We start from the raw sequence: 109,173 nt of genomic DNA on the forward strand, positions 1-109,173 counted from the left end.
TATCAAAATATCTCCACAAAGAGCTGGAGAGTTGGATGGAGGTCAAGAACACTGCTTTTCCAAAGGATCCAGGTTCAATTCCCAGCACCCACAGTACCCAGGCTCACAACCATCTGTTATTTCAGTCCCAGGGGATATGATACCTTCTTCTGGCCTCCAGTTGCCATGTACACAAGTGATGCATAGACATACAGGAAAGCAAAATATTACAATACATTAATGGCTAGGCTTAAAGGCAAGCCCCACCACATCTAGCCTCAATAATTTCTTTTAAACCTCTCCAGAAGAGATTTGAGGGTTTTTTTTTTTTTTTTTTTTTTTTTTGAGACAAGATTTCTCTGTATTGATTTGGAGCTTGTCCTGAAACTCGCTTTGCAGACCAGGCTGGCATGGAACTCACAGAGATTTACCTGCTTCTGCTTCCAGAATGCTGAGATTGGTATGGTGCTCCTTTGGAACAACTTTCAGAAGTTGTTTCTACCCTTTCACTATGTGGGTCCTAGAAATAGAACTCAGGTCATCAGGTCAGGCTTGTTAGCTGGTACCTTTGCCCACTAAGCCATCTTGCCAGCTTCAGCAGTACATCTCAATGTGATACAATAAGGGCACAAATTCACTTCTATATGTCCTTGACAAAAATACATGACTTCCATTACTTTTTTAAAGATTTACTTATTTTGGGCCGAGCTGTGGTGGTGCACACCTTTCATCCCAGCATTTAGGAGGCAGAGGCAGGAGGATCTCTGTGAGTTCCAGACCAGCTTGGGCTACAGAGTGAGTGCCAGGACAGGCTCCAAAGCTACACAGAGAAACCCTGTCTGGAAAAACAAACAAACAAATTTATTTATTTATTTTATTGTGTGTGCGTGCTTGGGTATATGTATGTGCACACCATGTGTGTGCAGACATGCTTGGAGACCAGAAGAGGGCCCAGGACTGTAGTTGATGATCATTTTGAGCCATCATGTGGGTGCTGGGGATCAAACCCTGGTCCTATGGAAAAGTAGCCAGTGCTCTTAACTACTGTAACATCTCTCCAGTCCCTACTATTCTTTTCCTTTTATCAAAAAAATTTGGAGGCAGGTATAATGGTGCATGACTTTAATCCCAGTGTGAGAGCCAAAGTTACATTTAAGTTTTGATTACTATGCCTTAGAGATCCATGAAACAAAAATGCCTCTGATCAGAAAGCCCCTTGCCCAAGGACAGATAGTTTCTGAAATGCTGGAGGCTGTTGCTCATGGGAGATAACAAGCCACAAGTTTTTCACTTTCCTAAATAAGTTTGACCCATCTGCATTGGATATGCTTCATCACATGTGGGTAGGAGGTTCATAGGCAAAAAGTCAGAGGCAGAGGCAGGTGGATCTCTGTGAGTTTGAGATCAGCCTGGTCTACAGATCAAGTTCCAGGACAGGCTCAAAAGCTACACAGAGAGGCCCTGTCTTGGAAAAAAAAAAAATCAATCAATCAAATAAATAAATAAATGGCTTTGGGTTCCTAAGCCAGTGCGAAGGTTCAGAGGGTAAATGTGCTTTCTGGGCTAGCCTGGTGACCTGGGTTTAATCCCCAGAATATCCATATAAAGGTGGAAGGAGAAAACCAACTATACAAAGTTATCCCCAAATACCCACGTGGCTGCAGCATTTCTACTGACCCACACCCATACACACACACTAATAATAATAATAATATAATAAATGAAAGTTTAAAATAAAATGCCACTTTACTGTCTTTCCCTTGTATTTATTCGTTCAATAACCAATCAAGGTAAATATTCCTATATTTATATTGGGTGGGAGGTTCCAGACAAGGTTTCTGTGTGTAGCCCTGGCTATCCTGGAAGTCAGTAGAGCAGGCTGTCCTCGAACTCACAGAGATTTTCCTGCCTCTGTCTCCCGAGTGCAGGGATTAAAGGTGTGCGCCGCCGCCGCCACCGCTGCCGCTGCCGCCACCACCCAGCATTCCTTTATGTTGTATTTGCAGCTTCCGATGATATTCTTTTATTTCTGATGCCTTCTGTATATGTGGATCTCAAATTTGGATCATACTAAGATTGTTTGGAGAATTCGAATTAACCCAAGAGGCCTGCCTTCCACCCTCCAGAAAATTATGTTTAATTAGTCTAGGTGACAGCCTGGGCTTTCAGAGTTTTTAAAACATTTGGTGTAATTGTAGCATGTAGCCGTTTGAGAAGTATTGCAATGAGAGCTGGAATCTTCTATTATGGAAACAATAGAAATGAGATTGATCCAAATGCGCAAGAAATTTCACGGGACTTCGACTCACGAGCAGGCAGGACACAACACTGACCAAAGAGATCAAACATCTCCCTGAACAAAGACAGGCATAAGCTTCTGTTGATTTGCTGGGGTGGGCTAACCGGCCAGCCTCATCTTGCCTGGAGGACTTCAGGTGCTTAAGCTGGTACAGCTGCAGAAAAAAAACTCGAGGCTGATATCAAAGACAGCATATGCCAGCCTTTTAACAGCAAGCAAGCTCAGCAAGGGGCCTTAGTCTATTTGCCCTTGTGGCAGAACCAAACTTTCTCAAAAATAACGTGTAATCTAAAGAGGTTCAGAAGATCTGAATATCAGTGAGACTATTGAAAAGTGTGGGAACCATCTGATGGGACCAGACCCTCACCCAGCCCCCTGCATTAGCAGCCATGATAGGCTGCAGAAAAGACCTAGCAAAACAAAGGCCCTGACTCAGCACATGTGCTTATTTTATGGACTTCTGACATTACATGAGCAGCCCTAGGTCAGATAGCCTCCATGTGGCAAGGAAGTGATGTACACAGCATGGCAACCACCCTGGGAGGGCCTATAGACCATAACAACCAGTTGACCAATCAACACAGGACAAGTCACTCAAGCAGGGAGGTGCACCAATCCTGAGACTGTTGGCGTACCCCTAGGTACTCCCCTTATGCTGCCCAGTAAGTTCCTAGCCTCCAGATTTCTCCGGGTCCTTCTCAGGCCAGCTCCCTTGTTGAACTGCCTATGAAGGGCCTGAGTAAATGCAGTTAACTCGTTAACAATAAAATACTCTGCATTTGCATTGGAAGGAGGGATTTTGGGGTTAAGAATTTGGGCACAACATATCAACATATTGGTGGTAACTAAAGCCAAGGGAGGGGACCTGGCTTAGGAGGTGTGCCAAGAAATAGCCGAGATGAGAGAAAGAAAAATTATGAGATAAGAAGGAAATTGATTATAGGGATGTTTCTGAAGTGGCCAGGAAGTTGCGGAGATTTGTGTGGAAGCTGAGGATGAGAGTTGGGTAGCCCAGAGTCCTACCTCCTCATTCAGTCTAGCTACATTACTGAGCTTCCCTTTTCAACTTTTTTTTTTTTTTTTTTTTTTTTTTTTTTTTCCCGCGACAGGGTTTCTCTGTGTAGCCCTGGCTGGCTGTCCTGGAACTCACTTTGTAGACCAGGCTGGCCTTGAACTCACAGAGATCCGCCTGTCTCTGCCTCCCAAGTGCTGGGATTAAATTTGGGTACCACCACTGCCCAGCTGTCAACTCTAATTTTCCCCCTTACAATAATTGGCACGTGACTAAGCACGGGTTTAGCAATCCTTGTCAATGAAGGACTATAAAAACAACTCTCCGCATTATCAGTGAGCATGAGGTTCCTAGGGGAAAACTTGTTTGCCAGTGGCCCTCCTTGATGTGCTGGGCCAGGTATTTTTCCTGAGACCAGTCAACTTTGTCAGCTGGCCCTGTTCCACCAGATACCGTCAGCCAGCTTTGTTTAGCCAGCTCTGAACCTCTTTTTTTCTTTTCCAACCTGTAGGTCTTTGTCCTTGGGGGTGGGGGGGGACAACAACTGTTGGCCAGTGGTCAGCAGCTGGACTTTGAAAGACAAAAAAACCAGGATCCCAGCCCTACTCTCCTCCCAGGCCCCACCCCCGGGAAGCTACGGAGAGAAAGGAATAACTGTGTCACTTTTGGCTTCTCACTGCTCATCTTGCTCTTAAATTGGAGGCCTCTGGGGCTGAGAGAAACTGGACACAGTGTGCCGACTGACTAGTCTAATAGGACGGGTTCTTTTTCTGAAAGTCCCCTATTGCGGAAAAATAAAATTATGTGTTTAATTTCTGAAACCTAATGCCTCATTTGCCTTGGCAGCCCTTCTGCCGGGCTTGGCCGAGAGTCTGGCAACACAAGTAGACTGATTAATACCAGCTCAACTTGCTCCCTGGAGAAGAGCGCTATTTACTTGACTATTTTCTTAAATCCTCTTTAATTTGCTTGTATTTCGGTATAATCGTATTGGTTTTAACATGTTCTGTTTCTGACCACCGGCCCAACAAGGCCCGGGAGAACTCCCTGCTCTGTCCCCTTCACAAAGCAAGATTTTGTTCAACCCAGTGATTAGAAATGGCAGGCACATCACGTGTTCTGTTCCTTCTGGGATGGGCAAGTTCTAAGTGTACTTTCATCCCCTGGTAGAAAAGGAAAGATGAGGCTTCTCAATAGGGCTTCTGTACTCTGCCATCCTCCCTTCCAACCTGCGTTCCCTTCAGATGGTGACACCACCCCCACCGTCCATCCTGACCCTCCCTTGTGAAGCCCCCAGGGATATCAAATAACAAGTGTTGGAGGGGGACACAGAGGACCATGGAAAGATTGGGCCCCAGATTTCCCCAACCGGGAAGTGTAAACACAGCTGTGGTGATGGGAGCGAAGTACCCTCCCTTCCCCCAGTTCCCACCCAGAAGCAGGGAAAGGCCGCCCTGCAGTGAGGAACCAAACAGGAAAACAAAGCAAAGCACAACCTAAACGCCTGCAGGAAGGTCACCAGAAACTGGGGCTGCTGCCCAGGACGTGATGTGACCAGGGGAACAGCCAGACCCCTCCCTGAATGCTTAGGGACCAATACAGTTCCAAAGCGAGTAGAGGTCTGGACATCCTGGAGCCAGGAACCATGGCTTGATTTTCGAAGCCTTTCCACTGCCGGACACTTTGTCCTCTGATCTCAGAAAACTCACTTTCTGCCTTAGGTACTTTAGCCTTTGGTCCCTAGTGGCTTAGGGATCATAAGAATGCAGTTGATTCAGCAAGCAAGAGCAAGCCCACAATAAACCCTTGTCCAGGGCAGTTAGAAACTTCAACTCTAAGCCTCCAAGCCAAAACATAAACAGGGCTCCTCAGCTTTTGTTAATTACAAAATAAATAACAGCAGGAAGAGATTGCCTCTTCAGGAGATTACTTGGTGGGGCCTGGGGGGCTGGGGGGTCATGCCCTGATCTGTAGTACCCCACAAGGTCCAACCCCACAGCTAGGGCGCTGCTACCCACCTCATGCTCAGAGTTCAGCTCAAGTTAATGCAGGGCCTTGATCTCTCAGGCATGAGCCCCGCCTGGGACGTAGCTCTGGTCAGCTGGACAGCTAATGAGCTGTGCTTCCTTTCTGGTCATCAGGAGCCCCAACTGTGAAAGTGAAATTGCAGAACTAGATAAAAACAAAAATGACAGCAGCCTATGTGCCTGGCCTTATGCTAAGTGCTTCCCTGACAAGGGAGGTCTCATTTCATATACAGTCAGGGATATTCTTTGTTTGTTTGTTTGTTTCTAGAGGCAGGGTTTCTCTGTGTTGCCCTGGCAGTCCTGGAACTCACTCTATAGACCAGGCTGGCCTCGAACTCACAGAGATCCACCTGCCTCTGCCTGCTGAGAACTGGGATTAAAGGCATGGGCCACTACCACCACTGAGCAGTTTAGTCAGGGATATTCTTATCCTTGTATAGCTGAGGAAACTAGGTCTTTACATGATTCTAGAACTTTCTCTCAGGTTATTCAGCTATAAAGTACTATGGCCAGGATTTGTGCCTTCATTCTGCCTCCTCAGCCCATGCTCTAAACTTCCTCCCTCCTCTGAGGTCTTCTAACTCTGACATCATGATTCTGGATTCAGTCCCTGGCTTTCTGCTCTTACCAGTGGCGCCAGAAACTGAATCTATTAGGGGCTCCAGTCTGCTTGTCCAAAGGGAAATAGCTGAAAGTTAAGGGACTCTCACTTCCTCTGTACTAAAGACGCCAATCAAAGCTAGACACTCCGCAGACCCCCCATATCAGCAGGGAACAGTTTCTGTGGAAGACAAACAAATCCTAGGCAGGCAGGAAAGGGGTGTTCCCCTTTGCTGGGTGACTTCCCCTTTCTCTTTCCTGGCTTATCAGTTTACCAGATCACCCCACTGATAGTGTAATCGTATTGGTCCTTTGTAAAACACTGAGGTTAGGATGGGTCACCAAGCTATATATCTCTTTCAGAACAAGTATGTGCATCTATACATGATATTGCACACGAGTAAAAATAAAATACATAAACCAGACACAGCAGCCTAGTGTCTGAAATGCCAGTATAGGGAACTAAGGTATAAGACTTGCAGTCTGGTAGTGGTGGCTCATGTCTTTAATCCCAGTACTCAGGATGCAGAGGCAGGCAGATCTCTGAGTTCCAGGCCAGCCTGATCTACACAGTGAGTTCAAGGACAGCCAGAGCTACATAGTGAGACCCTGTTTCAAAACAAAGAAAGAACACATACTAATCCTCCAGATGACCAGAGTTCAGTTCCCAGAGCCCACATTAGGTGGTTCACAACAGCCTGTAACTCTATCTCCAGGGATCTGACTTTCTCTCTGGCAACCCTAGACACTTGTACTCACATGCACACACACACACACACACACACACACACACACACACACACACGGCAGGGGATAAAACACATTTATTTAAACACTTAACAATTTGTTACAGTGACTGTGAATCTATGTAATCCATACAAAATACCTGAAAATGGTTATAATTATCCCCATTTTACAGAGAAAGAACTTGGAGAAATTGCCACACGGTCCATGGTAAGAAGGAGAGCTGAAATTCCATCCCAGATTAAACCTAACTGACTTCAAATCTGCATTCTTTACAATAAAAGGGGTATTATAGAATGGAAACTGTGGGAAGCTGTCTTATGAGACTGGAGAGACCCAAACTATCTTAGAAATATAGTTGTCATATTGTTATCATACATGATACACATTTATGGGTAACTGCTTTTTAATTTAAAAAGAAACTTGTCATTTAAGGATTTATTTAATGAGAGAGGGTCTTGCATATCACCCTCTGGCCTTGGAGTTCCTATGTCCAGAAAATGACCTTGAATTTCTGATCTTCCTGCCTCCACCTCCCCAGTGCTGGGAGTACAGACAGGTATGTACCACCACACCTGCTTTATCTAGTGCTGAAGATCTCACCTAAGGCTTGCAGAACATTAGGTAAGCACTCAGCAGACTGAGCTGCATCTTTAGTAACTGCTATTCACCTACATGCATGTTCACACAGTCCAAGGCATTTGGCCCAATGCTTTATATGTATTATCTGTACTGAGCAATAAGGGCCATCAAGTCATCCCGTCGGGCAGCTATGAAACACACTTAGAGGTGTTAGATGTCTTTTAAAACAGGCCCTACACAGCTAAATAAGCAACGGAGCTGATATACAGACCCAAGAGTATGCTCATAACAACAAAGGCAACCGCAGCAACAACAATAATTATACACATTGACTATGGCCAAGCTCTGCTCTAAGTGTTTTAGGTCTTATAACTTATTCATATTTTCCCCTGTGTTAGTCGCTTGTACTTCAATGTGACTGTAATACTTGGTAGAACCATTTTAAGGAAATACGTGTATTACTTGGTTCATAATTTCGCAATTTTGGCCCATCGCAGAAGAAAAGGATGGGCACAGAGGCAGAGCAGCCTAGTTCATGGTGGCTGGAGCACGTGGCAGTGGCAGAGGCTGTTGAACTTTTGGTAGACCAGGAAGCAGAAAAAAAAAAGACAGAAACCATGGGCAGGGTCACATATAACATGCAAAAGTCCTTCACTAGTGACTTGTTTCTTTGATGACGTTTCTAGAGAGGGTTAACCGAGGAATTCTGAATGCGTGTGGCACTGTAGGCAGACTTTTCTTTCCCACCAGCCTGTCCCAAATAACCACACAGGAACTTTTATCATTGATTATAAATGCTTGGCCATTAGGTCAGTCTTGTTACTAGCTAACTCCTACATTTTAAATTAACCCATATTTTCTTATCTAAGCTCTATCACATAGCTCCTACCTTTTTTCTTTTCTTTCATTTTCCTTTCATTTATTTATTTAATGAATCCTGTAAGAACTATTTTTGTTTCTTTTTATTTTATTTTATGTACATTGGTGTTTTGCCTGCTTGTATGTCTGTGTAAGGGTACTGGATTTCCTGGAACCGGAATTGCAGACAGTTGTAAGCTACCATGAGGATGCTGGGAATTGAACCTAGGTCCTCAGGAAGAGTAGTCAGTGCTCTTAATCACTGAGCCACTTCTTCAGACCCTAAACTCTTTTTTGAGGGGTTTTGTTTGTTTGTTTTGTTTTGTTTTGTTTGAGACAGGGTTTCTCTGTGTAGCTCTGGAGCCTGTCTTGGAACTAGCTCTGTAGACCAGATTGGCCTGGAACTCACAGAGATCCACCTGCCTCAGCCTCCCAGGTGCTGGGATTAAAAACATGTGCCACCACTGGATTTATTTATTTACTTATTTATTTGCTTGTTATCTCACATCTTTCTTCCCTGGTGGCTCTCGATACCTTTTTTTTTTTAACATGGAAAGTTCATCTCTTGCTTCCTCTGCATCTCTTCCGAACTCCTGAGAGACTCCTCCCCTCCTTCTCACTCTAGCCTGTCTAGCCTCTACCTGTCCAGCTATTGGCCAGGCCGCTTCTTTATTAAACCAATCACAGTGGCATGTATTCAGACAGTGTAAAGGAATGCTCCATCTGGGTTCCAAGATTGAAGAAAACACGAGGAAGGGAAAAGGAGAAAGCATTCATTTCTCCCCGTTTTCAGAATCCCCCGAAGGTGTGCCACCAGCTAGGAATCAAGTGTTCAAAAATGTAGCCTTGTGAGGGACATTGCCAAGTCAAACTGCAACACCTCCGATATTACTTATTCTTCTCGTTGCTATAATCCAATATTTGACAAAACTTAGCATAAGGAGGGCGAGGTTTATTTCTGGTCTACAGTTGGAGGGTACAGCCCATCACGATAAGAAAGGCGTGTCCGTGAGAGCTGTTGTAGATCATATGCGGTGGCTGGTCACATTGTCTATAAGGCCCAGAAGCAGAGCGAGATGAATGCCGCTGCACTATTGGCTGCCTTCAGCTTGCCTTTTGGTCTAGTCCAGGACCCAGCCCATGGGCTGGTACCACCCACATTCACACTGGGTCTTCCCTACTCATTTAAACCTCTCTGGAAACACACGTGCCTCTGGGCATGTCTCGTAGATGTTGCTAAGCCTAATCAAGTTGACAATGGTGATCAACCATCAGAAGTCACCTCCCTATCAACTTGTCATCCAAACACATTTTAATTCATAATACCCATTTAACAGATGAGGAAAAAAAAAACAAATTGTCTTTTGTAATATTAGATGGGCTTGTATTACAGATACTGTATATTAAGCATGTATGGACCATTAGTATCATAATTGCTTAACATGTTGGATTTGTTTGTTATTTTCATTATCCATTAAATGTGGTATTTTTGTTGTTTCTATTTGGTTGGTTGGCTGTTCTAAAACTCACTCTGTAGATCAGTCTGGCCTCTAATTCCCAAAGAGCTGCCTGCCTCTGCCTCCCTAGTGCAGGGATTAAAGGCATGTTCCTCCACTGCCCAGCAAGACAGGGTTTTTCTTCATAGCACTGGCTGTCCTTGAACACACTCTGTAGACCAACCTGGCCTTGAACTCACAGAAATTCATCTGCCTCTGCCTCCCAAGTCCTGGGTTTAAATATTTATTTTTACCTTTTATTTAAGACAGAGTTTCTCTGTATTGCTTTGGAGCCTGTCCTGGAACTAGCTCTGTAGACCAGGCTGGCCTTGAACTCACAGAGATGCACCTGCCTCTGCCTCCCAAGTGCTGGGACTAAAGGTGTGTGCCAGCAATGCCTGGCTTATTTTTACTATTTTAAATTGTGTGTATGAGAGAGAGAGAAGACATACATACACACACACACACACACACACGCACGCGCGCTCCCCGTGTTCACAAGATCCAAAAGAGGACATCAAATTCCCTGAGGCTAGAGTTACAGGTGGGTGTGAGCTGCCTGAAGTGGGTGCTGGGAACCAAGCTCCAAGAGCAACATATGCTCTTAACCACTGAGCCATCTCTCCAGCCTCAAATTATTCAACTTCTCTGAGCTCCAGCTTCTTTGTCTAGAACTTGGACTACCATCATACCTCATTTAATAGTCACATTTCAAATGAGGCAAGTTGTGTGACACTTTGGTGTCCTGCTTGGTGTCCCCAGACTTGATGATTTAGGATAGTATACTCTGTTATGTGATATCCAGGTTCCTGAGCTGCTAGACAGTATTCCTGAGGGAGGCTTCACAGGACAGCAATGAGGGGCAGAGAGGGTCCCAGCAATCTTTGCATGTGGCATTGGATCCTGAGAGTGACAATGAGTCAACTCCAGGTGCTCAGGGACTAGCTGTGTTCTCAGCATCGTTGGGCGTATGCTGTGGTCATTTTGGCCGCAGTCCTTCTCAATCATGCTGTCTGAGTGTCATTCCTATAAATCTGGCCTAGCTTCTTTTCAGAAAAACAGATTCTATTATGTGATGTCACGGTCCAGCCTGGGTCAGAGAGGGAGGGGGAAGCAGTTTGCACAAGTCTTGTTTCCAGATGAGTCCATCTGGTCCTAAAAAGAACTCTGTCTTCCTCTCAGAACCTGGCAAAGAGAGCTAGCTTGTGGTATAGTTCAACAGCAGAGTCTGTTTAGCATGAAGGAGACTAATCTCCACTACTCTATCCTCCCCCATAAAAAAGACCCACTAGGGAATAAGCTTTTGGTCTGGAATAAGAAGTGTGTGATAAATCATATAGTTTATACATGGCCCTTAGAGCCACACTATCCTGGGTTCAAATTATGGCTCTGCAGTGTCCTCAACTATCTCATTTCTCCACTGAGAATAAAAATCTGATATTACTAAGTTTTTAAATTTCGAGACAGGGTCTCATTATATAGCCCTGGCTAGCCTAGAACTCCGTATATAGACCAACTGGCCTCAAACTAACTCAAAGAGCCCCACTTACTTCTTGCTTGGATTAAGGTGTATACCAGCATGCCCAGCCCCAGTGAATCAAGTTTTTAAGACTATGTGCAACATGTGTACATATACATTCTTTTGGGGCCAGGGAGATGGCTCGGCAGTTAAGAGCACTTGTTGTTCTTCCAAAGGACCCAGGTTCAATCCCCAGCACCCACATGACAGCTCACAACAGTCTGTAACTCCAATTACAGGGGATCTGATACCCTCATAGAGACATATATGCAGGCAAAATCACCAATGCATGTGAAATAAAATTTTAAAAAAATACATGCAGAGCCGGGTGTTGGTGGTGCACGTCCCAGCACTTGGGAGGCAGAGGCAGGCAATCTGTGAGTTCAAGGCCAGTCTGGCAGACTGATCTACAGAGCGAGTGCCAGGACAGGCTCCAAAGCAATACACAGAAACTCTGTCTTGAAAAACAAAAAAACAAAAAAAAAAATTGCAGATATTTAAAATTTTGTTTTGTTTTATTTTTCAAGACAGGACTACTCTATGTAACAGGGTCCTGCCTGACCTTGAACTTGCTTTATAGACCAAGCTAGGCTCAAACTCACAAAAATCCATTTGCCTCTGCCTCCTGAGTGCTGGGAATAAAGGTATGCACCACCATGCCCAGCTATAAACAATTTTAATTAAAAAAAAAAAAGGATGTGTGCAAAGAGTTTGGAAATATAGCTCATTGGTAGAACACTCACTTAACATGCACAAGGTCCTAGATTTAACTCTAAGCACTACAAAAATTCTAAGCACATCAAAAAAATGTCAGAGACATGTAATGTAACACACAGTAAGTGTTCGATGGATGTTAGCTACTATCTAATCCCCAGCACTGGATGAAAACATCCAGTAGCACTGAGAACTGCTAGTCTCTCAATACCCGGGACTCTCAGGGATGCTGCCAGGACCCCATGCCAGATGTCAGGGTTGCTGTCTCCTTCACTGCTCCTCAGAACTGTCCCATGAAGCCATCCCCACACCCTAACACTCCAGGAGCCTGGGTGTTATATAACGCCAAGCACAACCCGTTCAAGCCCTGAGAACGCTGTGTAGGAAGTTCAATATTTCAAGTAAATCACTTCATTTTAGACTCACAACTCTGTTAAGTTGAAGGCTTAACCATTTGCCTTTAACCAACTCATAAGCCAAAGCTCCCTCTGATAGGCACCCTTTTCTCTGAGCAAGAGTTGCGTGACACACTAGGTATGCCAGGCTTCTGGAGATGAAGAAACGGGATGGAGAAGTCCTTGGGTCTCTACCCACTTTATGTCCCCTGTCTTAGCCAGCTGGCTCCAGGCTGGTAGCTCCTCGCCTTCCTGCTCCCCCCTCCCCAAAGAAGTCTGTCTCCTCTTTCTGGTTTGGAAGGATCTACCCCTCCTAGCCAGGACTTCTGGTTTTCCTTACCCTGCCACTCCCCCTCATCATCGCTGTGCTCCACTTTTTATTTTGCAGACAGCTGGGGAAGAGGCCAGCATGTGTGAACTGACTGCAGGATGCCCTGCGTAGAATTTCGCGGTATAGGAGGCCTCTGGTGCTTTTTAACTCCCGTCTGTGTTGTTCTGGGTTTGTGGGTGTGTAGGGGGAAGTTAAAGAGTATAAATGGCACCCCTTCAAAGAGTTGAGTCACCTCTTTCCCTGCTCTGGGCAAGATGGCCCTTGGCCTGGTACAAGAGGGGAACTCATATGGCAGTAAGATCCCTGCTCAGAAGGAACCAATCTGCACTGGGGTAAGAAATCTAGGATAGTATCCAGCTGGACCAGAACCAGATTCTTCTGTTTGCAAGCACTGGGACATAGGGAGTGGGGTGGCCAGAGGAATAAAGGGACTGTGAAAGAGTCCTAACACTAGACTCACTGACTATAAAAGGAAAAAGGAAATAAAACATAGTGCCATGGTTAAAAGGAAAGACATGTCTATGTGCAGTATCATAGATGCTATCCAACACATACTATTAGGTGTTAAAAAAAAAAAAAAAAGGCACTGAATGGGTCAACAAGATAACTCAGCAGGTAATGGTACCTGCCACTAAGCCGACAACCTGAGTTCAATCCCTGGGCTCCATATGGTGGAAAGAGAGAGCAAGGGACTCTGACAACTTGTCCTTTTACCTCCACACATCCTCTGTGGTATGAGCACACACATGCACACACACACACACACACACACACACACACACACACACACTGATAAATAAAATGTAATGAAAAATTTAAAGTAACTGAGTAAAAGATATATCAAATCTCATTTATGCTTTGTTTTAATCTAAAACATGCATAGGACTGCAGAGATGGCTTAGAGCAGTGGTTCTCAACCTTCCTAATGCTGAAACCCTTTAATACAGTTCCTCATGTTTCGATGACCCCCAATCATAAAATTATTTCATTGCTATTTCATAGTTGTAATTTTATAGACAAGCAGTGTCTCAGTTCCTAAGACCATCAGGGGTATTTGTTTTCCAATGGATAGTTACAATCCACTATTTGAAATCTGCTGATTTACAGTTTAAGAGCACTTGTTGCTCTTTTAGAGGACCCAGATCAGTTCCAGGACCTAAATGGTGGCTCACAACCATCTGTAACTCCAACTACAGGAGATCCAACACCCTCTTCTGACCTACACAAGCACCAGGCATACATATGGTCCATCTATGTGTGACATGTGTGTCAAAGCATTAATAAACATCAAATTATTGTTAATATTATTATTATTATTATTGATTTTTTTGAGACAGGGTCTCTATGTAGTCCCGACTGTCCTCCAACTCTCACTGTAGACTAAGCTAGTCTCAAACTCACAGAGATCCCCCTGCCTCTGCCTCCTGAGTGCTAGTGTTAAAGGTGTGCACCACTATGCCTGGCAAATTATTATTATTAATGGATTTTGGAGACAGGGTTTCTCTTTGTAATAGCCTTAGCTCAGGATCATAAGATTATCTCCTACACCTCCTTGAAGAGGAAGCCAAGGACTATAGTTCCCTGTCAACCTCAAAGCATCCTCCCCTCCTAAGAGACCCTACCTTAGTTACCAGAACTCACTCAAGGGGTCAGTGAAACATCCAAATATCCAACTGGTGTGGGAAAATGGGGAGAGCAAAATCAATAAGCAGGACCATTCCCAGATTCTGCAAGAGAGGGTTTGGGCTCCCAAGTTCAGGAATAACTATTATTTTTTGGCTTTTTTGAGACAAGGTTTCACTGGGAACCCTGGCTGTCCTGGAACTCTCTTTGTAGACCAGGCTGAACTTGAACTTACAGAGATCCACCTGGCCTCTGCCTCCCAAATGCTGGGAATAATGTGTGTGCTACTACCGCCCAGCCAGGAATGATTTTAACAGGCCGTCCTTTATGGGCATGTAAGTGAGTATGGGCATTCCTCAAAAACAAAACAAAAATATAACTACCATGTAATGCAGCTATATCACCCCACAAGAGTTTGTCATAGTAGCGTAGTGACATTTACACATACATGTTTATTGCTGTGCTGTTCACATTAGCCAAGAGCTGGAAATGGCCTAGAAAATGTGATATAAGAGTTGGCAAGATGGCTCAGCTGGAAAAGCACTTGGCATGCAATTCTGACTACCTGAGATCAATCCACTGAACCGGCGTAAAAGTGTAAGGAGAGAATCAACTCCCAAAAATTGTCTTCTGTCCTCTACATGTGAGCTGTTACAGGCATATGCCTATAACCCCCAACTAATAATGTAATAAATAAAAGAAGAAAGAAAATGTCGTGACATGGTAGATCCTAAGTGATACCACATCTCTAAAACCGTAACAGAACAAACAGTAAAAGAAAAGAAAAGGGTAATGTGGCTCCTATACAGAGGAGTTTTATTTGACCATAAATAAACTCTGAAGCATATGTCATTTGCAGGAAGGGGAAGGGATTGGAGATAATCATGCTAAGCAAAATAAACCGGACTCAAAAAGATAAATATTGCACGTTTTCTCTCATATGTAGTATCTAGATTTAAATACACACATGCATAGATACAGAGACAGAGAGAGAGAGAGAGAGAGAGAGAGAGAGAGAGAGGAAATAGAACAGAGCAGGGGGAAGTGAAATTAGAAGAGAGACTGTCTTGGTTCTATTGCTGTGATAAAACACCATGGCCAAAGCAACTTCTAAAAGGAGGCATTTAATTTGGCTTATGATTTCAGAGGGTTGGAGTCCACATCTTAGTGAATGAACAGCAGAGTACTCACATCTTGACCCATAACCCAGAAAGAGAATACTAGGAGTGGCATGAGTCTTTTGAAACCTCAAAGTCACCCTGCTGCCCCAGTGAGGCACTTCCTCCAAACCTTTCCCAAGTGGTTCCCCCAACTAGGGACCAAGCGTTCAAACACATGAGTCTATGAGGGGCATTCCCCTTTAAACCACCGTGGGGACTATGAGGGGAAGAGGGTTAAAGGGAATGGAAGAAGGAAAGGAGATTAGATAATGGGGAGAGGGGATCAAATATGCATTTCCCCCCCAGGGGCTGGAGAGATGACTCACTTGTTTAGAGCACATGTTGCTCTTGCAGAGAACCTGGGTTCAATTCCCAGTACCAACATGTCAGCTCTTAACCATTTGTAACTCCAGTTCCTTCTTCTGCTCTCTGTGGGGACCAGACACACACAAGCTCATACACATAAAGTATATAAGTCCTTTTTTTTTTTTTTTTTTTTTTTTTTGTCAGAGTTTTTCTGTGTAACAGCCTGGCTGTCCTGAAACTTGCTTTGTATACCAGGCTGGCACCACCACTGCCCAACCTACATTCTTAAAGGAAATAATAGATGATATTTTAGGCTGGGCATGGTGGTATATGTTAGTACTCAGGCATCTGTACTGGCCTGCCCTTGGGGTTCTGACAGGATATGCCCTCAGCTGCAGCCACTAAGAGCACCACCTATGCATATTCACTATATTCTCTTTTAAAAGGCCCTATCCACCTCCCATCCCTCTTTATTTCTCATCCTCTCTCTCTTTTTATGATCCCTTTCCCTAATTAAAAAAAAACAAAAACAAGCAAGCAAACAAACAAACAAAAAAACCCTGTGCTTGAACCCTGTTTCATGGTCTCTTTCTCTCTTAAGCTGCTTTTCTTAAATTACAACAGTACATGCCTGTTATTCTAGTACTCAAGAATCAGAGGAAGGAGGATGGTTGCAAGTTCAAGGCCAGCCTGATCTAATGGTGAGTTCCTGGCCAACAGAGCCACTTAGCCAAATCCTCTTTCAAAAATGACGACAAGGAGACAAAGCACACAAAAATAAGTATTTAAAAAATTTAGACTTGCCAGGCAAGATGGCACACATGCCTTTGATCCCAGCACTCAGGAGGCAGAGGCAGGCGAATTTTTCAAGGCCACCCTGGTCTACAACGCTACACAGAGAAACCTTGTCTCAAAAAATAAAATAGGGAACTTTGGTTGATAAGAATCAGTAAACGGTCACAACAGCAAGAGCTGAGTTCAAGGGTCAATATCTGGGAGTAATTGGGAAAGTTTTGTGCTGACAGCTGTGTGCCTGGAGTTGAACACCATAGCCAAATCAGCTCCTGGGCTGCTTCAGGCTAATGAATCGCTGGCCAAATATACAGCAACAGATGAGCTTTGATAGCAGCAGGATCAGTGGGGGCTGAAGCTGAGCCTTGGGGCTTCTCAATAGTCAAGTCACTCAGGAAGAGAAAAAAAGAAAACCGGCTTCTGCGGAGGAAGTGCAATCTCTTTCCACAGATGAGGTTAAGTCCTCAACAGCAGATCAGGACAGCAAGGACCTAATATTGCATGAGGAGTCCTGATGACAAATGTGGACTTCAAGGCTGAATAGCTGGGGAGTAGGAAAGTAGAATTAGGACCAGAACTTCTCAGTTAAAGTCCTGGGGTCTTTCCTTGGGCTTTAGCTGCCTCCTCCCCTGTAAAACTGGTGGCGATGATAATATGCATACCTTGGGACTGAGGTTCCACTCACAGCAGCAGCAAAAACAGTAAGAGGCACATTGGAAGTTCTAATCCCTCCCTTTATTGTAGCATCATGGGTGGCCATTTTCCTGGAAATGTAGTCATGTTACTTTTGCTTTGCCATACCAGGTTTGTGAGTGAAGGACCCAGAATTTGCCTTGAAGGGAAGTTATTTAGATTTTACTTCTTCCCTACCCTGCTTCCCTGGCCTTCTCCATTTCTCAGTAGAGCCAGGCCCCTCTTCTCTTCCCTGGGACTTGGCAGAAAGGGTGACATCAGTGGGTGTTCCCTGGGAAAAGAAACTCGTAGCCGGCTGGCGCAGATCCTGGCGCCGCTTTCCTCAAATCCCCTGCCTCAGACACCAATGTGTCAGGAAACCTTTGGAGCTCCCAGCCGCTTCCCTCATCCCCAGATCTGGACCAGCAGCTGGTCCCCACCCCTCAGCTGATGCAGGGAGACTAGAGTTAGTATGGGGCGGGAAGTGGATCCCGGTTCTGGGGTTACAGGGGGAGCTGTCCAGCCCCGCAGACCCAGCTGGAAGGGAGAGTGGGCCAAGGCGCGCCAGGCGGAGCGAGGCGCGGGCGCCAGGCGCGGGTGCGGTAGTGACTCCCCCTGCAGCCCGCCCCCCACGTGGCCGCCGCGGTCCCAGCCCCTCCGAGGAAGCGGCGCGGCTTCCTGCGGTTCGGGCCGGGGATATAGGCGCCCCCGCCCGGGCCAGCTCAACTCCGCCGCTCCTCCTCGCCTTCTCGCCCAAGGCGTGATGGCCCGGTTCCTGGTGGAGCGCGCCCCGGGTGGATCGCTGCTTGTTATGATCCGCGCCGGGCGGCCAGCCCCGCTCCGCCTCCCTCTGCTGCTGTTGGTGCTGCTGCTGTTGGTGCTGCTGGGAGGTGAGCGCAGCGTCGGGGGCCCCGGTGGGAGACAAGGAAGGTCCGGGAGGGGAACCGGCCTGGGCTGCCGAGGCCAGCACAGGACCACCGTGCGAGTACCAACCGACGTGCGGAGCACCTCTGATCTGCAGATGGGCCCTGAGCACATCTCCGGGTTGGTACAGCAGGGCGCTTCCCACTTAAGAAAAGCTGGAATGCCTGCCAGGACCTGGAGGAGAGGTCTTGGGAGGTCCGGGACTGACAAGAAGGGAGGGGGCTTTGGGCCCGGGTGTAAGTGGGGCACAGCTGGTACCAGCCGCTCCCTTTCCGCACTAGGACAATCCAGTAGGGAGGGAGAGATTATTTTTCTTTATGTTCCAAAGTAGTGCTGACTTTCCAGGGTCTTGGCATCACTTTTCAGAGCTCTCCCCATATCATTTCGCCCTTCTCTCTCATGTCTTTATACAGCTGTCTCAACCTCCCCGGAGTCCCTGAATCAATCTCTTCCCGCTGAGGACAGCTTGCTGTCAAAAGGTGGGTGTCCGAATCTGTGGGAGAACGACCTAGCGGAAGGATAAAGCCAGCACAGGGGAGGGGTCATTTCATAGGGCAAGCCTAGGGCCTGTGTGTCCCCCACTAACCTCTCTGGTGTCTCTTGGGGTTCCTATGGTCTTTGCGCCTGTTATCCCACAAAGCCCAAATCCAGCTTTAAGGTGTCTTGCCCCAAATGGGTAAAAAGACCCAGACAAAGTGTATGTGGATGTGTTTGAGGGCCGGGAGAGGAAATACTGTGCACATGGAAGCCATTACAGGTTTCTAGAGCCCGGACCTCTGCTCAGACACAAGTGTTCTGCTAGGGAAATTTTCGGAGGGTTTCCCTTGTGTAAAGGCAAAGGGCTCTCTCTACTTTGGAAATACCTGGGTCAGAAGGCTTGAAGGGAGGGCCAGGGGTGTGATCACTGTGAAGCAAGCGTCTGTTCCCACAGGGAATATGGAGGAGAGCTATGAAATCAATGTCCTACCTTGCTGGTATCATTACAAGAGTCATATGGACTCTGTCAAGGACTGGTGCAACTGGACTTTGATTAGCAGGTAGGAGCTGTGTTGAAGGGCCAGCTGCTCAGGCCAGGGGTTGGGCCACTTCCTTGTGGGTGGACCTTGAGGGAATGCGGGACACCCTCTCTCTGTGCCCAACCCTTTCCTCACTCAAGTCCCCTACTGCCCCCCAGGCATTACAGCGACCTGCAGTATTGCTTGGAGTACCATGCCGACAGGTTTGGCCTGGGTTTCCCAAATCCTTTGGCAGAAAGGATCATCTTTGAGACTCACTTGATACACTTTACCAACTGCTCCCTGGTGCAGCCCACCTTCTCCGATCCCCCAGAGGACGTGCTGTTAGCCATGATCATCGCCCCGATCTGCCTCATCCCTTTCCTGGTCACTCTTGTGGTGTGGAGGAGTAAAGACAGTGATGCCCAGGCCTAAGGGGTCCCTTGCTCAGCAGTCAATCCTCTGCCGGAACCGGGAATCTCCCTCCCTACCCTCTTTTCCTCACCCTCATCTTTTCCACAGACCTTTGGATTGGTGGAAAGGGAAGCCAAGTGACATCGTCTTTAAAATAAAATTTTAAAAAATGGGGTTTTGTACACTATTCCCTTCTTAGTGCGATCTGTGTTGATGATAGTTCTATGGGGCCTCATTACCGGGAACAGCTTGAAGAATGTAGATGCCCCTGCTGTTCTGGTCATTTCACCTGCCCTCTGCCTCCACAAGAAGGCCATGTTCCTATAGTCTTTCCTCCCAGGGAGGGGCCTTTCCTGCCCCTATCCAAACCCAGCTCCAGGAAACAAGCAGGAAGAGACTCCCTTCCGGTCTGGACAGCAGCTGGGGAGTGGGGGAGGAGGGGCAAGAAATCTCTACATTGACTCCTGGAAGAAAGGCTACCCAGGAGCCCAGCTTTGCCCTTTTTTGTGCCTCAGTTTACTCTAGAGACAGGACGAAAAAATGTGGCTAGCAACAGGAAGTTATCCTTAAGGACCTTAGGATTGAGGCCCAAGGCTGTTGGGGGCTTCCTCTATAAGATTCTAAGGACCCCCCTCCCCAAGTTCCTGGCCTTCATCCCTGATCTTGGATTCAGCATGGCCACACACTGCCCCCTGGTGTCCACTAAAGCCAACAACCAGACAGCCTATGGGAAGCTCCAGGCTGAGGAACACTGGACAGTGGGGTTCTGAAACATGCTATCTCATTAACAAGCAAGTTCTTAGCTGGGCTCTTCTATAAGCTTCCTGAGAAATATGGACACATCTGCTTCTCTGCAACTCACCATTTCTGTACATGAGCATTGTTTCCCAGACAGTGAGGACCAGTTCTCACTGGGGGAACTCCCATCTCTGATCCTTCCTGAGCTACACTTGCCAGGTGCCCCCACACACATGCAAAGCAACTTCACTTTCCATGGAAACCTCTGATTATCTTTTGCAGCACTGTCAGCGACTTTAGAGGCTTCTGTTTTCCCTGTTGAAATATCTGCTTCCCTACATACTGCATGCCTATTTCCAGGCACATGCTTATCTGTTTTATAGATATCTGCCTTTGTTTCTTGGAACATACCTATATGTTGTTAAAGATATACTTCTCTCAGACCACATCTGTCACCTAAGGATTTTTGTTTTGTTTTTCAAGACAAGGTTTCTCTGTGTACCCTGGCTGTCTTGCAACTTGTTCTGTAGACCAGCCTGGCCTTGAACTCAGAGAGCCACCGGAGTCTGCCTCTCAAGTGCTGGGATTAAAGGCATGCGCCACCACAGAGCAGTAACCTAAGGATATTTTTTAGTTTTCAGCTGGGATAAATATTTGCTCTATTCCCATGAATACATATCTGTCTTTACTCGTTTTACTAATACACATCAGGGGCCTGGTAGTGTAAAACCCTGTGTGCAGCATAGTGTTGGAAAGGCAAGTTAGAGCAATTGTGGCTTCTGCTCTCAGAGGCTTTCATCCCCTGGGAAAGTTTGACATGTAAAAATAAATAAAAAACGTAGGCTGAGCAGTGGTGGCATACACCTTTAATCCCAGCACTCAGGAGGCAGAGGCAGGGGGATCTCTGAGTTTGAGGCCAGCCTGGTCTACAGAGCTAGTTCAGGACAGGCTCCAAAGGTACAGAGAAACCCTGTCTGGAAATGCCCCCCAAAAAGAAAAAAAACAAACAAACAAAAGCCCATGAATTCATTTGTGAATTACCTCTTGATGAAGTTAGACTCCTCATGATCTGAGCATCTCTCAATAATGAACACAGCAGGGGGCCAAGTCTTCAATACATAAACCTTCAGTGAAACATTTTTTAAAGGCGTTATTTATTTATTTATTATGTATATGGTCTTCTGACTGCATGCTACCAGAGGCACCAGATTCAAGGTGCTGAGCTACCATATGGTTGCCCGGAATTGAACTCAGGACCTCTGGAAGAACAGTCAGTGCTCCTAACTGCTAAGATATCTCTCTAGTTCCAGGGAAACATTTCTCATCCCAACTGGAACATGAACTCACAAAGAGGGTGACTGATGAGTTGGTTCATGGTAAGGCCTTAGGTAGAATGTATTCCCTAGAGAAGAGAGTGAAAATGAGCATGAATTGGGAAGTTACTGTAAGAATCCAGGAGTGAAGCCTGGCATGGTGGCTCACACCTTTGATCCCAGCACTCTGATCTATGTAGCAAGTCCCAGGACAGCCAAAATTACATAGTGAGAGCTTGCCTCAAGAACAAACAAACAACAAAGGCATTCACAAGTGAGAAAATAAAGATTTTGGGCTGGAGAGACGGCTCAGTGATTAAGAGCACCAACTGCTCTTCCAGAGTTTAATTTCCAGCACCCACATGGCTATTAACAACTGTCTGTAACTCCAAAATCTGACACCCTCAGACAGATAGACATACAGGTAAAACACCAATGCATATAAAATAAAAATAAATACATTTTAAAAAAGAAAAGAAAGACTTAGCCAAACTGATAAGTGGGGAAGTAGAAACTAATTATAGAGCAGGAGTTATGATTAAAATCAATGAAGAGAATCTATAGGATCAGGCATGGAGAGGGTGTGAAGGGGCGGTATTACAGGTGAGCCAGACTTTGACCTTCAGGACTGACTTAAAGAAAAGGATGCAGGGGCCCGAAGAGATATATCAGAGGTTAAGAGTGCTCACTGCTCTTGCAGATGACCAGAGTTCGATTCCCAGCACCTATGTCAAGCAACTCACAAACATTTATAACTCTAACTCCAGGGGACCCTCTTTTTGTCTCCTGCATAAATTCACACATAAGGTGTAAATAAAATAATGTCTTCTTAAAAAAGAAAGAAAGGATGTTGCCAGGTATGGCAGTTAACTTCTCTAATCTCAGCAACCGGGAGGTTGAGGCAAGAGGATCAGAAGTAAAATATCTTTGGCGACATAAAGAGCTGGGAATGCATGCAACTCTGTCTCAAATTAGAAAGGAAGAAAGGAAGGAAGGAAGGAAGAAAGAAAGAGGTAACAATGGGATGAGTTGCTATATCCTACAGAGAATCAACACTGGGGAAGGGGAAGGGGAGAAATACTATTTGGGGATTACGTTCACCTTCAACCACAATATGTGTCTGTCTATAGGAAGTATAAAAGCTTTAAAAGTTAATTGAAAATAAATGTAAAAAACTGTATTGAAAAGAAGATAGTTGAGGTCTGACTTTAGGGAAATGCCCACATTTAAAGAATGAGAGAGAGCCAGGTGGTGGTAGCATACCCCTCTAATCCCAGCAGTTGAGATGCAGAGTCAGGTGGATCTCTGAGTTCATTGCCAGCATGGTCTATAGAGTGAATTCCAGGATAGTCATCCCTACAAAAAGAAACCCTGTCTCAAGAAACCGAGAGAGAGAGAGAGAGAGAGAGAGAGAGAGAGAGAGAGAGAGAGAGCCAAGAGCAAAATGTAGTGGAACATACCTGTTAACACAGTTCTGGGAAAGCTGAGGCGGGGGAATGGAGAGTTCAAGGTCAGTCTGGCCACCTAGTAGGATCTCATGTAAAAACAAATAAGACAAATAAGGTATGGCACACATATATAATTTCACTCAGAAGGTTGAGACAGTAGGATTAAAAATTGAATGCTGGGATTAAAGGGTTGCTTGGCTAACATTATCCCCCATACACACAGGGTTTCTCTGTGTTGTAAGACAGGGACAGTTGTGGCTGTTCTAGAACTTGCTCTGTAGACCAGGCTGTCACAGAGATCTGTCTGCCTCTGCCTTCCTAGTGCTGGGATTAAAGACGTGCACCACCACTGCCACTGGCTAACATTACTTTTAAGCAGGAGTAAACTAAGCTATGGAGAAAGGGAGAGAGGTAAGATGGTAGGGATGTGCTGTAGGAAATGGGAAGAGAGGCAAGAGCGATGGCAAAGTGTTGGTCTTAAAAAAGGAAGATTGATACTTTTGAGTCCAAAAAGAAGAGGAAGGAAAAATGGAGAGAGGACCGTTTGAAGTATGGATTAAACATTATGACAGAGAAAGACCAAGGGATTCTCTGTAGGGAGCAGGAGGATAGACACGGGTGGACTATCTTGAAGAATGAGGATGACAAGGACTCAACGAAAACAGCCCGGCTTCCCCTCATTCTTTAAAGGTGCATTTCTGAGCAGTCAAATATCATCAGCCTTCTTTTCAATACATTTTTTTTTTCACTCTCATCCCTCAGAGGGGCTCATATTGCATTTCAGTTCAGAAGACTCCCAACCTTATATTTCTAGATTCAACAAGGTTCCCCCGAGAGCCCAGTAGTAAGATTACTTAGGGAGCCTGGGATTCAGTAAACACGTTCTGGTCATTTTCTCCTTCAGCAATTTTCCATAGCTCAGTAGTGGGAGTAGTGTTGGGAGAGTGAAACGATAATTCTGGTTTGGGAACTGATCAGTAGTTTGGAGTCTGAAAAGGCGAGGTTGTTGAGAGGTGAGAATGTTGGTTTTGAATCCTTGAAGAGAGCAAAGTTGCTTAGAGTGATGCAAAACACACAATATGTCCCCAAGGTTCTACAGTAAACTAAGGAGTAAAGTCAGCCTCAGTGGGAATGCAAGAGACATGGGACTGCGAGCTGAGCTTAAACGGGATGGTAATTGACACTAATGAAAAGAAGCCTCGAGATGTAGGCTCTACTTGGCGTTCTACTAACTGCGCAGTTTGCGAAGTCACTTCTTTTTTTTCTGAATTCAAACCAAAATACTTCCAAGGACCCTTCTGCATGGTGAAATTTCTTAGGGCAGTGTCAGACTGCCTGGTGACAAGGACCGCTCCCAACCCGCCGCGGGCCTCGGGAGAGGAGTCCGGAACCTTTCTGCTGCGCTATCTGCCCGGACATGCTGAGTCGGAGACCGGAAGCCCCGTGTCGGTTCCGGGTTTTCTGGGCTACTACGATGGCGATGAGTTTCGAGTGGCCGTGGCAGTACCGCTTTCCGCCCTTCTTTACGTGAGGCCCAGACCCCGAGAAGCCCCGTGTACCTTCCTCCCCTCCCCGGGGCCCAGGGCTCAGCCCTGATGATTCACCTGGGGTTCCGGGGGAGACAGTCGCCGGCCGCCTTCCGTCCATCCAACCCCTCACTTGCTCTTAATGGAGCTGCTTTTGCCCTCTCACGCTAATACTGCATCGCACTCCCTTCACCCGGCAGGTTACAGCCGAACGTGGACACTCGGCAGAAGCAGCTGGCCGCCTGGTGCTCTCTGGTTCTGTCCTTCTGCCGCCTGCACAAACAGTCCAGCATGACGGTGATGGAAGCCCAGGAGAGCCCGCTCTTCAACAACGTCAAGCTGCAGCGTATCCTCCCTCAGGCTCTTCCATAGCCCACACACACGCACTCTCACACTTCTCTGCATGTCCAGACTGCGTCTTCCCGCCCCCCTTTGCCCACAGTAGGCAGGTTTCTACTCAAACCGGACTAGGGAAAAGGCTGAGATACATGGCAGACAATCCCTTTACACGCTCCCTCCCAGGCAGTGCCAGCCTCCCCTTAGCCTAGGATTAATAAGTGCCAGGGTTGGGGGGGGGCGTTGTGTGTGTGTCTTACAATCTGGGCCTTTAAGTCAAGTCCAGAGATTTACAACCTGGACCCTTTTAAACTATTTGAATCTCCTCTCTGAGGCTCAGACCCCTAAACCACCTTTAATAATTTTCTATACTTAAACCACCTCTCCCAGGAAGTGAGGGTCATTTATTTTTGCTGTCTGACTCATAGGTAAAATATGTGGAGAAAAGGACAGAGAATGAGGGCAGTGGCAACACCCTTTATTTTCTAAAACTCTTGCTTTTTTTTTTTTTTTTTTTTTTTTTTGAGACCCAGGTTCTGTAACCCAGCCCATCCTTGTGTTGGTGACTCTCTTGTGACCATCTTAAAAGAGCTGGTGTTACAGGCCTGTGCCACCACTCTCTGCTAGCTCTTGGAAGTTTCTTTTTACCTTCCTTTCCAAAATATTCAGAAAATGCTAACTGACATCTTCTTGTATGTGTGGCAGGGAAAGGAAGGTCCTAGATGACACTCATCATGGGCCCCTGCTCTGAAAAAATTTGTATTTTACGAAATTCATACATAGGCCATTCCCTTAACCTTAAACCAGGGAAACTTCCTGTGGAGTCAATCCAGATTGTGTTAGAAGAGCTAAGGAAGAAAGGTGGGCTCAGTTCCTTGCATATCTATTTTTTCTTTTTACTCAGGTTTTCCTGAGGGCAGAGCAGAATGTCTTCTCCTTTGAATGGCTTTTTCTTTTTTCTGTCCTTCATCTTGAAACCCCAAGTATTCTGAAATGGCCCAGTTCTTTCCCCCCCATTAGCACACAAAATTAAACCCCTCTGCGACCTAAACCCTAAGAGATGGACTAAGGAGGATAGGATGCTTTCATACATAAGAATAGTAAAACAAATATTGACTTTCTTATTCTGAAAGTGGAGGCTTTTCCATCCTGTCCCGTATTGGTGCTTGCCTCTCTGTCCCTTTTTTTAGAGCATGATGCTTTCATTAAGTATCTGTTTTACAGGGAACCTCGAGTGGTTGGATAAGAATAAGTCTAGCTTCCTGATCATGTGGCGGAGGCCAGAAGAATGGGGGAAACTCATTTATCAATGGGTGAGGCCACCCTGCTAAGCACTAAGCAATGACCCATGGCAAAGAAGAATTGTTGCCTGTGCCCAGCCGATAGCTGGCAATTTTAGATCCACACTTGGCAGAGTGGGGAGTGGGCAAAAAACGGAAGCATGGACCTTTCTGGCAACCACCCTTCAGTGACTCAATGTCTCTGCTGCACAGAATCTCCCTTTCTTTGCCTGTAGGAGGCCAGAGGCTACGTGAGGCCATGTTTGGAGAATGTAGTACTGGGAACCATGATTGCTATTGTTGGCTGGAGCCTCTGGCCACAGGAGATAAATGGGGAAAGGAAGGGAGGAAAAAACCCTGGGTTCCCTCTCCCACTGGGCCTGCATGGTGTTGTTCACATGAATGAGACCTTCTGAACCAGTGTGGGTGTGAGGACAGAGGACTCTGTCCCTCAAATTCCTGGTTACCACCAGCCCCAAACATTCCCAAGAGAGAAGGGAGGTGGGGTGGGCATCAGCGACCTAAAATAACAAACACACACCACCCATTCCTGAACAGAAAACAACCAGGGTGAGAGGTCACTTTTGAGACACGTGAATGGCTGTGGCTTAGTGGTTCCAAGTGTGTGTACACACACACAAATATAGCACCTGTAGACTTTATGGGTTTAGGACACTGCAGAGGTAACAGCTCTGGCTTGGGAACATGCACCATTCTTGGAGAAAAAGGTAGAGCTGAAGTTTACCTTCTCCCAAGAGACTGGTCTGGTACTTACTCAGCCCTCCTTGTTTGTGCCCACAGGTTTCCAGGAGCGGCCAGAACAACTCTGTGTTCACCCTATATGAACTGACGAGTGGGGAAGACACGGAGGATGAAGGTAACTCCTTCTTCTTCTCCCAGTCAGAGGCCTCTTCTCTACATCTGTGTCTCTGAATTCCATAATGCAAAGTTCTGAGGGATTTTTGTTTTGTTTTTGGTTTTTTGTTTTTTCTAGACAGGGTTTCTCTGTATTGTTTTGGGGCCTGTCCTGGAACTTGCTCTGTATACCAGGTTGGCCTCGAACTCACAGAGATTCACCTGCTTCTGCCTCCCGAGTGCTGGGACTAAAGGCGTGCACCACTATCGCCCAGTTTGTTTTGTTTAAAAGATTTATTTTTGGGGGTGGTGATGACACATGCCTTTAATCCCAGCACGTGGGAGGCAGAGACAGGCAGATCTCTCTGAGTTCCAGGGCATGCTCCTATGCTACAAAGACACCCTGTCTTGAAAAACAACAAAACCAAACCCAAAACAAAGAAAAAAAAGATTTATTTTTATGTTAATCACAGGAGTGCTTGCCTGAGTGTGTATGTGTGCCCATGGGTCGAGAAGAGGACATTGGATGACCCCGAGAACTGTTGTGAGCTGGCATGTAGGGGCTGGGAACCAAACCTCCACAAGAGCCCCAAGTATTCATAAGCACTGAGCCATTTCTCCAGCACAATTGAAAACGTCTTCACACTCGTCTAAACATTCCATACCACTCGAATTCACCAACAAAACGACTCTTTGTTGGTGTGGATGTTTGTGTACTTTGAGAAGATTTTTCAGGGGGGTATGTTAAAAGTGGTTGCTGTAGAAGCCAGTTAAGGAACCAGCGTGGGGGATTAAACTTGGAATCTCATTCCTTGCTGACTCAAGCTCTCTTTCACCCTTTCTTCTTGTAGAAGGCTCTAGATTTGTGGGTGTCAGCTGAAGGGATTGGGCCAACATCCCCAGCCCCCCCCCCATTTAAAACCGTTGGGGTTTGTGCCAGACAAGGATTTGTATGGCCTTTGATTTTTACATAGGGTAAACACCTTCTTAGCTCTTTTTTTTTTTATTTCTTTCTTTCTTTTTTTTTTTCTGTGACTTTATTCTGATCTCAGGATCACCAGAAGTTTGGTCTTTGCCAGGGTAAGGGGGGTGTGGGGTTCTGCCAGGCTATGACTGCTCCTGCAGAGTTGACACCGCTTGGCCAGCTCCCCCTTCCCTGCAGGCCTCTGCTTGCTGTTCCCACCATCACCCTGTGTGTTCAGCACTGCAGCCTGGCCCAGCCCACCACTCAGCCTGTACAAAGCTAGAGGCTTCCCCACAATGCTCACTCCTTGACTTGAGCTGGGCTCCCTCAGGGGTTGAGGTGAGCAAGCCTGTCAGGGCTTGTCTGCTGCCTCTCGAATCTCTACATTATCTTCCCATATCTCTGGAAACTTCACTGGCCCTTGGCTCGCTTCCAACCAGGAAAGGGCAGATATTGGCTATGAACCTTAGCAGTCTATGGCTAGAGGGTGACGACTGTACTTTCATGTATTAAGGCAGATCCTCCTGGTTTGTACAGATGTTTGGATGGGGTCACTGTCCAGTGCATGGGCCCTGGCCTAAGTCAGGTTATCAGGGTTACTTTGTGGTCCTTAAGGCAAAAGGTGTTCAGCTGGGTGTTGGTGGTGCACACCTTTAGTCCCAGGCAGATCTCTGTGAGTTTGAGGCCAGCCTGGTCTACAGAGCTAGTTCCAGGATAGCCTCCAAAGACAGAGAAACCCTGTCTCAAAAAACAAAACAAAAAGGCAAAAGGTGTCCATGTTAAGTTAGTTATTTGATAATAGTTATTTGATAACGGCAACAGGAAAGAGGGCTCTGGGGGCTAGAATTGAGCAGGGTGAAATAAGCCTCTTCATTTCATGCTGACCCAGGCTGCCTTCCACCCTTGATGAGTGACAGCTGCAGCAGTACTGATTGCATACAAATAGAATATTCTGGCTTTGGAAGTTGTCAGCGTCTAGCTCAATGGCCAGAAGAGCTGAGTGTCCTGACTGACTGTCTCTTCCTGTCTAGAGTTCCATGGGCTGGATGAGGCGACCCTACTTCGTGCTCTGCAGGCCCTACAGCAGGAGCACAAGGCTGAGATTATCACTGTCAGTGATGGCCGAGGAGTCAAGTTCTTCTAGTGGGGACCTGTCTCCCTCTACTTGTTACCTCCCACCTTTCCAGGGCTTTCCAGGAGACAGACCAAGTGTCCCACAGACTGGATCAGTCACTCCACCAGACTCAAAGGGCTTGAGTCCTGAAAGCTTGGACTTAGGGATGTTTCCCACTTAATTCATTCTACCTGTCCCTGGGATAGGGGTGAGCCCACGGTGCCAGGGAGAAAGGATGTGTTTCTTGCCCTACCTCCTTTCCATCCTAGACTGTCCCTGGGCCAGGGTCTATAAACCTGACACTTTACATGTGTTCTCACACTTAAGTACACACCCACATGAGCCTGCACAAGCTTCTTTCTCCTCCCCCTCCCACTCCTTTAGCTGCTTTTGCCTCCCCTCTCAGGCTGGTGCTGGATCCTTCCTAGGGGATGGGGGAAAACCCTGGCTGCAGGCAGCCTTCCAGGCAATCTGAAGATAGGAAGCCTCAGAAGGGGCCTGGCAGTGAAAGCGGGCCCACTCTGACTTATGATATTAAAATCTCTACTCCCACTGTTTGTCTGTTATTACTGTTAGAATACGGCTATGGAAGGCGGGGCCTTGTTCCACCTGATTGAGTCCCAGCCAAGGGAAGAGAAGAACCCTTTGGCCTTTGTACAAGAGAAGGGCCTCTGTGCACGGGGTCTCCAGTGAGCCTGTATTTTCCCACGTGCTGGGTGGGTTGTGTGGAGGAGTGCTGTTGGAACACATCTTGGGGAGGGCTGCTTGCTCTCTAAATTGGAGGCACTTAATTGCTCCCCCATGGAAGTCCCTGAACTATTCTGAAGCCCCTCCCTCCACCCATCTGGTCTGGGTGGGGTAGTTGTGGCCAAGGGGAGCTGGGGGGGGGGGTAAACCGGATGTGGACTTTGGTTTATTGAAGACTCTGGCAAACAGAAGGGGAGGAAAGAGAGCCCACAGCGAAAACAGCCTTTCTGGCCAGGGCCAGACTCAGGCCAAGATGGGGTGGAGCTGATGGGTGACCAGCTCTTGGTGGTAGTGGTTGGGGGTTGTCCTGGAGAACACACACCCATCCTTGTGCAGACTAGGGGTCTAGCTGAGTCAGGAAAACCTTACCTTTCAAACACTGATGTAGGTCTGGGGCTACTCCTGATTAGAACTGGGTTGTGCTGCCTTATCTGGGGTGTGCAGGCTGGTGGTGCCCCTCCCCAGCCACCCTCCTTCCCACTGAGGCATGGGAGCCATGGTCACGTCTCATCCCGTTCCAGTGTCCTCCAACTCCCCCATCCCAAACATGCTTGCGTTCTCCTTGTGCAGAAGCACACCCTCCGCTGCCTCCCACTCACGCAGCTCTTGCCGGGAAGAAGGTTTGAAGGCGGGGACTCTGGAGAGCAGGGCACCGGGCCGGGGGGGCTAAGCAGCAGACCGCCGGCCGAGGTGAGGGCAGCACCCCAGCTCCACGCCGCGCAACCGGCCAGGCTAACAAGGGGGTGGCTCTGGGGGGTGGTGAGGACAGGTCTCGGCTGGGGGCGGGTCATGGGGCGGAGCTGGGGGCGGGTCGCCAGAACGGCCAGCCGGGGGCTGGGGCCCCAGCAGCTCAGCCGGAGCGCTGCGCACCCAGCCGGTCTGCCTGTCAGGCTGCCGCCTCCAGTCGCCTGGCTTTACGCCCTGCTGCTCCCGGCCCTTCCCCATGCTAGCACCTCGGACTACGGAGACCGGGGTCCCCATGTCTCAAACTGAGGCTGACTTGGCTCTATGGCCACCGCCGTCTCTCACCTCCTCGGGACCGATACGCTTGGGGCCACCTCCTCGCCGAGTGCGCCGCTTCTCTGGGAAGGCTGAGCCCCGGCCACGCTCTTCGCGACCGAGCCGCCGCAGCTCAGTCGATTTGGGATTGCTGAGCTCCTGGTCTCAACCAGCCTCGCTCCTTCCGGAACCCCCCGATCCTCCGGACACCGCTGGCCCCACGAAGAGCCCACCTCCTAGCTCCAAAGAAACTCCCGAGGGCACATGGACCGGGACAGCCCCGGTGAAGGCTGCAGACTCGACAAGTCCTGAGCTTACGGGACCTTCAGGAGGTCCCGGGTCCCGGGAGCCACCCAGACTTCTTGATGCTGCAGCCCGGGAGCGACGACGGGAGCAGGAAGAGAAAGAGGACACAGAGACCCAGGCTGTGGCAACGTCTCCGGACGGCCGATACCTCAAGTTTGACATTGAGATTGGAAGAGGCTCCTTCAAGACCGTGTATCGAGGGCTAGACACCGACACCACGGTAGAGGTGGCCTGGTGTGAGCTGCAGGTGTGGCTGGGTGCTCCCTTGTAGTACCTCGGGATGGGGCCCCTTGGAGGTCGTAGGTTGGGAAAACTGGACAACAACTTCAAGGGAAGGATCATTTTTTTTTTTTTCTTGTCAGATATCCAGGCACCCTTGCTCTCCTTGGCAGCATGATCTCACTGACTCTGGGGTGGGTTCAGGGTAAACTGAGGCAGTCGGTACATGGTAGCTCCCAATGAGCCAATGCGCATAGATAGCTTCACTTTCAAGCCTCCATATAAATTTGAGGGTTGGGAAACTGAGTGGTAGTGGGGCAGCCCCTCCAGTCTCCTGCCCTGGACACCATGGCTCCTTCCTCTCTTTTTCCTCTAAGGCCCAAGACTTTCTGCTGTGACCCTGGTCCTCTTGCTCCTCCTCCTCCTTTACAAACGTAGAGACTGGGATGTGGGAGGCCCAGAGCTGAGGCCAAGACCTTCTCCACCTCCAAAAAGATTTAGGGTAGTTGTGGCAGAAGGGGGTTCCCCGGGTCCCTTCTGAAGCAGTTAGCCTTCCAGACTTCTCAACCGCTTCAAAGAGCAGGGACAGGAAGCTCTAGTTCAAGCTGGAGCTCAGTCCGGCTCTCACCTCTCTACATACCTGGGTTCTCCTCTTCCATTGCCAAAGGAGCTGAGTGCTTGCTAGTTTTGGACTTCAGAAGGATTCAGATTGGCATTTTCTTCATCCCGTTGCTTGCACTTTTAAGTAGGAGTGGTCCCGGAAACTAAGGTTCAGATTAGGGGACAAAACCAGGAGGAAGGGTCCTTCCACTTCGGCCCTGGCACAGGACTCTCCCCTAGTGCCTACTAGTGCCGCGCCCCAGGCTCCAAGCCAGGCCAGGAGAATCAGCCAGACTCAGGGGAGGGGGAGGGAGAGGGAGAGGGGAAAAGGAGGGGCGGGGCAGCCCCCAGACATGGGGGGGGGGCGGTCTCCTGGCCCTGGTACTGGATCTTTTTTTTCTTGGTACCTTCCTTTACCTCGGTCTAGATCCTGCAATTCGTAGTTTTTAGGGCCAACCTCTTGCCGGCCCCAATTCCCGGCCCGTGGTCTGTCTGCTGCCTGCCGGCTGCCAGCCCCAGGGCACAACTCCCTCCCCCCCAACCCCACCCCAACACACACACTTCCACGGTCGGCTCTAGAGGCCACAAAGGCGCTATTGAGTGCACGGCTCCCAGACCTGGCTGCATAAAGACGCTTGTGTCCAGTGGGGGTCCGGAGTGCTGCCCCAGGCCCAGGATGGGCGTATTTTTGGAGCAATAAGAAGGGACCAACCAATAGTTGGGGGTCTGCTGTCCTTCTGGCTAGCGATCTCATCAACCATAAACCCGGCCATATGCTCCAGTACTCCTTTTCTTCCCAGCTCTACCCCAGATATCCCGTGCTCTTCTTCCTGGGGGGGGGGGGTTGGGTCTGACGTGACCCCGACGTCCCATCCCACAGACTCGGAAATTATCTCGAGCAGAACGGCAGCGATTCTCCGAGGAGGTTGAAATGCTCAAGGGGCTGCAGCACCCCAACATCGTCCGCTTCTATGACTCGTGGAAGTCGGTGCTGAGGGGCCAGGTTTGCATCGTGCTGGTCACTGAACTCATGACCTCGGGCACGCTCAAGACGTGAGCTCTGGTCTGGGTGGGAGGGGGAGGATGGGACGTCACTCTGAGGCCCCTGGAACTTCTCCCAATCACCTCAGACTTCCACAGCTAAAACCAGGCTATCTCGTCCCTGACCTGTATGAATGACAATGTCCACCCAGCATACCAGTAAAAAAATTTCTTTATTTTTGTTGCGCCCTCACTCTCAACAGCGGGGTGTCTTAAGTCTTTGTTTAACATCTTCCCGCTGTGTTTTCCCTGCTCATCTTGTTCCCTACCTGGCTGCCACACCACTGATGCCCCGCCCCCTCAAATTATCCCATCTTCTTGCAACCTAAAGGAAATCTGACCCTTTAACTCTCTCCTTAAACCTCTTCAAGATTCCCACTGCCCTGGGGGGTAAAATCCCTAAGACACACTCTCATCTCTAGCTTAAGTTACAGACCAACCCAATTGTCAATGACTCCTCCCACCCTGCTCTGTCACTACTGTGGTCCTTCAGTCTGGAAAATCTCCATCCCTTCTTGTCTTCACCCTTGAACTTATAGTCATTCAAGACAAGAAGTTATTTCCTTAGTGAAGTCCTCCCCCACGCTTGGGACAGTTAGTCATTCCTTCCGGCTCCCACAGCACCTTTGGCAGCCGCCCTATCTACGAATTTACCATTAGAATTATTTTGTAACCTATTTACTGTACCTCATTGACTCGGTTTCTTTTTGGCCCAGACGGACCTACGTTAAAAAAATGCTAGCAGGGGACACAGAGGTGATGGCAAGGGTGGGCTGAGAGGGAATTTCCCAATCTAGGAATAGATATCCCCACCGCGACCATGGTTATGCGCTCTCTCCCAGGTACCTGAGGCGGTTCCGGGAAATGAAGCCCCGAGTCCTTCAGCGCTGGAGTCGTCAAATCTTGCGGGGACTTCATTTCCTACATTCCCGAGTGCCCCCCATTCTGCACCGAGATCTCAAGTGTGACAACGTTTTCATTACCGGCCCTTCGGGCTCTGTCAAAATCGGCGATCTCGGACTGGCCACACTCAAGCGCGCCTCCTTTGCCAAGAGCGTCATTGGTGCGTCTCTCCAGCCATTGCTCGATCCCTTATGTCTGTAAGAGCGTGGGACACCCCCCCCCCGGCTCCAACAGGGCTCTGGAGGGCTACTGAACTAGGGTGACCCATTCTTCCTGCCCCCAGCACACACTTTGGGCAAGAGTTGGTCACCGGAACTCCTGGGGCTGCCCTCGGGCTACTTAGCCCATGCTATACCCAAGTGGAGGGAGGAGACCAAGAGGAAGAAGCCTGATTCTTTCTGTGGGTCCAATAGGGACCCCGGAATTCATGGCCCCCGAGATGTATGAGGAAAAGTACGATGAGGCGGTGGACGTGTATGCCTTTGGCATGTGCATGCTGGAGATGGCTACATCTGAGTATCCCTACTCTGAGTGTCAGAATGCAGCACAAATCTACCGCAAGGTCACTTCGGTGAGAAGGGTGGGGTTCGGGGAAGAAGGGATCCCCAGAGCCCTCCCACTCTCCTGCCAGTTCCCTTCATCTGAATAAAAGTCGGGCCAGACAGAAAGAGGCTCCAGTGAAGCGGAAATAATATTGTACGTGCATAAGTCCCTCACAGAAGCTAGTAAGAATATGTGTAATCCTAAGAGTTTACCGACAACTTCTCTAGTCTCAGTAGATCTTTGTAGTTGCCCCACCAGGTGAGCCAGGCAAATGTTCTGCTCTGCGCTTTACAAATGAGAAAACAATCAGCTGGAAAGTCTTGGGCAAGGTCACACCAACAGTGTATGGCGGGAATGGGGTTTGAAATCGAGTACCAGCATCCCCACCCCCACCCGAGCCTTGGAGACTGCCTGCATTGCAGACTTCCCGAGAGCTGGCTCCAGGCCTCATGCAATTCTTCTTGCAGGGCACAAAGCCCAACAGCTTCTACAAGGTGAAGATGCCGGAGGTGAAGGAGATCATTGAAGGCTGCATCCGCACGGATAAGAATGAGAGGTGGGGTCTCGGGGCTTAGGGAGCCTGGACACGAAGCTCAGTTGGTGGCAGGCTCCGCTCACTTCCCCGCTGTCCCCAGGTTCACCATTCAGGATCTCCTGGCCCATGCGTTCTTCCGCGAAGAACGAGGTGTGCACGTGGAGCTGGCAGAAGAGGACGACGGCGAGAAGCCGGGTCTTAAGCTCTGGCTGCGCATGGAGGACGCGCGGCGCGGGGGGCGCCCACGGGACAACCAGGCCATTGAGTTCCTGTTCCAGCTAGGCAGGGACGCTGCTGAAGAGGTCGCTCAGGAGATGGTGAGAAGATAGATCCTGCTTTTGTTGAGCGCTTTCGGGGCTCAGCCAAGCAGCCATCAGTCAATAGGAGAGCCAGGGTGGGACACTAGCGTGGCGAGAGGAGGTCCCCCACCCAGACTCTCTCCCTAATTCACCTGCACATACTAGAGTTCTTTTCCAGAACAAACCCTGGATCCCTAACCTTCCTTCTTTGCTTCTTGCACTCATTTATCGTGGAATGCCCTTCTTGGTAGTTTATCTATTTATATTCTCTTCTCCACCTTCTTTGTCTCTTTCTCCCCTCTCTGCTTAACACCATCACTTTCAGGAAGGCCACTCCTCTGGAGTTAAAAATTGAATGCTTCTTTCCAAATCAGTGGGGCTCTACACAGCCTCAAACCGTAGGCTCTGTTTTATGCCGAAATGCATTTCCCATCTCACTCCTCTGCTAGACTAGAAACTATCCATGGCCAGACAATGCTTTAGTGGCTTTTTCTCCCCAATCCCTAATTGTTCTCCAGGTGCTCGGTACTCCTTAACATCACTTGCGGCTTAAAGAAAGCATTCTCACGTGAGCCTGTTTGGAAGGCAATTTTATCCAACTTATCAATGGAGGAATGCAAGCTCAGAGAGATTATCTTGTCTAGAGTCCCAAGTAAACAAATGACAAAGCCAGACTTAATCTCAAACCTTTCAGATTTGGTCAGGTGGCCCTGCCACGCTTCCTTTACTCACCCGCAAAGCTCACTTCTAAATTTAAGGAAAAGGAGAAAGGAGGTGATGAGCAGATACTGGTGGAAAAGAAAGCAGGTGTGGGGATAGACAATACCAGGGTAGAAACTTAAAAGAGCCTGAGGAGAGCCTGAATGGGAGGAGGGGTGAGGATATGGATTCTCCATAGAGAAATGGCAGTTGTGTAAGGTCTGGGATGGGTCGAGAACCTGAGACTGTCCTGGCTTAATGGGGCACGTTATTAACCCCAGCACTCAGGTCACAGAGGTAGGTGGATCTCTGTGAGTGCAGCCTGGTTCATATTGTGAGCTCCAGGCCAGCCAGGGGTACACAGTGAGACCCTATCCCAAATAACAACAACTTGAGACTGAACTGTGAGAGAAGGGCAAAGCCAAAGCCCTGCCCAGCTTGACTCCGGATGAGGATGAAATCTTTTTAAAAAGTTACATCTTGTTTATTTTGTGTGTGACTGTGCATATGTATGTGGCTGTACAGGTGCCATAGCAGGCAAGTAGAAGTCAAAGGACAACTTGTGGGGGTCATTTCTCTCCTCCCATCACGAAGACCTGAACTCCAACCCCAGGGCCCGTGTCAAAGCGGGCACATGCATTCATACATGCACATAGAACACACACCCTCTCTCTCTCTCTCTCTCTCTCTCTCTCTCTCTCTCTCACACACACACACACACACACACACATCCCTTGCAGGTATAAATCAAGATTTGATCTTGAGGGCAGGCAAGATGGCTCTGTATAAAGGTGCCCACTACCAAGCCTGATATCTAACTCACTCAGGCTGTCAGGTCTTCATGATTGTATTATTATGTCCAAAACAACAACAGCAAAATTCACTCCACAATGTTATTGAGAAGGCTTAATGATGATGAGTTTTCAGTTAACAGACATGGTGGTTAGTCAGTAAATAACTTCTTCCTCATTCCTCAAAAAGGTGTCCTAATAGATTCACTCCCCCTCCTTCTATCTCCCTGAATGTACAGATGTGTATGTGCATATACGTGAAGGCCAGAAGTCAGTTTAAAGGTGTCCTGATGGATCCATCCTCTGTCTGTCTGTCTGTCTGTTTCTGCATATACGGATGTGTATGTGCATACCTGTGGAAGCCAGAAGTTAACTTTGGGTGTCATGCCTCAGGAACCAGCAACTTTGTTTTTTTAAGACAGGGTCTCTTACTGGTACCTGGGGCCTGCCAATTAGGCTAAACTGGGTGGCCAGCAAGCCTGTCTCTGCCTCCCCAGCACTGGATTACAGCATGCGTGCCTGACTCTGTGTGTGAGTGCAGGCATTTTGCTAACTTAGGTAGCTTCCTGGTCCCTGGTGGGTCTTTGGGGGAATCTGAAACTGTCTCCTTTCCCATCCTGAGTCCAGGTAGCCTTGGGCTTAGTCTGTGAAGCTGACTACCAGCCAGTGGCCCGTGCGGTTCGGGAACGGGTTGCTGCCATCCAGCGGAAGCGGGAGAAACTTCGAAAAGCTAGGGAGTTGAAGGTGCCCCCACCAGAGTCAGGACCTCCTCCAGCAACTGTGTCCATGGCTCCTGGTACCCCCAGTGCCTTCCCCCCAGAGCCTGAGGAACCAGAGGCTGATCAGCACCAATCCTTCCTCTTCCGCCATGCAAGCTACTCATCTACCACCTGTAAGTTACCCTGACTTTGAATTCTAGGTCCCAGAAGTCCAGCCCAGAAGTGCTATCACTTACCCAACCTTCCAACTCTAGCTGTGAACCTTCCTTTAGGGACAAACATGCCCACAATTCCTTCCTGGCTCCAGGCCGCTCTTTACACAGGCAGGTCCCCTCCTCTACCACCACAGCCCTTTATTTTTATTGTTGTTGTTGTTATTATTATTATTTGACCCACTCCCTCCCCTACCAGCGGATTGCGAGACTGATGGCTACCTCAGCTCCTCTGGCTTCCTGGATGCCTCAGACCCTGCCCTTCAGCCCCCTGGGGGGGTGCCATCCAGCCCCGCTGAGTCCCATCTCTGCTTGCCCTCGGTGAGAGGGGGTCTCTCGGGAACCTTCCGGTCATTCAAAGCCCATGACCTATCCCTTTCTCTTGAATCCCAACCCCCTAACCTGCCCCCTTGTTCTCAAAACACACCATTCTTGTCCCCATCTTCTCCGGTTCTGTTTCCCTAGTATTGTCCCCATACCCCTGACACCATGTCCCTGGGTCACTGCAATTATCAACCGTTATCGACTCCTGACCTCATGAATTGAATCTCTTTCAGGGTTTTGCTTTGTCCATTCCACGGGCTGGCCCTGGAAGTGACTTTTCTCCAGGGGACAGGTATGTTCTGGTTTAAGTTGGGGTACCAGGGTGAGGCACAGAAAGTTCTGGGCTCCCATTGTCCGCTTAAACACTTCTGTCTTCTTTCCCCTGTCCAGCTATGCCTCAGATGCAGCATCGGGCCTCAGTGACATGGGAGAAGGGGGACAAATGAGAAAAACACCAGGGAAGAACCTTCGACGGAGACCCCGATCCCGACTTCGGGTCACTAGTGTAAGGAGAGCATAAAGACGGGAGAATAACCTACAGGACCATGGGGAACTCCCAGGGAGGTGGGGCCAGGAGAGTGGAGTTGTAGTGTCTGACTGGTGCCCATGAGGATCTCGTCTAGTTTCAATACCAGACTTGGGGGTAGAAACTGTTCTCTGTCCATTCTGGCCATGTGCTTTGGCTAGAGTAGTGTGGGAAACGTGATTAAAGCAGAACATTGATTTCTTCCCTTCTGCTGACTTTGAATCTGAAGGTCTCGGACCAGAACGACAGAGTTGTGGAGTGCCAGCTACAGACCCACAACAGCAAGATGGTGACCTTCCGATTTGATCTGGATGGGGACAGCCCAGAAGAGATTGCAGCTGCCATGGTGAGAGGGAGAGAGATAGGCCAAATTTGGGTATAAGCATTTCCCTTCTGGTATTCACTGGTGCTGACACACCCTGGCCCCACAGCAAGGGTTTATAAACACTGGTTGGCAGAGGGACACTGAAGATGCTTCAGACTTTGTATTTATTCAGTCAGGTTGGACACTTGGAGGTCAATAAGGACTGGGTAGACAGAGTGATGTGTAACATAGTTCCTGTTAGAGGTGTCCTACTGTGACTGAAGTAAAGGATGGATGGAGCAGCACAGGAAGGAGTGGCATTTACCCATGCCCTAGCAAATAAGAAGGAAAATGGCAGGGAAGGGTGGAAAGGGCATGCCCAGCCTGAGGCATAGCATGATCAACAGCATTAATGTGAGTGCTGTGAGGACTCAGTGAGGAAACCTCTGTCACAGGAGAAAAGGGATCTACAGGAAGGTTCTGGGAAGTGGAATTCCGCACAGATCATAAGTGCTAACGAGGGCCAGCTGCGGCAGTGCATGCCTGAAATCCTGAGCACTTAGGAAGTGGAGGCAAGAAGATCAGGGGTTCAGGGTCAACCTTGGCTGCACAGCAGTTCAAGGCCAACCCAGGCTACATGAGACCTTATAAAGCAAACAAAGCAAGTTAGGCAGAGAGAAACATGATGAGGATATTTTTTGTTCGATTAATATTTATTTATTTATGTATATGAGTGCTCTATTTGCACGTATGTCTGCATGAAGAAGAGGGCATCAGATCCCATTAGAGATGGTTGTGAGCCACCGTGTGGTTGCTGGGAATTGAACTCAGGACCTCTGGAAGAGAAGGCAGTGAGTGCTCTTAACCAATGAGACATCTCTCTAGCCCTGAGAATGGGTTTTATGTAGACCATTCTGCTGTGGGATGTGGGAGGGTTTTAGGAATAAGGAATCTGGTTGGGAGGTGGACACAAGAAGCCAGATGGGAGTGAAGGAGGAAGGGAATATGGAGGAGAAGAAAGGGTGGGTCTAAGAGTTGCTTCAGGAAAATTGCTGTGTAATCCAGTAAGTTCTTGACGTAGTACAGTGTGGGTAGTGGATGCCCAATAAATATTTGCAGAGTTGATATCCTAGGAAGTTAGGGAGAAGGAATATCAAGGGCAACCTGTATCAGGGGAACAAAGAGGAGCAGACTACTCAATGAGAAAAGTTGGAAGTGAAAGCAGGGTTTCTTAAGGGTCATGGAGAGCTTGAGCAACAGCTGAGTCAAGGTCTTCCATGGCGACAGGATATGGCCAGGCAGAGATGGAGAGAGATGGGTTTAGGAGTCCTTAGTCTAGAGCTGAGGGTGAAACATAGACCTGCAAGGTGAGAGGCACGGAGGCTTTGAGAATGCCTCTTAAAAACATCCTGTTCTAGAACAAGAAGTGGGGAGATAAGTTACTGAAGGATGGCAAGTTGGAGCCAAAGAAGCAGAAGGGTGTTAGCGAAAACAGTGAGTTTCGAGCCGATGGCACAGGGGGAATCCTGAGCAAGGACTCGCTTTTGTTAAGTCTCAATGGAAGACAGTTTCAGCAGAGTGGAGTGGCAGATTTCAGCCTCTGTGACAGTGGAGAAAACACCTGGCCTTAGGAATTCTTCCCAAAGCACCTCCTACTTGACGCCATTGACCTAGTCTCCAGAACAAAGAAAGGTGTCACATAACACCTAAGGCTTGTCATCTGCTGTCAAGCCATGTGACCCTTCCAGAGTCTTTTATCAAAGCCACACAGGTTTCTGAAAAAAAAAGTTCCTGGAAGAGGCTGGGTACCTTCCTGTCTCTGCTTCTATCTACTCAGGGGTCTGTAGGTCTGAAAACTTTCCCTCATGGTTTCTATCCATGCTCACTCAGAACCCACACAATCCAAGCGATCCATTTTCTTTTCTCACGAGTTCACATCTCTGCAGCAGAGTTTGAGATGTGGACCTAATCTTGCTGCTTTTCATCATCAGCTTTGTGATTCTAAAATTAGGAATCATGGCCTTTAGAACCATAGTCCATCCAACCGCAACAGAACCCTGTCTTCAGAATGTGCTGTGCCTTTCATGGCTCATGTTTTCTTGGCCTCTGCTCTTCTCCCTTCTCTTATGGGCAGGGTGCAACAGAAAACGGGTTAACCTAGCAGTCGTTCTCAACCTTCCTAATGCTGTGACCTTTAATACAATTCCTCATGTTGTGGTGACCCCAACCATAAAATCAGTCCATTGCTACTTCCTAACAGTAACTTTGCTACTGTTATGAATCATAATGTAAAAAAAAAAAAAAATCTGATATGAGACCCCCAAAGGGTTGAGATCCACAGGTTAAGAACTGCCTAGTCACTAGGCTTTTATGTAACACCTGAGTTCAAGTTTCATGTGTTGAAATTTGGTGAACTTGGCCAGGTTTCTCTTCCATTACCGCCTCTTCCCCTCTTTCTTGTGGTGCTGGAGATCAAATCTAGGATCTTGTGGCAAGTGCTGTATCACTGAGCTGTATACACCCCTAGCTTCTTGGGCAGGTTCCTTCAACCCTGAACCTCAACTATTCATCAATTACTACCTATCTTTCAAAGATGTGATCTAATATAGTGATGCGTGGAAGTGGCCATAGTTCCTTGGTCCAGGGTTGCTTTTCTTACTCCACATTTATAAGGTTCAGCATCAAAACTTCCTGTGTGACCCTTCCCTGGTTCTCCCATCCCCAGAGGTGAATGACCTGTTCCTTCATTGGAATAGCATTGAGGGGATGATCAATTGCAGATTTTTTTATTGCACTTATTTATTTGTATGTGGAGGCCAGAAGACAAGCTGTGAGAGTCATTTTTCTCCGTTCACTGTATGGTCATGTGACTCGGCTCATAAAGTCAAGCTTGATGACAAGCAGCTTTACCCATCTTGATGGCCCAATTATAGATTATTAGCACTTTTTAAATTGTGGGGTTTTTGTTGTTGTTGGTGGTGGGTTTTGGTGATTTTGAGACAGGGTCACATTGTGTAGTTCTGGCTGTCCTGGAACTTACTTTGTAACCCTGGCTAGCCACAAACTCAAAGAGATCAGCTTGACTCTGCCTCCTGAGTGCTGGAGTTAAAGGTGTGTTACACCATGCCTGATTAAATTGTGGTTTAAGAAAGAAAAAAAAAAAATCCACACACAGTGTGAGTAGGGCACAGTGGCATGTTCTTGTAGCCCCAGCCCTCAGGAAGCTGAGATGGGAGGGTTGTCACAAGTTTGAAGCCACTCTGGACAAAGTAGTAACACACCCTATCACCCTCCATCTTCAAACAACAAGAAGAAAATGTCAAACCAACTAAGCAAATACAATGTAAGACAAAAGCACAACATAAATGTCACTACCATGTGTTTAATAGTACAGTACCCACATTGTTGTGAACCAGATCTCTAGACCTTCCAAGTCTGAAATGCTTGCTAAAGAAGATCCTCTCACCTCCAAGGGGGAAAAGGAGGCAGGGGAGTTTACCCATACGCACTACCAGCAAGGCACTGAAGTGCTCTACCTATCCCAGGATGGCTTGCAGCCTGGTATGTACTGATGTGGGGTGGAACACTAAGATGTTTCACGTTTCCCTGTACTCAACAGTATTTCCCACAACGCATGGTAGACAGCAGGTACTCAATGTTTGTGGAGTGGAAAGTGACTTTACCACTGATACCTGTTTTGCTTAACCTTGCCATCACAATTGGGCCCCCATCTGATGTACTTTATAATCTATCTATATGAGTGCAGAAAAGTATGCAACTGTGTAAAGAACTCAGGCTCCAGCTTTCGGTGGACCTGGATTCAAACAGTGTGGATTTGGCCAACTGAACATTTTTTTTTGGGGGGGGGACAGGGTTTCTCTGTATTGCTTTGGAACCTGTCCCGGAACTAGCTCTGTAGACCAGGCTGGCCTTGAACTCACAGAGATCCACCTGCCTCTGCCTCCCAAGTGCTGAGACAAAAGCGTGCGCAACCAAAGCCCGGCTTGCCAACTGAACTTTTAAAAAACTGTCTGTTTTTATTTAATGTGCATTGGTATTTTGCATGCATGTATATCTGTGTGAGCGTGTCAGAACTTCTGGAACTGGGGTTACAGGTGCTAGGAATTGAACCCAGGTCTTCTGGAAGAACAACTAGTGTTCTTAACCACTGAGCCATCTCTCCGGGCTCAGGCCAGCTGAACTTAACCTGAGCATTAGTTATCTACACTGCAAAGGGAGGAAATTAGCAGACCATAGCAGGTTGTTGGTGCTGAATGTGACAGCACACAACCTAGGCATGTTAACTCCTGGACTACAACTCTTCTCAACTGGTGCCCGGCACACAATACACACTTAGCAAATGATGCAAGTGTCAACAGATGAGCTTAAACACTGGGGACAGGGCAGCAAGGGTGTGGTAACAGCCTCCTCCTATCCCATAACCCCTGCCAGGTGTATAACGAATTCATTCTGCCCTCGGAGCGAGATGGATTCCTGAGCAGGATCCGGGAGATTATCCAGCGAGTGGAGACCCTGCTGAAGAGAGACCCTGGTCCCCCAGAGGCTGCCGAAGATGCCCTGAGCCCTCAGGTCAGGTCCCTAGACATCCCCAGCAGGAAAAGACTCTGCCCTTAGCAGTCTGCTTGGATTAATTTCTCTTAATCTTGAGGACCTTACAACTGGCTCTTAACTCTATTTGAGAGTATGATGAAAGCCACAGACTCTTGTTCTAGAAAACAGTGAATGAATCCTTTTAGCTTGCTATTTTGAAATAAGTGCAGATTCGCACAGAGAAATTGCAAGTACTGTAGAGCACATCCCTAGACGCCCTTTGCCCAGTTTTGCTGGCTGTTAGTACTTTTTGACTAGCTTTCCCATTCTTGCTCCATAGTATACATTATGTCCCTTTGCCCTGCTTGAGAATAGGTTGGCGGATCTTATGCCTCTTTACCGTCAAATACTTCAGCACATACACTTTTGAATCCCCAGTAGCTCAAGTCTGGACTCCTCGAGGAGTGCGCGGGTCCTGGCTTAAGAATCCCAGCCTGTAACTTTCCACCTAGGACTGGGCTTTCCCCAGTGTGACTAAAGCCCCCTTTCTCCCTCAGGAAGAGCCAGCAGTACTGCCTGCCCTCCCAGGCCCATCCGATGGTAGGTTCCACATTCTGTTCCTGTCCATCCCAACCCTGGGTTGACCTTGTAGAGGGCATAGGGCATGGGAATCTGGAATCTCACCCCTCCCTCATCAACAGAGCCCCAGAGAAGCATCTCCCTGGAACAGAGGAGCTGGGCAGCCTTCTCCACCTCTCCATCTTCTGGAACCCCCCTGTCTCCTGGAGCCCCATTTTCCCCCGGGACCCCTCCTGTCTTCCCATGCCCCATCTTTCCCATCACTTCACCTTCATGTTATCCCTGCCCATTCTCCGGGGCCTCTTCAATGCCCTGTCCACAGGCCCCCAGCTCCCCACTCCCATCCTCCTCCAGCGAGTCTCAGTCTCCACCCCCATCCTCGCATCTCCCTATGAGTTCTCTCCCCAGCGGCTCTCCTCACCCTTTCTCTCCTAGTTCTTCCCAAATCACTCCTAACCCTCCTTCTTTTCCCATCTGCCCCTCTCCTCCCCCCCTCCCCTCTACCACAGCAGCCCCTCTCCTCTCTCTGGCCAGTGCCTTCTCTCTGGCTGTGATGACTGTGGCCCAGTCCCTGTTGTCCCCGTCCCCTGGGCTTCCTTCTCAGTCTCCTCCAGGTCCTCGGCCCAGCATGCCCCTTCCCCTGGCTTCTTGTAGCCCGGAGAGCCTTTCACCCCTAACGGCTAAGGCTGAGACACAGCGTGAGGTGAGTAGGGCGTGAGGAGGGATGAGGGTGGCCTCCGTTCTGGATCCCTTCCTTCCTCATGGTACCGCACTTTGCAGGTTTCCCAAAATTCTGTTCAGCCACTACTGGGTGAAGCTAGACTGACACCCATCTCTGAAGGTGAGGTCTCTGACCCCTGCCTGTTACCTCCAACACATTTCTTTATAGTCTGCTAGATTTCTTCCTTCCTCCTTATCCTCCTGCAGAGGGAAAGCCCCAGCTTGTTGGGCGTTTCCAAGTGACTTCATCCAAGGAACCAGCAGAGCCACCCCTGCAACCAGCACCCCCAACTCTCTCCAGTTCCCTAAAACTTCCAACCCCTTCCCTGACCTCAGAGAGCTCAGACACAGAGGACAGTGCTGCAGAAGGACCAGAGACCAGGGAGGCTCTGGCAGAGAGTGACCGTGCAGCCGAGGGCCTAGGGGTCACGATGGAAGAGGAAGGGAACGATGGAGTCCAAACTGGGGGAAGCCCCCCACTCTTGAGTCATCCCAGCCCTGTGTGGATGAACTACTCCTACAGCAGCCTGTGTCTGAGCAGTGAGGAGTCTGAGAGCAGCGGGGAGGATGAGGAGTTCTGGGCTGAGCTGCAAAATCTTCGGCAGAAGTGAGTCTGGGGAAGACGGCGGCAGAGCTAGAGCTAGACCTGGGAGATCACAGTGTATGACAGGCCTTTTGCTGCCCCTCCCCCCACGTGCACCCTCAGGCACTTATCGGAAGTGGAGGCACTGCAGACCCTTCAGAAGAAAGAAATCGAGGCCCTGTACAGCCGGCTTGGGAAGCAGCCCCCACCTGGCATTGTAGCCCCGGCTGCTATGCTGTCCTGCCGCCAGCGCCGCCTCTCCAAGGGCAGCTTCCCCACTTCCCGCCGCAACAGCCTGCAGCGCTCTGATCTCCCTGGCCCCGGTGAGATGGCAGCCACCCAGCTTTCATCTTTCCCTTGAGACTCCTTCCCTGTTGACAAGATCTGTCAGGCCCTGGTGGTCTAGCCCTGGTTCTGGGGGACTAGACCCCCTCCTCGCTGCCCCCTTCCTCACTTAGTGCCCTCCCTCCCTCACCCTGCTCCCAGGCATCATGCGAAGGAACTCTCTGAGTGGCAGCAGCACTGGCTCCCAGGAGCAGCGGGCAAGCAAGGGGGTGACATTCGCCGGGGATGTTGGCAGGATGGTGAGGGCGGGCCCAAGGGAGGGAGAGCCCAGGGAATGGTGACTGGCGGCAGCTTTGCCTCCCTCCCCTTTGGACATTTCTTCAGCATTTTTCTTCTCCCCTCCAGTGAATTCAGAACAGAAGTCCCATGTCTCCCCAACACCAGGGCCCACCAAGGCACTTGGGCTCTCAGAACCTGATGCTTTTGTGACCAACCGAACTCAGCACAGAACACCCCAGCGCTGAGCGGGTAGAAGGAAGGCCTGTGGGCATGGAGAATGCGGTTGTGTTACCCTGAAGAGTCAGACATGTGGGAACTCTTTGCTTTGTGGAAATGTCATTTGTTCCCTGCTCCAGCCCAGGCCAGGCCCAACCACTAAGCAATCCCACCCAAGTCCAGATGCTTTAGAAGGCCAGCTTCCAGCTGGGAGTGTAGGAGGTGTGCTCACGCCACAAAATTAACAGCTACCAATAAAAACACTGGGAACGAATGTGGATCTGTATCTGCCATGCCTTAGGAACTGGGGACAAAGACTTGTGGGGTGAGGCGGGCGGGGATCCAGAAGCCATTGTCATCTCATGATGGGAGGCAGGGTGGAAGCTGTCCAGTTTTCTGGCTTTTTGCCACCAGGTCATGAGGAAACTACATGACCAGTGATCCTCCTGGCCAGACCCCACTCTAAGGCTTGTATAGGCAGTGAATGTTAAAATGTTAAAATAATGGAGGTCACCTGCCCATCCAGGGATGGGAAAAGTCTGTGACATCAGTCTGTTCTTGAAGGCAGAGAGCAAGAGTGACCTTCCCTCCCCTAAAACCTGGTTCAGTCTCAACAGTGCAGTAATCTCCCCCTTAAATCAGGTGGAAAGATCTCACGGAAAAGGTAATTCTAGTTAAACATTTACAGCTCCCTGGGGCAATGCCACCACTGTAGCTACTGCCAGGGAGCGTTCCGGCGTGAAGTGCCATGTGTCCCCGGGGCCCCCACACACTAGCCTGGCTTCAGGAGAGGTGACTCATTTTATTACTCTTAACTTGACCCTATCTTTCCCACTTTAGGTTCTAACTCTGCAGATATGCCACACCCTCCTCCTTAACAGCTGGGCCCCTGGGAGGTGAAGGGGGTAAACCACAAAGTTTGGGGAAAGGCAAGGTTGCATACCTCTCGAACAAGGAAATAAGAAGGTTGAGTAACTGTACAAACTGCATGTGAAATGAGCAACCCCCCTTTGCCAGTGGCCAAACGCACAGTTTCTGGCTTCTTGGGCTCAATCATAGTCCGAAGTTAGGAGGCCAGGGATGCTGTGAGACCACCAGGCATCATTCAACACGTACAGGGGCTCCAGCAGTTTGAAGGTGGTCCGTACAGTTAGGGTCCTGAGGCTCTCTCCCTCTCAAGAGCTCGGGCTCGGGCAGCTTTGGCCTCATCTTCCAGCTCATCAAGGAAACGCTCCTGAGCCACTGAATAGAAGGTATAACCATCTGGTGGGGTGGGTTCAGGAAACCACAAAGCATAGAGGCATTCCTTTCTCCTACCACCCTTGTCATTACCCCAAATTAATGATTCTGGAGTGTCACCCTTTTGAACCCTTAACTCAACTGTTATTACTAAACCACTAAGAGCAGCGGAGATATAGTAAGACTGGGTATTAACCCCATTTTGCTCACACATTAAAAGCTACACGTCTCGTTCCTTTTCCCCTAACCCCATAAGTGGTACAGCCAGGACGGATACAAATAGCTAATACCAGGGCCCCAATGCCCAGGCCGGTCACGATGTTCCGGGTCCGCCGCTGTGGTAGTGTTTTCTGCCACTGGGAAAGTTGCACCTGCCGCATAAACTGCAGTTGCGCAGGGGTCAATTTATCCCGCGACGGGTCGATACGCTGAGCGAACGGGGCATTTCCATCCTTAGCATCCACAGGGTCACCAGCTCCAGGGGCCGCCATGTTGCTGCTCCGCCTTAAACCACCCAGCCCGGAGCTCGTCGGGAATAGTATTCTTTGACCGCCGCAAGGGACTCTGGGATTTGTAGTCCACGTGGAGTTTTCTGGGTAGAGACAGGGTCTCTCCGCCTTAGAGGAGGGGCAGGAAAGGCGAGAAGAGGTTGCGTTTTCTGATTGGCTGAGCGCTTCGTGACAGTTGGGGCGCCAAAAGCTGTTGACAATTCGAGGCTGTGGTGGGAATTACGTTTTCCTCAGATTCGAGGCAAGGACAAACATATTGGGAGAATCCAAGGCGTGGCAGAAGATTCTGGAAATAAGCTAAGGAAGCCAGTTTATGGATCCCGTAAACTGTCCCAGTGCTCCGAAAGACTTCTGAGTATGGAAGGACCCTTGAGGCCGAGACTAGCTAACTCCAGTGACTTCCAGTTTGGAGCGGTTGCCACAGAGACCATCGAAAATGCTCTGCTTCACCTGGCCCAGCAGAATGAGCGAGCGGTGAAGGAGGCTGCCGGACGGATGGGCAGCTTCAGGGAGACCCGGATCGTGGGTGTGGATACAGAGTGGGGAGTCGGGTGTATGGGAGACTTGGGAGCACTGACCTTTGTTTTTCACGCAGATATATTTTGCTAGTACTCTTTTTTATGCTAGGCCGTGGGGCTTGTAAGTGATGAACGAGCCTTACTGGAATTCTCGATTCCTGTCCCCCTTCTCCCCACACCTCACCCCACCCCACCAGCACACACCTTTTCTTCCTTTTTTGAGACAAGGTCTTACTGTAGAGTCCTGGCCTGGAGCTCTCTCTGTAGCCCAGACTGGCCTCGAACTCACAGAGATAACGCTTGCCTCTGGCTCTCAAGTGGTGGGATTTAAAGGCATATGGCATCATGTGGAGTTTTACTCTCTTCATTGTAAACATGCTTAGAGTGCTTTTTATTGACATTGCCTGGGATAGAAAGATGAAACAGCAATATAGTCATTGCTCTCAAACTCTGTAGTCTTTGGGTGGGGATATTAAATATACAAACCAGTAGGTGCAAGTATGCTTAGGTAAATTGACATAGAGAATACAAGCTCTTATGAGAATTTAAAGGAGTGATAAGCTGTGGTCAAGGGATTGTGACATTTGAAGGACACCTTGAATGAATGGTGATATTTTAGTTGAAGATAAAGGGAATCGCGTCTCTACCAGAACGGATACCATGAATAAAGCTTTGGAAAGCAGGAGGGAGGAGAGGGAGGAGAGGGTACATATTGTGGTTTAATAAGGGTAAGGACAAAGTGAATATCTCACTATAGGTACAGTTGTAGTCCAGGTTGGCCAGAGCATATAGAAAAGCAATAGAAGTTAAAACCTGGAAAGGAGTTGGAGGCATTCCAAGTAGACATCTGAAAATCATGGGGGAGGACTTTATACTTGGTTTAGCAGAAACATGAAAATTTACTAATTTTTTTAATTTCTTATTTAATTTAATGTATGTATATGTGTGTTTTGCTGGCATGTAAGTATATGTACCATGTGTATGCTTGGTGCCAGAAGACAGAAGAGGGTGTAGATCCTGTAGATCCTTTGAAACTGGAGTTATAAGCAGTTGTAAGTTACCTATTGTGGGTGCTGGGAATCGAACTCAGGTCCTCTGGAAGAACAGCCAGTGCTCTTAACTGCTAAACCGTCTTTCCAGCTTGAAGACACTGAAAGTTAAATGAGGAAGCAGTGTGGCTGTAATGTTTGCCTTGGTAAAAATGATTTTGTATGTATAAAGGATGGGCTTGACTGAAGGAGGTGAGGTAGAGGAGTTCATTTAAAGTCAGAGGGATAATAGAGGGGGTGACAAGAATGGATTTAAAACACACACACAACACACACAACACACAAATTCACATACACACTCACATACACTCACACAAAACACACACAAACTCACATATACACACACACATACCCCCCCACAATACACTCACACACATATACACACACTCACATACACACACACACATACACTCACTTACACACACACAAACTCACGTATACACAAACACACATACACCCACACACATGCACACACTCACATACACTCACACACATATACACTCACACACAAACTCACATACACACACTCATATATCCTCACACACAAGACACACACACAAACTCACATTCACTCACACACACAAACACACACATACACTCACACACACTCACATACACTGACACACACACACACACACTACAGAAATAAGGAAATGTGACCTTTGTCTTAGGGAGAGATTGTTTTGATTTGAATCTACTGAGTTTAAGATATTTGAAGAACATCCATAGGAAGGTTAATAGCAGACTGTTTTAAAAGGTCAGAACTAGAAATAGAGGTTTTTAAATTATTTTCATGATACTCCTAGTAGGAGAGAAGAGAAGCAAGTCAAGGACAATTCCTTGGGAAACATTTTGTGCTCAGGGAATTGGAACAGGGAAGAGTCAATAATACAGTGAGCTGCATATAGTGGCTCATGCAGAAATCCCAGAACTCAGGAAGCTGAGGCAGGAGAATTGCAAATTCCAGGCCAAAGTATACTACATAGTGAGTCCCAGGTTAGCCTAGCCTAAGATACACCAGTACCCTATCCTAGAAGCCAAACCTAGAGTCTGGAAAGATGGCTCAGCAGTTAAGAGCATTTGGCACTTTTCCAGAGGACCCGGGTTTCATTTGCAGCATCCACATGGGCAGTCCCATAACCCCCTGTAACTCCAGTTCCAGGGGACCCACATGTGTTTGTGGTATAGTAGTGAGCATAGCTGCCTTCCAGGGGACCCAACCTGTTTTGTTTTTACTTTTGCTTTTTATCTCTGCAGACACTTGCATGATCGTAGTGTATATACACACTCACTCCCACATATGTCCACATAAAAGAAGGGACTGGAGAGAAGGCTCAGTAGTTGAGAGTTTACACTGCTCTTCCAGGCACCCAAATTCAGTCCCCTGCAACCCACATAAGGCAACACACAACTGCCTCTAACTCCAGCCCCAGAGGATCCAACAACTTCTGGCCACCAAAAGCACTGGGCACACACACACACACACACACACACACACACACACACACACACTTTTAAAAATCTTTTTAAAAAAGTAAAATAATAAAAAACAAAACAACAGCAAGAACCCACCAACCAATGGGAGACAGGCACGGGGGAGTGTTCAGCAGTCCGAGGTGCTTCCAGTGTTATCAACAGAAATGAAGGTCATATGAGTACTGTGTTATTTTACAGTTTGGAAATTTTGCTGACTTTTGAAGTAATTGTTTTAGCAAACTGAGAAAGATGGGAGGCAAATTGCAGACACTTGAGGAAGCAAATGAAGCAGAAGTAACAGAGCTGTAAGTCAAGCCTTAAAGAAATTCAGGGCCGGGTCTTCAGTTTACCATGTAAATGAAGATGCCCTTGAACTCGAAATCCTCCTGCCTCCCTCCACCTGCTGATATTACCAACATCTGCCATCATGCCTGATAAATTGTTTTTCTTCCAAGAAAGTCAGATTTTTCTTGGAAGACATGTGACAATTGCATGTATGTATACAGGCTGAAATATAGGATCCCAACTCTTAATTCTTTGCTGATCAATGATAAAAGGTCTTGGGTCTGTAGTTTTCTTTACAGAGAACTGACATTTACTCTCGTTTCCACCCTCTAATGATATTGCAAGTGAAATAGAATTTTATCTGACAGCGTTCTTTCAAAGGGAAAGAGAAGCAGCATAAAATCTTGCCAAAGTATCTAACCCTCCCACCCTCTCAATGATTCTTTCCCTCTAAATTGGGCTGTGTTCTCTGAGTTAGGGGTGTTTCTTCAAAGCCAGTCACTCCACAGTAACAATAGAGATTTATATCACAAACTGACGGTGGAGAGGCAGCGGCCAGCTGCAAGGTGAATTGTGTTTGTAAAGCAATGGGAGTTCTGCAGAGGGTGGTTACTAAACAAACAGTGTCATAAAGACTATAAAGGCTCCAGGAGGGAGCTTTCTGTCCCTGCCAACATTCCACCGAAAACAGAATATAAGGGGCTGGGATTTTTAACCCATCCAAGAGTCTTCCATGAAGCAAGGGGTCCCAGCATGAAGTAGAGACCACCTAGGCCAGCTGGTATATGTTTGCGTGTAATTGACCAAACCTTTCATCAGCTTGAGCCCCACAGGGAGGCTGTAGGGTCCTGGAGGGAGCTTGGTAAGCCCTTGACTTGGCACTGAGGCAGACTCTTTTTTCCATGCCTCTGATCTGCCCACTGGCAGCAAAGGAAACCGAGCTCGGCTTTGGTTGTCCTGTCTCATCTTTCTCACCTCCTGACCCTCTCCTCTCGGTTCCATCATAGCTTCCACACCACGCCAAGAGTGGCTTCACAGAGTGGCTTGGGTTGCATCTTGTGAATTAAGCTCTTCTTTCCTGTTTTGGCAGAGTTTGTGTTTCTCCTGTCTGAACAATGGTGTCTGGAGAAATCTGTGAGCTACCAGGCCGTAGAAATCCTAGAAAGGTAAAGCCTGTGCATAAGGCCTTTGTCCTAGTGCCCCTCAGAATGGCCGGCAGTGTGCCTAGATCTTTACACAGGACTAGTCCGTCACCCCTTACCTAGATGCTGGCTTTGTGCCTTTCTTTTGCTTGCAAATGTAGATCTCCTAGCCAGCATCTGTTACCCAGCAGGATATGGAGCATGTCTACAGCACAAAGTCTTAGTTGGTGTGATAGTAGCTCTCATCCTTTTCTTTCCATACAGGTTTATGGTGAAGCAGGCAGAGAACATCTGTGAGCAAGCCACACTCCAGCAGGGAAATAATAAGACAGAATTGCAGAACTGGAGGGCTCTGAAAGAGCAGCTTCTCAACAAGTTTATCCTCCGTTTGGTGTCATGTGTTCAGCTGGCCAGCAAACTGTCTTTCCACTACAAAGTAAGGAGCTGGGTTGCTCAGGGCACCTGAGTGTTAGAAAGAAAGCAGCTCCTTGAAGGTGGCTGTGAGAAACCTACTCCTAAGCGAGGTGATACTACTCATGTGGAAATTCCAGAGTGTAATTATGCTTCCTAAGCATACCTCCTGAATACACACACAGTCACACAAGGCAGCTATTAAATAGCCTGAAGTTCTGTTCCCAAAGTATAATTGCTGGACAGATGCCATCATTCATACAGGTCACCTTTCCTCCTCTTGGACTAAGGGACAGTTTACATAAGGTACCTGATTACCCACATGCCTATCAGCACTAAAGGCTAATGGTTATACCCAAAAAGGATAAATTATTCCATATTACTATCCAGTGCCTGTATAGAAAAATACCACCCATTCAGCAAATATTTATTGAGTTTCTTCTATGGCTAGATGTTTCAGTAGATACCAAGCCTATCATAGTAAAAAATATTATCTGTACTCTCAAGGAATCCTTTACCCAATGGGAAAAGTCATGGGTAAAAAGGTGATCTGTTAGTGTAAACCGAGGGCTGAGAAGGAACCTCATCAGTTTGGGGAGTCAGGAAGTTTATTTAGACAAAGTGTAGTGGCTACAAAGAAAGTCGAAACAAAATTAGGGAGAGGAGGGAGAAAGGAACAGGCATAAGGGAGGGGAAATCCGGCATGTGTAATGACTTGGACAAGGGAGAACCTGGGTTTACCTGCAAGTAATCGTGCTTGCATAACCTAGTGGGATTACCAAGAGAGACCGGTGTGGACTTGAAGTGCTTTGTGGATGCTGCTGCTGGCCGTATGACCTACATCCTGACATCTTTTCTCTGCTTTCTTTTTTTCCCCTCAGATAGTCAGCAACATTACAGTCCTGAACTTCCTCCAGGCTCTTGGTTATATATGCACCAAAGAAGAGCTGCTAGAATCCGAGCTGGATGTTTTGAAGTCCCTGAACTTCCAAATAAATCTGCCCACTCCTCTGGCATATGTGGAGATGCTCCTTGAAGTTCTAGGTACTTTATTAAATGTGTCAGGAGATGTGGGCTGCAGACTTCCACAGAAAACAAAACAAAAACAAATGCACTCAGGGATGTGGGGCAGGAGACACAACCTACCATGAGGAGCAGTAGGAAGGCTGCGTGTTTCTGCATGACTGAAGATGCTTCCCTCAGCACCATCAGGGAAGGTAGCTCAGAGGTCTCAGCACCTGGTTTCTATTTGGATTCATTAGGCACTCTCTTTTCTTTTCTTTCTTTCTTTCTTTCTTTCTTTCTTTCTTTCTTTCTTTCTTTCTCTCTTTCTTTCTTTCTTTCTTTATTTATTTTTTGACACTAGGTTTCTTTGTGTAACAGCCCTGTCTTGTACCTTTGTAGATCAGGCTGGCTTCCCAAGTGCTGGGATTAAAGGTATGCACTACCATGCCAGGCTCATTAGGCACTTTCTTATTGCAGGATCCAAGAGCTGGGTTTACCGAGAAGTATAAGACAGAACAACTATATTATAATTGCATATATGTATTACAGATGGAGGTCTGTCCTTTAAAATTAACCTGGCCGGACACATAACTTTAATATCAACAGTTGGGAGGGAAAGGCAGGTGGATCCAAGTTTGAGGCCAGCCTGGTCAACACAAAGTTCCAAGCTTGCCAGAGCTACACAGGAAGACTGTCTCAAAAGAAAACTGACCTTCCGCTAACATATCTTTCATAGTAGTGTGTACCAACCAGGGAGCACATTAGCAACCTAACAGCTTTATGTCTTAAGATTAAGACTAGAAAACACAACTTCATGCTGTCTTTCATGCCCATATTCTGTGTAGGGTACAATGGCTGTGTGGTCCCAGCCACACAACTACATGCGACTTGTCTGACCCTCCTCGACTTGGTCTATCTTCTGCATGAACCCATCTATGACAGCCTGTTGAGGGCTTCAATTGAGAACTCTACACCCAGTCAGCTGCAAGGGTAAGAAATTTCTAGGGTAGGCTCCTTCTGGGGTTACATGGTAGGGAACAGATATGAATATGAGGCATTTGGAGCTTGATGTAGAGTACTTGTCTAGAAAATTCAGTACCCGGTACCGAGAAACAGCACAGGTTAATTGCTTCTTATTGACTTCCATTATGTGGCTCACATGGTGATGACTGAACCCAATCAGGAAAATCTAAAGGTTTTTACTATTAAGAGTAAATTATTGCAAACAATTAACATTCTTTTCTACTTCTTCCTTTGCAATTAGTTAAAATTTGAGTGCTGGATTGCTTTTATAGTCACTTGACTGGGGGGGGGGGGGAGAAGCCTGTCACATGGCTGTAACTTGGACAAAAGTATTTGATTACTGTAAAGTCAGACTGGCCAAAGCCTCACAGTTAGGAAGGTGCATGTTTTAACCTCAGCTGAGCTGGGGGACAATGGAACACATCAGCTATTACCTGACCACCTTTTTCTATGTCTAAAAGTCTAAGACGAGCAACATGAATAACTCAGTTGAAGTTCTATGACCCTAGAATTTAGAGTCACATTTTATACTAGTTCCAAAATTAATATGGTTTTAATTACTCAGGGAAAAGTTTATCTCTGTGAAGGAAGACTTCATGCTGTTGGCAGTTGGAGTCATTGCAGCAAGTGCATTCATCCAAAACCATGAATGCTGGAGCCAGGTACGCACCACTGAGCAGGGCCAGCATGATCATTTGTTTAATAGAAAGCATCCACTGTCAGTGAAAGGAACACAGAGGGCAGTCTGCAGAAGAGAAGTGCCAGCACCCAGGAACTGTATGAACAGTCAAGAAGGGAAGGTTGGAAAATTAGAGTAGGATGGAAATGTTTTTTTATTTTCTTTTATAAAATTGAAAGAGGCCCAAGTTCGGTGTGTTCATCTCCCTTTATAACTGTTCTTCTCCACCCCCCCCCCCCCACTGTTCTATCTTTAACAGAGTTTAACAAATAACTAGGAAAAGAGTCCATGTTAACACTATCAGGGCAGTGATACTTGGCCATAAACAGACATAACAATCTGGGTTTAATTTTCCCTTTGTGTTCAGAAAAATGAAAAGTTTGTTAGGCTTGGGAGAATATTTCAAGCAAGCATTTATGTGTGTGTGTGTGTGTGTGTGTGTATGAGTGTTTGTGCACTAAAGTGTGTGAGATTGTCTAGCAATAGGAATCTGTATTCTTTCTGAAGGTTGTGGGGCATCTGCAGAGCATCACCGGCATTGCCTGGGAGAGCATTGCTGAGTTCTCTTATGAAATCCTGACTCACAGCGTGGGAACGAGCACTCCTGGGCAACAGCAGCCTGCTCCCCACAAGGCAGCCAGAGCTCTGAGGACTGCTGCTTCCTCAAACACATGAGGCTGGCTAAACCCCAGACACAGCCTTCTGTCACTGTGTTCTCTTTGTTTACTTCCACACAGAGGGTAAAAAGTTCTAAATTCCCTTTGAACAGTATTTTGCATTCCAATTTTAGGCACTTTTTTTCTACATCAGAGATAGTTACAGTAGACAAACATGTCCTCTTGTGTCATGGCAGGCTAAAAACATCAAAGAATTGGAGAGAGTTACATTTTGTTTCATTTGCTCATTTTTGCTTGACATTTAATTTTTCCTAATTTAATCTGATTAAAAGAGAATATCAGATATAGAGATAAGTATTACCCCGGGTTTTAAAACAGGCTTTTGAATGACCTTGACTGAGTATCTTGGAAGTAGTCTTTTTTCTCTTGCTTCCCACTACAGCTATTTTTTTTTTTTGAGGCAGGATCTTATTATTTGTCCCAGTCTGGCTTGCAACTCAGGCTGAGCTGGAATTCAGAGATCCACTTGCCTCGGCCTCCTGAGTTCTGAGATTAAGTATCATCATGCCTGGCTTACTGTTCTACTTTATTTTTTAAACTAAAACATGTTTCAACAGAACTTCTACAAAACTGACTGGAACTCAATTCTTCTTCCAGAATACAAAATACTCAATTCTAAGGAAAAACTTACCATCACACCTCTTGGTAATTAACAGACCATAGCAAATTCTTTATTACAAATAATTAAATCTCGACATGTCTCAAACAGTATCAAACACCATTTTATAATTCTAACAGATAACAGAGTAGGCATTCAATACTAGAACTGCATGAGGGAAGAGTTAGACTTGTAGCTTTTGACTCGGTGTCCCTCCCCACATCACCCCACTGTGTGCTAACATCATCTCAGAACTCTTCTGGTTTGTATTATAAGTGCAGGAAGTTGAGAGAGATAAAATCCAGTGAAAACACATCAATGTCAATTCAACTAACTTAAAAAAACAAAGCAAATTTAAATTAGTTGTTTTCAGGGGAAAGAAAAAGGGAAAGGAAAGCATGGGGTTGAGTCAAAACTATGGCAAGGGCTGTTTGCTGTACATGGTGTTTTGTAGCTCTGGAAACTATCTGTCATACGATATTTTAAAATAAAGTGGCTTTTGTCTTTGTGGTATTGTAAACATGTGGTTTAATATTACCCAGATTTAATTTAAAGCATCTTTCCAAACAAAACCAATCCCTTAAGGAGTAAGTCACTTGTTATAGAACTGTGAGGACACCCAAGCAAGACCCCACTTAAGATTCGTCAGCATGAACTTAAGTGCTTTCGTCCATTGCTCCTCAGAGTTAAACTGGGTTTTGATGGAATAGGAGCCGCCACTGCCTCCAGTGTCTTCAATCTTGCCTTTCTCCACATCCATCCTGCAGAGGGACAAAGCAGGGCTCATTAGTAACAGATCCAAGTTAAGTCGGTTCAGGCAAATGGGCAGGGACTTGGTCATGACCCATCCACGTCATTTTATCTAACAGAGTGCTGGGCGAAGAGCCACTGCTGGTGTGCATTCTGGATTTGCCTGAAACCCTAAAATCAAAGGCTGTCTGTCACAAGAACCTCATTGTCACTGCAGAGTACAAGGGCAGGACACACACCCAAACAGATGAGAAGGCTGCAGCAGGGGCAGAGTGAAGGCTACAGTACTCTTTTTTTTTCACTGTCTGCCCAGGCCCGCATCCCTCAACTCAGGGAGCAAAAAGGGAGGCAAAGAAATAAAAACTGCACTAGGGTTCGAGAAAACGCAACTTCACTCCTTTTCTCACTATGAAGCATAGACTGACCTTTAAGATCATAAGTCTTCCTGCCTCAGCCTCCTGAGTGCTACAATTATAGGTGTGGCCCCTTCTCTCTGCCTCTCAAGTCAGTGTCTTGGACTAGTCTCCTGGGCTGCAACACTAAGAGACGCATTCTTGTATTTTTCCAAAGGCTGCAGGAAAAGCCTTTCTGAAACAAGGCTGCAAACTTGAGCTCTGTGCCAAGAAAACCCCCACCAGTACCCAGGACAATGTCCTTTAACTCCAGGGGCCAGGTGGCCATGTGACTCTGCACTCTTTCCTTTCTTGCCATTTCTACGGTCTGCTCCCATTCACTGGCCCTTTAATTCACAGCCCTCGGGATACAGGGCCAACTCTCACCTGTATGGAAGGCAAAATCGAGTTTCGCCTTTCTCCACCTCTTCTTTGAACTGCTGCACACAGTCCAGAAAAGCTACCATTGCATGGTCGAACTTGTTGTCCCAGAAAAACCGCAATCCCCCAGAACAGTATAACGGCAACTCCTGCTCAAGAAGAGAGAAATGGCTATGGGCATGTCCCCAGTCATTCCCTGCCCTCCAATCACCCAAGCTTTGTCTGCGCTCACCAGAACATGCATTCTAGCTGACCAGTGTCTTCTATAACCCTCAACGATTCCAACAGCCCTGGGCAAGTACCAACTCATAGCAGCTTCCCTACCAATGGAAATTTACTGGACTTCAGTACATTCCCACCCTCAAGAGCATGCTCTCCTCTAATCTGCCCAGATCTTTTCTCAACAGGCTATAAAAACCTGAATTTTCTCTACAAACCCCAGAGCTAAGCCTGAACAAGATGTTGGCACCCTATGAGATGGTTTGAGAAACTGAAAAATGTCAGCTGGCATAGAAACTAAGCCTTGTTTGTTTGTTTGTTTGTTTGTTTGTTTATTTATGTGCAAGGAGTAGTGTACTTTAGATAAAGCTCTGCCTCTAAGCTACATCCCTAGCCCCCAAATGAACCCATTTTGTTAGGATAAAGAAGAAATCTGTAACTCCCAGAGTACCTTAGATCTGTCCGTCAGGGACTCCAGATACGAATGATTTCCATAGGGGACAAGTCGATACCTACAGTGGAGATGCAGAGAGATGGCTACAGGACTTCTACAGTGATGACTGCACAGTTGCAGCCCAGTAATCTTCAATCTGCATCTTACCCAAGGATTTATTTATTATTGCCACCTACCTCCAACTCCCTATAGTTGTGAGTCCATGTCTAGAGACTTTACAAAAAGATTTCATCTATTATATAATGAGATGTTTGTCAATGAATGTATGTTTTGGCTTTGTTTTGCTTTTAAAGTGGCAGGGTCTCCCTATGTAGACCAGGTTGACCTTGAACTTTTGGTCCTCCTGCTTCAACTCCCCCAGTTACTAGGATTATCTGTGTTCAACACTGTGCCTGGTATTCTGGTTTAGAAGGTGTGGATGACTTGCCCTTGTTCCAGGATAGCTATGAATGAAGCTCAACACATTTGTAGACCACAATATTGTCTCGTAGTATCAAAAGGTTGAACACCCTGGTGGGTCTTTAAAAGCAAACACTGAAACTCTGTTAGGGAAAACTTAGGTTCTGGAGACTTTTGGGACTGCTGCTAGAGTCACACAGTTTGAAGATGACTGTTCATGACATCACAGGGAAGAGCCCTGTGACAAAGGGGAAACAGTGCACAGGCCCTTCACCCATGGGAAATTGTGCCAGCTGGCAGCAAGCGTTCTTGCTATGGCGGAGCAGTGCCATGCGGTATAGCAGGAGTACATCAACAGCACCCCTCACACAAGGTGCTACCAGAGGGCTGCATTTTCTTACCGCTGAAATTTCAGACCCATCTTATTGGCTAGGGCATGGAGCAGCAACACAGTCTGGCCCCAAGCAGCATTGATTTCGTTCCATTCTACAGGAACACTGGGCAAGCGACCTAATCTGAAGTTATTGATTGTGCCAAATTGTCCACTGTGCCTACAGAGAAGGGGAGAAAGGGAGTCAGGGGAGAAATAGAGATCATAAAACTTTTGAGATGTCCCACTGTCACCAAAAACCTAGCATAAATCCCTTTCCTTATCTTCACACATATATATATATATAATATATATATATATATATTATATATATATATAAAAAAACTCCCCTTGGCTGCTCCAAACCTAAGGCATCACCTCTCCCCATGTTCTTTCGATGTCCAAGCAGAACTGAGAATCACTGAATAATCCCATGCCCCTCCCCCAACAAAACAAACAAACAAACAAACACCAAGTATCAGAGCCAAACAAACCCATCAGGCTCCACTGAGTCTGCCTCCTACCTCTCTCTCTTGTAGATTTATTTACTTTTACTGTATGTGTATGAATTTGCACCAATGCATGCCTATTGGCTTCCCTGGAGCTGGGTTACAGATGGTGGTCAACTCCCATGTGGGTCTAGAAACTGAACAAGTTCTCTGCAAGAGCAACAGTGCTCTTAACCGGCTGGCCATCTCTCCCACTATCCTTAAATGTTTACTTTCCTCCATCTCAGGTTAGAGTCCCAGCACATGCCTCCTTCCCAGCTCATTTCTCACCCTGTAAGTAAAGCTACCATCCACAGATACAAATGCACTCATGTCACTTCCCTCTGCCTTTGGGATCAATTCCAAATGACTTAACAGTGGTAATTTCCAGCTTCCTATCCAGTCACTTGTGCCTTTACACTCAACCTTCAGTCATAATGAGATGCTTTTAGTCCTTTGCACACAATGTTCTCTTTGCCAGAACAACAACTCCTCTGTAGACATCTGTTTTGCCCCTCAGCCATATCTGCCTTCTCCAGGTGAAATTTTCCATTCAGCTTCCCCAAACTGGGAAGGTACCCTTTCATGTTCTCACAGCACCCTGGGCCCATGATCACACTGGTCTATTATTTATGCATTCCTTCTAGGTAATAAGTAACTGGCATACTGTATATTGTTTGCTGTGACCCTCCTGGTGCTTAGCACAGTGGTTTCCACACAGCAGACACTCAATAGTTACTAATTTAGTAATAAATACATGGATGAACCTGGGGTTAATAAATCAGCACCAGGGCTAGAGATGGCTCAGCTCTTAGGACCACTGGCTGCTCTTCCACAGGACTCAGATCTGATTCCCAACCCCCACACTGCAGCTCACTTCCTGTTACTCCAGTCCCAAAGGGTCCGGCAACCTTCATCTGGCCTCTGTGGGCACTAGGCACACATGTGATGCAATGACATATATGAGGGTAAGCACCTATACACATGGACACAATAAAAACACATTATAAAAGCAGCACCAGACAACAGGATTCGGTGGGCAGATATCACTAAACTCCTGTTGGTTTTTGTTTTTGTTTTTTTTTTGTTTTTTTCTACGATGGAGTTTCTCTGTGTAGCCCTGGCTGTCCTGAAACTCACTCTACAGAACAGGCTGCCCTCAAACTCGCAGAGATCCACCTGCCTCTCCTCCCGAGTGCTGGGGTTAAAGGTGTGAACCACCAGCTAATCACTCTAGACCCTTACTTGTGTGCACTCACAAATATACCCCACATTATACCTGTCCTATTACAAGGAATGACATAAACCTGGCTTAGGTGAAGATGGCCTACAGTGCCTCTTCTATGGGAGGTGCTTCCCAGATGTGACTCCCCAGCCCTCATTACCAGATGTGAAAGGTTGCATTAAAGACGTTAGTTTTCTTCAGTTTGTCCAGCTGCATCTGGGCATACCGCATCTGGTTTTCTACGCTCTTCAGCTCATCATCCAGCTCCAGCTGCTGTCTTTTAAATTCACTGTATTCCCGCTGATACCTGTGAGCAACCAAGGGGACCATCAGAGGCTGGTCGTGGAGGTGCAGTCCCCTTCCCACCATTCTCCTGAAGGACTTATGCTGGTGGTATTGTTGGAGCTAACTACAGAAGAACTCTACATTTGGCATGGATTCCTCTCAGAGGAATGCTTTGCCTACAAGGTACACAAATACCTCAAACTGCCAGGCAGCAGTGGAGCACACCTTTAACCCCAGCACTCAGGAGGTAGAGGCAGGTGGATCTCTGTGAGTTCGAGGCCAGTCTGGTCTACAGAGTGAGTTCCAGGACAGCCAGGACAGTTTCAAAGACAAACTGTCTCTTGAAAAACAAGTCTCAAATTCCAGATGCCCATATTTAAAAATATAGGAGAAAGAACTCTTATGAACTAAGACAAAAAAAATTCCTCTATTTTTGATTTTTTTTTTTTTTTTTTCAGAAGTGAAATAATTAAGAGCGTTAGCCTGTTGTGGTGGCAAACACCTTTAATCTCAGCACTGGGGAAGCAGAGACAGCAGGTCTGTGAGTTTGAGGCCAGCCTGGTCTACAGAGAGTGTTCCAGGACAGCCAAGGCTACTCAGAGAAACCCTGTCTCGAAAAATCAAAGAGTAGGTCTCTCATTTCATTTATGTATTTGTGTGAGAGCCGGAGTTGGCTCTCCTTCCACCATGTGTGTCATCAGGGCTGACAGAAAGTGCCCTTTAGCCCAGTGAACCACATGTGTTTTCAGAGCCCTGGCGCCATCACTCTACTTAACTAACAACATCCTTTCTTCACTTATCACGTCAAGTCTTCGTCCACAGCCCTCCCGACACTCCCCTGGAAACAAGCCCAGAAACAAGATGCAGGATTTGGAGCAGACTCAGTGCTGACTGATGCTGACCTAATCAGGCATGCTCAGCTGGAAACCACTCCCTCTCCTGGTGCTAAGGCAGGAAGGCAGAAGAGCAGGGGCAAGCACTCACTGAGCTTCCTCCTGATCCAGTCTCTCCGCCTCAGCCTGGACCTTCTCCAGGTTTTCTGCCACTACCTTGCGGTTTTTTTCCACATCTTCCAGCTCCTGGATCAGCCTCTCCTCCTCTAAGGCCAGCTCTTTCAACTCCCTCTGTAGCAGTTCACTGTCATCCTCATTCATTTGTTCTAGGATCTCCAAACAGCGTCTGCAAGGACACACACACACACACACAATCTGTTGACTAGAGGACGCCTGTTGTTCCACAAGCCTGAGGGGAACGGTGCTCCTGAGTCCTAAGGGCCGAGAAGTCTCTCAGGCCCAGACTCTGGCTACTTACTTGTAGTTCTGACATTCATTTTCAGTGACATTGAGCTGAGTGTCCAGCTGGTCTAACAGAGTATCTGTGCATTCTTCACACAGTGGGTGATCTACATCTGTCTGGCCCGACATGATGTCAAAAAGGTCTCCAGTGACCTGGAAGCATGGGACAGTCAGGATAGGGTTGCTCCTGGGCTATCTGCCCTATACCAATTACCCAAACTTCTTGGCAGTGAAACGAGGCCAACTTGCCTTGAGTCTTCGGCTGAGATTCTCCATGGTGCCACCGTCAGATGCCTCCCCGATCAGAGTGAAGCTATTAGCACTTTCTGTAGACATCATCCTGCAGACAGCCCCCCGCCCATGGGCCACATGAGGGAGCAGAGAGGCCCCCTCCACCTACTGCACTGTCAGAGCATTGGCTGAGGGGCCTCAAGGTTCACCCCCACTCCTAGCCTCCTGGACCTCCCAGGGTCGCCTATTTCCCAAGGGAAGGCCATGCTGGTCTTCCACAGGACAGGGTTAGCTGAGAGGGACATCAAAAATTGATATGGATGTTTACAGCAAAAAGGAAGGAGAATCAAGAAAAGCCATGTTTTTAGTATTACACTTCTTGACAGCAACTTTTACCTGCTACACTGATGAGAACTAAGACCCTAAGACCCTAAACACCTAACAAGTACTACTAAAAAACTTCTCAAGAACCCATCCCAACTGCTCCCTCAACACCCCTCACTTCTTCAACACCAGAGGTGCTCACCCTTCCCACTGTGAGGATGGCTACAAAGGGGGGGAAGGCAACAATGCTGAAAGGTGAAGGGTCATGTATAAGGGAACTCATCTCTCCTAAAAGGGACAAAAGGCTAGATGATCATTCATCACCTGGTCCCAAGTCTTAATTCTTAGCTTTAATTAAAATTCCCTTGGCCGTTGGCAAGAAACAGGGGACTGAGGAATAGTAAGCACCTGGCTGGGGGGATGAATCTTCGAGAGACACCATCCTGGCGAGCTTCAATAAACGGCTCCTGAGAAAGAAGTGAGTGAGCATTAGAATTCTGGCAACTTAGAATAGAATCTATTTCCCCCACAGTCTGAGAACTACTTGACCTCAGCCTAGATTGATAACCACAAAACTTGATAAACTAGAGCAACTAAGAAGTGGGTAGTGCCTGGACTGGGAGATGGCTAAGTAAATACCATTCTTTCTATTCAAGGAAGAGGGCCCAAGTTCAGACCCCCACAGTTAAACAAACAAATAAATGGGGCATGATGGCACATGCCTTTGATCCCAACACTCTGGGAGGCAGAGACAGGCAGGTCTCTTGAGTTTAAGGCCAGCCTTGTCTATAAAGCACAAGAGCAGGGTGATACAGAGACCCAGTCTCTGAAACAAACAAGACCAAACCAAAACAACAAAAAAGCCCCACAAAACAAAACAAAAACCAAAAAGAAAAATAAACCAAGGGAGAGCAGGGTGGCGTGCACTTGTAATTGCAGAACTGGGAAATTTTCCTAACCTCCCAGGCTTAATCAGCCAGCCAGCCTAACCTGCCAGCTCCAGGATCAGGTCCAGGCTAAAGGCTGTTTCAAAAAATAAAGTGGAGATCCAGACAGGTTGGTTTTGTGGTTTCTTTTGTTTTGTTTTTTTCTTTTTCTTTTTTTTTTTTTTTTTTTTTTGGAGGGGGGGGTTTGATTTTTTTGCGACAGGGTTTCTCTGTAGCTTTGGAACCTATTCTAGAACTCACTCTATAAACCAGGCTGACCTCAAACTCACAGAGACCCACTCTGTCTCTGTCACCCAAGCGCTGGGATTAAAGGCATGCGCCACCACCATGGGCTCAGACACAGTCATAGTATATGTGAACTAAGAAAGGGTCCACAGCACAGACAATTTCTGAGTATAATTTGATAATTGCATTTCCTAAGGATACTATACTTTATTTGTGGTGCAACTTGCATTTTCTTAACACCAGTTAGAGAAGCAACCACCCTAAAGCATAGTAAAAGAAAGGCAGAACAGTCTGCAATGAAGCTTGCATAGCACAAAGTATACCACTTATGGGTTTTTTTTTTTTTTTCTTCTTCCTTGTTTTGCCTCTTTTGCTTCTTTGCAGGTTGCTTCTGCACCTGCATCCTAGACAGTCTGCAGAGCATTTGGCCAGAACTAACAGCTCCCAATCCACTTTTTCTTTCGGACAGGTGGATAAATACTCCCTTATTATTCTGGAAGATAAATCTCAGGGGTGAAGTCAACGCCCTCTACCAGGTGCTGCTCCACAGAATGGAGCTCCCTGGTGTCCAACCATGTCTCCTTCCAGGCGTCTTTCCCTTTCCCATCTTCCTTCTCTGCTTCCTACTAGAGTCCTCTCCCAAATAAATACCTTCTACTTAAACAATGACTTGCTCCTTGCAAAAGAAAAGCAACTTACAACATCTATTTTTAGTGATGAAAACCACCTCTATCATTACTATTGTTGTTATCATTATTTTATTATCATCACTGTGCAGTGCTGGAGACTGAACCCAGGGCCTTGGCCACACAAAGCAAGGGCTCTATCATTGAACCACACCCCAGCTTGATCACTGACTGCTTAACATTTTTACATGTTATATATTCTAACACTGCTGATCTGTTACACTTATGGTACATATACAACACACTGCCCAAATAAGATACACTTGTGAATGGAGAGGAATGGAGACAATGACTATAGAGAATGAAAGGTAGGAACCAAGAATACCCTGGAGCAACCTGAATACAGAGGCCACCCCATTTCTGCCCATACTCACTTTTCAAAATTATATTCACTGATTTACGTGTAGGTTCGTGCACATGCCACAGTGAAAAGACAACTTGTAGGAGTCCGCTGTCTTGCCACTGTGTAGGTTCCAGGATTTGAAGTTAGATGGTTAGGCTCTGAGTCCAGGCTGCCTGGAAATTTACTACTATCTATCTGTTTCAGCCTTCCGAGTACTAGGAATTACAGGCATAAGCCACTATGCTGGTCTATACTCACATTTTTTAAACCATTTTTAAAAAATATTTATTTATTAGTATGTGTGTGCGTGTACAAGTACACGCCAAAATTCAGGTGGTCAGGATGGGTGGCAAGCACCTTTACCCACTGAACCATCTTGCTGGTCTTATAATTCCTTTTGTTTGTTTTTCAAGATAGGGTTTCTCTGTATAGCCCTGGCTGTCCTGGAACTCGCTCTGGAGACCAGGCTGGACTCAGAGATCTTCCTGCCTCTGCCTCCTGAGTGCTGGGATTAAAGACAAGTGGTCCCCACTGCCCGGCTATAATTCTTTTTTTGGTTTTTCGAGACAGGGTTTCTCTGTGTAGCTTTGGAAACTGTCCTGGAACTTGCTCTGTAGACCAGGCTGGACTCGAACTCAGAGCTTCACCTGCCTCTGCCTGCCAAGTGCTGGGATTAAAGGTGTGCGCCACCAACACCAGGCTTAATTCCATTTTTTAAGGGATGCCTTATTCCCTTAGGGTACATTTTGGTACCTACAATGATCCACAGTGGACTGACCATGAGCAACTTTTTTCTTTCTTCTTCTGCAGTGCCGGGAATTGAATCTAGGAACTTGCCCCTGTTGGGCAAGCACATCTCACAGCTATCACCTCAGTCCTCAACTTTCTTTTTGTTGTTTGTTTTTAGAGGTAGGGTCTCGTGTATACCAGGCTGACATCAAACCTGCTATAAACACAGAAATGGCCCTCAAGTTCCAATCCTCCTGCCTCCAGGCCCAGTTTAATGTGCAGCTAGGGATCAAAACCAGGACCTTATGCGTGGCAGGCAAGCTCTGGACTAACTGAACTACATTCCCAGTCTCTGCTAAGATATACATATCTTAGACTGGTCTGAAAAACACTAAATAGCCCAGGCTGGCCTCCAACTCATGACCCTCAGGGTTTCAGCCTCTCAAGTGCTAGGGTTACAGGTGGGCAGCACTATCTGCTGGAATACCTTTCATAACCACGTTTTATTATTAATCCCCAAAGCCCGGGGGGCACCAAATATTCTATAGAAATCCCAGTCAGTACTCTGGTGTTTTCATGCCAGCCTCCCATTTAGCACGCTGTGAGGAGGATGGGGAGAGGGCGCTTCTTTTACCTCTCCCGAGTGAGCCTCTTCCTCCTGGGTCTCTCCTGGTTTCGCCTGGGCTGTGGTAAGTAATGGAGCTAAGGGCAAGGAAAATCCTGAGTCAGAACAGTCTTATCAATGTAGGAGAGCGTCCCACAGCACGGGAAAGAACCCAAAATAGCCTCATGACCAGCCCCAACCCTACCAGTCTCTCTCTCTCTCTCCAGGGTCTCACTGTGTAACTCAGGAGGCAGAGGCAGATTAGTCTTTATGAGTTTGAACCCAGCCAATAGCTACACAGTGAGACTGTCTAAAAATAACAAATAATTTTTTTTTTTTTTTTTAAAGAAGAAGAAAGTAGAGGCTGGACAGGTCATTTAGCCGTTTAGAGCATTTGTTGCTCTTGCAAAGGACCTGGATTCAATTCCCAGCACCCAAAAGGTTAGAACTATGTAGCTAGACCAGACTGGCCTTCAGCTCACAGTGATACACTCGCCTTTGTCTTCTGCATGTAGGGATTAAAGCCTTATGCCATCACAACTGGACTGTGGAGACACATACCTTTAACCCCAGCACCCGGGAGGCAGAGGCTCTCTGTGAGTTTGAGGCCAGCCTGGTCTTCAGAGCGAGTTCCAGGACAGCCAAGGCTGTTATACAGAAAAACCCTGTCTTGAAACAACACCCCCCCCCCAGATTTTAAAATTTGTGCTACCACTATGCCCCCTCCCTTTTTAATCCTTTATACATAGAGAAATATGTCTTCCTCCCCCTCTTCCCGTTTTGAAGATGTTAAAATTCTAAAAGCACATGGGTATCAGGACTTCAAGAATCATAGAGTTATAGCAGTCTTTATGTCCTAGGCATTTACTTCGAGGTATTTCTGGGTAGAGAGGATGGATGGATCTACAGACCAAACTTGATTGAACATGTTTTGGTAATTGTTGAAATTAAGTGATGGGCAGGTAGGAACTCATTAAATATTTAACACCTTTAAAAAAATTAGAACAATTTTTAAAAATTATGTGTTTGTGTGTACATCTGAGTATGGGGTTATGCATATTAGTGTGGGGACTGTGGACAGGAGGAAGGGCTGGAACTTGGAACTAGAGTTTCAGGCAGTTGTGAGTGACCTGATGTGGGAACTGAATTCCGGTCCTCTGGAAGAGTAGTAGGTTCTCTTAACCTCCCTCCAGTCCTATAGTTTACAATTTTCCATCACAAGTTAGCATCCCTTTCCCCTAGAATAATGTGGAAGGAATACAAGAATTTCCTGGGAAGCTATAGCCTGTCTGTACACATATGTCAAGAATGTAGAGTTGGGGATGTGGTTGAGTGGGAGAACACTTGGCTAGCATGAGCAAGGCCCTGATCTCAAACCCTGGCCTTGGGAGAGGGCAGAGGAGAGCTAGGTACAGTGGTACAGGGCTACAATCCTAGTCCTTTGGAGGCTGAGAAATTTCAATCATGTGTTTAAAGGCAGCCTGGGTTATATAGCAAGACTCTATCTCAAAACAAAACAGCAATAACAAAAACAGAGCTAATATAAACATAATAGAAATCTATTCAGCTTTTTTTTTTTTTTTAAACACGAACTCCTGTCATTTAAGACACATAATGATCTCATTCATATGTGCTTTATCTCATTTACACTGAGAATAAGATGGTGGTTTACTAGGGACTGCAGATGGGAGAGATGGGTAAAGGCCAAAGGCCAGCTAGAGAGGAGAAATAAGCTCTATTGTTCAGTGCTGACTTCAGGTAGCAATAGTCAACGCACAGCCCCAGAAAGCCAGAAGGGAAGATGAGGAAGGTTTCCACAAGGAAACCATAAATGTTGGAAGAGACAAATGTATCTACCATGATTGAATAGTATATGTGTAGTCAAACATCAAATGTTACCCCACAAATGTATCAGATTTTAAAAACATATAAAATAGTTAATGTATGTATGTATGTATGTATACATACATACATACATACATACATATAAACCAGGCATGGTAACACATGCCTTTACTCCCAACACTTGGGAGAGGAAGGGATGAAAGGTAGGCCCTGTCTTTACTTTCTTTATACTTTCAGTGTAAAACAATTTACCTTTAAAAATATGGAAAACAAGCCTGATGTGGTAGTGCATGCCTTTAATCCCAGCACTCTGGAGGCAGAGGCAGGACAATTTCTAAGTTTGAGGCCAGCCAATGGCTACATAGACAGACTCTGTCTAAAACTAAATGTTTTTTTTAAAGAAGAAGAAAATAGGGTCTGGACAGATCTTTTGGCAGTTTAGAGCACTTTGTTGCTCTTGCAGAGGACCTGGGTTCAATTCCCAGCACCTACAAGGTTGCTCACAACCACTCAAAACTCCAGTTCAGGGGATCCAATAACCCTCTTCTGGCCTCTTCAAGCATCAAGTATTCTCGTGAAGGAGAGATAGATATGTAAACAAAACACCTATACACATAAATAACAGTGATAACGAAGAAAAATAAACAGAAGTCTAGAGAGATAAAACAAAGCCTAATGCCAGGTCTGTGTGCTTGTTTAAATTCCCTATTCGCCTCTCTCACCTCCACCCCCCACCCCCTTTGTTTTTTTGGTTTTTCGAGACAGGGTTTCTCTGTGTAACAGCCCTAGCTGTCCTGGAACTCGATCTGTAGACCAGGCTGGCCTCGAACTCACAGGGCTTTTGAGACTCTCCTACATTTAGGTGGGCCTCAGGAAAGTTCAAGTCTCATGACCTCTCTAAACCTCAATTCTTCACCTGTAAAAGGATGCAACCAAGGCACTCTGTTCTTTTTATTTTTGGAAACAGGGTCTCATTTTGTAGCCCAAGCTGGCCTGGAACTTGAGGCAGCTTCTGCCCCTTGATCGCAGCAATTATGGATGAGCCACCAAGCCTGGTTTCTACGGGGATTGCTACAGGAACTAAATGAAATAATAAATGCAATGGACCTGGTATTGGTACACTGTAAGTCCTCAAGAAATTCTATTTGTTATATGTGGAGATTCCTCTACTCTGGAGACAACATCAGAACTTTAGATCCCTGATGAGGAAACCAAAAAACCAGAGACTGTCACCAGAAGACCAATGTCTCTAAGGTTGCCCATTTCCCACGCTCTTGACCACCCTCTTCCCACGGCTCCTGCTGACCTGTAAGTTCCTGGATGGTGACCCGGTCCAGGATTTTGAAGCTCGTGTCCAGTTTCAGAGGCTGGCTGCAGCGCTGACACACGAAGCTCACCTGCATGGTGCTGCTGGACGCCTTAGACCCCTCCATGCCTACGGCAGCGGAGAAAAACGATGTTAAGAAGAATCGGCGCCCTTGAACCTCGGGCCCGAGGCCACCCGCTGCTCTGGTGCTGGAGGAGGTGAAGAGGAAAATCCCGGTCTGCGCCTCTCCCTCTGGGAGTGGTGTGACACCAAGAGCACCCGCTTCCGGGCAGAGCCAGGCTAAGGCAGTTGGGACTCCCGGGCGGGGGAAGGGGCCACTGAAGTGGCCGTCGCGGTCCCTAAGCTTCCTTCCTTCTAAGGTCTCATTTCAGGCCCCGAAGCTCTTCACCTCAGGACTCCAGAGCCTGCCGCCCAGGCTCGCTCTACCGCGGAGGCACGGTGGCCTCGATTCCGCCCCGGAGCGAGACCTCCAGAGTTCCCATCGCCCGGTCTTCAGCTACTTCCCGGTCGGCTAGCTGAAGACTTCCGCCCGGGACCAGACGTGACGCCTTGACGCCTTCTGGCGCAAGGACCTCTGGTCCAGATTCCTGATTTCCCTGGCTCGGGGCTCCCTCCAGAGGCTGAGCGGGGAAGCGCAGCATGCGCAGGCAGGTGTACTGAAGCCCATGGTCTGTTCTGATTTTGAGGGTGCTAGGGATTTAGATCTGTTACTTCCAAGTGGAACCACTTCTATTATTCCTTCAATGTCCATTTTTAAAGTGTCTTTTTTGTTTGTTTGTTTGTTTGTTTGTTTGTTTGTTTTTCGAGACAGGGTTTGTCTGTGTAACAGCTCTGGCTGTCCTGGGAACTTGCTCTGTAGACCAGTTTGGCCTCGAAGTCACAAAGATCCACCTGCCTCTGCCTCCCGAGAGCTAGGATTAAAGGCATGCTCCATCACCACCTGGCTTACAAGCTATTTTTAATTAATTATTAATTAGGAAATGTTCAGCACTTTCAGATTTGGAGACATCTTATAAAATTATAAAGCTAAATATTTGGGGGGGGGAACTTAGATGTGGTTGTGGTAGACGCCATAAGACCCTCCTATCCCCTGAGACAGACTCAGGAATAGATGGGTCAATGACCCAGAACAGAACACTAAAGAAGCCAGAAGGTGGTGGTGCATCCCTTTAACTGCAGCACTCAGGAGGCAGAGGGAGGCGTGCACCACCACACTAATATGTGCCCATCACTGTTCCAGGGCTGGGAGGACACAGTAGTAAACTGCTCTAATAGTTTACATTTTAGAGGGGGAGACTGGACGGCAGACAAGTAAACAAGATCACTTAAGACAATGGTAGGTGTAATAGGTTGAATGTTCTCTGCCCAGAACACACTAAATGTGGTTTGGAAATCCTATCTGTGCAGTGGATTGAGTTTTAGTGAGTACATCAGGTTGAACCCAGTAGGGGTTGAATAAGAATGGCCCCCAGGGCTGGAGAGATGGCTCCTATGGTTAAGAGGACCGACTTCTCTTTTAGAGGAAGCAGGGCTCAATTCTCAGCACCCACATGGCCACTCACAGCTATCTGTACTTCCAGTCCCAGGGGACCTGACACCCATGGCAAAGCACCAATGCATATAAAAAAAAAAATGGCCCCAGAGGTTCATATATTTGAATGCGTGGTCATTAGGGAGTGGCATTACTTGAGAAGGTGTGGCTTTGTTGGAGTAGGTGTGGCCTTGTTGAAGGAAGTGTGCCACTAGGGATAGGCTTTGATGTTCCAAAAGCCCAAGCCGGTACCAGTATCTCCCTCTTCCTTCAGGCCCAGATGTGGAACTCTCAGCTACTTCTCCAGCTGTGGTCATGGTGTCTCTTCACAGCAACAGGACACTGACTAACATAACCCCTAATCCAATATGGAAGTTCTCCAAAGCTGGGTAACCATCTCAAATAGATTCTTCCCCTTGAGGGAGCATCGATCCTGCTGAAAGCCTTGCTTTGGACACTAGTGTGAGACAATGAGTTTCTCTCTCTCTCTAGGCTATCTGGCTGGTGGTACTTGGGCCAGCAGTCCTAGCAAATGGCTGGACGAGTACTAGGTATATAAAAGATGATGTGGTGGGAATAAGTGAAGGTAGGGCAAGCGGAACAGTGTCCATGGAGAAAGTCAGGAGGGCTCTGTTGTCTGGGAGACCATCTAAGGAAGAGGGAAGAGATATGATAAAAAGGCAGAGCGTATTGACACTTGCTTAGAATCCCTGAACCTGGGAGGCAAAGGCAGAAGGAGTGCTTTTAGGCTAGCCTGGGCTACATAGCAAGCTCGAGGTTACCCCAGACTACTTAACAACGCCTGTCAAGGCTGTTACCTGGAGAAACCCTGTCTCACAAAAAACGAAATAAATAAAAATTATTCCCCAAGACTAGAAAGATTTGGCAACAGTAATATTGGAACCTGATCCTCAGTTATAATGGCAAACATGGTGGAATACTCCAGCATATGCTTCTAGTAAAATGAAACAGGTTTTCTGCATGTTACAGTATAAAGCATATTACAGGTATACCACAAAACCCTACAAGACAGGCAGTTGTAGAAAAAGCTTATCACACTTTACAACATATGCTTAGTAAACAAAAAGGTGCAATAAAAACCTCCAGAAATAGATTGCATAGTGCTTTACTAACTTCAATTTTTAAAGATTTATTTATTAAGCATATAGTGTTCTGCCAGTGGGTATGCCTACATGTCAGAAGAGGGTACCAGATCTCATTATAGATGGTTTTGAGCTACCATATGGTTGCTGAAAGAGCAGCCAATGCTCTTAGCCTCTGAGCCATCTCTCCAAGCCTAACTTTAAATTTTTTACATGCTAATGAGAAAGGAACAATGACTACAGCAACATTGGATAGTAGAAAAACTGCTGAATTAAATCAGCCTGTGTATCTTAAAGATGGGTTCACCTCAGAATGGACACTGGGATATGTGTTGTGTTGGGAAAGAAGTTTTGCCTTGTTTCCACTGGAGAAGAAAAGCTGTGGATACTACCAAGATTGATAAAGATTTAATTTGAACAGGAGAGGCCCCCTGAATAAAGAGAGGTGATAGTTTTTTGTTTTGGTTTGGTTTTCGGTTTTTCAAGACAGGGTTTCTTTGTGTAGTTTTGGAGCCTGTCGTGGAGCTTGCTGTGTAGACCAGGCACCAGGCTGGCCTTGAACTCACAGAAATCCATGTGCCTCTGCCTCCCAAGTGTTGGGACTGAAGGCATGCTCCTCCAGTGCCCAGCTCGAATTTATAGTTCACTAAATAGCTTGGTCATTCATTCCAAACTAATTTATAAAAATTAACAAATGCCTTTCATTTGATCAGGCATAAAAAAATTAAAGGAAATAATAATAATGTTTTCCAAAGATAATTTACCAATGCCATACTTGCCTTACTGGCATGAAATGAAAAATGTATTCTCTGAAACCACATGTCTTCATTCCATGTCAGAGTGTAGATTGCCACATGGCCCACACCATTTTGGACATCGACTTTTGAGTTTTCTTCTTATATAAAAAGGATATTTTTGTTGGGCCTTAATAACACAGCTAAGAGATTTTAAATGTCTTAAGTAAATTCAAAGGTTTACTACAGTTTGAACTTGTTTTCTAAATCTCTTAAAGTTGGAGTGATTTGGAGCTAGGATAAAATATTTGAGCAGGGTTAGGGAGGGGGTGAGTGTGTCGGAATGGTCAGTACTGAGGCAGGAGCCACAAAATCAGCACAGCACCAATAGCTATCTAAAATGAACAACTAGGGAAACCAAAAGAAAATCTCTATCTGCTCCAGCCCATGCTGTGTGTGTGTGTGTGTGTGTGTGTGTGTGTGTGTGTGTGTGTGTGTGTGTGCAATGTGTAGCTATATGGTCATCAAAATGCAAAACCACTAAATGGCAGATAACTGGGAGTCATGAATGAAATGGCAAAACCTAGCAAAATTTAGCAAAGATGTCAAATTTTAGGTATTTCATAAGGTAATACAGACAAAATGTCTGAAGATAATGAGACAGTCAACAAATTAACATCATGTTTAATTAAGACTAGACTATTAAAACTTTCCAGGGAACAAATACAGAGCAAATCAACAAGAATGATAGATTACACATTTGAAAAAAAAATTGAAAATTTACCCCTAACACTAAAAAAATAAGGGGAAATGGAAACCCAAATTAAACCAGGACAACCCTATGAGAACAACTGTTATAAAGAATCCATAGCCAAAAAAAAAAAAAAAGAGAGAATCCATAGCCAAGCTGTGGTTCACACCTTTAACCCCAGCACTTGGACGGTATAGACCTTTAATCCCAACAGTTGGGAAGGAGAGGTGGGCAAATAAGAATTACAGTGATTTAAATTTAAAAGCCACTTGCCAAAGGCAGGCTGGAATTCAAAATAAATGTCTTTTGTGATCTAAAAGTAAATACACTTAAACCTTGAATTTATATAAAAAGAGAATATGGGTATAATTACCCACACATACTAAGGTATATTTAGTTTCAAATTTTCAAAAGAATTTTTTAATTGAAAGTTAATACTTTTACTGTTGCCAAAAAACAAAAAACAAACAAACAAACAAAAAAACATTTTGCATTAGGAAAGATATAACCCACCAAAAAGGGAACCCCCAGATTTAAGGTTGGAGCAGGCTTTTGCTTTTATCTTTCCAGGACAATAAAAACATCCAACTAAGGAATCTAGAGACCACTGGACAAGTGAAACTTCTGAAGAAAAATGATGGCTCATCAAGAGAAAATGTCCCAAGAAAAATAGTAAGTTGGGCAAGTGGTATCACCCACCTCTGGCTGGCAGGCTTGACATGCCTGCTCAGAGCCCCAGGCTAGTGCCTGCCAGGGTCTGTACAAACCGTGGGCTACTTTGACTAGACTGTTGTATTCTACCTAGCCAGGATTGCCACCAAACACAGAACTTTGAACTCAAAAATACTTAATCCTAAAACTGTCAAATACAACCAAGCAGGACATTGTAGAAAGCTTGGTGGAGTTAGTTTCATTACTGTAAATAGTTTTACTGTGTTAGAGTTAAAACCTTTCCTTCTTACTTAGTCAAAGGGGCGGGGATGTTATGTTACCGTATATTGGATCACACTGTGACACTGTGAACCCAAGATTGTGTTGTTTACTGAAAAACCTGTTTCCAGTTGTGGGGTGGCTCTGCTCTAGCACACACCTTTAATCTAAGAGCTTTCTTCGTGAATATTATAAACAGGATTAACTAAAGTCAACGATTGGTCAAGGACTGAGAGCAAGCAACCTGTTGACAGTGAATATAAGACTGATGATTAAGAAAAAAACCATGGAGAGTAAGAGGGAGTCAAGAGGATTGATAGACTCACCGCACGCTGAGTTTGGGGAGTTTGGGGAGACATAGAGGAGAAGGAGGTCTGGGATGTTGGTGAAGGAGGAAGATAAGCTGGATGTTTTCTCTGCCTCTCTGAGCTAGCAGGTTTTTACCCCAGCCTCTGGCTCCCCAGTCTTTGTTGGTAAAATCGGAATGATTGACATTTTGTTCAAAACAACACTCTCACATCAATTACTAATCAAGAGAATGACCACCGGGTATGCCTTTCTTACAAAGGCATTTTCTCAATTGATGCTCCCTCCTCTCTGATTACTGTAGGTTGTGTCTAGTTGACGTAAAGCTATCCAACACAGGTGTGCGGGTACATGCTTATAATGCCAGCACTTGGGAGGCAGAGACTGGAGTATCAGAAGTTCAAGGTCATTCTCAGCTACTTAGTAAATTTGGGGTCAGTGTGAGTTGTATAAGAGGCCCTGCCTCCAAACAACAAGAATAAAAACATAATTTTGGGTACTCAACAGAGAAAAGAAAAGTGGGAAGGTGACAAGAATGGAAATGTAGAGACCAGATAGGAACCGATTGTAAAATCCCAGGAAAGAATGACAGCTCCTTAGCCGGGAGAGGCAGAGAGGCTGATAGGCCCCACTGACAGACTGAATGCAGGAAGATGAGGGACAGAGGAGTCAGGTGGCTAATTAGGTTTTTTTGTTTGAGCAGTGAGGTACCTGAGATGGACAAGAGGAAAATAACAGAGTTGGAGTTCTGTTTTGGTCATGTTATTTCTGAGAGGCAGGGCGGGAATGTTAGTAGGACTGCAGCAACATGATGCCCGGAAGTGAAGTGGAGGGGCAAGAACTAGTAAAGGAAACGAAGAAATCTCCACTGAGGCCGGCTGCCAATCAGAACAGGGCTCTTTTGTTGTCGCACTTGCTTTTGTTTTTAATCATCTGTCTGTCTATGTGTGTATGTATCTATGTATGTACCTATGTACATACATATTTATCTGTCTGTGTGTCTTGTCTATCTATCAATCTGATACAGGGTTTCACCATGTAGCCTTGCCTGTCCTGGAACTTGCCAGGTAGAAGATAGGCTGGCCTCAAACTCACAGATGTCTGCCTGTCTCTGCCTCCCTAGTGCTGGGACTAAAGATGTACACCCCTACACTTAATCTACCTTTGTGTAGACTCTCTTTTAAGAGATCTGTTTTTTATTTTTAGGTGTATGGGTATTTTGCCTGCATGTGTGTATGTGCACTATATATGTCTGGACAGCATGAACAGACCTGGTGTCAAGTGGAAGCTAGAAGAGGATTTTGTATCCTGTGGAACTGGAGTTATAGACAGTTGTGAGCCGACATGTGGGTGCTGGGAATCGAACCCATGTATGTACTCTGGAAGAGAATCCAGTACTCCAAACCACTGAGCCCAGTCACCTACTTCATGTTTTTTAAGATAAGGGCTCACTATACAGCCAAGGCTAGCCTAAACTCACTACCCTTTTGCCTCAGGTCCTAAGTACACTGTAGCAGCTGAACCCCTCCCCCAGGTGTACATACGCACACACCCACAATACTAATAAGTAAAGTTCTAAAAAGAAAATAAGCCACGCATGATGGCACATGCTTTTAATCCCGGTGCTCAGAAGACAGAGGCAGGTGGATCTCTGTGAGTTCAAGGCCAGCCTAGTTTACATAGCAAGCTCAAGGATGGCAAGAATGGCAGAGAAAGACCTTTTTCCTCACAATAAACAAACAAACAAAAAAGAGGATGAAACAAAGTTAAATATGCATATGAAGATTTTGAGATTTTGAGTGAGAGCTAATATCAGGGGTTAGGGAAGTGGCTCAGCTGTCAATGTTTGCCTGAATCCGAGATTGATAGAAGGAGAGACCCAGCTCCCACAAGTTGTCCTCCAACTTCCATATGCACACTGTGGCATGCAGCTGGGCCACCAGTAAATGAACATTTAAAAGTATTTAAAAACATACGTTTTCCAGCTGTGAAATGATAAGTCTTTTCCTGGAGACATTTTCTCATTAGTGATGTGGGCTTTGGGATGTTTCCTCCCCCAGACTCCTGTGAGACTTCCTGCAGAAATGCTAATTGTAAGATATGCTTTTTCCATATTTTAGGGTCCCATTACATGGTTACAATGGTCAGGTCTTACTTTGTTACTCTGCCTGCCCTTGAATTCCTGGGTTCCTGTTTCATCTCTCAATGTAGCTGCCCATCACTGCTTTCCTGATCAGAGATGCAGCCACAGGCCCACCCAACTTGGGAGTTAAGCAGAGCTCTCAGTGGGAGACTCAGGATAAGTAGTGCTCCTATCAGAGAGAGGAAGGCTAGGGTGCTGGTAGGATGGTTAACCTTAACTTAAGTGCATTTATTTTTGTCTTTCAGTGCGTATATTTAGGCTATGTTTTTAGTTGCTTACATTAATTAATACATGGCCCCCCACCACCAGATTATTTCTTGACTTAAAAAATTAAATATTACTACAATTTTGTAACATTTGAAATCTAGTTTGCTCTGAAACACAAGCATTTACTTCATTAAAGGTGTCCATTCATGTCTTCAAAAATTAAAATCATCAAATGAGTGATCGCGCCCTTACTAGGTTATTCTAGGGCCAGAATCTCTGGTTTTGATCTTGGGATATTTCAGAATTGTCAGGAAAACTCACATTTAATTAATTTAAAATAATTCTATTATATTTCATACAGTAATTATCAGAAGGGAAGAGCCAAGAGAACCACCAGAGTTTATTTCATCTTTCAGTCCAACGTGAAGGGGAAATTAGGCAGGAACTTGGAGGTGGGAACTATAGCAGAAACTATAGAAGAATGTTGCTTTTGGATTGTTCCTCCTGGCTTGCTCAGTTTGTTTTCTTATACACCCCAGGACTACCTGCTCAGGGATGGCACTGCCCATAGCAGCCAGGGCCTTTCCAAATCAATCATCAATCAAGAAAGTGCCCCATAGCCAGATGGTGTTGGTGCCTGCCTTTAATCCCAGCACTTGAGAGGCAGAGGCAGGCCTATCTGTGAGTTCAAGGCCAGCCTGATCTACAGCATGAATTCCAGGGCAGCCAGGACTATTACACAGAGTAACCCTGCAGAGCGGTAGGAGTGCCCCACGGGCTTGCCTATGGGCCAATCTAATGGACACATTTTCTCAATTGAACCCTCTTTCCAAATGACCTTGACTCGATAACAAAAACAACAAAAAAATCTAACCAGGCCAGGTGATAAGGTACAATTCGTTTGCTGCTGTTTTTTCAAGGACAAATGGTCCAACACCATAAAATGGAGGTGAGTGGAGGTGGTTTTAAGAATCATTGGACTATGAGAAAATTTATCACAAACATGGAGAAAGAGCTCAGATGGTATTATACATTTGCTTGAGACTTGTGGACATGATTTTAAAGTAAGGCCAATCATCCTCAATACCATGACTTTCTAGCACACAAGAATTTATAATTGTTTTCTCAGTAAATAAATTGATGGATCGCTATATTAAACATTTGGGAAGGGAGGAGGAAAGTAGCTTCTCACAGCCTATCCGAAGATAAAACCATTACTTGGGAACAAAGCCATTATTTCGATAAGCACAAACAGTAACGTTGAAGTTAGAATTCTAACAGACACATAGAATAGTGGCATGCCTAAAATTGGATGAAGTTAATTTGGGAGCGAATTCTTGACGTCAAGTAACCAGTAACATGGGAATTTACTAGAGATGTATTAACAGAAAGTAGTGTGAAAGATGACCTGGTAGAAATGAGCGAGCAAGGCTGGTAGAATGGGGCATTTGCACTTATTAAGTGGGAAAGGACTATCTAAAATAGATTCTTGCTGTCTTCTACTTACCATTTCTTTGTTCTTATTATCGAAATTTGTAATTTTATTGTCACTTTTCTTTCAGGGTTTGTCCCAATATGAAGCATTAATGACCGACAACCAGAAACCTTAAGTGGATTATTCACTTTCAGTTTCCCAGAGCTGTTTCCTTCCTTAGAGAAGCCAATGGCTACATGTTGCTTTTGAGTAGTAATACAATGCGTCATAGCTTCTGTGGTTGCTTTGTTACATTGTGTATGTGTGTGTGCTGGCATGCTTGCTCATATGTGCACAGAGGTCAGAAGACAACTAGCAGTGGTTGCTTCTCACAGCATGTGTGTCTAATAGATTGAATTTACTTCGTTAGCGCCTTAATACCTGCTGCGTCATCCATTTTCCATCCAGTGAATTAGAAATCCAAACACAAGGAGTTGACACATTGTAATATAAATTGGATTAAACTTGACTAAAGCTAATTTTTTATAAAGATCAACCTACTCACACGAACATGTATTTCTAGTCTCTGTGTAACACCGTTCTGTGACCTAGCACAGAACTCTGCTCCACTTTCTTGCCTTGAATAACCCATACTAAGAGAATAAATTGGTGAACGAATTCCATTAGGAAATGATAACAATTTTACCCTAGAACTGGGAAGGTTTGATTCTAGTGAAGTCACGGGAACCAATGTGTTGCCTTAGGTAAACCACAATCACCCTCTGGGCGCGAGTTTGTCCCTCGGGTATTGATATCTGAGGCCTGCGTGTTTATAACTGTACCAAGAAAGAACGGTGCAATGGAACTTGTCTTCTGTTTGGTACTAGCCGGAGGGAAAAAGGAATGGGAGGCGGGAGTCAGGGAGTCAACCCGGAACGCTCAACTAGGGAACGGGGCCGCGGGCTTCTTCAGTCAACGTCACTAGGGCGCGACGGCTACTCTTTTAAGAAGCCGCGGCACACGAGGTCCCACGGTGAAGTCGAGTTCCGGAACAATAGGAGACATCACTCTTGAGTCTCCGGAAAGCCTGGGTGTCAGCATCGCTGACCCAGGTTTGCTACCACAAGGCGCAAGGACCGGAGCTCTAAGAGCCCCATCAGGAACCTGTAGGGCCGAGCATCAGAGCGGCTGCGCGGGGCACGTGCTACTCCGCGCCGGAGTCCCGGCGATTGGCTGTGACGTAACTTCCGGCGTGAGCGGCGAAAGCCGGGAGGGCGAGCGAGAGAGCTAGCAGGCAGCAGGCGGCAGGCGGGCGGGTGGCCGGCCGGCACGGAGGGAGGGAACGAGCAAGCGGTGAGCAAGCCACCGAGGGCGGCCGGGTCCCGAGGGCAGTGGAGATTCCTCAGGCCCCCCCGGCGCCCTCCCCGGAGTCCACAGCACCTCCAGCACCCAGCGGAGCGGACACGGCCCTGCCCGGCCATGGCCTCGTTGCTGAAGGTGGATCAGGAAGTGAAGCTCAAGGTAGCGGCACAGCTCCGGGCCTCCTCATCCCTCCATTCGAACCCCCAGCAGTCGGGCCTTCTCCCCACTCCCCATGTCGTCTTTGTCTCCCTGGGGACAGCAGTTCTGAGCTTCCGCTCGGCTCAACCCAGCCCCCCCATGCCTGGAGACGGCATTGGAAAAGACGATATAGGGTGGCTTTCTGCCCTGCTTCTGGCAATGGAGCGCACCAGGTTCTCTGCGGACACGTGCTAAACTCAGTGCTTTAGGCTAGTGACAGGTGGAAGTCCCCCGGCCCAGCCGCGTCCCCGCCCCCGGACGCTGCCACTGACCCTGCCTTTGGAGGCTGGCCTACTGCGTAGGAAAGGCCAGGTCTAGGTGGGAGTTGCCACGTTTGTGAGCTCACCTCTTCCAGTTTGACTTCTGTCTGCTTATCAAATTCAGAGGGTTTCAGACAACCGGAGGGAGGGAGGGAGGGGACAAAAGGAGGGAGGGGGTAGAAAGGGATAAGAGGAAGGGGGAGACTGACAGGTGCTGGCCCCGATATTCCTCTCCTGAGATGGAGAAGTGGATCCTCAAGAAAATAAAGTATTTGCAGTCTGGGGGCCTCTCACCTTCTCATTACAATTCCAAGGTGAGGGAGAGACAGCTGGATTTGGGTTCCCCGTCCTTGTGTTACCAGGTATTGAATTGCTCTCTTTGTTGTTTTTAGGTTGATTCTTTCAGGGAGCGGATCACAAGTGAGGTGAGTGTTGTAAAGGAGGAGAAAGTATTTGTTAGTACCTGGGGGTCTCCCCAAAAGAGATTGTCATAGGGGCTGCACCCCACGTTTATTTATTCTTGTGTATTTTCTCTGTCTAGGCAGAAGACTTGGTGGCAAATTTTTTCCCAAAGAAGTTATTAGAACTTGATAGTTTTTTGAAGGTGAGGGACGTTTTTATTTCTTTAAATGACCTTTGTCTCCAAGACAAATGGGGCAGATTGTGTGATGATTCTGTTCTGTTGTGTACTATAAGGAACTTGTTTCTTTTTTTTTCTTTTCTTTTTTTTTTTTCACAAATACTTCTATCTCTCTTCTTGCTTCTTTGTTTTTTTAAACTTACACTAATACTGTTTTGGGGTGAATGCCTCTCTTTCAGGAACCAATCCTAAATATCCATGACCTAACTCAGATCCACTCAGACATGAATCTCCCAGTCCCTGACCCCATTCTCCTCACCAATAGCCACGATGGACTGGATGGTGTGAGTGTCTTGCATTTATGTTTGTGTTTTTAGTATTTTATTTCTCGGTAAGCCTCGGGATGTACAGAGGATGTGGGCTTTGCTTGTGGGATCTGGGGTTCTGTTTTAGGTATTGTGACTCCAGAATACTACTTTTTGGACCTTTGGTTTCATTTTTAGCAAGGTGAGTGTGTTAGTGCTGTTCCCAGTGCTAGCTTGAATTTAATTAGGTCTAAACTAGCTATATTTTTGTTGTTGGTGGTGGTGGGTTTTTGTTTTGTTTTGTTTTTCATCAGCTACCTGGCTTTTCCCAGGTTTCTGAGTAAGAGTTTTTGCTCAGTGTATTGTGTCTTTTATGGTTGGAAGAGAAGCTATCCTTGCTGCATAGCTGCAGTCGCTGCCTTTACTGTCTCTTTAGCATCTGAACTTTGCTTTGTTTTGGGGGCAGGGTCTCACTATATGTAGCCCTGGCTAGCCTGGAACTTCCTATGTAGGCTATACCAGGTTAGCCTCAAACTCTTTGAGATCTGCCTGCCCCTGCTGTCTAAGTACTGGGATGAAAGGTGTATGCCACTATGCCAGCTAATACTTATACTGTATTATTTCCATGTCTACATTGTGGTATAACACCAGTGATACTATAGTTGTCTAAATTCTTGTGATTTCCTCCCCCCCCCCCTTAGAGATTAAGTCTAGGATCTTGTACATGCTGTATAAATGCTGTGCCACTGATTTATATTACTAGCTTTCAGAACTATCTTAATTATAACTAATTAGACTGAGTGTGATGGCTTAGTACTCAACTTGTATGAGGAAGGAGAATTGTGAGTTAAGACCAGCCTTGGGATACATAGTCAGTTGAAGGCTGGGATCATACTGGGATCATCCCTTCAAAATAAATCTGCAATTAAGGCAGGAACCTTCTTAATTTCTTGTGTCCTTAGCTCCCAACATTACTTCTAGCATATAGAGTTTGTTGATTGAATATTGTCTGTTTTAGAATCAACAGATTTGCTCATGCTCCCTCAAACTTTCTCTACCTGCCTTGAATGCATTCTTCTTCCTTTTTTTAAAAGTAGAATTTTCCTTGCTTCTCTACTGTTTCAAAAAACAAACATTTATTGTGTGGGTAGGGAGCATACCAGCTCTTTTCCTTCTGATGTGTTGGTCCCAGGGTTCGAACTCAGTTTGTCAAGCTTGCTAGTAAGTGCCTCTACCTGTGAACTGCTCTGCTAGTCCCTTCAGCTGCTCTTCTAATGTATGCTATTTGTTGTAAATTTGGCCTTTCGCTAGCATGAAAGTTTCTTTGTGGCAAGAACCTCTTTTAAAAGATGTATGCAGAAATGAAGGTAGCCTATGGGTCCCAGGAAGGAATTACACTTGTATAGTATCTTGTAATGGGTATGTGGTGTTGAATGCAAGCTAATTCCTGCCTCTTTATACTCTTAGCCCACTTACAAGAAGCGCAGGTTGGATGAATGTGAAGAGGCCTTCCAAGGTGAGAGCTGCCCCTAGTCTAGACTGACAGCCCTGCAAAGTATAGGGTGGTTCTAGTTTTCACCAGCTCAAGAAGTGAGGTCTGATTTAATTTCCCAGAGTCAACACTTGGCATCTTTCTACAATGGTCATTATCTAGTCTTCTAGTACACCAGGAGGGTCTGCCAAGTGTAGATGCCATGGAGAGAGCTTGGAGGCAGAAGCCACACTTCACAATTGTCATAGAAGTCCCATGTTCTGTGTCATGTACCCCCACCTAGTAGTAGTGGTTACCTGATGCATTAAGGGGCGGTGGAGTCATTTAGCTTGTGAAAAGGTAAAAGGCAAAGATTACTACATCTTCTAGGTCTAGGGAAGAGGAAAAGATGGAGGGTGCTTTCACTTTTCTACTGCCTGAACATGTGACCTTGACGTATCTTCTAGGAACCAAGGTGTTTGTGATGCCCAATGGGATGCTGAAAAGTAACCAGCAGCTGGTGGACATAATTGAGAAAGTAAAACCTGAGATTCGGCTGCTGATCGAGAAATGTAATACGGTGAGGCAGAGGCTAGTGACCTATGACTGAACCCTAATACACTTGAACTATGGAATGATGGGTGAGGGGTGGCAGGCTAAGTCTCTTGATTCCTTTGTTTCTGGCATCTGTCCCCAGCAACAAGCATCATGTAATTCGTGGCTTTAGTAGGAAAGACCAAGGTCCTTCTACATGTATTTTGCCTTCTTATCCTCTAGGTGAAAATGTGGGTACAGCTCTTGATTCCCAGAATAGAAGACGGGAACAACTTCGGGGTGTCTATTCAGGTAATGTGCCTGCACTGCAGACTGGGAACTGCTTCCCTGCTTTGTCTGTTTTCTTCGGTGCCGCTGTAGAGTAACGTGACTCACCTGTTCTTCCCCACAGGAGGAAACAGTTGCAGAACTAAGAACTGTTGAGAGTGAAGCTGCATCTTATCTGGACCAGATTTCTAGGTACAGCTGCTTGGGCTGGGCCCAGGAATTGTGTTGATGAAGTGGGAAACATGTTAGGGTCCCCTTCAGCTGCTTCTCTTTTTTCCTCCTTCCAGATATTATATTACAAGAGCCAAATTGGTTTCTAAAATAGCTAAATATCCCCACGTGGTAAGTAGGGGTTTGGGGGTCTGAGGCGGGGTGGAAGGATAGGTAGGGCATTTAGGGGTGAGCTGTCTATGGGCTTTGGGCCTTGGAAGACTAGCCTCCCCTATTCCCATACAGGAGGACTATCGCCGCACTGTCACAGAGATCGATGAGAAAGAATACATCAGCCTCCGTCTCATCATCTCAGAACTGAGGAATCAGTATGTGAGTAAAGTCAGTCCCTGCCCTTAGGTGCCCTGGCTCCTCTTAGTTATGTGGTGATTCCTTAAAAACTGGGTTCAGAATAAAATGAGTGGAATGGCCAGGGTGTTATTCATCAGCTCTGTGTGGAGAACATGAACTCCTTGAGGAGTCTAGCTGGGTGTTTCTGCTCTATCTGGTGTGTGTGTGGTGGTGTGTATACAGCATATGGATGGTTAAGCATGGGTCTTGGAATCAGAAAGATGGCTTTGTAACCAAAGTCCTCATGTAATGAATGATTTGTTTGTTGTACTTTGTTGTTTTTTAGGCAGGGTCTCACTTTGTAGCCCAGGCTGGCCTGGAGCTCACTGTGTTGGTGTAAGACTCAGAGATCCACTTGTCTCCCAAGTGCTGTGATAAAAGATGTGTGCCACCATAACCAGCTGATTTTTTTTTTTTTAATTTAAACCATGTCTGTGTGTCAGTGTGTGGACGTATAAGAATGTATGTACCTGGGGTTATTAGAAGAAGGTGTCAGATTTCCTGGAGCTAGAGTTAGTGGCAATTGGGAGTTGCCTGACATAGGTACTGGGCACTCAGTTCTGGCCCTCTGCAAGAGCAATTCATGTTCCTGGCTGCTGAGCCATCTCTACAGCCTGGAAAGTGATCTTGATCATGTTCAAGCTCAGGCTTTAGTTTCTTTTTCTGAAATGGGAATAGATTAGTGGCTACAAAAAAGATTTTTAGCAGTAAATGAGGCAGCAGCACATTGAAGGACTTCTTGGTGTGGTTAATATTGGAGCAGCTTAGGGAATCTAGGAGGTAGTTTGCCCCCTTTCAGTGGTTGGGTGATAGAGTACGCTGAGTGCTGTAGAGGTGAAATGAGTGATTCCCTGACCTTTTTTTTCCCAGGTCACTCTACATGACATGATCCTGAAGAATATTGAGAAAATCAAACGGCCCCGGAGCAGCAATGCAGAGACACTGTACTGAGGCCGGGGCCAGGGCCAGGGGACTCTGTGAGTCTGGCTCAAGACCGACATTGCCTTGGTTTGTTACATGACTATCGTGATGGGGAAACTGGCTGGAAATAGTAATCACACCTCTCTGTTTTTAGTTAGAGTCTAATGAAACTCTCACCTAGTTCTGTGATGTGTTTACCTCTTTTTTCAGGCCTCAGGAACTCTTGCATCTCCTTCCCCAACCCCCATCCTGTCTTAATTTCTGGAGAACTCCAGGCTTGTGCAAGATACTGGCACAAGGATAACTGGGGGTTTTGTTTTCTTCTTCCCTCCACCCTCCCCTTGTTTTAAGTTTTGTGTTTTCTTCCTTTCAATGATTAGTTGGTTAAAAGCTGGAGGAACTATAGGGAAGGTGTTAGGTGTCTTTTAGGAACTAGGGGAGTGTAGGTGGAAGGGACATCTTCCTGTCACAAGGCCAGTGTCTCTTGCTTATGTGGGACTTTAGGTCCTCCCTACCACAGCTGCCCTGGTGATGCCTTACGGCTTTCCACCTCTGTCTATCCCACCTTGAGCCTGACCATGACGAGGGATACCTAAGGCCTTCAGCTGCACCCCTAGAGCTCCTTTGGATGTTTTTATAACTGGGGTTTTCACATATACATGTGTACGCACGTACACACGCATAGGGACATGTATACATGCTTCTTTCTCCATTATAGAACATAGCCTTCCTTCCTGCACCACTACCCCTCAGCCCCTGTCACACATACAACACCTCAGCAGGTGACAGTTGTCTAGTCATCCACCCAGGCACGTCCCAGGCCCACCCTCTCTTCTGATAATGTAGCCGTTGGTGCCCAGGGTAAGTTGAAGGAGAACCAAGAGCCTAGGAGCAGAGGGCTCATGAAGGCCTTCCCTCTGTGACTCAGGTTCTTTTTGGTGTTATGCAAAAGCTGGCCCTCTGCTCCCCACTTGCCCTTGTCCCAGGCCAGCTTGTGCGTTGGATAGGGTGTGGGCAACTGTGAGGTCCAGAGGCTGCTGCTCCTTGCTGTGCTTTCCCTTTGGGAAATATTTCTCATATTTATAGTATTGTGCTTCCAGGGAAAGCAGTAATTCATGTGTATATGTGTCTGCACATACACATGCGCGCGTGCGTGCGTGTGCGTGCGTGTGTGTGTGTGTGTGTGTGTGTGTGTGTGTGTGTGTGTGTGTGTGTGTAATAATGCTGCGAAGGTCAAACCCATAGAAGAGTTGCCTCTTTCGAATCTTGCAGAGATATCACTTGTTACAGCTTTTGTGTTAACCCCATCAACCCCCAGCTTTTTAAGTGAGAGTTGGTGTCTGCAGTTAACCTGCCAGTGACTCTCAGTGTCTATTTGGCTTTTATTCCTCTGTCTTCCAACTCCCAATCATACTCCACCTGGGATGCATCATTTTCACTCCCAGTATTCTATAGAAAAGGAGTCAGGATGCTTTCTTCCCATGAATAGTGCTCAGTAACAAACCAATTGCATTTTAGTTGGGCAGTACTCCAACCCACCCCTCAGATCCCTTCCAGCTAAACCCCTTCCTCCTCCCACCACGTGTTTCTCAGCTTCCCTTTTTGTTTGATTGTTCTGCTGCCCCTCCTCACCCCACCACCCTTGGATTGTAATGTAAAATTCTTTTACCATGTCAAGAAATTATTAAAAATACAGGTACTTTGACCTCTTTCTAAAGTTGCAGACCCTGGTGCCATACTCTGGTGACTAAGGGACATGGTGGTCATGTGTGAGCATTCAGACTACCCACCTTCATAGGCGGTCTGGCCAACCTGTTGTGTGTACATTTGCTGTTGAACCACTTCTCCATGGTGGCTTGAGTGAAGCAGAACCACAGGAAAGCCTCTCCAGGGATTCCCACTGCCTCTGTCCATCCACTGGGCCCCTGGTTCCTTCCATGATACCCATGAGCTACCAGCAGAGGGTGCTGTGGTTCCGTGTGGGAACATCCCCTCAGGCTTGCCCTGGCCAATCTTCCTATTTCATGAGAATTACTGTCCTCTACATAACGCTTGAATTTCTTGAGGGGACTCTTGGGATTGACTTGAAATGACTTAAAGAGCTCATAGGAGGCTCATGTCCCTCTGAAATAAAATACTCTCCCTTTCCTCCTGGCAAGTAGACTGGTTTCCTGTCAGACTTGTCTGCAGAGGTTTAAGGTCCCCAGCAAGGAAGGGACATTTATCTGTTTTGGGGCCACTGGCAAGCAGCTTCTGCCTGCTTGCCTGTGTGTGATTCGATTTCTCCCCCTCTGTGTAACAGCCCCAGCTGTTCTGGAACTCACTTTGTGCAACAGGCTGGTCTCAAACTCAGACATTCGCCTGCCCGTCCGCCCACTTCTGCCTCCTGAATACAGGGACTAAAGACATGCGTCACCATGCCTGACTGCATTACTACATTTTAATCAAACCCTATAGAGTACTTTTATGTCTTATTTTTTAAGGCAAGTTGTCACTGAGGTTGACCTATAACTCAATGTGTAGCACAGCTGGCCTCCCAACAATCTTCTTGAGTGCTGAGGTTTAGACATACATGACTATGCCGTACTGTGCCTTTATAGGCAAGAAACTGAGGTAGTTTCTTTAAAGCTACACACATGAATGGGTTCATTGTACAAATCTGAACACAAAGCCCAGAACCTCAACCAATATTTTCTCACTGACTGGTTAGAATAAGGCCTGGGACTCACAAGTCAGGCACTGCATTAGGTCCCAGATAGACCTAAGTGTGTAATGCTGAACTAGGTAGTATATCCAAGAACTATTGGTAAAGAAGTCATTCTGCCCAAGAGCTGTTTTATCAATGCTGTGTGACACAGGGAAAGGATTGTGCATCAAAATTGCTGTCAGAACTGTTTAAGGGTTAGTGGAGCATCAGTACCCCGATGCCTCTTGATCGGGTCTAAATGACATGTAAGGTCATAGTGACTGTTAGCAGTTAGAGTTGAGGGAAGAAGCCAGCTGTGCATGTGGAAGGTACATCTTGAGCCAAACCACAGAACAGAAAATTGGAACAGAATTAATATAAAGCAAGACCAAAAGTTTCCTGTCCAGCCCACGGGGTGGAGTAATGTCCATTCCTCTCCATACTGAATATAAGCCTGCTGTGATGTCAGGAACAGAAAAGAATGTCCTTGGGTCTGTTTGCAGCTCAGCATCAGTCATGAATCTCAGGGTGCTGCTGCCCTTTCTAGTGCTCACTCTCCTTACTGTCCTTGCCCTGGTCTATGTCTTGTTGACCAGGCAAGGCAGTTCAGGCCAGCCTCCTCGGTGCCCTGTCATGCCTCCCAGAAGTCATCCCTGGACACACCCTGGTGGGAGCCAGCTATTTGCAGACCTGAACCCTGAGGAGCTAACTGCTGTAATGAGCTTCCTGACCAAGCACCTGGGGCCAGGGCTGGTGGATGCAGCCCAGGCTCTGCCCTCGGACAACTGCGTCTTCTCGGTGGAGTTGCAGCTGCCTGCCAAGGCCTTGGCCCTGGCCCATCTGGACAGAGGGGGGCCCCCACCTCCCCGGGAGGCACTGGCCATCATCTTCTTTGGTGCACAACCCCAACCCAATGTGACTGAGCTGGTGGTGGGGCCCCTGCCTCTCCCTTCCTACATGCGGGATGTGACTGTGGAGCGTCATGGTGGCCCTCTGCCTTATTACCGGCGCCCCAAGCTGGCAGCTGAGTTTGATCAGATTTGGAGGTACTTGGAAGAAGTGGAACTCCCAAAGGCTCCCACCTTTCTGGCTTCTGTCTTGAACTACAATGGCTCCACCTTGGCACCCCTGCATTCTTCTGCTAGTGGCTTCCATTCGGGGGACCGAGCTACCTGGATAGCCCTCTACCACAACATCTCAGGTCTTGGAATATTCCTTCACCCCGTAGGGTTGGAACTACTGCTGGACCACAGAGCCCTGGACCCTACCCACTGGGCGGTCCAGCAGGTCTTCTACCTCGGGCACTACTATGCAGACTTGGCCCAGTTGGAAAGGGAGTTCCAGGCTGGCCGCCTAGAAGTGGTTCAGGTCCCTCTACCCACACCAAATGGGTCTTCCTCCCTGAGGTCTCGAGTCTCTCCAGACCCCCCTCTCCCCCCTCTTCAGTTCTCACCCCAGGGTCCCCAGTACAATGTACAGGGAAACTCAGTGGTATCCCCCCTCTGGACATTTACCTTTGGTCATGGGGTGTTCACTGGCTTAAGACTTTTTGATGTTCGGTTTAAGGGTGAACGTGTGGCTTATGAAGTCAGTGTCCAGGAGTGCCTAACAGTTTATGGTGCTGATTCTCCCAAGACGATGATGATCCGTTACTTGGACAGCAGCTATGGCCTTGGCCAAAACAGCCGAGCCTTGGTTCGAGGGGTGGACTGCCCCTATCAAGCCACCATGATGGATATCCATGTACTAGTAGGCACAGGGGCAGTCCGGCTGCTCCAAGGGGCTGTGTGTGTGTTTGAGGAGGTCCAGGGATTACCCCTTCGAAGGCACCACAATTACATTGAGGGTCATTTCTACGGTGGTTTGGCCAGCTCAGGCCTTGTGGTCAGGTCGGTGTCATCAGTGGGCAACTATGATTACATTTGGGACTTCATATTGTACCCAAATGGGGCTCTCGAAGGGCGTGTGCATGCCACTGGCTATATCAACACAGCTTTCCTGAATGGAGGGACCCAGAGCCTCCTCTTTGGGAACCGTGTCGGGGAGCGAGTGCTGGGAGCAGTACACACACATGCTTTCCACTTCAAACTGGACCTGGATGTGGCAGGTGAGTTCTTGGGCTGTGGCTTGAAGGTTGGGAGTAGGGCACAGGGCAGGAAGCCCCCAGACTGAGCTGCAATCTGAAAGGTTAAGAGGACATCTAACCAGAAGTGGAAGGGAGGATTCATTGAGTGCCACTGCAGTCACAACTGGGTTTCTGGCCAAAGATGAAAAGGGTTCATTTGCCCAGCTCCCACCTTCTGACCCTCCCCTCCCCAGATTAGCAATTGTGAAACATATTGGCTATGCCTAGCTGCCTTAACCTTGAGGGACCCTCTAGAACAGTGAGTTGACCCAGTGGAAGTTAAATGGGGCTAGAGCCAGAACTTGGCTGCTTAGCTGAGGTGGGTGGGGGACACAGACCAGGGCGGAGGTAACTAGATTTCTGAAGAGTTTATAGTAGGAGTAAGGATGCTGTGTTCTGTATATAGGGAGGGGGGATATCAGGATTTGGGGTAGCTTGGCAGTTAGTGCCACTTACTCCATGTGTGGAAGGCTACCCTACCCTGTCATCACCATGGACAGACAGTCCTGTTGTGGCAAGCCTGGGGTAGGCTGGCTGCAAGTCTGGAACTTGCTGTTCCTGGCAGATTCTGTGGAGGAGAGAACACAGACTCATCAAAGAAGTGAAATCCAGCAGACCTCCATTTTACAGATGGGTCGAGCAGTGGCTGCTGCTCAAGGGCAATGCCTGACAAAAGCCTATGTGTGTCTTGCAAAAGATTCTCTTGAGTGTGATGCCCTGGCATGTGTGCCTTGCAAACTATTCTTGTGCTTGTGGGGTTTTGGTTGGGAGTGGTAGGGGAACTAAGCCTAACGTAGCCATAGGTTATAACCTAACATACTTGGACTATGAAGCTCCAATTGGAAAGTTCTCAACATCTTTGGGCATTAGAAAGCCTGCTACCAGATACTAGCTTTCTGGTATGTGTCTCATGGTCACACTCAAAGGAAGAGAATGTCCTGACCCTGGAGGACATGGTGATTGATTCAGTGCTGTGTTGTGTGATGGAGGGTTTGGATGAATGCTATAGGATTTCAAAGCTCCTTGGGGATGGAAAGCTATGGAGCTTGCTTTTGAGAGACATTGGCAGGAGTACCCCCTATGCTAAGAGAGTAGAGTCCTAGGGCTGGGAGGAATATGCAAGGACTGTGGAAGAGAAGCGTTTTCTGGATCACTTCAAGCCTCTTTCAGAGTCACAGGAATGTTTCACCCAGCGTGTATGCTTGTCCATGTATTAAGCATAGCCATATGACAGTGTTAGGTCTGCGCTAGAAATTCAGAAGGTGAGAATCGGAAGCAAACTGTGTTAGGGTCTATTGGGTAGGCTGATGTTAATAGAGCCTTCTGTGTTGTGGCTGTCTGCAGGAATCTCTAGTCCTAGGTGGCTGCCAAGTGGTTTGTTCATTTAAGCCTGCATCTCACTGTAGAGTAGACTAGCTTCGGACACTCTTTCTTTTTTTGTTTTTTGGTTTTTTTTTTTTTTTTTTTTTTTTAAAGACAGGGTCTCACTGTGTAGCTCTCTATGTAGATCAGCCCGGCCTTAACTTTGCAGTCATTCTCTGCCTCTGCCTTCCAGGTACTGGATTGCAGGTCTGTGCCACTGTGCTTAGCAATGCTGAGCTCTTTAAATATAGCTAGTGTGGCCTGAGAACTGAATTTTCAATATATGTAGCCATACTTGACTAATGTTATCCTATTGAGATGCAGGGTTGGAAGCATCAGGCTAGCACTTGCCCAAGCCTATGACTCCCAGCACAGGGCACTCTCTGTTGCCTTTGGTCAGGCCAGGAATATCAGGCATCAAGAGACGATCAAGGAACTTCAAGCAACTTCACCCCAGTGTAGAACTCTCCCTTTCCTCATCCTGACAGGTTTGAAAAACTGGGTGGTAGCTGAAGATCCAGTGTTTGAGCCTGTAGCAGCCCCCTGGAACCCAGAGCATCAGCTGCAGCGCCTGCAGCTGACCAGGCAGGTCTTGAGCAGGGAGGACCTGGCTGCATTTTCCTTGGGGAGCCCCCTTCCTCGATACGTTTACCTGGCTTCCAACCAGACCAATGCCTGGGGCCACCAGCGAGGGTACCGAATCCAGATCCACAGCCCTCGTGGTGTACATGTACCTTTGGAGAGTGACATGGAAAAGGCTCTCAGCTGGGGGAGGTGAGGAGGGCCCTGGGAATGGGTGGGAGGGAAGGACTTGTACCCCAGCAACACTCACAGTCCCTGGACCGGCCTTCAGATTCAAGTACATAGGGGACGGAAAAATGGACTCAGAATATGATCAGAGGGACTTGTCAAGCTTTGCTTTTTTCCAACCTCACCTTCCTACAATTCTTGGCCAGATACCAGCTTGTGGTGACCCAGAGGAAGGAGGAGGAGTGCCAGAGCAGCAGCATCTATTACCAGAGTGACATGCTGACCCCGAAGGTGGCCTTTGCTGACTTCATCAACAATGAAACTCTCCTAGGAGAGGTTGGTGGCTTCAGGGGTAGAGGAGAAGGCCTTCACTTTTCCTGGCATTTTGGCTGTTCAGCATCCACCCAACAAAGACCATCCTAACAGGGAGAAGTCAGTCATGACACCTGCACCCTGCCCAGCTCCTTACACAGGTCATGAGGTGTTCTGTGTAGCAATATGGCTGGCAGAGGCAGAAGCCAGGCTGAGGCCGGAGGGTGAGAAACTGCAGCTAAGAGACTTTTGGCCTCTAAAGGCCTCCCGCTTTTCCCTCCTGCAGGATCTAGTGGCTTGGGTGACAGCCAGTTTCCTGCACATCCCCCATGCTGAGGACATCCCCAACACAGTGACTGTGGGGAACAGCGTGGGCTTCCTGCTCCAACCCAACAATTTCTTCGATGAAGATCCCTCCATTTTCTCCCCTGGCAGCATCTACTTTGAGAGGGACCAGGATGCGGGGCTCTGCAGTGTCAACCCTGTGGCCTGTACCCCACAGCTGGCAGCTTGTGTCCCCAACTTGCCCTCCTTTTCCTATGAAGGCTTATAGGCCTGAGGATGGGGTAAGACGCCAGGGGCCCTGGGAGAGAGATGCATGTACCTCCTCTGTTCTTCTATATCCTGTGTTTGTATCCCCTACCCCACCCCCACCCCCCACCCCCAGGTCCCTGCCCTCTGTTCTTTGGAAAACAGCCTTTTCCCCCACTGAATCCCTAGATTTCCTCATCTGGGTTGATTCTTGCCTTCTGTCTGTTTTGTTTGTTCTTTTTGAGACAGGGTCTTTCTATGTAGCCCTGGCTGTCCTGGAACTTTCCTTGTTGACCAAACTGACTTCAACTTGCAGAGATCTGACTGCCTCTGCCTCTGGACTGCTGGGATTGAAGACAAGCACCACTACTTCTGGCCTCTGCTAGTTATTTAAGTAATAATTTATTTAAAAATGTTTTTGGAATACGGAAATAAAATATGCCACAAATACTACCATTTCAAAACTCGTGGGGGTTCACATTATACCAGCCTTTATCTTAAAAAGAATGGTTGTTCCCAGCACTCGGGAGGCCGAGGCAGGCAGATGTATGTGAATTCATGGCCAGCCTGGTCTACAGAGTTAGTTCCAGGACAGGCTCCAAAAGCAATACAGAGAAACCCTGTCTTGAAATACAAACAAACAAACAAAATAAGGTTTTGTGTAATTGATAATAAAATGGTTTGCAAAAATTTTACTTGAGATTATTCTATTTGACTTTTTAAAGCATGCAGAATTCCCAGGAGAATTAAGAACTCTAGCCAAGGAAATTTAGCAACAGAAACATCCTCAGGGAGGGATGGTAGATCTGGCCAAGAATGTTTCTTGGGAAAGGCTGGAAGTGGGGGTTTCCTTGGCAAAACATTTCACAGCAACAGCAGAGTAAGTAAGCACCTGGGCATGGAAAGGTGGGAGTTGGGGGAGAACTTGGTCTGAGGAGCATGGGGTTATGCGGCAGACCCCACTCGTTTTGGTAGCAGGTCTCCACTCACAGGCTGGATCCCTCCCCCTTCTCTTAACCCAAACCCTGACCCAGAGAGCAGAGTCTGATTTGGAAGCTGGAGGACAAAGCCATGTAAGGTCTGTGCATATCACTGCAGCCAGCTCAGACCCGCCTCCCAACTCTGACTGCAGCCTCCCTGCTCCCCACCCTCAGCAAAAGCATCAGAATACAAGAAGCTCTGCTAGCACCCAGACTCTTAGCCAAGAGGGCTTTATTGCTGATAGAAGCCTGTCCTTCTTCAAGGAAGGATGACCCAGAAGACCACCCTGGTGCTGCTTGCTCTGGCTGTCATCACCATCTTTGCCTTGGTGTGTGTCTTGTTAGCTGGTAGGAGTGGAGATGGGGGTGGACTGAGCCAACCTCCCCAATGCCCCTCCATTCCTCCTACTGCCCAACCCTGGACACACCCTGGCGGGAGCCAGCTATTTACAGACCTGAACCCTGAGGAGCTAACAGCTGTGATGAGCTTCCTGACCAAGCACCTAGGGCCAGGGCTGGTGGATGCAGCCCAGGCTCTGCCCTCGGACAACTGCGTCTTCTCGGTGGAGTTGCAGCTGCCTGCCAAGGCCTTGGCCCTGGCCCATCTGGACAGAGGGGGGCGCCCACCTCCCCGGGAGGCGCTGGCCATCATCTTCTTTGGTGCACAACCCCAACCCAATGTGACTGAGCTGGTGGTGGGGCCCCTGCCTCTCCCTTCCTACATGCGGGATGTGACTGTGGAGCGTCATGGTGGCCCTCTGCCTTATTACCGACGTCCTGTGCTAGCCAAAGAGTATAGTGATATCGACCAGATGATCATCCACAAAGAGCTGCGTCATGTTTCTGGGCTCCTTCATCATTGTTGCTTCTACAAACACGGTGGACACAACCTGCTAACAATGACGACAGCCCCTCGTGGTCTGCAGTCGGGGGACCGAGTCACCTGGTTTGGCCTGTACTACAACCTCTCAGGGGCTGGGTTTTACCTACATCCTATTGGCTTGGAGCTCCTGGTGAACCACAAGGCCCTGAACCCGGACATGTGGACCATCCAGAAAGTGTTCTATCAAGGCCGCTACTTTGATAGTCTGGCTCAGCTGGAGGACCACTTTGAGTCTGGCCAGCTAAATGTGGTGTTGGTACCAGACAATGGTACAGGTGGGTCCTGGTCCCTAAAACCTCCAGTGCCACCAGGCCCAGCGCCTCCTTTGCAGTTCCATCCGCAGGGACCCCGCTTTAGTGTCCAGGGATATCAAGTGGCCTCTTCACTGTGGACTTTCTCTTTTGGCCTTGGAGCTTTCAATGGCCCAAGGGTCTTTGATGTCCGCTTTAAAGGGGAGAGGGTGGCCTATGAAATTAGTGTCCAGGAGGCCATCGCCCTGTATGGGGGCAATTCCCCAGCAGCAATGCTTACCTGCTATATGGACGGTAACTTTGGCATTGGCAAATACTCTACCCCCCTGACCCGTGGGGTGGACTGTCCTTACCTTGCCACCTACTTGGACTGGCATTTCCTTCTGGAATCTCAGACCCCCAAGACACTACGTGATGCGTTTTGTGTGTTTGAACACAACCAGGGCCTCCCACTACGGCGACACCACTCAGATTTCTACTCCCACTATTTTGGGGGTGTTGTGGAGACAGTGCTCGTGGTTAGATCCGTGTCTACCCTGCTCAATTATGACTATGTGTGGGACATGATCTTCCACCCCAACGGGGCCATAGAAGTCAAATTCCATGCCACAGGCTACATCAGCTCTGCGTTCTTCTTCGGTGCTGGTGAAAAGTTTGGGAACCGAGTTGCAGAGCACACACTGGGCACAGTACACACCCACAGTGCTCACTTCAAAGTGGACCTGGATGTGGCAGGTAAGAGAGCCCAAGGGAGAGCAGGGTCTTCCAGGAGGGGAATAAATGGCATCCTGTCTTGGATTTTATGGTGGTTATTCACAAAAGGAAGATTTGGGGTTCCATGGAGAGAGATGGCAGCTAGGTTTTATTTGGATCTTAGCTCCCTAGCTGGGTGCAAAGCTGACAGCTTCTGTACTTGTGACCTCCTTAGGAAATTTTGGAAAATGGATAAACTCAAGGAGAAGGCAGGATCTGGTTTCACAGAGCCCTTGAGCTCACACGGGCCTCTGTTCAAGCCAGCAGCTGTTTGCTTTTCCAGCTCAGCTCTGTCCGGCCTGTGATCTGTGATGCTGCAGTGTTGGCAGTGCCTGGGTTTGTTGAGTCCTTGGATATGCAAGCCAGGCGCGGAGCAACTGCTCCCCTCCATTTCTTTGGGAGTCGGGCCCTCCTCTGCCCTGATTTTTCATCTCTTTTTGGACACCATTCCCTTCAGTGCAAGGGTATAGCAGACCATGCAGAGAGTTCCAGGAGGCTCCCAGAGTTTGTGGTAACAGAGACAGGCAAGGCTCCATGATTTTCTAAAGATCATCTTTTTCTTTTCTCTTCCCTGCATTGAGTCATCACCTGACATTTTTCTTCCTGTTCTGAATATGGAATATCTCAGAGCCACATTGTTTCCACTCCTACTTTTTTGTGGGTGGGGGGGTGGGGTTGGTGAGACAAGGTTTCTCTTTGTAGCTCTGGATGACCTGGAACTGGCTCTTTACCAGGCTGGCCTCGAACTCACAGAGATCTGCCTACCTCTGCCTACCTCTGCCTCCCAAGTGCTGGGATTAAAGGCGTGTGCCACCACTGCCCAGCCGTCAGTCTACTCTTGATGCTTTTAGTTCCAGGGTCCTCTCTGTACAGCGCTGTCCCACTCAGGCCAGCCTGCTGCTTCTGCAGCTGCTGACTTCCCAGCACTCACAGGGTGTCACTTGCAGAAGGATCTCCCTTCTAACAGCTCTGACCACCCTGAGAGTCTCCCCAGTGTTTTGCTGTAGCTATGCTCGCATGTTCCCGATCCTGGGCACATAGCCTACAGCACTTCTGTGCTAACTCACGCTTTACTGCTACCTAGAAGGGCCTTCCCGGACATTTCTTTTGATGATATCTTTTAAGGGTAGACAGAAATGGTGTCCTGGGGGTTCGGGAAGTCCTGTCCCTGCCTACACCTATATTCCTGGAATGCTGACCCGCCTCTCTCCCAGGCCTTGTTACCCTACAGGACTGGCCTGTAGGATTCTCTGACTCCTGTGAGTCTGTGAGAACCTGAGGGGAATGATGGTTTATTCAGCTTTGTCCTCAAAGATAAGTGCAGGCCACTCCACTAAATTAAAAAAAAAAAGAAAGAAAGAAAGAAAGAAAGAAAGAAAAGAAAAGAAAAGAAAAGAAAAGAAAAGAAAAAGAAAGAAAGAAAGAGGAAGGGATGGAGGGAGGGAGGGAGAGGAAGGAAAGAGAGAGAGAGGCCAAAGCAGGCTCATCTATGAGTTCAAGGCCAGCCTGATCTACAGAGTGAGTTCCAGGACAGGCAGGGCTACAAAGAGAAAACCTGTCTCAAAAAACCAAAACCAAGTGTTACAATCAGTTTTCCTGCCAGCCTGGTCTCACTGCCAGGCCAGCCCCAAATAATACACAGAGACGCTGTATTAGATATAAAGCTGTTGGCCTGTTACTAGCGTTTCTTATGGACTTGCTCCTCTTTTTTTTTTTTTTTTTTTTTTTTTTTTTTTTTTTGTTAATACTTTTTCTTTTTTCAAGGGTACCTCCTACTTTCTCTTTTAAGAGGTTCAATGTGGCTGGATTGATGTTGAGGTCTTTGATCCATTTGGACTTGAGTTTTGTGCATGGCGACAGACATGGGTCTATCTGCAGTCTTCTTTTTTTTGTTTATTTTTATTTTATTTTATTTTATTTTTTATTTTTGTAAGACAGGGTTTCTCTATGTAACTGCCTTGGCTGTCCTGGAACTCACTCTGTCAACCAGGCTGGCCTTGAACTCACAGAGATCTGCTTGACTCTACCTCCCGAGAGCTGGGACTAAAGGCATGCGCCACTACTGCCCAGCTGGCTAGCTCTGCCTTAAATATTAACCTATTTCTATTAATCTAAGTGTTCCCACGTAGTCTTATCTTACCAGAGAGAGGGTCTGGACCTCTGTTCTCTCAAGTCTCTACATGTTGAATCTTCTCCTACCTCTCCCCGAATCCTCCTTGTCTCCTAGTCCCACCTATCTTGCTTTCCTATTGGCCAACGGAGCTTTATTCATTAACCAATATGAAAAACATATTTACAGAATGACATCTCCCATCATCCAAACAAACAAACAAAAGGTTTGCCTTTTGTTTTTACTTACATGCCTTTGGGCATGTGCACATGAGTTGTACATGCCACTGCAAACCAGAGGTGTTGGATCCCCCTGGAACTGGAATTCCAGGCTCTTGTGAGTGACCGAATATGGATGCTGGGAGACAAACTCCAGTCCTGTGGAAAGGCAGTATGCACTCTTAACTGCTGAGCCATATCTCTAAGGCCTGGATATTTCAATTTATAGATTATTAGCTTTGCCTGAATTATTGGGGAGATGTTGGGACAGGAAGGGAAGCAAAGAACCCAGTCAATCCTGGGCTGCTGTTTGGTCTCCACTCTGAAGCCAGGAGGATGCCAGAAATGTCAAGAATGGTTCAATGACTAGTCCTTACACTCTTTACACAGGGCTGAAGAACTGGGCATGGGCAGAGGACATGGCTTTTGTCCCCACGAACATATCTTGGCGCCCTGAGTACCAGATACAAAGGCTGCAGGTGACTCGCAAGCTGCTGGAGACAGAGGAGGAGGCTGCTTTCCCCCTGGGCAGTGCCACCCCACGCTACCTGTACTTGGCCAGTAACCACAGCAACAAATGGGGTCATAGGCGAGGCTACCGCATCCAAGTATTCAGCTTTGCTGGGGAGCCACTGCCTCAGAAAAGCCCCATCGAGAAAGCCTTCAGTTGGGGAAGGTGAGTGGCAGGTGATCAAAGAGGGCTGGGAAGGTGTGCCCTGGGGTGGGGACCCCTGGAAACAGGTCATACTGTTCCAAACATTGCCTGTGCTGGGCACAAGGGGTGCAGTTGGGGTATCATTTCCCCTTGGAGGACGAAAGCCAGGGAAGGGGTCTTTTTTGTTCAGGGTGGGTTGTACTGTGAAATGGCAGAGGTGTGACATGACCCTCCAGTATGGTATAGGGATTTCACAGCCTGGTGTTGCTGTGTGAATACATATGGAAGCTAGTCAGAGCACAGGGCTTACTCCCATTATAGATGGGCATCATGATGGGCTTAGTGACCATGGAGACCCAAGCAGTATCCTTCTAGGTACCACTTTGCTGTGACCCAGAGGAAGGAGGAGGAGCCTAGTAGCACTAGCATCTTCAACCAGAATGACCCGTGGACCCCCACTGTGGATTTCGCTGACTTCATCAGTAATGAGACCATTGCTGGAGAGGTGAGCTGATGATGGAGTAAACAGACATAGATGGGGTACAAGGATGAGCTTCACCTTCTCACGGGAGGGGGGGTTCCTGAAAACCATCTGAGCTCCTCAGAAGAGGAGCTGACTCTTGCCTTTTACAGCACTGTGGGTGTAATCATTACCTCTAGAGCAATGGTTCTCAACCTTCCTAATGCTGCGACCCTTTAGTGCAGTTCTTCATGGTGTGGTGACCCCCGGACCATAAAATTATTTCATTGCTACTTCATAACTGTGATTTGCTACTGTTATGAATCATTATGTAAATACCTAGTATGCAGGATTACTGATATGTGACCCCCAAAGGGGTCATGACCACAGCTTCCATTCTTTCCTCGAAGGGTGCATTCTACACATGTCAACCTGCTCCCACCTTCTAAGGCCCGAATGTCCCTGTTCCACAGTTCTTCCCTAAGCCACACTTTGGGAGCTCTTAGAGAATTAGGAAAGAGAAGGACAGGTAGCCTGCAGTGACCACCTCTGGGGTAAGTAAGCAAAAGGCCTTGTGATGGGGGACGTCGGAGATGGAGGTGTAAGCCAGTCTCAGGCAGCCATTGTTCCCCAAATGGAATGAGCTATTTATGTTTTCACTTCTGGGACCTCCAAAGGAGATGCTGTTTAAAGATTCAAGATCTATGGCCTCCTGAACAGGCTGCTGCGTAGGGAGGCTGTGTCTAGCCAACCTAACCATCCTCTGTTTCTCTCTCCTGCTAGGACTTGGTAGCCTGGGTGACAGCCGGTTTTTTGCACATCCCACACGCAGAAGACATTCCCAACACGGTGACTGTGGGGAATGGGGTGGGTTTCTTCCTCCGACCCTACAACTTTTTTGATGAGGACCCCTCCTTCTACTCTGCTGATTCTATCTATTTCCGGGAGGGCCAGGATGCCAGTGCCTGTGAGGTCAACCCTCTGGCTTGCCTGTCCCAGACTGCCACCTGTACCCCTGACCTCCCTGCCTTCTCCCATGGAGGCTTTACTCACAAATAAGTGTCCCCTGGATGGGCAGTCTAGCTGGGGTTCCTGGGGCAGAGCTGGGGAGTAGAGCAACAGCTGGCGGTGCACAGGGCAGTCTGGTTCTCTCTTCTGTCCTCACTCACATCTCTCAAGTTCCCTCTTTCTTCTGCTGCCCTCTTTGTAATTCCCTCTCGGCCTGGAGCAACCTGAGCCCATGACGCCTGACGCCTGATGCACAGGACAGGGACAGGGCTTTGTTGATCTTGGCTGTGCTGAGTTCCTATCTTGGGAAAAGAGTAGCCTGTCTGGAGTGATGGCTATGGGTTTTTTCCAGATGGTTCTTTTTTTTTTTTTTTTTTTAAATCCTCTGGCTTTTATTAACAATTTTTATAGTCACTTTGAGGACTCAGAAATGAGGATAATTCTTTAGCGACTCCAAAGCAGAGTCTCCCTGAGTCTTGAACATCTACAGATGAGCTGAAAGGGACTCCTGTACACAACTGCTTTCACTTAAGCCTCTCTTCTCTCCTTCCTCTTTCTTGCCCACACCTCCTGGAGTTCCTGCTTGCTTTTACATTCTAGGATTTCCCACTCGGTCCAAAAGGGATGTCCATCCTTTGTGTTCTCTCGCCCTCATTTCTTAACTACAGTCCCTTTTCCTGGTCCCGAGTCTGTGGAAGTCTCAGAGATGCAATGGGACGTCTTACTGGAAAGGACCAAGCTTGTCTGTCAACCTAACATCTATCACATGCCAAAAGTAGGAATTGTCCCTGCTACAGCCCTGCTTTGCACTCTCTACAAGAAGATGGTCAGAGGGACAACGGGTGGCTTGGAGTTGCTGTAATTATAACAACTGGTTATTTTTATATTTCACGGCTCTGAGTGACACAGCCTCTGTGTCCTGCAGTAGCCAGTTTGAGACAGTGGAGTAGGAACCATGTGAGGGCATCAAAGGCGAGAAGGGGCAAGCCCTGGGGCTCCATGCCCAAAACAAGGGCTGTCCAATCAGAAGCAGGCAAGCAAACAAGTCCTATAGAGAGGGGCATGGCTTGGTGTGACCTACTTCAGGGTTTCCCATCACTGCTTGGCTTTCCTGAGGTCTGGACAGGGGATGGTACAAAGTAACACCAAGTGACTGGAAACAAGTTCTATCATTCCCGAGCACACTGACCAGGCCAGGCCCATTGAGACACAGTCTTACAGTGCAATCCAACTAAGCTAAAAACTGTTGTATGTCATTACACGTTGCTAGAAGTAACTGTCAAGGGGAAAGGGCATGTAGAAATGTTTGTAGTTCATTCCCTGCCTGTGTTTTTAAAGGAAGGAGACTATAGAGGGATGTGATAGCACACAGCTGCAATCCTAGACTCCATGTTGGGGCTGGACTGAGCTACACAGTGAGACCTTGTCTCACAAAACCAAGGGCTAGAAATGTGACTCTGTGGTAGAGCACCCGAGGCACAATTTTTACATATATATATATATATATATATATATATATATATATATATATTTGCCCATCGTGTACAAGGTCTTGGGTTGAATTCTCAGCACCATTTAAAAGGCAAGAAAGGCACTGGAGAGGTGGCTCAGTGGTAAAGAGTGCACACACTGCTCTTGCAGGGGACCCAGGTTTGAATCCCAGCATTCATATTAAATGCTCACAACTACCTGTGACTCGCGCTCTGGGAGGCACAATGTCCTTTGCATGGACACCTATACATATGCGCATACCCACCACAGATGCATATATGTAAATAAAAAGACAAAAGAAAAGTGAAAAATGAGGATGAAAGTATATATTTGTCTATTTCTGCACTGACTACCTATGGGGAGGAAGATGGGTGAGTGTGGAAATTGGGTACTGCCTGCCATTCAGAATACCCTGAATTTTGAACCATGTGACTATATTGCTTCATTAAAATAAATGGGTCCAAGCCAGGTGGTGTTGGTTCTGCCTTTAATCCCAGCACTCTAGGCAGAGGCAGGGGGATCTCTGTGAGTATGAGGCCAGCCTGGTCTACTGAGCAAGTTCCAGGACAGCCTCCAACACTACAGAGAAACCCTGTTTCAAAAAATAAAATAAGTTGGTCTAAACATGAATTGTCCTTTTTCTCTTCCTTCCTTCCTTCCTTTTTTTTTTTTTTTTTTTTTTTTTTTTTGTTTGTTTTTTCTTTTTCAAAGCATGCTTTGTGTGGTGTGAAAGTGGCTAGTCCAAGTTCTTGAGTCCTAAAGTAGATGGCCTGTGGGACAGCCCCTGCCTTGCCTTTCTTGCATTAATTCTGAGGAATTGTTAAACTCCAGTCAATAGCTGAAATTTCCATTGTCTCTCTCAGAGAAGGGGATAATGAGAAGCTGTGGAAATATAGGCTTTTGCCTGGCCAGATCCCAGGCTGGACCAGGAGGTGAAGTGCCTGGAACAATTTTGGGTACTGCTCAGTTTCGGAACAGACAAGACATGTTCAAGAGCTCACACCATGGAACCTTTGCCTCCTTCCTTCTCTGCCTACCCCAACCTTCCATTCTCCCATAGGTGGATGTGAAATTATGGATTGGGAAGGAAGGAGTCAGTGGATGGAGAGAAAACAAATTCCAAAGAGCAGGGAGGCAGAGGCAGAAGGATCTCTATGAGTTCAAGGTCAGCCTGATCTACAAAGCTACACAGAAAAAACTTGTCTGGGATGGGGGGTAGAGGGGGGGAAGAGCCACTGTCCTAGAGGATGGGATGTCTAAGTTGTTCTTACAGAGAAATAGAAGTTGCCTGGGGTAGAGGAATGAGAGTGTGGAGAGGCTCCAGGACAGAGAACAGCATGTTCATTTGCTGATCAAAGAGAGAGCCTCTGCACCAATCAATCCTCTTTCCTGGAGGCCGATTTCCCAGTAAACAGCTTGGCCATCTGTGTGCACTTACACGGTGTATAGAATGGCTAGAAAACCAAGAAATGCATAAACCTTGGAAAGTGGGGAGGATTTCTAGCCCCTTTTTAAAAAATTTTATTTTGACAGGTTCTTACTATATAGCCCTGGATGGACCACAACTTACTATGTAGAGCAGTCTGGCCTTGAACTTACAGAGATCCTCCTGCCTCTGTCTGGTTGAGTGCCAATTGAAGGCGGGGTTTAAATGAGTTCACCAAACCCAAGATAAATGGTAAATAGGTGTCTTACTTACATAGGTAACAGTAAGTAACTGTCATGGCGTCCCTGCTCGAAGGATGCAGACCCTGCCTCTCCGATGCTCTCTGTGACCCAAGGCGCTCCCGTCCCCAGCTCCTCTACCTTAAACAGGTCACATCTACACCTAATGCCACATCCTTTGGGCATGGCCATTGTTATAGGTTCACAGACAAGATGCAGATACATTAGCCTCTGAGAGCTGGGATTAAATGTGTGCACCATTATGCCTATCAGATGCTTTTCTTTTTGTTTATTCTCAGCTCCCCTGCCTGTGGAGGCAAAGTCTCCATTTCAGCTCCTTGGTATATCCCCACTGTTTTCTTTCTGTATCTAGCTATCTAGCTATCTATCCATCTAGTTCTTTTGATAAAAGGTCTCAGTATGTAGCTCAGAGTGCCCTTGCTTCCTGCCATGATGATAATGGACTAAACCTATGAACTGTAATGGATCCACCTCAGTTAAGTGTTTTGCTTTATCAGAGTTGCAGTGGTCCTGGTGTCTCTTCATAGCAATAGAAACCCTAACTAAGACAGAGGACATGTCGCTAATTTTCCCTGTTGCTGGGATAAAATAACCTGAAGAAGAGGTGTTAATCCCACTGGGCAAGCATGAAAAGACTACTGCAATTTTAATTACAAATTAATTAATTAATTAATAAAGCTTGACAAACTTGCAACAAGCTTTATTAAATACTGGCCAGGATGATGGACACTGGCTGGGCCCATACTCTGGATTCCCAAGGTATGGCTCTGAACTACATTACACAGGGGCTTATAAAGGCAAAACCCACAAGGCTACATACTTCCCACCTTCATCCAGTTGGGGGCAAGCATAAATCCTGACTTACTTCCTGTCTATGTACCTCCTGCCTACCAAGTGGGGCTTACATGTTAGAGGCGTTTTTGTTTTATAGATCTTTGAAGCACAGTAATTTAAACTTAAAACACAACTTTAACCATCACAGTGACTCAAAAAAGGGAAGGGTTTGTCTTCAGGGTGTGGTCCATGATGGCAGAGATGTTAGCACTGCAGGAGCTGGAAAGCTGCTGGTCACATGGCATCCATTATCAGAAGGCAGGGAGGGCAGAATGAATGCTCCCTCCCCATTTTCTGTAGCTCTAACCCAGGGAATGGTGCCTGCTACTTTCAACGTGGCTCTTCCCGCCACATCAACACACCCTGAAGCTGAATAATCCCCACAGCTGTGCTGGGGCTTCTCTTCTAAGTCATTTTGGATCCATCAAGTTGGCAATGAACATCTGCATAAAGGGTAACATGGAGGTCAGTGCCCTAGCCACACCTGACCTCTGACCTGGCCTGCCACACCACACATCCTACAACTCTCGGACCTCCATGAAAGCACACGGCTCAGCCATGCAGCCCAACTCCTCCCAGGGCTTCTGTTCCTTACTTCTCAGCAGCAAAGCTCTGAGGAGGCGGGTTGGGGGTGGCTTGAAGCTCTTTGAATTAGAGGAATGAAGGTGGGAAGGAGGGAATCCAGCTGTCGATCAGGTTTAGGGCAAGGGTCATCTGTTGCTTGTAACCAACAGAGGGCAGGGAAAGAGCCCCGACCCAGGGCACTGCAGCTGGCTGCCTACCAGCTGCTCTCTGGAGCACATCTGGCAGCCTACATGACTTCCCGCCCTGGACTCTGAGCATGTTGCTTGATTAGGAACAGAGACCACTTCCGTGAGTTCCTCCCCCAGCCCCCTCTTCTGCACCTGGTCTGACCCCACTACCTGGCTCTGTCCCTGTCATTGTACCCAGGCCTCCTGCCTTCTGTTGGTGCCATCCAGACACCAGGACCCTAACAAGGCAGAGAGGGATCCCTTGCCAAGGTCCTTTCTGTCACTTTTTATTTCCCACTTCCATTCAGAACCAGAGCCTGAGGTGCCGGGAGTCTAGCTATGGATGTCTTCCTTCTTTCTACCTACATAGGGTTCTGGTGACAGGCTGAGGAGAGGGAAGAGCAGGGAGTAAGGGAAAAACTTGAGAGGGAGTTAGGTGGAGCTGGCTCCTTCATACTTCCTACTACCCAGTCCTGGACACACACTGGCCAGGGCCAACTGTTTGCATCCCTGAGCCCAAGGAGCTGACAGCTGTGATGAGCTTCCTGACCAAGCACCCGGAGCCAGGGCTGGGGGATGCAGCCCTGGTTCTGCCACTGGACAACTGTGTCTTCTCAGTGGAGCTGCAGCTGCCTGGCAAGGCCGCAGCCCTGAGGAGAGGCTCCAGCAGGGCCTTCCTCTCCCATCGGCCCAGGAGGTGCTGGCTGTATTCTTTGGTGCACACTAGCCCAATGTGAGTGAGCTGGTGCTGGAGATGCTGTCTCATCCCTCCTATATGCAAGATGTGGCTGTGGAGCCCCTACTCTATTATCGATGTCCTTTGAGGGTCAGAGTATCTAGATATTGAACATATCTTGAACATGACCCCCAGGAACTCACAAAAATGGAAGGAGAGAATCAACCCCACAAGAGGTGTCCTATGACCTCCACATGCATGCTTTTGCACACACACACACACACACACACACACACACACACACAGTGGAATAATCCTTGTGTACACTATGAAGATGTATCACTCTCATTGTCAATAAAAAGCTGATTGGTCAGGGGCTGGAGAGACGGCTCATTGGTTAAGAGCACTTGACTTCTCTTCCAGAGGTCCTGAGTTCAGTTCCCAGAAACCACATAGTGGCTCACAACCATCTGTAATAGGATCTGACTGCTTCTTTCTGTGTGTGTGAAGACAGAGCATACAAATACTTGAATTAAAAAAGCTGATTGGCCAATAGCATTGGTAGGATTTTTGGGGCACAGGGAATGCTGGGAAGAAGGGGCAGAGTCAGGGAGTCAGGAGAGTCACAAGCCATATGCAGACACAGAAGAAACAACATGGGTAGTTCATAGATGAGCCTCCAGGCAGCACATAGATCAATAGAAATTGGTTAATTTAAGTTATAAGGACTACTTAAAAACAAGTCTAAGCTATCAGCCAAGCATTTATAATTAATAATAGGTGTCTGTATGGTTATTCAGGAACTGGCTGGTGAGACAAAAAAGGGTCTGCCTATACACACACACACACACATATAATAAATGAATGGTAAAATCAGATGATGTAGCCCAGTGTGATGGCTCACACTTGGAATCTCTATTTAGAAAGCTGAGGCAGGAAGATCTTAAGTTTGAGGCTCACTTGAATTTTATAACAAGTTTCAGGCCATCCTGAGCCACATTAGCAGGTTGTGTCAGGGCTGGAGGAATGGCTCGGTGGATAACAGCATTTGCTATTCTTGCAGAAGACCCTCACTTGCTTCCCAGCAGCTACATGTCAACGCACAACAACCACTTGTAACTCTAGTAGGGAAGAATGAGAGACACATGCAGGGCAGGAAGCCAGGCAGCCATCAGCCAGTCAAACATGGAAAAGCAGTGAAAGATATACAGAAGAAAGAAAGGTAATAAGCCCCAAGGCAAAAGGTAGATGAGAAACAGGTTAATTTAAAATAAAAGCGCTAGCCAGAAACATGCCTAAGCTGGACCAATCATTCAAAACTAATAAGTCTCTTTGTCACGATTTGGGATCTGGTTGGTGTCCCAAAAGAAAAAGTCTGGTACGCGTCCTGATGCTGCAGATTCCAGATCTCAGGCCTCCACTGCGGAGGCTCTGCTACCCACTTCCCTCTGCCCGAGAGCTCACTCCCCTTGACTTCTTTCCTTCAGCTCCTTTCTTTTTTCCTTCCTTCTCCATGGGATGACACCTTCTTCATCCACTGAAGCTCAATTTCAGCATCATTCCTGCTGCCTTTGTCTGAGCAAACAACTGTTTGCTCTCCCTAATTCCTGCCTACAACAGTGTGGATTCCATAAGAGGGTCACATGCTGAATTCCAGTCCCTTGCCTATCTGGGTCCTACATTTACTCAGCATGGAACCAGAGTAACTTGGGGAAATGGTCCAGTTGATAAAGTGTTTGCCATATAGGCATGAGGACTCAAGTTCTGTCCCCAGAACCTACACACACACATACACACACACACACACACACACACACACACACACACACACACACACACACAAAACAAACAGGGCACAGTGGCACATAACTTTTTGTTTATTTGTTTGTTTGTTTTTTGAGACAGGGTTTCTCTGTGTAGCCCTGGCTGTCCTGGAACTAGCTCTGTAGACCAGGATGGCCTCATACTCTCTGCCTCCTGAGTGCTGGGATTAAAAGCGTTCACCACCACCACCTGGCAATTTCACTTATTTTTAAAAAGATTTTGAGCTGGGTGGTGGTGGTGCACACCTTTGATCCAAGCACTTGGGAGGCAGAGGCAGGCAGATCTCTGGTCTTTTACACCATCCTGGTCTAAAAGAGCTAGTTCCAAGACAGGCTCCAAAGCTACTCAGAGAAACCCTGTCTCCAAAAAACTATGTATGTATGTATGCATGTCTATATATTTGCTTTTATTGTATGTATATGAGTTATATGTATTTTGCCTGCATGTAAGTGCACCACATGCATGCACCCTCTACAGAGGCCAGAAGAAGGTATCTTGGTCTCCTAGAACTGGAGTTACAAACAGTTGTGAGATGCCATGTGGGTGCTGGGAATTGAACTCCTGTCCTCTGCAAGAGTAGCCAGTGCTCTTAACTGCTGAACCAACTCTCCAGCCCCTGTAGAGCTTTATACTGTTAATAATACTAGCACTAGGGAGGTGGAGATAGGCAGAAACAGGCAGATTGGTGGCTAGCAAACATACCCTACTTGGCAAGACCTGGGCAGTTAAAAAAACACACGTGTCAAAAACCAAGGTCAGGGCCTGCAAGATGGCTAAGCAGGGTCAAAGCACTTGCCACCAAAGCCTGCCAACCCAAGTCTGATACCTGGGTCCTCCATGGTGGAAAAAGAGAACTGAGTTCTGTAAGTTGTCCTCTGACCTTCACACGTGTGCCACAACACATGTGCAAACATACATATGCCAACAAATAAATCAACACATGTAATTTAAAAATTAAAACAATATAGGTGGTACATAGGGGTGACTTCTGATAAACACACGTGCGCACATGCGCACGCACGCACGCACACACACACACACACACACACACACACACAGAAGAACTGGAGGTTTTTTTGAAGCAAGTCATATCCAACCAGC

The 109,173-nt window shown here is 47.1% G+C and overlaps 9 protein-coding genes across 12 annotated transcripts; 7 read left to right on the forward strand and 2 right to left on the reverse strand.

Annotated features, from left to right (window-relative positions):
- The first annotated feature begins 17,566 nt into the window (after positions 1-17,566).
- Positions 17,567-19,629, forward strand: Ramp2 (receptor activity modifying protein 2). The gene is made up of 4 exons (XM_051177340.1): positions 17,567-17,999; positions 18,447-18,512; positions 18,965-19,070; positions 19,208-19,629. The coding sequence occupies exons 1-4, from the start codon at positions 17,582-17,584 to the stop codon at positions 19,461-19,463; spliced, it is 846 nt and encodes a 281-aa protein (XP_051033297.1). The 5' UTR covers positions 17,567-17,581; the 3' UTR covers positions 19,464-19,629.
- A 4,705-nt stretch (positions 19,630-24,334) lies between these two features.
- On the forward strand, positions 24,335-29,569 carry Vps25 (vacuolar protein sorting 25 homolog). Its single transcript, XM_051177353.1, has 6 exons — positions 24,335-24,468; positions 24,668-24,813; positions 25,611-25,664; positions 26,028-26,116; positions 26,885-26,960; positions 28,934-29,569. The coding sequence occupies exons 1-6, from the start codon at positions 24,359-24,361 to the stop codon at positions 29,044-29,046; spliced, it is 588 nt and encodes a 195-aa protein (XP_051033310.1). The 5' UTR covers positions 24,335-24,358; the 3' UTR covers positions 29,047-29,569.
- Positions 29,570-30,562: 993 nt separating this feature from the next.
- Positions 30,563-46,260, forward strand: Wnk4 (WNK lysine deficient protein kinase 4). The gene is made up of 19 exons (XM_051177364.1): positions 30,563-31,315; positions 32,768-32,940; positions 33,771-33,991; positions 34,245-34,402; positions 34,842-34,930; positions 35,010-35,226; positions 37,326-37,590; positions 37,829-37,950; positions 38,187-38,245; positions 38,344-38,458; positions 38,709-38,825; positions 43,236-43,373; positions 43,892-43,934; positions 44,036-44,616; positions 44,694-44,754; positions 44,841-45,240; positions 45,340-45,539; positions 45,703-45,800; positions 45,907-46,260. The coding sequence occupies exons 1-19, from the start codon at positions 30,707-30,709 to the stop codon at positions 45,907-45,909; spliced, it is 3,669 nt and encodes a 1,222-aa protein (XP_051033321.1). The 5' UTR covers positions 30,563-30,706; the 3' UTR covers positions 45,910-46,260.
- Positions 46,261-46,778: 518 nt separating this feature from the next.
- LOC127216622 (cytochrome c oxidase assembly factor 3 homolog, mitochondrial) lies at positions 46,779-47,767 on the reverse strand. The gene is made up of 2 exons (XM_051177392.1): positions 47,513-47,767; positions 46,779-47,259 (listed from the first exon to the last, which is right to left on the reverse strand). Exons 1-2 carry the CDS (start codon positions 47,724-47,726, stop codon positions 47,147-47,149), a joined length of 327 nt encoding a protein of 108 aa, XP_051033349.1. The 5' UTR covers positions 47,727-47,767; the 3' UTR covers positions 46,779-47,146.
- A 295-nt stretch (positions 47,768-48,062) lies between these two features.
- Cntd1 (cyclin N-terminal domain containing 1) lies at positions 48,063-56,047 on the forward strand. The gene is made up of 7 exons (XM_051177379.1): positions 48,063-48,270; positions 52,163-52,238; positions 52,479-52,650; positions 53,507-53,669; positions 54,476-54,620; positions 55,219-55,315; positions 55,840-56,047. Exons 1-7 carry the CDS (start codon positions 48,102-48,104, stop codon positions 56,005-56,007), a joined length of 990 nt encoding a protein of 329 aa, XP_051033336.1. The 5' UTR covers positions 48,063-48,101; the 3' UTR covers positions 56,008-56,047.
- Positions 56,048-56,655: 608 nt separating this feature from the next.
- Becn1 (beclin 1) lies at positions 56,656-70,678 on the reverse strand. 3 transcript variants are annotated; one of them, XM_051177405.1, is made up of 12 exons: positions 70,515-70,678; positions 70,106-70,234; positions 66,985-67,052; positions 63,829-63,887; positions 63,115-63,205; positions 62,882-63,018; positions 62,555-62,749; positions 61,446-61,592; positions 59,604-59,753; positions 58,801-58,861; positions 58,137-58,279; positions 56,656-57,368 (listed from the first exon to the last, which is right to left on the reverse strand). In XM_051177405.1, the coding sequence occupies exons 2-12, from the start codon at positions 70,230-70,232 to the stop codon at positions 57,200-57,202; spliced, it is 1,347 nt and encodes a 448-aa protein (XP_051033362.1). In that variant the 5' UTR covers positions 70,233-70,234; positions 70,515-70,678; the 3' UTR covers positions 56,656-57,199. The 3 variants fall into 3 exon arrangements, with proteins under 3 accessions (XP_051033362.1, XP_051033371.1, XP_051033380.1); XM_051177414.1 differs by lacking the exon at positions 62,555-62,749; XM_051177423.1 differs by lacking the exons at positions 66,985-67,052; positions 70,515-70,678 and having other exon boundaries at positions 70,106-70,239.
- A 9,807-nt stretch (positions 70,679-80,485) lies between these two features.
- Positions 80,486-87,442, forward strand: Psme3 (proteasome activator subunit 3). Of its 2 annotated transcripts, none has more exons than XM_051177444.1 (11): positions 80,486-80,766; positions 81,458-81,490; positions 81,607-81,669; positions 81,885-81,989; positions 83,418-83,466; positions 83,889-84,001; positions 84,199-84,267; positions 84,368-84,435; positions 84,531-84,585; positions 84,700-84,786; positions 85,675-87,442. In XM_051177444.1, exons 1-11 carry the CDS (start codon positions 80,725-80,727, stop codon positions 85,753-85,755), a joined length of 765 nt encoding a protein of 254 aa, XP_051033401.1. In that variant the 5' UTR covers positions 80,486-80,724; the 3' UTR covers positions 85,756-87,442. The 2 variants fall into 2 exon arrangements, with proteins under 2 accessions (XP_051033401.1, XP_051033392.1); XM_051177435.1 differs by lacking the exon at positions 80,486-80,766 and adding an exon at positions 81,290-81,379.
- Positions 87,443-88,717: 1,275 nt separating this feature from the next.
- On the forward strand, positions 88,718-93,543 carry Aoc2 (amine oxidase copper containing 2). Its single transcript, XM_051177456.1, has 4 exons — positions 88,718-90,518; positions 92,387-92,672; positions 92,855-92,984; positions 93,247-93,543. Exons 1-4 carry the CDS (start codon positions 88,835-88,837, stop codon positions 93,511-93,513), a joined length of 2,367 nt encoding a protein of 788 aa, XP_051033413.1. The 5' UTR covers positions 88,718-88,834; the 3' UTR covers positions 93,514-93,543.
- A 1,012-nt stretch (positions 93,544-94,555) lies between these two features.
- On the forward strand, positions 94,556-102,768 carry Aoc3 (amine oxidase copper containing 3). Its single transcript, XM_051177468.1, has 4 exons — positions 94,556-96,340; positions 99,077-99,362; positions 99,717-99,846; positions 100,585-102,768. Exons 1-4 carry the CDS (start codon positions 94,741-94,743, stop codon positions 100,858-100,860), a joined length of 2,292 nt encoding a protein of 763 aa, XP_051033425.1. The 5' UTR covers positions 94,556-94,740; the 3' UTR covers positions 100,861-102,768.
- The last annotated feature ends 6,405 nt before the right edge of the window (positions 102,769-109,173 follow it).

The sequence above is a fragment of the Phodopus roborovskii genome, unplaced genomic scaffold (genome assembly GCF_943737965.1).
Source record: "Phodopus roborovskii unplaced genomic scaffold, PHOROB, whole genome shotgun sequence".
Taxonomy (NCBI): Eukaryota; Metazoa; Chordata; class Mammalia; order Rodentia; family Cricetidae; genus Phodopus; species Phodopus roborovskii.

What these genes read in the sequence shown, in the direction of transcription:
- Cntd1 (XM_051177379.1), top strand. Translation starts at nt 48,102, where the DNA reads ATGGAAGGACCCTTGAGGCCGAGACTAGCTAACTCCAGTGACTTCCAG. An exon ending in GCCGTAGAAATCCTAGAAAG is followed by an intron (nt 52,239 to 52,478) that starts GTAAAGCCTGTG and finishes CTTTCCATACAG; the next exon opens with GTTTATGGTGAAGCAGGCAG. An exon ending in AACTGTCTTTCCACTACAAA is followed by an intron (nt 52,651 to 53,506) that starts GTAAGGAGCTGG and finishes TTTTCCCCTCAG; the next exon opens with ATAGTCAGCAACATTACAGT.
- LOC127216622 (XM_051177392.1), bottom strand. Translation starts at nt 47,726, where the DNA reads ATGGCGGCCCCTGGAGCTGGTGACCCTGTGGATGCTAAGGATGGAAAT. An exon ending in GGCCCTGGTATTAGCTATTT is followed by an intron (nt 47,260 to 47,512) that starts GTATCCGTCCTG and finishes CCACCCCACCAG; the next exon opens with ATGGTTATACCTTCTATTCA.
- Ramp2 (XM_051177340.1), top strand. Translation starts at nt 17,582, where the DNA reads ATGGGGCGGGAAGTGGATCCCGGTTCTGGGGTTACAGGGGGAGCTGTC. An exon ending in GCTGTTGGTGCTGCTGGGAG is followed by an intron (nt 18,000 to 18,446) that starts GTGAGCGCAGCG and finishes GTCTTTATACAG; the next exon opens with CTGTCTCAACCTCCCCGGAG. An exon ending in AACTGGACTTTGATTAGCAG is followed by an intron (nt 19,071 to 19,207) that starts GTAGGAGCTGTG and finishes ACTGCCCCCCAG; the next exon opens with GCATTACAGCGACCTGCAGT.
- Aoc3 (XM_051177468.1), top strand. Translation starts at nt 94,741, where the DNA reads ATGACCCAGAAGACCACCCTGGTGCTGCTTGCTCTGGCTGTCATCACC. An exon ending in AGTGGACCTGGATGTGGCAG is followed by an intron (nt 96,341 to 99,076) that starts GTAAGAGAGCCC and finishes CTCTTTACACAG; the next exon opens with GGCTGAAGAACTGGGCATGG. An exon ending in AAAGCCTTCAGTTGGGGAAG is followed by an intron (nt 99,363 to 99,716) that starts GTGAGTGGCAGG and finishes GTATCCTTCTAG; the next exon opens with GTACCACTTTGCTGTGACCC.
- Becn1 (XM_051177405.1), bottom strand. Translation starts at nt 70,232, where the DNA reads ATGGAGGGGTCTAAGGCGTCCAGCAGCACCATGCAGGTGAGCTTCGTG. An exon ending in CACCATCCAGGAACTTACAG is followed by an intron (nt 67,053 to 70,105) that starts GTCAGCAGGAGC and finishes CCTTGCCCTTAG; the next exon opens with CTCCATTACTTACCACAGCC. An exon ending in AGATTCATCCCCCCAGCCAG is followed by an intron (nt 63,206 to 63,828) that starts GTGCTTACTATT and finishes GGCTGTCTGCAG; the next exon opens with GATGATGTCTACAGAAAGTG.
- Psme3 (XM_051177435.1), top strand. Translation starts at nt 81,305, where the DNA reads ATGGAGAAGTGGATCCTCAAGAAAATAAAGTATTTGCAGTCTGGGGGC. An exon ending in GCCACGATGGACTGGATGGT is followed by an intron (nt 81,990 to 83,417) that starts GTGAGTGTCTTG and finishes TTATACTCTTAG; the next exon opens with CCCACTTACAAGAAGCGCAG. An exon ending in TAGCTAAATATCCCCACGTG is followed by an intron (nt 84,586 to 84,699) that starts GTAAGTAGGGGT and finishes ATTCCCATACAG; the next exon opens with GAGGACTATCGCCGCACTGT.
- Aoc2 (XM_051177456.1), top strand. Translation starts at nt 88,835, where the DNA reads ATGTCCATTCCTCTCCATACTGAATATAAGCCTGCTGTGATGTCAGGA. An exon ending in ACTGGACCTGGATGTGGCAG is followed by an intron (nt 90,519 to 92,386) that starts GTGAGTTCTTGG and finishes TCATCCTGACAG; the next exon opens with GTTTGAAAAACTGGGTGGTA. An exon ending in AAGGCTCTCAGCTGGGGGAG is followed by an intron (nt 92,673 to 92,854) that starts GTGAGGAGGGCC and finishes ATTCTTGGCCAG; the next exon opens with ATACCAGCTTGTGGTGACCC.
- Vps25 (XM_051177353.1), top strand. Translation starts at nt 24,359, where the DNA reads ATGCTGAGTCGGAGACCGGAAGCCCCGTGTCGGTTCCGGGTTTTCTGG. An exon ending in CGCTTTCCGCCCTTCTTTAC is followed by an intron (nt 24,469 to 24,667) that starts GTGAGGCCCAGA and finishes TTCACCCGGCAG; the next exon opens with GTTACAGCCGAACGTGGACA. An exon ending in GGAAGACACGGAGGATGAAG is followed by an intron (nt 26,961 to 28,933) that starts GTAACTCCTTCT and finishes CTTCCTGTCTAG; the next exon opens with AGTTCCATGGGCTGGATGAG.
- Wnk4 (XM_051177364.1), top strand. Translation starts at nt 30,707, where the DNA reads ATGCTAGCACCTCGGACTACGGAGACCGGGGTCCCCATGTCTCAAACT. An exon ending in AAGCTACTCATCTACCACCT is followed by an intron (nt 37,591 to 37,828) that starts GTAAGTTACCCT and finishes CTCCCCTACCAG; the next exon opens with CGGATTGCGAGACTGATGGC. An exon ending in CCCGACTTCGGGTCACTAGT is followed by an intron (nt 38,459 to 38,708) that starts GTAAGGAGAGCA and finishes TTGAATCTGAAG; the next exon opens with GTCTCGGACCAGAACGACAG.